The following is a 144,179-nucleotide window of genomic DNA, read 5'->3' on the forward strand; positions in this document are numbered from 1 at the left end:
GGTCACAAAAGCTAACTCTGAAGAGGTGAGGACAAAGGTCAAATAGAAGTGGAGTATACAAAAATAGAAACGTTATATAATTGCCAAGGACATCATCATCATTACTAAACGTGGGATATGTATGTGGCGGCAGCCACAATTAATTGAGTCGCTCATCATTAGTGGGAAGAGTGCATCACCGCATGAAGGACACGTGGCATACTGCATGTCGACTATGTGGTTGTCGCGGCACAATGCGATATGGGATGGGTGTTGATCAATCAAACCCCCTCCTTGCGTTGTGTCGTGACAAGAAAAAATATCACGACACAACACGAGAAGGGGGAGTGTATCGAAGCCAGATCTCCTAATCGTGTTGTGGTGCGACACTCTTGATGGCGCGCCACAACGTGATAGGGACCAACCATGTTGTCGAGATGCCTTCCTATCGCGTTGTGGCGCGACATCCAATGCGATAGGAACCACCCATATCATGGAGATACTCCCTATCATGTTTTGGCGTGATATTTGGATGTCGCTCCACGACGTGATAGGGTCCACCCATATCTGGACGCGCCTCCCTATCGTGTTGTGGTGCGACATTTGGATGTCACGTCACAACGTGATAGGGACCACCCATATCGTGGATGCGTCTCCCTATCGCGTTTGGATGTCGTTTCACAACGCAATAAGGACCACCCATATCGTGGATGTGCCTCCCTATCGCGTTGATGTCCAACATTTGGCTATCGCATTACAATAATAGCATAGGGAGCACCCATATCGTGAAGAGAGCTCCCTATCGCGTTGTGGCGCAATATTTTTCTGTCACTGCAGAGCGCGAGCATATCAACGGATGTGTGACATAACCCTCCCACTCAGATTGTGGTGCGACACATTTTAATAAAAGCTCTTTCTTCATAATCAGTAACCAAAAAAAGAAACAAAGAGGTAGAGACAAGGAACAAGATATGAAGACATTTGCATTATCATCAAGGACTCCATTACACAAGACTAAGAGGTGGTAGATGCACTATCTTGTTTGTCCATTACAATTATTCTTCTTCCTCCTTTATCGTTGGTGGTTTCTTGTCCTTGGTCTTTGCAATGCTGGTTTCCCCAGCCTTTGCCTTTTGGTTCCTTTGTTTTTCTTCTTCAACTCCTTTCAAAGAGCTTTTGTCTCAGCTAGTGTTTTCTCAACCTTCATTTCTGCCATCATCTTTCGGGAAAGCTTCACCTTTCCACTCTTCTTGTCCTCCATACTTGCGTTGTGTAGATATCAGCGAGTTCTAAAGTGTGCAATCAAGGTGCTTTATATAGCTACGGTACTCACCAACTAGGACACGTGTCATAGGGATGATTGAGCTTGCCTCGATCTTTGTTTACATTCATTGCACCGTTACTTATGCAATCATAAGGGTGGCTGTAATGACCTCGTCGAGTTCCTGAGGAGTCTATACATAGAAGACCCGTCAATCCCCCCCTTGTACTCCCTAATGTTAGCTGGTGCCTTCCTACATTTACCATAACCAACAACCCAAGTTTTCTTACGTCTCTCCACAAATGGATCCCTTTTATATCGAGATAGAGGAGGAGCTGCCTTGCTCTAACGAGGCACCTAAAGACAAGCTACCATTTTCTCTATAGAATTGGGATTCAGCAGAGGGAGCAGGAATTCAAGCCTGTTTTCAACCTTGCCTTCACATTGCAAGAGTTTTTGGCTTCTGTGTCACATTTCCTTGCAGAGTTTCATTAGACATACGAGCAACAGATGATTAGCGACACATTTGAGTTTGAGGGTCGTCGATACGTTCATATAAAGGATATTGGTTCTGTTCGTTTAAAGAAAGATATTTTCTATAAGAGTCGTCTCAATTTGCCACTGCAGTCTCACAGGAATGACATCATATGTCATGTACATAATCGAAAGTACCGAGTTGCAGAATACTATGCTAGGTTCATACTCTTTTTGAATGTTAATCTGGACGATCACCGAGACACAGCAGAGGAGGCTGAGAGCAATCACCATTTGGTCACTAGTGATGAGTTGCTGTAATCACCAAGTGGTGCTTTGTGTGCTTCAGAAGGTGTTTAGTTGCCAAAGGAAGCTTTGCCAAAAGATGTGCTCCCTACCGTCCCCATCGATGATCATCATTATGTAATGCTTAATGACATCATGGAACTGTTTGACTTGAGAGAGGACTACTACCTTGCTATAGTTGCTCAAAATCTGACAATATAGTCGACCCTGCCGATGACACGTATTCTGTCATGGATGCTCTTGTAACAGCGGGTGAGTTTATCGAACCAATAGAGGCACTAGCAATGATATACAAGGATGCAGCCACATGTGCCACGACGCTTCTGACGGAGTCGGGGTCCAGGGTGGTACAAGAAAGGCTTGGAATCACAGAGATGGGGAGAATTACTCCATCAACGACATTGATGCCTTACTCATCCTCTGCAAACAAGAGTACACTTGACTTATGGAATGCTGCATTACTCGAAGAAGTTTGCTTCCCTGTATGAGAGTTTCATGTGTATATACCAACACTTGGCTTTTATTTCTTGTAGCTCATAGTCTATGATGATAAGTTCACTCCTCGTCCCGGTGGACGAGGTAAAGGAGACTTGGGAAAGAATTCCGGGCCTTGGTCAGTACTTGGAGAATTTGAATGCTCCAAACTTCCTCTGCTTCCATTCCAGCTTCTTCAAGGACAAGGCTGAATTCCCTCTTTTTGTATTGAAGACACTCTCAAGATGTCTAGGAGGCGCGACTATAAGATGGAACACAGATAAGGTGATGCTGCTAGACAAGCAAGCATCGGTCTCAATTTTTGGTGTAGGGCCTAGCATGTGTGGCCTGCATAGTCCCTACTTTTTGTCACATACTGCGTATGGTCTAGCTTGTGGAATCACAGTCCCACGCCAGTTGCTGCAATATGGAAAACATGATCTGTTGAAACAAAAACAACCAATCATTTAACTTATAAAAGAGGCCCCGCAGGTTGAGGCATCTGAGGAGATCCAATTGCTCGACCTCAACGTGCTTGCGACGGATGCTGATGATGAAACGGGTCATTCAAAGAGATCAAGGCATGAGGAAGAGGGTCCTTCAAATAAGGGCAAGAGGTCAAAATATTTTGTATCATTTCTAGATGACTAGAAATAAATAGAATGTATTTGTTTTATGCATCGAAGTTAGATTGATTATGTAACAGTGTCTTGCAATGTACTTTTTTGTTGCAACCATCATTCACATTATGAAAAGTTGAAATTATAGAGTATCAATGTCTTGTTGCATTTTTAATTTTGTTGCAACCATCATTCACAATATGAAAAGCTAAAATTACATCGATTCTTCTAGATACATTAAGTTTGGTGTTTGGATCTTGCTATGGTTGAGAGTTATGACATAACTTGCAATGGTGTTGTCCAAACCCTTCCCACATGCTGTTTTTGTAGCCGCCAATCTGCATGTTGTCTAGCCACAGACGAGAACTCCCATATCTCCTTTCTTCGCCGTTTTTTGGCTAACTCACCACATGGACAATCTGACTTTGTTTGACTTGTTCCTTGCGATGTGACCTATGCATTAGTTTTTGATACATCCATTGGTGTAGCTTCTCTAAGCTATTTGATTTTTCCGCACCACCTCTTGAGTGTGACTGAAATAACCAGTACGAGCTTGGTAGTGGGTTTTTTCCAAGCCCTGTGTAGATCAAACATCCAAGCTGCCATATTGCCTTGCAAACCAAGGCATGTGATTATAAATAATGTGATGCACACAAAGCATGCAGACATTATAAGGATGAGTATTCGCAATTCAAAATATGACCATGTCATCAAACCAATTACAATATATGTTGATTTGTCCACGCACTTATGAATGTCTTGTGGAAGGTCTCCACAGCTTCTTGGAATTTTGTATTGTCGCCATCAGTCCATGAGTTCAATTCGTAGAACTTGAATATTGCGTCCAAGGTTTTCCATACCTTCACTTTCCAAGTCCTTGCTGCACCATTGTCTGCATGGTCAACTACAGCATTGTGCATATTTTTTCACTTGTCGTATCGTAATGCTTGTCTTTCTTGTGCACTTTGACTTTTGCTTTGTCGTCCAGTTGCGGGCACTGAAAGGAAGAGTCGGACTTTCATAGCACCAATGGATAGCTTTTTTGGAACATCCCGATCATTTTTCGATCTCTTCTCATCCTGCTTTATCTTAACATGTTCTCCGTGCAAACCCAATTCTGAGAAGGCCGTCTCTAAGGCTGAGATTGCCCTTTGGTTCGTAGAGAGAGGTTGAGTAGTCCATGCAAAATAGATGTAGAGAAACATTAGTTTTTCTATTATTCTACAAAGTCTATGTATTGTGAATATGTGTACTCTAGATAGTGGGATATCCAAAATGGGTTGAAAGTTAGAGTCGCACAGATGCCTATCCCGAGCTCTTCTCCAAAATGGTTTATCAAGGATGTGAACCCCTCCCATGCAATACAAGCAAGGGCTTTTGCTTGTTGCTCCTTTGGAAACCTTGTATATGCATTTCAAGGCTTTTAGGTCTCCAACCATGTGCCACTCTACATTGTAGGATCCCATGCCCTCCACATCCAATTTCTTTCCATTCTCTATTCGATTATTGTTTCTGGTATGTTTCTTTGATGAAAAACCCAATTCAATGTATCGAAGTTCTCAGTGGGCACCTGAAAGGATAATTTTGAACTTAGTATGATGCACATTCGAAAGCATTCAACTGAAACATAACAATAAATTATCTTAAACATAACTTCTACGTCCCTTGAACGTGCAAGAAGGAAAATGTTGTGCTCAGATTGCACACTAAAGTTTCAAGGATCATCTGGTCCAATTCTTGCATCCAAAGCTCTATTCATAAGTATGTTGTGACTCGCTCAACCTTTGTCTCCTTTACAAGCTCACACTCATCTAGCTTGATGACAAACTTCAAGACGTCGCTGCACTCTTCAGGAGTAACATTGAACAACTGCACAATGTATGACTGTAGTACGATCATATCATAAAAAATATTGTTATAATTGTCATAGACCATTTCTTCCCCTTTTGGCGATCTATATGCCGATTCAATGTGGAAAGGACTTCTTAGCTTTTGAAGCACCTCCTCGTTGACTTCTGACTTCCCGTCTTGTTTTTTGAATAGAGAAAGGATTTGGAAGTAGCATGTGCTTGATGTGGAACTTTTTGACTTGTCTTTGCACAGACCTGAGTAACAGGAGTTAGGAATAAAAACCCTTTTCTAGTGGAACATCACTACACATGATGCAAAACCCTTTTCTAGTGGAATAGCACTGCAAATGATGCTACATACTTGAAAATGGCAACATATCCCTTATTGGATATACCACCAGCTTCATCCAAAGTTGATCGAACATCCCGTGGAGAGAGTTGGTTCTCCTGTAAAAGGCTATCAAGATGTTTAGCAACGATCTTACCATAGCGCTTATCATCCAAGAGGCCAGCTACATTTTTGCGATTCAATATGAGCCCATAATAGGCCGAGGAGGCGGTTGTGTTGCACTCCACTTCCTTGTCAGGGTGAAGCAAAGATCTGCCCAAGCATGTTAGTAGTAAGAGATGTGAGAGTCTATGAATATAAAATGAAGAAGGATAGGTGCACTCACTTGATGGCTTGCACTCTTTTCTTGATTCCTTCTGAGCCAACTTTCAAGTTCTTGATGTCTCTTAGTTTTCTTTCTCTTTGGCGAAGACCTAGAGTTGTTTTTTTTTTCCCTCAGAGTTGTTGTGTAAGCTCCTTAATGGTCTCCTTGCTGCCTTCAACCTGTTTAGCACATTGGACGACTTTCTGGTGTAAGCGGACATTATCGCTCTATACAATATCTCTCTCTTGTTGCAGAACGTCATTTCTTGCAGTCAACTGCTTAGTGTAGCCATACAAGCCATGGTGGCCATCTCCAACATAGTTCACTAAGGATGTAATGGAGTGGAGTTTGTGACGGGATGTTTTGGATACATTCTGCCCTCCAGCCAAAGGTCCACATTTTTTATGCCCTGTGATCTTAAGTTCTCCTTCAAAGCTTCGAAAAGCATTTGCTGTTTGTTTTTCTTGCAGAGGGGTTCATACTCTCGTGAGAGCTCTATGTGCATGTGATACACATCTCTGCTATTCCTCGTAGAATTTTTTCGTGGAGAAGCTACAAGTGTCGAGTGAGACATGACTGATCAAAATTGTGTGCAGAAGGAGGTGGGGGCAATAGAAGAATGACAATTTGAATATCACGCACGCGTGAGAGAATGCAAGAGGGAATGGGGGGGAAGAAGGAAGTGAGGAAACAGAGCTTAGGTTTAAAAAACGTAGAAGATTGAGATATTCGGCATTGCATTCAGTAGCCGTCGTGCACAGTGAAGTGTTATCATGACTGGAATACTTTTTGGGTTTTTTAAAAAAGTACCTTGCATGAATAAGATATCCAAATTTTAGAAAACATGTATGAAAAAGGGTTAAAATGAATTTTCTATTATCTCTCTCTACGCTGACATGGCATTTCTTACAAGGCCCAAATTTGAGTCCAAACTTTTCCTAATGACAATGAAGCAACTCCTTAGAAGTGCTTCACATTTCTCAATGGTGCTTAGCAAAGAAGAGTGATTAATGGTGCTTAGAAAGTTCTTAGAAGTGCCTAAAAAGAGCTCCAATGTGCTATGAGGTGATTAGAAATGCTTAGCAAGTGGTAGGAAAGCAGTGTAAAAACTTCTTGGAAGCGCTTCATAGTGCTCAATGGTGCTTAGAAAGTACTTAGAAAGAGCTTTAAAGTGCTATGAGGTTATTAGAAAGTACTTTACTAGTGCTTAGAAAGACCTCCAAAGTGCTACGAGGTTATTAAAAAGTGCTCAATGGTGCTTAGAAAGAGCTTCAAAGTGCTATGAGGTTATTAGAAAGTGCTTAGCAAGTGGTAAGAAAGCAATGTAGCAACTACTAAGAAGTGCTTCACAAATGCTTAGAAAGTACTTAGAAGTGCTTAGGAAGAGCTACAAAGTGCTATGAGGTGATTACATAGTCCTAGCAATTGGTAAGAAAGTAGTGTAGCAACTGCTTATAGAGGTGCTTCATAGTGCTCAATGGTGCTTAGAAAGTACTTCAAAATAGCTTCAAACTGGTTACTAGGTGAATAGAAAGTGCTCACCAAGTGGTTAGAGAGCAGTTTAGCAATTGCTTAGAAGTGCTTCATAGTGCTTAGAAAGAGCTGAGAGAGTGTGATTTAAAAGTGCTTGGTAGGTGCTTTGGAAGTGTTTCAAAAATTCTTGCCAAGCATTTTAAAATTTGATTTCAATTGTTAAGAAGAAAGAATTCTTTGGAATGTGAATTAGGGTTCTTGACGTGTCAGAAAGTGTTCATGGATCCAAAAATCCAATATATCTAGTAGGAGAGTAGAGCCTTCATGGTGACTTCACCACCTAAAAGGACCTCTATTTTGAAAACAATTGTGTATATTGTTGGCCACTGTGTTGCATGTGGGAAACCCCTCTCAGCTAACCACATGGCAAGAATTTCTTGCTGGAATATCAACATAAGGATCACCCATTTTTCTTTGCACTACTGTGCAACACCAGGTTAGAGTGCAATTACCCAATGTGCAAGGTAAAGATTCCAGAGATTGTCGAGCACTCGGCACTCGGAATTGCATACACAGAGCATGGAGTGAGTTCACTATACTCAGCTTAATTCCACTTGCCATGAGATTAGTCCTTCATCAAGAGTCTTAACATGATCATTTTCTTCATAGAAACAAATGCTAAGAGTTCTTGTTTGCTTGCACTTGACAAGAACAACACAATGGTTTTCAATTGTTCAAGGACACAACCATGGATGACAACCTTCCTTGCAAAATGGATACTGCACCAATAGTGGTTGAGGAGAACCATGGTAAGGCTACTATTGTGGATGACTCTAGTGAGCTCTCATCACACAATCAAGAAGGTTAAAAAAAACATTGATGTAACATTTCATTTTGTTGGACCAGCTTTCTATTGGTTTACCCTAAACCTTGTTGTGATCCAAGAATCAGAAACTCTGGAGTGGAGGACCCTGAGGCTCAACCAATAGTGGTTGAGAAAAACCATGGCAAGGCTACCATTGTGGATGACTCCAACAATCTCTCAACTAACAACCAGGAAGGTAAAAAAGCACATTGATGTAGCGTTTCAACTTGAGAAATTTTTGGAAAGATTTTCCACAATTCAAAAAGAGTAGCACCCTCCTGCTAGATGACAAATAATATAGGTTCTCCTTGAATGACATAGACTCCAATGTTATCTTGCCTTCTATAGAGAACTAGAAAGAAGAGCAATGGGAGAATTTCCTGCATCATGAAGTTTTCCATTTGTCTACAAATGGAAGATATCAAAAAATCGATAGGAGATGATCACTACATGTGCAATGAATGTGAGAAGAAAGCACGAGCAGTCTAAGTTTGTTGAAATGGTGAGGAAAAATATGTCAAGTTGGGACAAAGTCCTACCTCCAACACCACGTTACAAGAGGGTTAGATACATGTGACTATGTATGCAGATATAAGAACATCCATGATGGGTTTGATAGTGTAACTCATGAAGGGAACTTCTTATGTTTTGTAAAATGTAAATGAATTTGACATTGTATTGCACAATTATAGCTAATTGATAATGTGAAACCTGATTTGTTCTTCAATACACTATTCTCTTGTATGCCTTGCAAGTTTTTTGATTATAAGTTGGTTTTAAATTGTTTTAGGTGTTTGTCTTTGGGCTTTTGTAGGTGATTAAAACCACTTGTAAGTGGGAAGAAGTGTAAGTTGTACTACTTGTAAACTTGAGACCACTTGCAAATGGTTGAGAACCAATTGCAAGTGGTTGAGACATCTTTTGCAAGTCGTCTATGAGATTAGAACCATGTGTATAAGGGTGTTTTGGAATCACTTGTAAACTGGGGATCACTTGCAAGTGGTTGAGAAAGCTTTTGCAAGTGGTCTATGAGATTAGAACTATGTGTATAAAAGTGTATTGGCATCTCTTGTAAACTGGGGACCACTTGCAAGTGGTTGAGAACCAATTGCAAGTGGTCGATAAATTTTTTTCAAGTGGTCTATGAGATTAGAACTATGTGTATAAGAGTGTTCTAGCAACCACTTCAAGGTGGCTTCAAGGACCAATCACAACTTGTATGAAGCACTTGCAAGTGGATGGCAATTTTTGTCTGAACCACTTGTAAGTGGTCCATCCATGTGAAAGTGGTTGACATAAGTTGTGAGTGGCTACAAGTTCTTGGAAGGATTAGAAAGCTTCAAGTATAGGGTAGGAAACATAAGTTTTTGTTAATAAAAGATACAACAAAGGTGTACCCAACTATACCTTAAGGGTATAATGTATTCTAAAAAGGCATGGTATCAGAAGGCATGCTATTGTAGATTTTCTCATACACAGTATCACTCAAGGTGTAGACATTAGGCTCATCTTTCTCAGGATACAAGGGAAACGTAAGGAATCTAACCAGATGAAAGTACATGGAAGTAGGAGGTATATCATCTAATAACACATATCGATCGGAGTGTCCCTTGAATTTGTTGTAAAAGTGCCTCTCAACATAGTAGGAGTTCTTCTTGATCCGATTGTGCCACATCCTTCTGAGTTGTGGTGGATAGCCTCTCGTTTGCACAACACCTTAGTATATAAAAATCAAATTCTTCTTCCTCAACGTTGACTGCAAAGTTATCTCCAACACGCAAGGCATCACTCAAATCATCATGATGGCCAGCATACATGGGTGCATCAATCTCCTCATCGCTTGAAACATCATCTTCATCTATGTTAGCCTCTGATGATGGGATCTTCAAGTATCGCCGTGATTCTATGTGAGATTTGTTTTCACATCTTCTCCATTGACCATGCACATAAGCATGATCAAAACAAGACAAGTTTCTACACCTCAGTGCAGTTGTATTTGTAGAAGAGAAACCATTCACGCAATTCAAAGAACGTGATCCACACACTGGTATGCAATCCCATTGTATATCTCTCGGCACATCACCAACCTTGGTATTCTAGAATACACTATTGACTTTATTCATGGATGACCAACAACCTTTCCTATTGTTCATTATGGTGAGTTAATTTACCACACTTGCTGCATTATGCAGGGAGTGTCATGTTCACCTTTCCATGACCTTACTCAAAATTGTTGTGCATCATTCCAAGCCTTGTAAACTGATGAAATCTTGAAGCACAGTATAAAGGCCATCATGCTTTGATTGTAATGATGCACCATCTGACCATACCCAGTGTTGCTTTAAACAAAAACCCTAGATTTTCAACCACTAGTCATGCAAAAGAAAGCAGTGTTTCACAAACAATGTGTCATGCACATTGTCATCAGATATATAAAAATAATGAATTTTTTGGATGTTGCCCATTCTCAAATGCACATAGCAGATGTGGACCAAAATCTCACCTGGCTAAAATACCAATGTAAGGATTGGATCTCATTTTGAATTTTAAAACTATAATTTTTGACAAAGTCCACCATAGAGACAACGACATCACTTGGAAAATTTTGTAGACACTCTTTGATGATGAACTTGGTCAGCTTGTCATTCATGAATGAAATGAAAGTGGAGCACCCAATCTGATAAATAACAAGATTTTTTCTTTTGTGGCACTAACTATCTTTGCCCAGTTTGTGCGTCTCCACACAACAAAAACCTTGCCAGCCATTATGAAGTTGTTGTCACTGTGTACCTCAAGAGGACAGCATTTGAGTAGTTTAGCACCGCACTGATTGCATTCTCCCATCAAGCACTTGTGTAAATGAAACCATGGAATTTTTTTGTTTGGGACACAAGAAGGACTCCCATAGGTTGTGAGGCTCTCAAATGCGAATTTGCATCCACACATATATTGCCACTTATTGTAGGGTCACAAACCTTACATCTACATCGACAAGAACCTCCACAGAATCTATACCTTCTTTTTCACATTTGATTGAAAGCCTCTTTGAAATCCTACACATGATACTCGTAGCATGTATTATGGTCCTTCAGTTTTTGAACCCTTGCTTCATACTTGAGAGATGAGCATGGTAGGATGCATCTCCTAAAACCTTCTGTACAATTCTACTTGTGCAAGAATGGAGGCAATGATGAGATAATGTGGCCTGCCAATGTTGTATTTCAAAGATAGCAGTATCAATGTACAAAATTTGAGATGGTTCAAAATTCTTAGCAAGTGGTTAAACCTACCAAAAGCTGTTAACTTGATTGAAACCATCACCTACTACAAGTTGTTACAACCACTTTCATGTCTGTGAAGCACTAAAGAGGAACTTATTAGGACTTGGCAAAATTCTAGCCACCTCAAAGTGGTGAAAGAAATTCACTTGAAGGTAGCTTTTGAGGTCGTTAGTACAACTTAGAAGTAAGTGGTTTTGCATGATTGAAAGTGGGTTTTAACCATTTCCAAGTGGTTAAAACAACCCTAGAGTGGTTGGAACCACTTTTCAACTTTCGAAACCACTTGGAAAATTCTAGCCATTTGAAAGTGGTTAAAAGTGGTCATCAAACTGCCTAAAAGAGGTAAGAATTTATTTAAGCACTTGGCAAATTTTGACAGCGGTCAAGATCACCTAAGAGTGGCTAAAACCACTTGTTGGTTTTTATAGCCACTTCAAAGTGTTTATAGCCACCTTCAAAATCTTGTCAAAATCCAATCACCAGAAAGTGGTTAACAACGGTCAATAAACTACTTGAAAGTGGGTTTTACTGTAGTTTACAGACTTCTAATTGCATTTTACTCGTTGTTAAGTGCTATGTAGAGCCATAGCCACATAAAGTGGTTTAACAGGGTTCTACTCACTTTTTGTTATTTGCTTATACAAATAATAGTCCCCTAAAGTGGTTGAAAGCAATTTACCTAGTGCCTATTCTTAATGTGCAGAGACACAAAGTTTTATTGCACGGTTCATAATTCTTGAGGTTGGTCTAACAAATGCAATCAATGCTTAACAACAGCCTTTCTGTTGACACACCTTTGGCATATGTCTTTCTTATTTGAAAAGACTCGGGTCTCTACTATTCAGGAACCAAATACAAGATCCTTAATGTCCTCTATGATGTATGTAGGATGATGAACATGTTGTTGACATGCTATAACCGAAAAACGAATGTTTTGTCCTCAAAGTGTAGTCGTGTATTTGCAAAATCGATGTTTCTTCTATATATAGCCAGTGACTTTGCAAGTGCTCTATTGGTAAATGGCATTGCATCTACTTCATCCCTGGAATTAATGCAGGCCGTCATTTTTTCCCTCTTAACATTAGGTTGGTAATCTAATATGACATAAAAGTGATCTTTCAGGATTTTGAAAAAAACTTCAAAAACCATAGTAGATCTACTCATTTTGGAAAATACTTTCATGAGATTATAGTTTAAGGACTACTACGTATGGAAAAAATAAGAAACTTGTAAAATTTCTCATCTACCGGTCCTTTTTTCCTAAAACAACATTTTCTTATGGTTGATTACATATAAATAAGACTGGGGATTTTTGTAGGACATGAGATAAATTTTTCCATTAACTTCAATGGGTTGCTGATCAAAACATATGGTTGCCTTTTCCTCACTATCCTTGGCTGTGGTTTTGATTGGCACTCCAAGGTGATGAGGTTGATCATGCTGCCTTGCATGACCGCAAACTTAGCATGCACCCGCTACCACCAAACCCTTGCAAGTCTATGGCGTGGGACTTGGCTCCGTACAAGGGAGGGTGCCCAAAAGTATATAAAAAAACGTTTGAAACTTGCTTACCCATGTCGCTTTGCAGAGGGCTGCCAACAAAGCGAAGGAGGGAGGAGATGATAGCGTGCTCCATGGGCCTCTATTGTCGAGGCTACAATGAGGGGATTTTTTCGCACTACTGCCGCGACTCCAACAAGCCCAAAACCTTGCAGTTATGAGCAATTGTACTACCCACCCTCGTATTAGCAAGGGGGCTTTCTCACATCTTTTTCCACGGCCTTTTTCTGTCGAGCTTCAAAGCCGCCTGTCCCACGATCCCTCCGAGCTTCCTTGGCTTGCCCTCCATGACTCCTTGCATGGAGGCTTTGCCTAGCTTTCTCAGTAATCCAAGAGCTTTTTTCTTCCATGCCGAGAGAGAGAGAGAGAGAGAGAGAGAGAGAGAGAGAGAGAGAGAGAGAGAGAGAGATTTTATTATCGTCCTCGTAGGTCAAATACGACCTATGGGACCAAACTTACATGTGATGTAGTATGTGTATGGCAGATGAGTGACTCGATGCTCCAAAATAGTGGTGATGAGAGTCATAATGGAGAGACCACATTGTGGCTGGGAGAGGAAAGTGTGTAGGTCTAAGTCATGGCTAAAAATGTGAGAGAAGCAAGTTCGGATGTGATCAAAAGCTGAGCACTCTAGTAGTGTGTGCTACTCAGACTCTCGAACTTGCAGTGAGCATAATGTGCACAATCGATTTGACTCTTCTCCATTGCCCCAACGCCCTGTCTCGCATCGAAGGGAATGAGAGCAAAGCCGAATGGTTGTGATAGTGCGTATTGCTGACAAGGGGATAGGCTCAAGCATGTAAGTGTGAGTACGTTTTCCTCTTCAGCAAAGAACATGGTTTTGTAGTCGGGGGTAATATGGATAGTGTAATGTATGAAGTGTGACCCACCAGATTTCTCCCAAGCCGTAATGCATCGGCGTTGTAGAAAAACTTCATTCACTTGGGAGTCAATTGAAGCATCATGTAGCAAGTGTAATGCATCCCCTCTCCCAAACCATTTCTTTATGTATTGCATCCATCCCGTGCTCAAGATCTTGCTTTTATGCATCTTTTGAGCTTTTTTTTCTTGTTTCCCATGCAATTGTAGGAAGTCGATGTGAGGGGTTTTGATGCATCTTTATCATGCACTCCACAACCCTTTCCATGCCCATGACCTCAATTGGAAGAGATCCTGAGTCAAGAAGTAGGAGCATATATGGTGTTTGTGTCTTAACTTGGAGAAAGGTTGTAAGAAAACACTTTTGGACATTCTCAAACTCTTTCCCAGTAGACTTTGAGATGCTCCCGCCCCACACTTCAACTCCATAAAGAAGAACCGGTATCACCAATGCGTCAAAAAGGTACTTCTTGAGAACCCAACACTTGATGTTTCTTGCATTACACATGTTCTCAAATGCATAATACGCTCTCTCCCGCTTCCAAACGACGCATAGCACATTCATGCCACTTGTGACTGGACGGAACCTCAAGGCAAAGGTACTTAAATCTCTCAACAACTTCAAGTGTCTCATTGTTGTACACAATGCAAGGCTTCTCCTTATGGTTGTTTTTCACAAGCATAACCTTTGTCTTGGATTCATTCATACTTAGCCCACTATGCAAGAAAAACTTCTCAAGGACAACCATAAGCTTTTGTGCATCCTCTAAAGTGTGTGCTAGAAGCACTACATCACCCGCATACAACAAAAGCATGATTACTGCATTGCAAATAGTGACCCCTTCAATGCCTTCTTCTTGCATAAAGATGTGTGCTAAAAGCACTACATCACCCGCATACAACAAAAGCATGATTACCGCATTGCAAATAGTGACCTCTTCAATGCCTTCTTCTTGCATAAAGTCAAGTACCATTTGTTCCAATTGAGAGAGAGAGAGAGAGAGAGAGAGAGAGAGAGAAAGGACCCAAGTTTCCATGTTTTTTCTTGCTTCTCCATCACTCTTCTCCCTAGATCTTTGATACCAATCTAAAACAGAGTGGACTAGCATATGAAAATCACCACTTAACCATGCCCTATATACCATGTTATTTATAGGACCCCCTTTACTGCATGTCTCTCTTGGCCCTTGGCATGCCCGGTCTTACCGTAGGCCTGGCATACGCAAATCACCACTTAACCATGCTCTATATAGGCCCTTGGCCATGTTATTTATAGGACCCCCCTTTACCGCATGTCTCTCCTGACCCTTGACGTGCCCGATCTTATCGTAGGCCTGGCATTGTGCACCTCGATTGAAATGCCATCATGATTGTGTACATACCCTGAGAAAAAATCTCCTCATCTCTTCAAGGACACACATCACTGCCTCATAATGTGACATCACAAGTTGATCACATGATGGAATTTCACTACTCTAGCTGTACTACCTCAAGCTACATCGAAAGAGCCTTGAGATCTTTCAACACTCAATGCCAAAGGACGTATGATAACCCAAAGGATCCAATCAATCCATTAAAATCAAGCTCTTTGAAAACATGGATACATGTCTAACATCCTTCAACATCAATGAAGAACCATGAGGTCATGCCAAGTGAACTTTTCCCACACCCATAATTTTGCATGATAGATCACCTAATTTGAACAAGCCCTTTCTCATGGCATTATACCATGCGAACCACTTAGGATGCATAGTAACATGAAAGGACCCTCTAAGATCCAAAGTCCAATCATGCATCAAACCATCTTCCATGGCTTACAAGAAAGCATGTGGGTATGTAGATGTGTAAAATGCACCTCCATCCAAAACATGAGAAACATCCTCATCATTGGCATCACTCAAAATAGCATGCATTTGTTCATCCGCTCACATGATCGTAGAGCATTTACACACTGTGGCTTGGTTTGAGACACATTCTCCCAGAGTACATTGATTGCACGTTATTGCATACTTGATCATTTTTGGCGTTTGTGAAGAAAGAATTCCCTTCCCAAGATATTTTAATTCATTGTGTATGTCAAGGTTTGATGCTCTTGGACTAGGTTGTTGAGCATGCATGCACCTTATGGCATTGTTTATTAGCCATTTATGGATGCATTATGGTCGATGATGACAGGTGAAATTCTTTTAGCTCACTATTATCTATTTGTTGTGCATATTTTGGTTTTGGTGCTAGCTATGAGCCTCTTGATTGCCATAACAACTTGGTAGCTATTAATGTGTACTTTGGGCACTTGGTTTTATACCAGATTTGAGCAATGTCAATTTTGACTATTTGTGGTTGTATTTAGAGTTATTTCTAAAGAATGGATGGTTGTATTTCTTGCATCTAGTTGTTATTTGAGACAACTTGGTTGAAATTATGTCACATTTGAGACTCTTTACCTTTGACAAAAGTTTGATGGTACAAGCTTATTGGTGTGGAAAGAGCGCACACTTGATGCATTGATTAGGTGTAACTTGTTTATGCCTTTGGCTGGAAATTCATTGAAGTTTAATTCTATGTCTCTAATAATGATTGAGATGATTTGAATAGATAAGTCTACAATTAAAGTGCACCTTGTAGAGACCCAATCAAATGAAAGATAAACTTCTATGAATCAGTTAAGGTATGTTTGCTTTTTGTTGACACTATATTGTCCCTATGCATATAAGATATTAGACTGCAATATAGTTGTGGTTGGAGGTGCTAGCATGGATTATTTGTTCTTTGCATGATGATGGCATCATGCTTATACCGAACCTGTAGAGGCACAACTATAAAGAGACGGTTAATTACTTTAGACACTTTCTCTCCATGGATCTTGGGAAAACCAAGGTAATTGTGTTTCAAATTATTTCTTAACGAACAATGTGCTCCAATACAAGCATATGAAACTCTTGGAAGGTTAGAGAAATTGAACTCACAAATATAGCTTTAAAGATCTACAATTTTTTCGTGGTTATTTGATACCTTGGTTGCATCGATATTATTTTGTGGGTTGTGGTCTAGCCTCGACCATCAAGGCAACTTTTTATTTTGTAGCAGCACGAATGTTCCTTGCATGATACAATGAGCATTCGTGAGCGTTATCAAGGCCTCCTAGCCACATTTGAACCTATGACTTCGGCCGCAAAGACGAATGCTCAACCAACAAGGCTAGCTTCTTTGGACCATGAAGGCAACTTAAGCATACTTGGAGATCCATGGAAAGAGCTCTTACTTTGATGCTAACTCGTATGACTAAGAGTAAGGATTGAGTCCCTCATGAGAAAATCCTAGGGATCACCTTCAAGCTATCTCGATTGTAGTAACTGCCTACACTAAATAAATTATCATCCATCATATAAAGCTACCTTCGTCATTGCTATATGCAAGTTTGACGCACTTGAGTCTTCTCCATAGGTAGTTAGTGGGGACAACACTTCATGCTGATATGCACAAATTTTATCCTATTTTGAGGTACATGAACGAACTACACCATTTCTACATTCCCTTGATGTTTCATCTCTTTGTCTCAGTTTTGCACGAAAATGAGACACAATCTCACTAGAGAGCGATTGGTTGAAGCCGTTTCAAAAGTTGGTTCTCTCTCTCTCTCTCGCGTGTGGCTACCATCCCGCCGCTCTCTCTCCCTCGAGAAGACAAGATGCTTCTCTCTCTCTCTCTCTCTCTCTCTCTCTCTCTCTCACTCATTCATGTGGCTACCATGCCGCCGCTCTCTCTCCCCCGAGAAGACGAGATGCTTCTCTCTCTCTCTCTCTCTCTCTCTCTCCGGAGTTTGCAAAAGAGGGGGCACACTGGACGGAGACATTGTGATATTTAAGGGAGGGCACGTTGTACGAATGCGACGTGGCCAATATTTGCGAGAGGGAAAGCGAGCGGGAGCATGCTCGACGGATGCATCATGATTGTTATTGTTAGTGTGGGGCTCTTGTAGCGTGGGGCGGTGTTGGGAGGAGCCACGTAGGCCTTTTTGTTTTGGGGGGGGAGGGGCGGGGAATATTTTGTAAGAATCCGTGCAATTGATCACTTTCTTTTTAGCTGAAGCGAGCGGGAGAAGTATATAGTATTTGGCAATCTGTTTAATTAGTATTTTCTTTTCTCTAAGTAAGACGTCCGCTCAAACTAACTAGATTCTTGATGTGTGAAGCCCGTTTGGGTGCAACCGTTTCACACTCGCCATGCAATGTCCACTTGCACTTTTTAAAGGGTTTCGGGGAAAACAAGTAAAAATAAATAAATAAGAATATATAGTACATTTTTAAAGAAGGCAGTAGGAAAAAAACACCGCCCTTGAAATATTGCAAGCAACCTCACTTGCATGCCAATAATACATGCTGATATCTCTTGATATCACATATACTCTATGATGGGAATAAAAAATATACATGCCTTGGGGACAATTGACAATCCCACCAACCTAGCTACCACACATATATCAAACATAGAAGTCTTCTAGTGTATTCTGCAATACAAATTTTTGCACTCAAATTATGTATGGAACGAGTAGATAACAATAGCTTAACTACTCCTCTGAATATCATGAACCATGCTCTCACATTGCCCCATAGAGCCACGTCAAGTCATTGTGGCTTCCACTTGAAAGGCTTCAAGATATAGTTGTAATAACTCGTGAATCGACCAATTAAGATTTTTTCATCCATTTGGCATCCAAAGATGGATAGATCTGGAACTTCAACAAGTAGCAGCTTGCAATCTTTCCTTTAACCTTCTTTCCTTATGTGCTACTCTTTGTTCAAGAACAAGAATCTCATCCATTTCTTCCACTTCGGCTGTACCTTATCATGCATATTCTCTAGGACGTCACCTGACATGAAAAGCATTATGTATTTTCCAACCTTCTGGTAGCTTTCACCTGTAAGCTACATCGTTGATCCTATCTAAAATCCGAAAAGGACCGTAATGTTGCATATTGAGCGCTTTGTTTGAAAACAAATGTTCCTTGCCTTTCCTTTTCCTAAGTTGAGGTTTGGAGCGAGCTTTGGAGTGAGCTTTTTTCAAATATTGCTCATTCACCTAATTAAGAAGAAAAGCTCACTCCGACAAGAATGTTTGAAGCGAGCTTTTTTTTCTTATCTCCCTCTTCCTCCCCTCCGTCTCACTCCCCTTCTGTCTCCCGCCACCTCTCCCTATCTCTATTTTTCTTTATCTACTACTTCTTCAATCTCTCTTTTAACCTCCCTCTCTCCCTCTCTCTCTCTCTCTCTCTCAGTTCTTAACCGTTTCGACCTCAATCGAAACTTCGGTTTTCCCGATCTGTTTTTGCCGTTTCCATTTCGGGTTGTCACTATGATTCCCTTGCATTTTAGAAGCTTTCCGTTGAGTTGTAAGTGAATTTTAGTGTGCTCTAACTTTTTTTTTTTGGTCAGTGAGACAGGTTCCAAAATTCTCTATAACCACCCCAAGGCTTCCGGTGAGGCTTCCCTCGTGTTATCTTACAGTTTAGGTGTGAAACCCTAAACCTGCAAATAAACGCAACAAGTTGTAATTCTCTGTTTTAGATCGTTTTGAGCAAAGCAAACACATCTATGCATGTCTCAAGAGCTCTTTGTATGCAATAGGACACTTTCCCTTTGATTTGGACGAGTTTTCAAGTGAGAAAACTCACTTGTTTTGCACTCTGTCACGATGGAAGAGTGAGTACCTGTGAGGGATTAGCAACTAGCTAATTCGGTTTCTGTTCAACTGGCTCTTGCTTTAGCAAGCACGCATAAAACCCACAAGACTATACATAGTCATTTGAAGAGCCCAACTAGTGGGGCATTACCATATGTCTAAGGAGGAGAGAGATGCACGAGAGCGTAATCATCGCACTACATGAAACAAGGGAGAAGGCAAGCTTTCCATTAAAGTTGTGAACCTGAAAATCCACTCACAAATGACCAAAAGAAATCCTCACTCTCTTTTGCGAGCCCTCAAGCCCCGCATGTGCTTTTGGGATGCTGAGTTGGCTGGTAGATGGCTCTCCTTCAGCCATGTGTCCACTATGTCCCTTGTAGTTTAGTTTCCTAGCCCCTCCCAACTTATAAAGTTGGTCACTAACTTGCCGAGTGGCCCACATTCTATTTAGGGGCACACAAACTTCCATACTCATCAAAATTCAGTGCTAACTGGCTCGACCAGTCCCCGATTGACCGACCTAAATTCCCGGTGTGAGAAATCCATTTGATTGCAGCCGTTTTGACACTGGCCATGCAATGTCCACTTGCACCTTTTCAAGGGTTTCGGGGAAAACAAGTTAAAAATAGAAAAAATAAAAATGTGTAGTATATTTTTAAAGAAGACACCAAGAAAAATACACCTTTTGGTGATAGAAAGATCATCTTTATAAATTTGAGTACAATAGAACCCTAGCGATGCTAGAAATAACCTACCTCGCAAGATGTACCAGGCTGAAAAAAACCAAAGGTGGATATGGAAGAATCCACCAAATGCAACTCCTCAAGTTGGGGTATGAGAGAAGTGCAAGATGAACCACTATGGGGGGATTAATGCCATTGAATGTGACCTCTGTGAAACCTGAAAAACATCTAGGGCTTTTGAGAAGAGTGCAGGATGAACCACTATGGGGGGGAGTAATGACATAATGTGACCTCTGTGAAATCTGGAAAATGTCAAGGAGTGAGCCTATTGTCTGAGAAATACAAGCTTGCACTCCGCGATTGCCCTCGAAGAACCTGATGTTGAATCCCATTGGCATAGAATGTGGATAATATCCACCCAAATGCCTGCGAGGATGTCCACAATAGAGGACGGAGCAAGACTAAATACGCGACAGCAACAAGCTTGCCAAGCATTCAACAATGTTATGGCAACTAGCATGTAGAACACCTCGTCTCTTACTTAGGAGCATCATTCAACACCTCCCCTTTGAGTATCATAGGTACCCATGAGATACCTTGAGCCTATCAACATAAAAACCGGATCCGTGGCAGCACCCTCAAAAGACAAATGACTTCCAAGACAATGCATCAACCACGAGACTACTCCCCACATAAGAAAGCCAAACTGGACCCCTGCTCTGGGAAGAAGTAATGCAAGAGCTCTCCAAACAAGTATTGTTGCCCAAAGGCAGAGGCTGGGAGTCTCCACAATCCTACGTGTACAGTATATACATAGAGGATCCAAGCCTAGTTGAGCACACCAAGAGCCAACTACAAGACCAACGATGTAAACAACTAATGAAAGTAAGGAATCCTCAATGCCACTCTCAAAGCCCACAACGCAGACCAAAACTGATTTATAAAAGCATGTGAGAAACCTGCATGTAACCACTCCCTTTTGACTCTTGGGCATCCAAGACTTTTGACTCACACATAATGGGTGACCTATCCGGATAAAATACTCAAAAAAGGTGATTGGAGCATGTCCATATACATCCACGGCCTCTGTCACTCACAAGGATCCCATTATAGTAAAGATAAAGGAAGACTTCCGAATCCAAAGCCTCCGAGAGGCAACCTCCTCTATAGAGAGATAAGGATCCACGGATTGCTTTCTGCAATAGGAACCCACTACTCCGAATAGCTACCAAGCAAGGCTAGAAAGAACAGGCCCTATCTCATCAAATTAAAAATGGATCCATATCTGTTCAGAGGAGTCCTACTCTCTAGCAATAATGAACGATAAGAATTGATACTTGACAAGAAGGGTTGTGACGGACCCATCAAAGTAACCCCACCAACCGGATGTTGTGCAAGCTTTGTACCACCTCTCATAACTTGGTCCCACAAGTCTGGAATTGCAGATTCAATCTCAACAATCCTTGGCCGAATCCCTCTACGGATAGATATCATACCTCTCTGCCAAGATATCTATGGGCAACAACCTATCACGACACCAAGTGCTCATTGACCTCGTTGGACTCGCATCCCAAATAGCCCAATCAATGTGTAATCACTACCTCTCCAGACCTCTCTCTCTCTCTCTCTCTCTCTCTCTCTCTCTCTCTCTCTCTCTCTCTCTCTCTCTCTCTCTCTCTCTCTACCGCACTATTTTCACAAAGTCAGTGAAGAAGGGAGCCAAACTACAGATCCCGACCGAGGGGCCTAAACCCGAAGTGAAGAAGCAGAAGCAATAGAAGAAATTTTACAAACTTGCAAAGTCTTGCCGAGTGGCCTATATTTAAAGAGGAGTTCCCACAAACTTATAGGACCTGTCCAAGTGACCTAAAGGGATTCAATAAAGCAGGACCACACTCACACTCACACTCTATTTCCGGATTTTGCGTTGATGACATGGCGGCTTGTACGGATTTTTGCATTTCACGCTAATTACTGATGTGGCAGATTGTACGGATTTTTGCGTTTTACGCTGGCTACTGAGGTGGCAAAGCTGTACGAATTTCCATTTGAGGCCAAGGGCCTTTAAATAAGTGCAGAGGGCTCATTCTTTGGCACGCTTCGATAAGAATGTGCAGAGCGCAAGTACCAACATTATACTAAGTTCAAGTAATATAAAGAAATACAGAAAGGGGCGCCAAGGTTCGAGGCGAGTACTCTTTGGGGTGAAATTCTACCACTCCGTGTCGTTTGTGCTCTCTCTCTTTTCAGTTCAGCTGTTATTGAAGTGATTAAAGTCTATTCAATCTGTTTTTTTCTATTGGCACGTCGTGCCCATCTTGTGACAGCTATCATGTTTGGACACACATTGGCATGATTGTACGCATCCATCCTTGAGCAGCAATTGAGTAGATGGGCAAAGAGAGAGGGTGTACGAGCAACAAGACAAGCACGTTCAGGAGAGGTTTCTCTACTCTTGATCATATTCACACACTTAGAGCCATTATTGAGTTGAGATCACATGGGGACGGCTCTATTGTTGCTTTTGTGGATTTCCGCAAAGCCTTCGATACAGTGCCCATAGCTAGATTGATGTGCAGGCGAGATGGGGGTACCCACATAGTTGATTTGGGGGATCATGGCTCTATACAAGTCAATAGTGGGGCATGTACGCACTCAAGAGGGGATTCCTGATTTGGTTCACTCCACTATCAGGGTGAAACATGGCTGCCCACTATCTCCTACACTATTTGGCATGTATGTGGATGAGGTTTCTGACTACTTTGAGAGGGATGGTGATAGAGGACCACAATTTGCAGGGATATGGATCCCATTTTTGTTTTACGCTGATGATATTGTGTTGATTTCTGACTCCACGGAGGGGATGCAATGTCACTGAGATGCTATGTACACATTTGCTCATGATAGTGGATTATCTATTAACCTGGGGAAAACCAAGGTTATGGTATTTAACAACACACCACAATGAGTCAAGAGGTCAGCACCCACATTTACATATGGCCAAGACACGGTGGACTATATATATGCATACACCTACAGGTAGATTTAGAGGAGTGCTAGCAGAGTCCACGGCCTGTAAGTTGTGTCAGACGGAGCCCAAGACAGAGTTACACTACATATGTCACTGCCCAGTATACTATGAGATACGAGGCCACTTCCATTGTCTATTCAGAGAGGGTTTTGAACCACTTTCTAGGGTCATGAGATATCAAGATCAAAGATGCCTCAGAACACTTATTAGAACTACGCAGACATAGAGAGGACCTCTTGAGGAGGGGCCCAGAGAGGGAGATACAACTACAACGGCAAATAAACAGATTTCTTTTGGTCACAGACAGAGGAGTCTATCCCCAAGGCCCCACAATATAGCGGCACCAGAGGCATATTGCTTGATCGGGCAATAGAGTTGGGACGGTCTCGTCGCCCTCGGATGAGGGAGCCGTCTTGACACCGATGGAGACTACGACAGAGGATCCACACCATACTAGCACAACACAAGAGTTGCCGGAGTGCTCACTATGGAGGACATTGATGTTACTCTCACACATTGATGTTCTTTTTAGGTTTTATTTTACTTCATTTGGTCATTTTGGCCTTTTGAAGTCGTTTAATATAACATTTTATTTCATCTCTCTCTCTCTCTCTCTCTCTCTCTCTCTCTCTCTCTCTCTCTCTCTCTCTCTCTCTCACACACACACACACACACACAATCTTTTCTTTCCATTGCTTGCACGGTTGCACCCACACTGTTCGGGAAAAAATCATTTTCACAACCATACATAATATCTTTTTATGAGTTTTCTAGAAGGAAAATTTGAAATTTTGAGCTATTTTTTACGATTTTTATACTACTTTTCTCAAAATACTTTGCCTTTTACTCCCAAGCAGCATCTTTGAATTTCTAAGACACTTTCCGAACACGAACACCGGTTGCACCTTAATTCTTCCTTAAATTTTTATATTCATAAAAACTAACCATATTTGTCGCTTGAAAGTACATTTTAAGTTGTACTTTCTTTCTTACACATTGTTGGTTTTACAATGTACATCATGTGAGGAGAGGTCACAAGAAGGAAGGTACCTGGGTTATGGGGCAGGGCAGGGCAGGACAGTTCACTCTCTGCAACACTTGGGTTTGGCATCTTCTATGCTTCTTGAACCTGCACTGTTGACATGTGACGTCAGGCACATGCTACCAACTCCAAGCTTCAGTTCCTTGGGACAAGGCACTCCACTTGTGAATGAGTGTTTTCCACCAGTGGATTTTGATTGGGGTCATTCATGCATTGCCCTTGACACGATTGGCTGAAGTACATGGAACTGCCCAATCACATCTGCAAGTAAGGACAACTGGTCGTGCATGTGACGCTGCTGTTCCAAATTCTGTCCTGACTCTTGGAACCATGTTGGCAGCTTCTCCTTTAGCAACAACAACCCCTCCTGCAGCATGCTCATAGCATTGCTGATTTCAGGAGGTATTGAGCTTTCGAGAGGACCTGTGTGCACACCTAAGTCAACATCCATGTGATTGTAATCCACTATTCCTTGGACTTCCATTGTATGTGATTTGTCTGCAACCTGGTCGAATTCCAGAAGGGCTGCCTCTAGCAGTTCACCTTCTTGCTGCACTGCCTTTGTATCACTCTCAGTGAACGTGGTGCAGACAACCTCCTTTTCCAGAAAACACCGGAGTGAAGTCATAAAGGTACTCTCTTTAGCTATCTTTCCAGTTTTTCCATCATGAGCAAGGGCGGCATCAGAAGGAACAAATCGCCACAATTCGTTCCAAGACGTGTGCGCTACAAAGTATCCAAATGAAGCAAGACCCAAGTGAGCATATGCCCAGTGACGTTCCCTCAAAATCACATGGTACAGTTCCCACAATGCACAGTTGGTCGGGTCTGTATTATCTTCTGGCATGGAAACCTCACCCAAGCCTGCCAGCGCTTCTGCGAGACCAAGTTTTACTCGCATCTGCTCACTTTCAGAAAGCTTACATGTCACTATTAGGTTATGTAATGGCACAATGACACTTCCAATTTCCTCAGGTTGCATTTTCTGCCAAATTCCAGATAAATATTTCAAAGACTGGCTTTTGATCCCAAAACCAGATTTTCTATGGCACTCTTGCAACAATTCGATGATCATCTTTGTCAGGTCATGTAGCTTTTCTGTATCTATACATTGTTCATAACTCCTGCAAGTTGATGTGCCACAGAAGCATTAAAACTTGCAACTAAGATGAGGGAACAAAAGGCGTTGAAAGTCAGCAAGTTTAAGATTCCTACTCTTGATAAAGACACTCCATAAGACAGCACAAAGTTACATCAAACTGCTGCAACTTCTCAGAAGCTTCTTTAGCGTTCTTGGTTCCTTGGCTCCAATACTCTGAGAGTGCTCTTTTTGCAGATAAAATAACCTGGCTTTTGAGCTCCTCAGGCAAAATGCTAATAGGAAAATGTTCCTTCAGCAATGCTGATGCAAGTTTTAATGTTGGAGTTGTAGCAAAAGGATCCGTACCAAAGGCCAGTTCGTAAACTTGAGTAGCCAAGTAAGCTGGGTCTGCTTTGATAAGCAAGCAGATAAGCCTTGTGATCGTTCTTACAGGCCAATCTGAGCAAGTTGCTGTGGAGGATTCTAGCAAGCCACTCAACGCATATAGAAGGTCCTGAATATGCTCCTTAACAATGCTCGATTCAGAATGTCGCGAGATAAAACACCAGAGTTCCAAAATCAATTCCCGAGAGAGCATATGAGGATGAAGCACATTCCGATAGAGGAAATCTTCAGCTTCAGTCCAAGCTTCTGTCTCTGCAAGGGCTACAAAGAACATTTGGAGTGTCTTTAAAAGTATTATGTAAAGAGGCTGCCATGTGACTTTTGCTGTCAACTGTGTTCTAGAAACTTGTGGTTCGAAGACCTTGGCATATATCTCCGCTTTACAAATCATCTGCAAGGGAAAGTCGAGTCTCTTAGCCAGCTCGTGGGACATTTTATCTCCACAATGTTGACATGATTGCAGAAGGCCTAAGAATAATATAAGCCTGCCAAGGTTGACCTCTTGTCCAAAGCATATTTTAACATCCTCCTCATTCACTTTGTCAAGTTCTCTTTTGTCCACATTGTTTGATAAAATAAATCCTTCCTCATTGTTGGTTCCAAACAAACCATTGAGTAATTGTAACTTGACCTGGAACTCTAATTCTGATGAGTTTAGCAAAGTACAAAAAAGGATGAACAAACTTGGTTCAAGAATCTCCACAATGGCCTCTGCCACAAACTTTAAGCGAGGGCACTCACTTATTTCAAGCCTTAATGATATAATTCTCAAAGCAGATTCAACTATATCATTGAAAGCATCAACTGCCTGATACGGATAATGTGTTACCACACGTATGACATTTATCAGGAAGAACTTGACTGGTATGCATAGTCGTTTCAGCTCAGCTACATTGACATTGTCATCTTTTTCTTGCACTACTGCGTTCCAAGACTCAGCTGCATTCTTCAAGGATTCTTTCATGCAGCCTATCATTGTATTGATTATCAATTGGATATCCAATATTCTGGAAATTACATCTTTTCTTGTCATGGTCTGTAGCAGTGCAGTTACACCTTTCCAGGCTACATTTAGCATCCCAACCCAGTCTCTCCCATTTCTGGCAGAAAATTTTCCAATGTCCATCACTGCACTGACTCCGTACCATATGATATGGGCTCGCTCTAGAGTGATACCATCCAGAGAACTAAAGCTTCTTTCTCCACAGGCAGCAATAAACTTCACTCGTAACTTCATCAATACCTTAAAAGCTTCACTTAAAGCCTCCTGAGCAACCTTCTGAAATTCGTCATGCAATTGATTTTTCTGCAGCGATCAGCAGGGCGTTGAATAATGCAAAACTGAATGTGATCATCTCTTGTAAAGCAAACCTACAATGATTTGTGAGCATGTGAAGCACCATGTTTCAATGTACTACTGTTTTCAAGTCACAAGCAAAACATGTTTAACTAAAGAGCATGGCTTATTAAGAATGAGCGCATGAAATGCAATTGTACAGATTCCAATGAATTGCTCCACATGAGAAAATGAAATGAAATGAAATGATATATTAACGTCTTCAAAAGGCCAAAATGACCTATGAGACCAATCCGTTACAAATTGGTGAATCTGATACCATGTCTGGGTACAAAAAAGAGATACTAAACTGAATCTAAAAGTGCTACTAGCTGGAATTGTGTGGGGCATGTGTGACCACTGATACAATGGGTGCCCAATACAAGATGGTGATATAATGGGTGATGAATCCATCCTCATCTGTACTCTGGAGGTTGAGATAGTATGGCTCGAATCCTCAGCTATAGTCTCCGTCGATGCTGTGAAGCTCCTCTCCTCAGTCGTGGGCGTCTCGATCTCCCTAGCTCCAATGCTCGGCCAATGAGAGTGCTGCGGGTGTGAGTTGAGCTGAGCATTGCAATGGTGGATGCTCCTCTATCTGTCAAGTGTCTGGTGTGAAGAAATCAGTAATCTGTCTCTGCGATTGTCTCTCTTCAGATCTCCTCAATAAACTATCTATGTGTCTATGTAACTCAAGTAGATACAACCCAAGACATCTCTGGTCTTGATAGCTTATGACTCTAGAGAAGGGTCCGAAGTCCTCTCTAAATAGAGAGTGGAAGTGACCCCGTATCTCGTAATACAATGTGTGCTGACATATATAATGCACTGGCTCTGTATGGCATAAGCGGCATATCCTGCCAGCTGTTGGTATCCCTTTGAATCTACCACTCTCAATCTCAAGCTGGTGTGAAGATGTCCGTATGTATTTGACCCAGTGTGACATGAAACGTTTCGTGGTTTGCGTCGTTTCGGGGTTTCGAGGTTTTGAAACGTTTCGTTTCATAGCGTCAAAAACATGAAACAGGTTTCATAAACCACATTAAATTATATATTAATAAAATATGATAAATATGTATACAATGTAGCACACATGACTCTAGACTTTAATGTCCACGAGAGAGAGAGAGAGAGAGAGAGAGAGAGAGAGAGAGAAAATGAAATGAAATGAAATGATATATTAACGTCTTCAAAAGGCCAAAGTGACCTATGAGACCAAGCCGTTACAACATAGTGAATCTGATACCATGTCTGGAATCAAAAAGAACTGAAACAAAATACAATGAGAGAGAGAGAGAGAGAGAGAGAGAGAGAGACGTGCTCAGTGCTCACTGCTTAGAAGCGACTTCAAGCAAGCACGATCAAAGAGATGTTCAATATTGATGAAAGTTAAAACACAGCCACTAGTTTCATGAATCATAACTGATGCATCATTGATTCATTTAGCAAAGTACTTCTATTGAACAAAGTTCAAACTTAATTCAATGTCACAAACCATAAGTTTTAGGGACCACAATCATCTGTTAACTGGAGCTAGACCTCAAAAAAATGGAAAAAAGCCCCAATTTTAAACGTTCATAAAAAATGCCTGTCCGTTTCATGCGTTTCGGCAAAACGTTTCATAGGTTTCGGGGTTTCGGGGTTTCATCTGCATGAAACACGTTTTTATGTCACACTGATCTGACCAATGGCACACCGTAACCCATGAGATAGATGTGTATCCATATAGCTAGGTCGAATCACAAACCCATCCCCTATGAGTTGGAGAAGATGCTCTCTATAGAAAGCCATCTTCGTGCCCAACTCCTTTGTCGGCTCTATCCATATCCTCCTAGTGTTCAGTTGGGTCAGGTCCTGGGCAATGAGTCTAGTAATCTCCACCCGTGTAAGAGACAACAATGGTGCATCAAGGGAGTATTGAAAGGGAGGCAAGTTGTCCACGTGAAGCCATGTATCTGGAACCATGATGACATCTGTGCATACCAGCATGATGTGTCCCCATGTAAAGCTAACTGCCTGGAGGACTCAAGGGACAATCTGGCATATCTATCTCTGGTAGAATCCCATAAGCTGTGCATAAAGGAGATGGATCTGGTAAGCGCCTCTATCTCCATAGGAGGGACTTCTAACTCGGCTCTAATGATCTCATGTGGCACGGAGGCCTTGGCTCAAATCAATCAAGAGGTCATAGATACCAAGGGCCTCTCCATACCTCTCCACCCATCCTAACCCACAGAGGACCCCAACCTAAACCCCATAGAGCATAGTTGAAGCTACCAAGGTATCAAAGAGCAAGAGCTTTGTTCGGGATTCTAGGAATTGAACCTGCAAACACATCCTCTCCAATCCTCCCAAGGCCGCATACGCTCTGGCCAGTCTAGTCTCTGCTGCTCTCTTCAAAGAAAACCTTGGCCCAATGAGGACTAACCCAAGATAAGTGTATGCATTTGTGTACTCCATAGTCTCCTGACCATAAGTGAATGTAAGAGTTGATCTCTTGATCCACTGCGGTGTGGTGTTAAACACCATAACCTTGCTTTTACCAAGGTTTACAACAATCCACTACCTTCATAAAGCTATGTAGTGCATCCAAATGTTGTTGCATACCCTCCGGTGAGTTAGAGATCAACACAATATCATCAAGATATAACAACAATGGAATCTACGTCCCTGCCAACAATTGGGCACCTCTGTCACCCTCTCTGTCAATGTAATCAAAAACCTCATCTATATACAAACCAAATAGAGTAGGAGACAATGGACAACCTTGCTTCACTCCAATAGTGAAGTGAACTAAATCAGATATCCCCTCTTGAGTGCATACATGTCCCACCATTGATCTGTATAGAGCCATGATCCCCCAAATCAACTCAATGGGCACTCCCATCTCCTCTAGTCTGCACATCAATCTGGCTTTGGGCACCATGTTTGCAAAAATCCACAAAGCTACAATAAATCCATCTCCCATGTGCCCTACCCTCCTCAATGATGGCTCTGAGTGTCAGAATATGGTCAAGAGTGGAGAAGCCTCTCCTAAAACCGGCCTAACCTGCTGCCCATATGCCCTCACTCTCTGCCCATATGCTCAACTGTTGCTCAAGGATAGATGCATACAACCGTGCCAATGTGTGTCCATTCATAATACTACGGTAGTTTCCAAGCTCCGTAAGATCACCTGCCTTGAAGATAGGCACAATAGTAGACAGTCTCCAAGTCTCAGATAGACCCTAACACATGACCATTTGAACAGAACTTCAACAACCTCTGCCAGCATATCTCTAGCATGTATAAAGTGCTCTGCTACTAGACCATCATGATCATATGCCCTCCTGGTCCTCATCCTATCAATGGCCGTCTTTACCATCTCAATGGTCAACAAGGTACTCATAGATGGCCATGGCCCAGGAGGATACGGAAGGGGTGTTTGTCCAAGTACCGTATATAACCATGTTGCATACTGACCTCACACATCATAAGAAGTAATCATTGGGGGAGGGGAGTGCTCATGAAAGAGACCCCATGCCTCTCCTGAGTCTCTACTCAAGAATAGCTGGTATAAGTCTCGCTCTATCTGAGCTAGGAATGCTCGCTTTTTCCATTGCATCATCGTCGGAAGGCTATCCGAAACTGTTTGTAATTGATGACCCCTAGGCGAAGATCCCTCTGAATCTTTGCTCTCGTCTCTCTACACTCCTCGTCATACCAACTATCAAGGAATGCTCCCAAAACGGTGTCTCTGATCAGGCTGAGTGTGTAGGTATGCCTTTGCTGCTACATCATGCAATGTCTCAGTCAGTAAAGCGGTGATCTCCTCCACAGAGTCGTGACCTACTGGCTATTGTACATGGACCACTATAGTTCTCCTCTGTATAAACAGAGTCGGTCTCTGGTGTAAATGTATAGCATGTATGTGTCCGCCCTCCTGATACCTAAGGCTGTATTGTACTGAAAGGAGACGGGAAGTGTCAAGAGAGCATGATCCACTCCTACACCCACTGGTCTTGGTCCTACTGTGAAATCATGAACACAAGGGATGAAGCTCAGTTATGCCATGACATAGTTGATTGTGTTGGGCCCATGCCTATGTGGAAAGAGGCCTGTGAAATCGGCCGCTCTAGGAAATCGTTGTAGGCCATTAAGTATGGCCAGACAATGTGTAGCCGCCATCTCCGTGAGATGTCTCCCATACTCTGTCTGCTCTCTATCCTGTGAAAGTCTGGCAAGCCCCAAATTTCCTACATCTAGCTCTCTAAGCATCTCCTATGAAGTGTCATAGAAGACTGTTTGAGCATTGCCCGTCCATGCATTGAAGAACCCTAGGAGGAGGATGTCACCATCCCTAGAAATTCCCATATGTCATCCTCTAGGACAGACAAAGGTGATTTCCCTCTAGGCCCAGCATAGATTGTTGTACTTGGGGGAAAGTAGCATACGACAATGTATAAAAATCGGCTTGTGTTGGCCCTCAACCTCACCCACATGTATCTAGCATGGTCATCTCTTTGTACAATGTGTAGAAGTGGTTGTAGCTCCTCTTTGAATAACACTACTACTCCCCGGATCCTCTGCTCCCATGTTCAAATCTCATGTCAATCTGACAAGCTATCTACCTACCATCTATATCCCGTCACATGTGGTATCATCTGTCCAGGGGCCTAATGAGTCTCTTAGAAGAATATAATGTCCCTGTCCCGAAAGCTATCCCCAAAGGCGCCCACATCTAGCCTATAAGATCCATTACAATTCCAGGTTTCCATCTTACTATTCTCAGGCATGCTCCCAGACTATGGTCTCCCAGTAAGTAAGCTGAGTGTGGGGAAAAGCTATGACTGTTGCTATGTGTATCATCTCTATCAATATCTCGATAAGCTTTGACGAGGGTCTATGGCCTTTCTCCCTGCTAGAAGGCTATATAGTTATGTTGTATATCCAACTCTCTCTCTCCAAAAGTGGTATAACAGATGGCGATGTGTTGCATGATGAAAGCCACAGCCACTCCAGAAGGTCTAGGCCAGATTGAAAAGTCCTAAATGCCTGGTATAAGTGATGTGGGAGCCAAAACATGATCCACAGTGCTAGCACCATGTCTATGAGGCAAGCAAGTTAAGCTGCCTAGAGAGGAGTATCTATCAAGGACATTTAAAATGGACAATTCATGCGCTATGCCCATCCCAATCAGGCATCTCCCATACTTTGTAAACTCCTCAACATCCTCTCAGGTCCTGGAGAGCCCCATCTCTCTCAGGTCTAACTCTCTCAACATCCCCTTGGAAGTGTCAAAGAAGGATGCCTGATGAACTGTCCTAGCATTGAAATCCCCAAGTAGGATGACATCTCTATCCCTCAAAAACTCCCAAATATCATCATCTAGTATCATCTATGGTGATTGCCCCTTTGGCGAAGCATAATGAGATCTGCTAGGAGGGAAGTAATAGATGGAAATGTAGAGAGCTCTACTCTCCTCCGCTCTAACTCTGACCCATATAGAGCAGGCACTCAAAGTATTTCATCATCTAATCTGTTACTCGAATTGAAAATAGGATTTGTGCCGTAAACGAGAGCGCTTGCTGCTACCTGCCCCATGTGCACCCCCCCTCCCTCCTCCCCCGTGTCGTATACAACCGCATTCGCGTACACCTCTTCTCTGTTTGGCCAGGCTTCGTCAACGGCTCCTTGGTTTTGTCGACGAACTTCTCCCTAGCAAGAACACTTATCGCCCTCACTTGAAGTAGCAGACACAGATGGAAGCTCGAGCTCCACCTCAGAGGGACTCAGATGAAGCCCCCTCGCCCGACCTTGCCACCATCCGACTTGCTCTGTCATAAGCAGAGCAAGCGAGCCTTGCAACAGAGGTGGAGCGCCTTCAAGCCACCTCTCTCATCTGCAGTGTGTGACCTCCTTCAGGCCCATCTCCTAGCAGAGGTGGGAAAGATCATCGACAAACAACTTCTCGGGTGAGGATACTACCAAATTGAGTTTGAGACTCTTGAGATGGCTGCCAAGGTCATCTCAATGAACCCGTTCGCCATCTGAGTGGTCAGATCTCATTTTCGATACTGGCACCATGGTTTCGACCCAGTTTCAGATGTTCTTGTCAAGGAAGAAGATTTGCCCATTTCGGTCTGCTTCCTTGGCTTGAGGAGAGAGTAACTCCCACTTCTTTCTAGGATTGGTTCCGAAATCGGGACAGTCTTGGAGACCTCGCGCATGGCAACTTTAATGGCTGCCAAGGCTGCAGGTATTCCCACAGTACACGTTCTAGAGCGCGACTTTGACACCCTCCCAAAGGTAGTCCTTCTTCCTAGGGTGAGTGGTAGGTGGTTGCGCCAGAGAATGGAGTACTCGAGACTCCCAAACCAGTGCTTCATTTGCAGACAGATGGGCCACGTATCGAAGGCATGTCCTCACCAAAGATCTCGACCCGCATCACGTGCTCAGTCCCCCAAGGTTGAACATGCCCAGCAGACAGGCACCCAAGACACACACGTTGGCACTTCGACAGAGCCCAGTGACCACCCAACCGATAGGTGCACGATCATCGTCGACAGGGAAGGGCTCGCCACACCACCCCCCTTGGTGGCGGACCTCCTACAACCCAGCAGCATTGGGTTTCGATAGGGAACTGTTTTGACCTTTTGCAGCAAGAGTCCACTGAGTAGTCTCCCTCCACCTCAACCTCAACCTCACCGCGGCCGCCACCTCCCCCTCCTCCGCCTTCCGACTTCTTTGCCACGCCTCCACCTTCCCCCAACCTACCCCCCTCCTCCTCCACCCCCACCTCCCGCTTCCCCTCTCTCTTCCACTGGGCCCTCAGCCTCATCACCCGACCCATCCCACACTTCTCCAACACAGGGGACTGGACACTCATTCGCGGCTCAACGCTCTCTTGGTAGTGCTTTTGCTAGCCGAGCCGAATGGCTCGGGAGAAACAATCCTACTTGAGGACGCCATTGTTGGTACAAGTCTCTCTTTTTGCGTCAGTCCCCCATGGGCTGACCAGTTTTGACACTAGCCGACGGTGGGATTTCTTTGACTACAGTTTCACTCGATTCCATGGCAACCCATCTCCCTACCTTGAGGCAGCTTGCTTCCAAGTTCAAGACGCACAGAGGCACCGAGGCTTTGGATACAGTGGTAGGCTTCTCCTTTCCGTTGTGTGGTAGGGACCACACTGAGAAGACCCTACACACAGTTCTTGATTGGCTTCAGGTCCAAGCTCTGGAGTTCTCACATCACACACGGGACCTGGGGGTGACAAATTTGATATAGACACTTTGGCCTCTCGCGAAGTTCAATGTGACACCACCGGATGCAGCAAGATGTAGGCACATTGTGGTTCACTTTTTTGCTGACACTCAGAGCCCTCCTTGCTATGTATTTGTGTATGAGGATTCTTGGATAGAGGATGTAGCCCTACGGACTACGCGCTTTGCTTGGGCTTGGGTAGGACAATCACTTCAGATGCGCCTAAATAGAGGTCGCTCGGATGCGGATTACTCTCCATCCAAGCCGGCCTCGAAGATAGCGAGGTTGGCTGTTGTTATAGCATCGATCTTTTCTTGCTGATCCTATGAGGATTGTCTCATGGAATGTGCAGGTTTAGGTGGACCCCAGTTTCAGCGCCAGAGGGGCCACTTGCATCAGTTTCTTCAGAGATGCCTTGTCGGTGGTATGATTGATATCTTATGCTTCACGAGCAACATCTTTGTGAGAGCCGCATTCGGCCTTGTGGCCGGATTTTGCATGGTCACAATGAGACCTTTTGGTCAGCTGCTTTTGGGCCTGGACAATGGAGGCATCCAGAGAGGTGTAAGTATGACTATTGCGGACTCATGGCAACAGACCATTGTGGGCAAAGGTATTATTGTGCCAGGCAGGCCCTTGTAGGCTACTATGCATGTTCATGGTTGCCTCATGAGCTTCCTGAACATCTATGCGCCCAATGTGGCAAGTGCACGAGCTAAGTTTGGTCACATATCGTAGAGTCTTTTCAGCATGCAGAGCAGTGATGTGTCGAGAGAGACTTCAACATGTTGGAGGACCCCTCAGATAGGATTGGAGGTAGCCAAGCTACAGTGCACAGGGCTGAGTTGGCAGCTTGGGAGCACCTATCTATGACATTGAGGATTTTAGATGTTTGGTAGCATGCAGGCTTTGTGCGGCCTCCAAACAGCTTATCTTTCTCTCCCTCTGATCGCAGAGTAGAAGGAGTGAATCTACCTCAGATAGATCGCTTTTATGCCAGCCACCACATCTTCGACATGGGAGGATTTGTTTGCATTCTGGCAGGGACTACTTTTTCAGATCATGCACCAGTGATTCTTACTGTGACAGACAGACAAAGGAGTGGGAGTGTGATGTTGCACATCCTTGAGAGGATTTTGCTAGATATAGAGCTCAGAGAGCGGGTGGAGACACTTTGGACAGAGATTTTGGACACTCGGGGCACCCCCGCTAGTAGAGTGCCACTTAACTTGCTGAGCTTAGTCGCTTCTTCCTCCAAAGGTTTGCAGATTGCTTGGCTGCAACCAAGGAGGAGGAGAAGCGTCTTAGACATGGCATTGTTTCCTTACAGCGGATGCAGGAGCACCATCCTAACAGTCCTTGGTTGGAGGAGCAGACGCAGCAGGCTCGACGGGAGTTGACTACCATTGAGGAGCAGCGACATGAAATGCCTTTCATCGGCACGCATCTCAATGGACCCAAGTGGGCGACAGAGTTACTGCGGAGTTCTTTGAGACTGTGGGGCCTCGCGATGCGCGCACTAGTGTTAGCCACTTAAGGAGATATGATGGGTCAGTTGCCTCGAAGCATGATGATATGTGTGCAGTTGCTACTGATTTTTACCATGAGTTGCTTTCGGCTGAGCCACGGTGAGAGCACCAAGGTGCATGCAAAGAGCACGTTTGGGCACAGATGCCTTGCCTAGTTACTCAGGAGATGCGTCAGTACTCAAAAGCTAGAGATGCCTCTCCAGCTAGAGGAGATCCATGAGGCCCCCGAGGTAACTGCCCAAGGGAGGATGGCTTGACTCCCAGCTTTTCCTCGGAGTAAGGAGAGCTGCTTGGTTCGGATTTATGTAGTGTCTACCAACACATTTTGCACACTGGTGAGATGCCTCATCCAGGGCGAAAGGCTCCTTGGATGAGATTTGGCAATGGCGGCACATCACCATTCTCAACTCAGCCTACAAAATCTTAGCAAAGGCTCTGAGTTTGAGGATCCAATCACTACTTAAGAGCGTTATACATGAGACTCAGACACGCATTGTCAAGGAGCGCAATATCCTTGACAACATCTTTACCTTTTGGAAGGCGTATCCCCTCGCACGTCTCCGAGGAGAAAATCTTGTCTTAAAGTCCCAACTACAGGCAAGTTCCGTTTGCAACCCCTGACGGTGATAAGTTGGCCTTAGGTGCCGAGCTTTGGGACATATGGTTCGGGAGTGCCCTACCCGACCTCCCCACCACCCTAAGCCCTAGCGCCCCCCACCTCAAAGCTCCCTGGAGGGTTGGCAGAGAGCTCCTCACAGCCATACATTTCGTCTGAAACAGCCTCCTACTGCATCTCCACCACCACACCAGCACGCGACGTCTCCTACTGTTTTGCACATTTTGGCTACCCCACAAAGATCTGGCCATAGAGAGCAGACCTTCTACCTTCCATTATCCACCAATCGCACCACAAATACAACCGCACTCCAGTAGTTGCTCCACACTATGCCATGGATACAAATTTTTCGCCTTTGCCATCCTCCCCCGTGCCTCTCCTTCTTCCACCTCTCCTACTGTTGCTCCTCCATCACCACCACCATCCACCCATCCTTCTTTACCGCTACCTGCCCATACCCACCATGCGCCCCCACCAACCTCCTTACATCCCTCCACTTGCACAACCATCGCCTTCACTTTCGTGCACCCGCCACCTCCACATGTCCTCAATATTTTATGCTATTATCTCCCAGCTTGGCCGCTCTCGCATGCTAAGTATACTGATGATTACTCGGGTACTTTGATGGTGAGACTATACATTTTGCGTCATACACAAAAAGCACGATTTTTCTTGGGTAGCATGTAGAGTCCCATGCGGCACCACATGGACAGAGTTGAGGAAGGGTGGGTGCATTCTAAATCCACCAGTTGACCATTCTAAACAAGGTGAGAAAGTCACATATTCACCACTTGGCCATTCTAAGCAAGTTGTGAAACGATGGATGCATCCCATATCCACCATTGGCCATTTTGAACAAGTTTTGGAAGGGTGGGTGGATCATAGATATACCACTTAGCAATTCTAAACAACTTGTGATAGAGTGTCTGTTATAGGTTTTTTCATACACCATACTTTGCAGGCTAGTCAAACATGGACAGGTTGCATTCCTCCACACCTTGCTACGAAGCAGCTTGCACAAAGTATGTGAGCCGTTTGGAGGATGGTGCGGCAGCATCTTTTATACATGGTTGGAGGCCTCACTACTTATGGGATCTACAGAGGGTGGCTACACATATACGATAGATTGATGCTACCATTCTTGTTGATTGGGATCACTTTCTTAGGGGGTGGGCTACTTTGCCTCCTCATCAAGGGTTGTGGGTTGTATTTGGACCGCCACTTGTTGCTCATCATGGGACTATGGTTTTTGACATTTCAAAGATTGGCCATCATGGCCATAACCGGAGACTTACTTTTCAAGGGGAGGTATCTCTTGATCGGCGGTAGGATGCTCATTGGCAACTTATATCCGAGTGGTGGGCTCTTTGAGAAGGAGCTCCTGTGTCAGCCCTATTTTCAGGGCAAAGGTGGCACCACTTTGGAGTTTCTGGATTAGGAAGGGGGGAAGGGAATCAGCCACAAGGGCCGCGTCAATTGCGCACAACTGTGATGTGTATATGTATATGAGGGATAAGGGGGATGGAGCTGTAACCATAGTTACAGAGAATGGCCATTTTCAGGTCTCTGTTCCCCGTTCCCATCCCAGTTTCCCGTTACGGATTCGAAATGAGTATTCGAAACAAGGAATGGCATTTCATGCATGTTGCCGTTCCACGTTCCACATTCCAATTTCTTGTTTTGGGTAAATATGGGTCTAACTCTTAATGGATGTGGAACTATACGCATATGGGAGTACAACCATGATATGGAAAGGGCTAGCTAGCTCCGTCCGGTACCAAACTAGGGGTGTAGGATGGCATACATAGCTCGTAGGGAGTGAAGAGTCCCCAAAGCATGACAGCAAGGTCTCAGAAGGTCCACTCAATCTCCCTCTATCTGGTTTGCTCATGTCGTAGTCAAATCTCCCGGATAGCCCTGTGATGTACTCTCTGGGCTTTGTACCTCAAGCACTCAAGCATCTATAGACTCGAACAATCCCTACGTGTGACCCCTCTCTAAGGCATGGTGGGTGAAACTAGGGCAACTCTCTAAAAGAAGTCCGTGAGCTATACCCGTAGCCCTCCACTCGTGTGTGTGGGTGACTAGATGAGAGTCTCCCTATGTTTTTGAATATCTAATAAGAAGCGACCCAATTTTTCTCAAGTCTATGGACTCAATATCACTTCAAGTGTGGATTGTCCTATCAAGAGGACTAAATATCCGCCCGGTATGCTCTCATATGTTGGACATCTACATACATAGTGTTCCTCATTCTACATCCCACCTCCACGTATCCTGCATGTCCTCTAGTCTCTGTCAATCGGTGTTGTCTGTCCATCCCCGATCTCTAGTCTATGAGATGAGACCTTGTCCATCTATCTTGGACGCTAAATGAAGCCATCCTCTAGAATAGTCATGAAGCGCTCTCTATAATACATCTTCAATGAGAGACTGTCTAGGTGCACTCCATGTCTCTCTAATATATAGCTGCCAAAGGTCCTATCTGAGGATCCAGTTCCTCTCACTATGTGAGGAAAGTATAAATGGTGAGTCTGGGTCATACAGAAAAGACGAGAGCTGCTCTATATTCAAACTATGTGTGCTAAGCCATTGTGTCATTTTTGCATACCATGATCTACTCCCACTTGCCTCTGCTAGCTACATATTTGCCTCAAGAGCTCTGTAAGGAAGTCTGTCTTGTGGAATCTCCCTAAATCTCTACATGAAACATCTTGTCTGCAAGAGAGCCTCCACTAGCCTATGTGGTTTGGCCAGCTTCGCTATGAAAATGTCAAGTAGGAAAGAGGCTTATTGTCATGACATGTGGTTTCTCTGTGTCCACCATGAAGCTATAAGTCCAAGTGCCCAAACTGCTACTACGTACATCATGGCAAGGGTAACTAAGGTGTCAAAAAGTGAAGTGCGGGTGGCAGTGGCACTCTAGCATAGCTAATGTAGCATACCCTTTAGTGAGCTTGCCTCTTGCTTCATTCGCATGGGAAGACGTCCTATGGTGGCTATGAAGGTAATCTCAAGGTGTACATCATCCCTCCCGCTAGTGTGAATAGGGCTCTACTCCTAATCTCTCTGTATGTATGAAAAGTCAAAACCTTTGTTTTTCCATCGTTCATAGTGAGTTCCCTCCGAGTGCAAAAATCATCCAACGCCTATAGGTGGAGCTAGAGTCCCTCCTCTAACTTAGATACCAAGACAATATTATCAACATATAACATAATATGAACAAGAGTACTTGCAAAAACTGTGCTCTCGCCTTCTACACGAAGAATGTACTCTATCTCATCGATGAAGAGGCCAAACAGTGTCAACGAAAGTGGGCACCCTTGCTTCACACCAATAATGCTACGAATGGGCCATGAGATGCCTCTTGGGCAACGTACTCGGCCTATCACCTGCTCGTAGAGAGAGTAGATCCCCCCAAATCATCCCTGCTGGCAGACCAAGTGTTTACAGAAGCTGGAAGAATCTCTTGTGTGGAACTGTGTCAAAGGCTTTGCGGAAATCCATAAAGCAGCAATGTAGTCGCCTCTTCTTCGCCTTTGCCTGATCAACAACGTTGTGCAAAGTAAAGGTGCGGTTGTTGGTAGAGAAAGCTCATTTGAAATAGGCTTGTCCAATGGCCCGTAGGCCCTCGCTCTCTATGTATGAGCTCCACTCTCTCTCCCGCACTACACAATAGCATTTGGCCAATGTGTGGCCATTCATGATGGTCCGGTTGTTGCCCGCATCAAATGTGTCCCCGGACTTGTGGACAAGCACAACATTGTGCCTAGTCCACCCTATTGGTAATCAATCTACTAATGCTTTGTTGAATAACAAGGCAATGAATGGGGCACGGGTGCTTTCAACATATACAAGGTGCTCACTTTGCATGCCTGTGTGATCTGAGGAACGGCCAGGCTGCATTTGGCAAATAGTTTTGTCCACCATCGCGATTGTAAAGAAAGTGGATGTGGTCCGCAAGGGGAGGGGGGGGGGGCCACTTCTGGAATTGGTGGTTGGCCAAGCACCTAATAGAGTCTCTGTGCACGGTCATGCCATCTATGTGGATCCTGAATGGGGCGGGTGGAAAGGGCTTCCATAGTCGATGCCATGCCACGACTGAATCGTGGCTCATGAGTAGGTGGTACGACTCTAGCTCCTTGGTCTCTTCAGATGGAAGAAGACACACTTCCACTTACATTTGGGATACCTTTCTACCTGTAGCTTCTTTCAAGAAGGTTCCCTTAAAGAACAGATGGAACGATATTGTTGTGGTTTACCAAAAGAGCTACAATGATACCGTTTACAAAAAAAGTCTTCTAGCATCCACCAGCTAATAGACCATGATTTAGCTATTGATAGGCTCCTTGACATTTGCGATGGATACCCCTGTATTTGGACCTTCAAAGAAAGAGACTTCTAAAGGGAAGAAAGGAGGTAGGAAGCTTGTTCAAAACAAAAAGTCCAGAGACCCTCAGAGGTCTGTTGAGCGAAGAGTAAAATACTACAAGCAAGGGAACAGCTTGGGTGTGGAAAAATACGGCACATTTTGGAAAAGTGTCATAAGGAGGAGAAGCCTGAGGACAATCTAGAAGAATCGAAATCAGATGAGGAGCAAGCGGCTAAGAAGCGGGAAACCAAAGCAGGACTTATACCACATTTCATGTAAAACGCCCAAGGACCACGACGATGAGTGTCGAGCTCTACAGACTGTGGGGTAAAGTACAAGATCAAGAGGCAGTGAGCGGCACAAGGGCATGAAATCATAACACCTCTTGTTGGCAAGCTTCACATGAGCTATCAAGGTTACATAGGGCACGTTGACTTCCACATTATGCCACTTGAGGGGATGTGCTTTTGGGGATGCCTTGGCATCACAAGAATGATGCAGTGGTCCAGTCAAAAGCTAGGAAGCTTCAACCTAAAACCAGTAAACACAAAGATGTGGTTCTAGATGTTAAATTGAAGGGCAAGTCAATCCATATTGTATTGGCTTCCGCCATTTCTAAATGAATGAACTCAAGTAATTTTGCTTACTCGATCTTTGTAAAACCTTTGAATGAATCTGAGGATTAAAGTTTATAAGAGCCACAAACGAGCATTAGAGTTTCTTCAAAATCATGCCAATTGTCTCTCAAAGGGTTTAAACACCTGGCAAGTTACCTCCAAAACAATGAGAGGATCACACTATTGAGTTGATTCCACCGAGTACCCCTCCAAATTGGCCACCTGAGCTCAATAGGAAGAAATCATGAGCCAAGTCAACGAACTTTTGGGAAAATGCTTGATCTAAAATTGTTCTTTGTCTTTTTGGTTCACTATTGCTACTTGTGGAGAAGAAAACCGGATCTTGGATGATGTGTATAAGGTCCATCAAATAGTTCGCAGAGATTGCTTCCCCTTTGCATAACCCAACTTAAAAAGAGGTACCATTCACTATGGGACTTCCACAGATTGTGGCATTGGAGTGGCTCAAGCAGAAGTTTACTACTAGGCCAGTATTGATCCTACTAGACTCGCAAAAATCTTTGAGGTTTTCTGTGATGCTTGTGGAAGCAGTTTGGGTGCGGTCTTAATGCAAGAGGGCTATGTACTAGCTTATAAAAGTGGGATGCTCTGAAAGACTCACAAGGTTGCATAGATTTGCAAGAAGAACTCTTAACAATTATACGATACAAAACATCACTAGATTAATGTATCACCCCCCCTCATCTATGTTTTGTGGTTTATGTGATGTGAGTATTGGAGATGCATAACTGCAATGTTCTCTATGCAAATGTGTAATGGTTTGTGCATGGCTGCATGGGGCACACCACCACCTCCATGCCCAAGAATAGGCAACCTGCCTTAGCCAACCCATCTGGTGAGCTTCCTTGTTTGGGAAAGCCTAAAGATAGGCAATTTAAGCTTCCATTGGCAGATTCTCATACACGTTCAAGTAGAGATTAGGGGAGTTACTTGAACTATCAGATGAAGTCCAAATCAAGGGTTCAAGGGCTCAATCAAAGGGTGTTATTGAGCCCTCAGCACGCACATAATTTTCAATTTTGATTGGGTCTTCAAAAGGAGGTAATTTGAGGTAGAAAACCCTCATCGCTATATCACACGGGCACGGCCAAATGGGATCAATGGTGGAGGAGGAAAAGGCAGGGCGCGTCAATCATGGACCGTCAGATCTAAGGTTGCCCCGAATTTACAAATATGCCCCGAATTTACTAATCGGCCCACATTTACAATATGACATACTCGAATCTCCTATATTTCAACATACGCATGAGGGCGTAGTGGTTAGTGCACATGGCTCATGGTGGGGAGGTCAAGGGTTCAAGACATGGGATGCGGATCGACCCGAATTTACAAGCTTGCCCGAATTTACTTTTCTCCCCGAATTTACCAAATGCGCATCTGACGGCCCCAGATTACCTCAACTGTCGATCCCATTTGAGCATGCCCGTGCAAGATAGTGTGGAGGGTAGAAAACCTATAGAATTGACCTAAGTGGACACTTGAATGGAATGCTAGTCAACCAAGCATTAATACAATATCCAATACAATCCACATGCCATATTTCCATGTATGGACTTTAGCAAGCCAAAGATAAAGTCCATAGAAATACTCTCTCATGGGGCTTCTAAAATTGGCAAAGGTTGCAACAATCTAGGGGCCTTGTGTCTTATCATACTTGACCTTTTGATATTGTATGCATTGCACTAGATAGTATTGAATGTCATGTCACATGGGTTGTGGCTTGAATTCCACGATGCTGCGCATAAGGAGGTGTATGTGATTCGTACATAACCTTCTCATGTAGATTCGTTGTTATGCAGAGTCATAAACCATGCAATAAAAATCGATTCTTTAGTGAAAAAGGTTCATGGATCTTGTCATTCTCTAGTAAACCATAATAGGCCCATGGGTCTTATCATTCTCTAGTCAACCATAATAGTTACATAGTCTCCATCTTCTGCATACTTGTCAATCATGCTTGTAATATTATGATTGTATGCAATAGAGACAACATTGACCCTAGACCGATGTGAGAGTTTATCTGCAACCGCAGTTTGCAACCTTTCCTGATATGTAAGCTATGTGGAAATGAAATTACAAAAGAAGATTAGCCCTCCTCATTTGTTCGTCAGAAGGCTTGATTTCTGTAAGAAAGTACTTGATACTATGATGGTCTATTCATATGATGAATGTTGGAATTAGGGTTGCAAGGAAACGCACAGCTTGGAGAAGACGAAGGACGCTCTAGCTACACAATAGAGAGTGTATTACTTAGTGTGCAATGGAAAGATGAGTGTCAGCTTTCTCATACCAAGCACGAGGAGATTGCTTCAACCCATACAAAGCCTTCTTACATCTGCACACTTAACCTCTTGTCCTTTCTTGACAAAACCACGAGGCTGCGTTACATAAACTTCCTCAAATATGTCAATATTCAAGAAAGCAATAACAATGTCTGATTGATGTACATCCCAACCAAAATGAGCTGCCAATGCACATAGAAAACGCACAGTGGTCATACGACAAGTGGGAGCAAAAGTCTCTTCATAATCTATGCCTTTTTGTTGTGCATAACCCTTTGCAACAAGTCGAGCCTTATGCCGATCTATCTCACCATCCGGCTTGCGTTTCAACTTGTAAACCCACTTCCTACCATTAGCCTTTTTGCCAGGAGACAAATCACATAAAGTCTATGTGTCATTTTCTATAAGTGCATCATATTCTGATTGCATGGCAGCCATCCAATTTTCTGGATTATGTGCTTCGTCAAGAGACATAGGTTTTTTAACATCATGTAAGCTAGACACAGCCAAAGCATAACAATCTGATGCATAAGATGCATGGCGAGAGCCTGAACGAGTACGACTAGACAAAGGTGCATCCAATTTACTGTCACGCAATGTATGCACCAGCCATTTTGGCATACCTCTAGCCTACTCATTTTCAGCCCTTTCCTCATCAAGTACATCATGCACATCCACATCAGTAATAGGCTGATTTGTAACGTTTTCAGAAACCCTCATAGGTTGTAAATTTACCTCATTGGAATTTACATTCGTATTTTCACCACTGAAAAGAGGCAACAAAGTGTCATAAATAACCTGTGAGCTTACAATACTGTCTCTAGTACATGACAGCAAGGGCTGAACAGAATCTTCCACAAACACTACATCCCATGAAACTAGAATACGTTTTGTTTGCGGATGATACAACTTGTAACCTTTGCTTTCAGCACTATAACCAACAAAAATACATTTGACAGCCTTATCATCCAATTTCCTGCGCTGTGTTTGTGGCACCAAAGCATATGCCAAACAACAGAAAACACGCATGTGCTCAATAGAATGCTTTCTATCATGCCATGCTTCATATGGAGTAATAGACTGCAAAGCTTTCGTAGGACACCCATTAAGTACATAAGTGGCACACATGATGGCCTCAAGCCAAAAAGAATGCGGCAAAGCTTGACTTTTGACCATACATCGTGCCATTTCCATCAGTGACCTGTTTTTCCTCTCAACAACACCATTTTGGTGAGGCGTATAAAGCACTGTACATTGGTGCTTTATCCCACGACTAGCCAGAAATGCATTGAATTCATGAGACATATACTCCCCCCTTCGATCGGAAGTTTATGTAAGGCAACCTCGCGGTTTTGTCATAAAAGCACAAGAGGACAAAGTGTGCAGATGTAAGAAGGCTTTGTATGGGTTGAAGCAATCTCCTCGTGCTTGGTATGAGAAAGCTGACACTAATTTGGTCAAACGAGGCTTTCATAACAGTCCAACAGAAAGCACATTGTATGTAAAGCGTGAGGGTGATGTACTTCTCATTGTGGTTCTTTATGTCGATGATTTGCTGATCACTAGACCAAATGAGAGACATATTATTGAATTTAACGCTGATTTGAATGCTACTTTCAAGATGAAAGATTTGGGGCTGTTGCATCATTACTTGGGTATACAGTTTAAGCAGTGTGATGGTGGTATTGCCTTGTGTCAGAAAAGTTACATAGAGACATTGCTATGTAAGTTTGGACTTGAGGATTGCAAACCTATTGCCACTCCCATGGAAATAGGTTTGAAGTTGAGTCTACATGATATTGGCGATCCTGCTGATGTCACTCTTTACCAAACTGCTGTTGGTTGCCTCATTTATGTATGCAACACGAGGCTAGATATTCAGTTTGCAGTCTCACAGGTCAGCAGATTTATGCATAGCCCAAGGTCTAAGCATTGGCAGGCTGTCAAGAGAATTTTCCGCTACCTTAGTGGCACTTTACATCTTGGCTTGTTTTATCCCAAGGGGGGATCATTGCCGCCAGACTTACATGCTTTTTCGGACTCAGATTGGTCTGGTTGTTTTGACACGCGAGTGTCCACTAGTGGTTTTTGTTTCATGCTTGGCAGTTTATGTATATCATGGTTGAGCAAGAAGCAACCTACTGTGGCCACATCGAGTTGTGAGGCTGAGTACAGGGCAGTCTTCACAGCTACGGTTGAGTGTGTATGGCTCGGGCGCCTTATGGTTGATTTGGGTGTTAGACATGACACTGCCAACAACACTATCTACACTGACAGTCAGAACGCATTGGCAATTGCGAGGAACCCAGTTTTTCATGCTCGCACAAAGCACATTGAGGTGCATTACCACTATGTCAGGGAGAGGCTCTCAGCAGGAGAGATCAGCTTGGCTTATGTGCCAACACAGGACAACCTTACAGATCTTTTCACAAAGGCATTGTCTCGTGAGAAGCTTGAAGCTTTCCGCAAAGCTTTGGGCTTACTCCCCTTTGTGGACTAATCATGTCCTTAGGGCACGGCACTTCCCTTTACTCATGTGCCAGCTCTCATTCACCGCATCACTCGAGGGGGGATTTGTTACCATATACATGTGGTAGTGATGTGTGTGAACACACTAGGACCGCCGGGGCATTTTTTTCCTCTTTCGGAGGCTTTTTTCCCCGTGCATTGTATAAACGCCCATCACTCTAGGGCTATCTATCTTTCCATTGCACACTAAGTAATGCACTCTCTATTGTGTGCCTTGAGCTTCCTTTGTCTTCTCCAAGCTGTGTGCGTTTCTCTGCAACCCTAATTCCAACAATGCCATGCTTCATATGGAATAATAGACTGCAAAGCTTTCGTAGGACACCTATTTAATACATAAGTCGCACACATGATGGCCTCAAGCCAAAAAGAATGCGACAAAGCTTGACTTTTGACCATACATCGTGCCATTTCCGTAAGTAACATGTTTTTCCTCTCAGCAACACGATTTTGCTGAGGTGTATAAGGCACTGTACATTGGTGTTTTATCCCACGACTAGCCAAAAATGCATTAAATTCACGAGACATATACTCCCCCCCTCGATCGGAACGGAGGGTGCCCATAGTACATTTCGAGACATTTTCAGCCATAGCCAGAAATTGTTTGAAGCACATAAAAAATTTGGACTTCGCTTTAAGCAGAAATACCCATGCATGCCTAGAGTAATCATCAATGAAAGTCACGAAGTAAAGGTAATTGCCCAAGGACGGAGTTTGCATGGGCCAACAAACATCACTATGCACAAGCTGCAACCTGCATGTGGCCCTAACTGAACCATCCTTTGGAAACTTCAAACGCTGCATCTTACCCAAAATACCGCCTTCACAAACATGTTTAACGAGTGCTTCAAGAGGCGGCAAAGAGGCAACCATATCAGATTCTTGCAAATGCAGCAAACTGACAAAACTCAGATGACCAAAACGTGCATGCCAAAGTTTTGCATCTAAAAATAGCCCTTGAATCTGCAACTACATTTGCAAAATTTTGTCCACACTTGTCATACAAAGTGAGCTTATATAGCCCACGGCACAAAAGCCTAGATGCAACAATTTCATCACCAAAATTGAGATCATGAACTGTACATCTGTCATCCACAAATTTGACTACAAGTCCAAGTCTAACAAGTACAGATACAGACAAAAGATTCTTCTTGATCCCAGGTACATAAAGTGCATCAACAAGTGTGAAAGAACTGCCATTTACAACAGTAAGCACAATCTTTTCAACTCCCTGAACCGGATAAGAGGCATTGTTGGCACAAGTGATTGAATTCCCATGAGGGACAGACTCGAGAGAGGTGAACAATTCACGATGTGAGGTGATGTGCTTTGTAGCACCACTGTCGAAATACCACAAATGTGAATGTGCAACAACTGACATACATGCATCATGGAGAACAAGATTGTAAGTACACTCCGCACTAAAAGCCCATTCTGCATCAACATCAACATCACGGTCTCCTTTCACAGAAGACTCAACAATGACTGCATTTGTAGTGAAACCAGCATTTATAGTGGAACCACCCTCTTTCTTCTTAGCCTCTTTGGCCTTCAACTTAGGACACTGCTTGATCAAGTGATCATTAGCTTTACAATAATGGCAACGCATCTTCTTTTTGCCCTTATAACCAGAATTGCCAGACGAACTGCTGTCAGCAAAAGCATTGGGTACAGAAGTTTTGCCACTCGCAACAAAACCATAAGAAGTGGCTGCATTGCTGTTACAACCCTTTCTTTGAGAAGCAATAAAAGCATGTTCAACTGCACGCTGTCTAGTCCTGTTTTTTCTAGAAAGTGACTCTTGCAACAGCAATGTGCATAATGCATCAAACTTGACAACTTCAAGATTACTTGGTCATAAGTCTCCAAGTACTAGCAAAAGTCTGGTAAGAATCTGGTAAGGCATCAAGAACAATCTGCACAAGGGACCTGTCTGAAATGACTTCACCTGCAGAAATAAGTTGCTCATTGATATCCTTGACACCAACAAGGAAAGTGTCCATATCATCTTCCTCATGCATAATCTTCAACTCCAGCTCTTTACACAGCAAAGCAATTTTAGCCTCATTGCGACTTGCATAAAGACGAGCCAAAATATCTCAAGCCTGTTTTGTTGATTTTGTTGAACGAATGTGAGGAACAATGGTGCGCTTCACAGACAACGTAATCAATGCATGAGCCTGCGCATCCTTTACATCCCAACGAGATTGTTCTGCCGTAGGCAAAACAACTCTAATAGCAGGAATTCTTGTAGCAAGACCTGCAACATCCTCAACATCGCCTGCATCCTCAAAACCAGGACATACATCAATGCCCTGCTCAATATTCCAGACGCCCTTTGACACAAGAACATGTTGCATCATGTAAGCCCACATAGGGTAATTGTCCCCATCCAATCTGTCCTCAACAACAAACATCTTGAACACATTTGTGTTGTTGTCAGCCATGGTAAATGCTGCACCTGATGTGAAAACTGCCCGAAAAGAGGAGAAACAGAGCGGGTACAATATGTGCTATATAGCACAAACCATAGGAGAGTGTAAGGCACCTGTTATGCAGAAAACGGCATTGATAGAAATTCTACACAAAATGACGAAATAGCCTATGAAGTACTGCCTATAGTGGAAATGGAGACCGAAATGAGTTCAAATCAAAAATCTGAGCAGACTAAGCTCTACGAGCTTACCCAAAATATTTGTCGACCTGCAAACGCTCGCCAAAGCTCACTGAAATCGGAGAAAATAAGCAGACGTGTGCTGGAGCTGCTGGCGACTAAGCCCGGGAGGATGCAACTTGCTCTGATACCAATTGTTGGAATTAGGGTTGCAAGGAAACGCACACAGCTTGGAGAAGACGAAGGAAGCTCTAGGCACACAATGGAGTGTATTACTTAGTGTGCAACGGAAAGATAGATAGCCCTAGAGTGATGGGCGTATATAAAATGCACGGGGGAGAAAACCTCTTAAAGAGGGAAAAAATGCCCCGACAGTCCTAGTGTGTTCACACACATCACTATCACATGTATATGGTAACAGTGAAACTTGTCCCCAGTAAGCAAAGCTCCCATGAATCTAATGCATGAATAACTGCAAGCACTTCTTTCTCATAGATCCCAAGTACTTGCTCTTGTGGGTGGAATCAACCACTTTCATATGCAATGGGATGTTCTTATGGAGAAAGGACTGTCCCAATGCTATCACCACATGCATTGCAATGGACATCAAAAAAATCCGATAAAACCAAAAGTGGTTTTGTCATAAGCTTTCCTTTGAGCTTATTAAAGACATGATTCTCTCAAATAGTCTACTGATATTTAACCTTTTTCTTAGTTAAATCATGGAGTGCCCAGCTATTATAGAGAATTTCTCTATAGCTGTTATAGAGAATTTCTCTATAAATCGTCTATAATAAGAATACTTGTCTATAACGCTTCTTCACTCATGTAAGTTCTTTGGTTGTTACCACTTATTTGTTACTCTATGTTTATCAATATCCATATGGATTTCTTCTTTATAGATAATATAACCCAAGTATCGAATTTTCATTAAGAAAGAATTCACTTTTCTTTCCATTTACATAGAACTTGTTAACTTGCAATTCTTCAAAAACCACCTTTATGTGCTCTTTATGCTCTTCCAAAGGTTTAAGATAGATGATTATATCATCAAAGAATACTCTTGTGCATACTCCATGCTGTTGAAAGAGTCTTTTCATCAACCAATTAAAGGTTGCAAGAGCATTGGTAAGGCCAAAAGGCATTATCAAGTATTCATACAACCCAAATTGCGTACAAAAAGCAGTTTTATATGTGTCACTAAGCTCAATTCTTGTTTGATGGTGGCCACTTTGAAGGTCAATTCTACTGAAGTAAGAAGAACCTTGTAGCTTATATATGTCACTAAGCCCAATTCTTATTTTGAGTAGCCATTTTAAAGGTCAATTCTATTGAAGTAAGAAGGAACCTTGTAGCTTATTAATTATGTCCTCTAGGTGAGAATCTAGAAACCGATTCTTTATTGTGCTCTTCCACACACATATGGTAAGACCAATCCTTCTTTTACAATAAAAACACGGGTGAGCAAAAAGGAGATGAACTTAGATATACCGTTCTCTTTTCTATGAGCTTATTAACTTGGGTGAGAATCTCCTCTTGTTGTGCGCGAGAAACACAATAAGGAGTTCTATAAGAAGAACCACTTCCAAGCACTAGCTCAATCTTATGGTCATCATCCCCTCTTGATGGAAGTAATTCAATAGGGATAGAGTCTGAAAAGCAATCACTATAGGAAAGATGTGTGATTTATTTCATCATTACAGCATACGTATTAAATTCCATGATAGTGGGAGAGGAGTCTTTAACAAACAAGAAACAAGAAAAGAGAAGACTTTATTGACTTTTGTATAGATACATGTAATAAGAATGGTACTTCCCTTCCCCGTAATACTAAGACTCGTAGCTCTACCTCTATTATGAAAACTTATGACTTATCAGGGAAGGTAAGTTGAGCAACCATACAATGAAACCATGGTGCTCTTAGAATTACATCCCCATGACGCAAAGGAGATGCAAAGAATTCTTCTTGATCTATGTAGCCCTGCACATGGAGCCCTTAAGCTTCTCAATTAATGGTGTGGCTAGAACTTGTTGTCCTTTAAAGCGTCCAAGTGCATCAAGTGCCAATCCAAATCCTTCAGTTCTTATGCCCAACTTTTGAGCTAGCTCAACCGAAATCAAGTTATGAGTAGAGTCGGGATCAAAGAGAATTAAACCACTTGAACCCTAACCCTACCCCATGCATGACATAGTTGTGTAGCTTCTTGATTGACCTCTATGGAACAAGAGACATGGGTAACATGAGGAGAGTCATTATTCCTTGAGAGACATGCACGATAGGCGTGCCCCTAGTCTCTACATTTCAAGCACTGATTCTTCTTCTTATATTTCTCAAGTTGTTCGGGTGAGAGCTTGTTTTTTCCCTTGTATACATCCTTCTCTTTCTTCTTTTCATTGCCCTTACGATCTTGAGAAATGTGCTCATTGCATGGAGCGTTACTCCTTTCATGTGCCTTATCTTTATAAGGCATCTTGTTAGGAGAGGATACCTTGGTAACAACCATGGAGTGGTGGATGACTTCTGAGATCCTCTTAAGCTTTTGCACATCCTCGGAAAGCCTTGCAAAATATTGTTAATTTTTCTCTGAGAAGTCGATTCTTTTGAAGATAGTGGCTTTAAACATCGAAGTCTTAAAACTTGTCTGGTTCTTTTTTTTTTTTAAGGAAACACTTGGGCAATGCTATTTATATGTTTTTTCGGGGGGAAGGGGATATCATTTTCATCCTCTCCTATTTAATCCAAACCCTCTCCTTGAAGCCTCAAGCTCTCAGGAGTCAAGAACGCCCAACCCCGCACCCATGGCATATTTTAGGTTTACCAATCCGGCCCTGTTCCCGTTCCGTTGTTTCGAGGGCCCCCGTTCCGGAAACATTCCGGAGGCCCCCGTTCCTTGTTCCTATTCCATGTAACTTTGCTTTTGACTTCTTTTGCAAAGATGTAGAGTTTGAAAAGAGCTAAATTTTGATTAAAAAAGGTTTTGCAATTTGACTTTGTATCAACAAGTTATGACCAATCTAGTGAAAACTAACCCCCCCCCCCGGAAATAGTATTTCTAAGAGGAGAAAGTTCAAAGTATGAACTTGGACATTTAACCTTTTTAGGGATTTTTGAAGAAACAAATGAATGTTTTAAGCCCTCATGCCCATCCACATGCCCTTCTACTCACTTTACCTCCAGTTCCCACCCACTGTAAGCCATGTTTTGTTGTTTCGAGCCTCTTAAAATTCTTGTGAGATCTCAAGAAAATTTTCCATGCACTTATAAAGTGGCATTTATCTTCTGGTCCTTCCTTAGCCATGAGTGCACTTCCTTGCATGTTTCGTTGTCTTTTGACATGTGCTTTTTCTCTCTAGTATAGTCATTTTGTGTGTGTGTGTGTGTGTGTGTGTGTGTGTGTGTGTGAGAGAGAGAGAGAGAGAGAGAGAGAGAGAGGCAAAAATAAAGACTAGAATACATCAAAATTAAATTTTGATGACAAGAAATATCCTATGCCAAGGATGCATGATCTTGTAGATGCTCTACATGGAGATAATGTATTTAGTAAGATAGACTTAAAGAGTAGTTACCATCAAATTAGCGTAAGAGAAGATGTATATAAAACAGCTTTCAAGACAAGGTTAGGTTATTATGAGTATTTAGTGATGTCTTTTCAGTTCTGACTTAACTAACCATTCATGGGGCATTTTGTTGTTAATTTTATCGATGATGTTCTTGTTCACACTAAAAGCTTGCACGACCATGAGCCACAATTGTCTACAGTCTTTCAAGGTTTGAGAGTGACAAGTTTGTATACAAATGTAGATAAAAGTTTATTGTGCATGGCTGGAGCTTGAAGTCTTCAATCATATTATTTCTGTTGAAGGGATCAATTTGGATCCTAAGTAGCAGTGATTTGAACGTAGCTAGTGCCACAAAATGTGACAACTTTAAGATCGTTTTTGGGTTTATATAGTTTTATCGTAGTTTACTGAATTTAAGTCTTTCATAGCAGCCCCTATGACTGATCTATTGCAAGAAAAAGTTCCTTCTGAATAGACTAGCAGGTAATAAGAGAGTTTTCAGCAGTTGAAACAATAGTAGCTTTAGTCCCACTACGTGAAGTAGTGGATCCAAACAAACCTTATGATATACACAGTAGTATCGCAATTGGTATGCTACTTAGTTAAGATGAGAGGCACGTGGCTTTTGAGAGCAAGAAGCTTTTGTCCCCACAGTTTTCTGGTTGACGCATTATGCATAACATGAGTTTTATTTTGTTAGAGAGTACTCTGCTTCAAGAGATCAAGTAAGCACAGCTAGAAGATCCATTGTTTGCAATCAACAAGGTCTAAGATCGATCCACCATTTATAAACCGTAATGATGTAGTTCCATCTAATTTATCTAGTTCTAAACAAAGTCTGTTTTTTATTTTTCTAAGGAAAATGGATTTCTTAAGTGGAAAGGAAATGTTCCACGTGTACGAAAACTAAGAGCAAAAGTTTTGCATGACTGCCATGATCCTTGTGACGGCCATTCTAACATAGATAAGACTTTACAAATAGTAAAGAGAATATTTTGGTGGCTTAATCTCAAGCAAAAAGTCCACAAGTATATTTTAGAATGTTTCAAGTGTCAAGTAAGAGTCAAGGTGCCTGGGTTATTACAACCTTTACAAATTCTAGAATCTAATTGGCACTATGGAACATTTTACGGGATTTACACCGCTTGATATGAATTATAGTATGACCCCTCTAGCTCCAAGGATTATAGGTTCTCAGATCAGTTGTACAAGTGATAAAACTTTTCTTACCAAGATACAAATCATGCTATCCTTAGCCAAGAGAAGAATTCAACAGTTAGCAGCTTGGGAGCGGTTATGTATGAACTTGAGGATTTCAGATGTATGGTAGCATGCAAGCTTTGTGTGGCCTCGCGCCAGCTTATCTTTCTCTCGCTCTTACCACAGAGTAGGAGGTGTGAATCTATCTCGAAAAAATCAATTATACGCAAGTGACCGTCTCTGTGACAAGGGAGGATCTGTTTGCATTCTTGCAGGGACATCTTTCTCAGATCATGCACCAGTGATACTTACTGTGACAGACAGACAGAGGAGTGGAAGTGTGATGTTGTGCATCCTCGAGAGGATCTTGCTTGACACAGAGCTCAGAGATCGAGTGGCAGCACTTTGGACAGAGCTTGGGCATTCAAGCATACCTAGTAGTAGAGTGGCCATTGGACTAGCTGAGCTTAGCAACTTCTTCCTTGAGGAGGCTGCAGCTCGCTTGGCTGCGGCCAAGGAGGAGGACAAGCGGCTCAAAGGAGGCATTGCTTCCCTACAACATATCCAAGAGCGACACCCTGATAGTCCTTGGTTAGAGGGACAGATGCAGCAGGCTCAACCCGAGCTGATTACCATTGAGGAGCGGCGCCACGAGTACTCGCCATGCACGCACCAATATAAGGCAATTGAGGAGACCTAATGGATCAGTTGCTTCAGAGCCTGAGGATATGCATGCGGTTGCTACTGACTTTTACCGCGAGTTGCTTTCAGATGAGCCTCCGTCAGAGAGTCAGGGAGCATGCAGAGAGCAGGTTTGGGTGGGCATAGATGCCTTGCCTAGTTACTAAGAAGATGCCTCGGAGACTTGAGATGCCTCTCCAGCTAGAGGAGCTCCATGATGCCCTCAAGGCACTTCCTCAAGGTAGTCGTCCAAGGGAGGATGGTTTGACACCCAGTTTTTTCTTGGAGTACTCGGAGCTGCTTGGGTGAGATCTATGTAGCGCCAACCAGCACATCTTGCACACTAGAGAGATGCCTGACAGCTTGAGTGAGGGTCTGATTTACCTTATTCCCAAGGAGGGAGGTTCCTTGGATGAGATTCGGCAGTGGCGACCCATCACTATTCTCAACTCGAGCTACAAAATCTTAGCAAAGGCTCTGAGTTTGAGAATTCAGCCACAACTTGAGAGCATTATACATGAGACTCATACAGGCTTTGTCAAGGAGCGCAATATCCTTGACAACATCTTTACCTTCTGGGAGGCATCGGCCCTCGCACGGCTCCAAGGAGAGGATCTTGTGATACTCCTTCTCGACTTTGAGAAGGCCTACAACAGAGTTGATTGGGATTTCCTGGAGGGCACTCTATGCAGGATGGGCTTCTCAGACGCTTACAGATGTGTGTACAGCCAGGTGCCTTTGGCAGGGGGAAGAGGGGAACGTTTCATGCTCACGCGTTCGGTTAGACAAGGTTGCCCTCTTGCCCCCTTCCCCTTTCTCTTCTATGTTGAGGCGATGAGCAGATTTTTGACTTCATAGGAGGTTGGTTTGCGTGGTCTAGAGCTCCTTATTAGGGGAGACAAGTTGCTTGACGGTGCGTTTGCTGACGACTCAGGCATGTACTTGGAGGACCTCAAAGCCAATTTGCACTTGTGCGAGCAGGCTCATAAGGTGTTTTGTTGTGCGTCAAGGGCACTGATCAACCGGAGAAAGACTGTGGCTTTCTAGGTTGGCAGTGCTTCTACACGTGATTGGTCGCTAGGTGAGAGCTTCAGGTGGATCCCCCCAGGAACTTCTGTACGATATTTGGGTTGTCAGGTTGGCTTAAAATTATCTCCAGAGTAGCAAACTACCCCCCTTCCTCTTATCCATCAGGAGGAAGCTGCTACATTGGAGTTCTGCACGGCTCTCTTTGGCTGGTATAGTTGTACTGGCCAACCAGATGTTGTTGGCTACTATGTGGTACATCATGTCTTGTTGGCTCTTCTCGAGTTCATGTATCAGCCAACTAGAGAGGCTGATCGGCCAAAGCCAAAGTGTCCTGACAGGTCATCACCTTACCATGTTCCCAGGGAGGGCTAGGGATCATCGACCCAGCATGGCAGAGTAGAACCCTTCTTGGGAAGCTGGTGGTCAAAGGACTTCTTCCAAGGGAGGAGCCCTAGAGGGAGCTGTTGCTACATCGCATTCGTGCTCGAGTTGCTCATACGGGCGACCCTTGGAGCCCATCCACCTAGTGGATTTTTACAAAGATGCGCCGGGTCGGCCTGAGCAGGAGTTGGGAGGACCGCTTTGCCGCGAGTCTGCTTCGGTCGTGGAAGCAGTGGAGGAGTGGCCTGGAGCAGCACCAGCCCACCTGCATGGAGGAGCGCTTGAGACAACCATTGGTTTGGAACCCCATGGTTCGCACACAGAGAGGCCACTAAGTGGGCAGCAGGCCTCATGTTTCTTGGGGCCCCATGGCAGAGGGTCCAGCTTGCACGTTCGATGACTAGCTACAGTTTTTAGACCTCCCCGAGGAGGTTCAGAGCATCGAGTTATGAGGCATGAGGGGGGTGTAGAGCATGTGTCAGGATATTACAAAGGCTATCTCAACTGAGTAGCACACCCCTTTAGAGGCCGCAACTCCCAAGTGGATAGGGGACTTCATGCGCTTGGAGGTCCTCATTGCCGTTAGGGCTTGCTCCGAGACACTGCTCCCCATGTTTTTTGAGATTTAGGAGAAAGAGCCGGCTTCGCAGAGTCTTAGTAGAAGCACCCTAGGTTGCAGAGTGTTGCTTTCAAAGGATTAGAGTTGTGGGCATTTGTGGGAGGACTTGTGTCATCGATCCTGACCCATCAGATCTTGAGTCAGGACACTGGCTTTGGGCTCGGGAGAGCTGCCCTCTAGCATGAGTGCAGTGGGACCAAGGAGAGTGTTCTAGCATGATCCTTTCTCTTCACCAACCACCCAAGGACTCCCTTTCTCCAATACATAGCTCATTTGGGGCGACACATACTGACAGCACACAGAGAGGCTCGCGAAAAAAGAGAGACAGAGTTGCACGTGAAGAGGAAAATCAACCCTGCAAGTGCCTCACACTTTCAAGTCGCTTGGCTTTTAAGAGCTGCTATAGGAGAGTTCTTATAGCAAATATTTTATATCATTTTAGTTACTACCACTAGACTTGACGATTTCGCTACACTGCCATAGGTGGATAGAGATTTGGTAGATTTGTGTAGGCTTCCCGAGGCCAATTCAAGGTTCGATACCATCCTCATGATTGATAGAAATTGATGTGTCCTGTGGTTGTAAGGGTGTGTTTCCCCATGATGTCATTGTATATCTTTCAAGGTTTTCCCCATATTTATTGCATATTGATCTATGGTCATTTTTTTTGAAATGCAAAGAGTAAATTCCCCACTTTTGCGCTGAGAAATGAAATGAAATGAAATGAAATGTTATATTAACGTCTTCAAAAGGCCAAAGTGACCTATGAGACCAGAGAGTTACAATGTGGTGGATCTGATACAAAGTCAAAGTAACAAGATGACAAAATGACAGAATGACAAAATGACAAAATAAAATACTATGGAATCCTAAACTGCTAGGTGTGGACTAAGCAGCTAAACAGCTAGCTGGGATAGCTAGATCACAGGAGATCCAACATCGGTCGCTGGCGGATCTCATCAATCTCCTCCATGGTCAGTAGTCTGACCGGGCGTCGTGCATGTCGAGCCAAAGTGACCCGAATCCTCTGATGCAGCCTCCGTCGATGCTGTGTAGTCCTTCGCAGTCGTGGGCGTCTGGATCTCCCCAGCTCAGTCGCTCGGTCGATGAGTATGCCTCTGGTGTAAATCGACGGACTCTGCTCTGGTAGTAACTCCTCCGGGTGTCCAGTGGCAGCTCTAAAGATGTCTGTGATCTGTCTCTGAGACTGAATAGCCTCTCCTCTCATCAGGCTCTCTCTGTCTGCGCAGCTCAAGCAAAAACAAACCCAGGCATCTCTGATCCTCGTACCGCATGACTCTAGAGAATGGTCCAAAGCCCTCTCTGAACAAGCAATGGAAGCGGCCTCGTATCTCGTAGTAGGCAGGGCAATGGCATGTGTAGTGCAACTCTGTCTCAGGCTCGATGTCACACAGGGGGCATGTCCTGGCCTCTGCTGGTATTCTGCTGTATCTCCCAGTCTCGATCCGCAGCTGGTGTGAAGATGTGCGTATCTGGGCAATAGCACATCGTATCCCATGAGACAAGTGGGTGTCCATGTATCTGGGCCTCGTCACAAAACCATCCTCCGTAAGCTGAAGGAGATGCTCTTTGTAGAAAGCCATCTTCGTGCCTAGCTCCTGTGCTAGTTGTATCCATGTCCTCTTGGTGTCTAGCTGAGTCAAGTCATGGCGAATTAGCCTGGTGATCTCGGACTATGTAAGAGTCAGAGAGGGCGCATCCAATGAGTACTGGAAGGGGGGCAGTCTGTCTATGCTGAACCCATGCTCCTGAAACCATGATGTCATCTCCCCGTACCAACATGCTGTATCTCCCTGCATGGCTAACTGTCGAGACAGAGAGAGAGAGAGAGAGAGAGAGAATGAAATGAAATGATATATCAATGACATTTGGCTCTCTCTCACATAGCTAGCACAACTTGGCCTCATAGAGAGAGAAATGAAATGTTATGAAATGTTATATTAACGTCTTCAAAAGGCCAAAGTGACCTATGAGACCACAAAGTTACAATGCGGTGTATTTGATACAAAGTCAGATTAACAAAATAAATTAAACTAGGATAGAGAGAGAGAGAGAGAGATGAAATGAAATGAAATGTTATACTAACGTCTTCAAAAGGCCAAAATGACCTATGAGACCAATCTGTTACAAAATGGTGAATCTAATACCATGTCTGGGTACAAAAGAACTGGATACGACTACTAGAATCCATCCTCATCTGCACTCTCGATATCGAGAAAGTATGGCTCGGATCCTCTGTTGTAGTCTCCGTCGATGCTGTGTAGCCCCTCCTCTCAATCGTGGCCCTCTGGATCTCCGTAGGTCCATTGCTCAATCGATGAGAGTGCCGGTAGTGGCCGAATGAGTGTGGGCCGAGCTCTGCAATGATGACTGCTCCTCTGGTTGTCCCATATCTAGTGAAAAGAAATCTGTAATCTGTCTCTGGGACTGTCTCTCTCTATCTCTCCCCAGTAAAGTGTCTCTATATCTATGTAAGTCAAGTAGATATAGCCCAAGATATCTCTGATCCTCGTAACTCATGACCCTAAAGAAAGGACCGAAACCCTCTCTAAATAAGCAATGGAAACGGCCCCGTATCTCATAGTACACGAGAGAGAGAGAGAGAGAGAGAGAGAGAGAGAGAGAGAGAGAAATGAAATGAAATGAAATGTTATATTAACGTCTTCAAAAGGCCAAAGTGATCTATAAGACTAGAAAGTTACAATGCGGTTTATCTGATACAAAGTCAAAGAAACAAAATAAATTAAACTAGGATAACAAAATATAAATACTTTAGAATACTAAACTAAGCTGATAGGTGGGCTCTAATCAGCCGAGAGGTCATAGACACCAGGGGCTTATCCATATGCCTCCAACCATCCTGGCCTACAGAAGGTCCCCAAACATGCACCCCATATAACATAGTAGAGGAAACCAAAGTGTCAAAGAGCCATAACTTTGTCAAGGTTCCTGGAACTCAACCTGCGAACACATCCTCTCCATTCCTCCCAGAGCCGCACAAGCTCTAGTTAGTCTAGTCTCTGCTGCTCTAAATCTCGGCCCAATAAAGACTAACCCCAGGTAAGTGTATGCATCTGTATACTCCACAATCTCCTGACCATATTTGAAAGTAGGTATTGATCTCCTGACCCATTGCGGTGTGGTGTTAAACACCATAACCTTGGTTTTACCTAGGTTTACACACGATCCACTCTCCTCTGCAAAACTACATAGTGCATCCAAATGTCGTTGCATACCTTCTGGTGAGTCAGATATCAGCACAATACCATCAGCATATAACAACAATGGGATCCATGTCCCTGCCAGCTGGGCATCCCTGTCACCCTCTCTGTCAATGTAATCAGACACCTCATCAACATACATACCAAATAGTGTAGGAGACAACGGACAGCCCTGTTTCACTCCAATAGTACACTGAACTAAATCAGAAGTGCGTACATGTCCCATCACTGATCTGTACAAAGCCATAATCCCCCAAATCACCTCTATGGGCACACCCATCTCCTGTAGTCTGCGCATCAATCGAGCTCTTGGTACCATGTCAAATGCTTTGCGAAAATCCACAAAGCTACAATAGATCCGTCTCCCATGTGCTCTGCCCTCCTCAATGATGGCCCGGAGTGTCAGAATATGATCATGAGTGGAGAAACCCCTCCTGAAGCCGGCCTGACCCTTTGCTCGTACACCCTCGCCCTCTGCCCAATTACTCAAGTGTTGCTCCAAAATAGGTGCATACAACCATGCCAATGTGTGTCCAACCATAATAGTGCAATAGTTCCCAGGCTCTGTAGGGTCACCAGCCTTGAGGATGGGCACAATATGAGACAACCTCCAAGTCTCAGGTAACCCATCACAAACGGCACGATTGAACAACACTGCGAGAACCTCCATCAACATATCCCTGGCATGTATAAAGTGCTCCGCTACTAGACCGTCATGATCATATGCCTTCCCGATCCCCATCCTGTCGATGGCCCTTTGTACCTTCTCAGATGTAAAGAAATTGCTCGTAGCTGGGCAAGGCTTGGTAGGTTCTAGAAGGGGTTCCTGTCCAGGAACCGTATTTAATGATGTCACATATTGGCCCCACACATCAGGTGACGTGATCACTAGGGGAGGGGAGTGCTCATGGAAGAGTCGCCATGCCTCTCCTGAGTCCCTACTCAAGAACATCTGATATAAGTCTCGCTCCATCTGAGCTAGGTAAGCTCGCTTCTTCCGTCGCACAAGGTGTCCGAAAGCAATCCCAGACTGTCTGTAAGTAATGACTCCTAAAAGAAGATCCCTCTGAAGCTGGGCTCTCATCTCTCTGCACTCCTCATCGTACCAATTATTCTGGGGCATGCTCCCAGAATGTCGTCTCTTGCCCCGCTGAGTGTGTGGGTATGCGACTGATGCAGTCCCATACAATGTCTCAGTCAGTAGAGTGGTGCACTCCTCCACTGAGAGGCCTGTACCATTTGTGCCAGTTGTGCCAGTTTTCCTCTATATAAACGAAATCAGTCTCTGGTGTAAATGTATAGCGGGTGTGTGACCTGCCTCCTGATGTCTGGGTTGTACTATACTGAAATTTAACGGACAGTGTCAAGAGAGCATGATCTACTGCTATGCCCATTGGCCTAGCTCCCACTGTGAAATCCTGAATGCAAGGGACAAAGCTCGGTTGTGTCATAACATAATCCACTGTAGTGGACCCATGTCTGTGTGGAAAGCATGTGAAACCGACTGCTCCAGGAAATCGCTATAAGCCATTAAGTATGGCTAATCCATGTGTAGTCGTCATTTCCATGAGGTATCTCCCATACTCCGTCTGCTCTCTGTCATCTGAGCATGTGTCAAGTCCCAACTCACCCACATCCAACTCTCTAAGCATCTCATCTGAAGTGTCGTAGAAGATTGTCTGCGAGTTGCCCGTTCGGGCATTTAAGTCCCCTAGGAGAATGATATCGCCATCCCTAGAAACTCCCAGATGTCATCATCTAGTATAGAGAAAGGCGACTGCCCTCTGGATACATCATACACTGATGTACTGGGAGGAAAGTAACATATGGCAATATATAGGAATCGACATGTGTCAGCTCTCAATCTCTCCCACATATATCTAGCATGATCATCTCTTCGTAAAATATGCAATAATGGTTGTAGTTCCTCTTTGAAGAGCACTGCTACTCCTCCTGAACCTCTACTCCCATGCTCAGATCTCGCATTTGTCCTGTGAGTTGTCTCCCATCTGTATCCTAGCACATGTGGCATCACCTGTCCAGGGGCCTGATGAGTCTCTGAGAAGAATACAATATCCTTGTCTTTGAAACTGTCCTCAAATGCACCCACGTCCAACCTCATAGACCCATTACAATTCCAGGTAGCCATCTTCAGTGTGGTCCCATAGGTCTCGCACCGTCATGCAATGCGCCACTCTAAAATCACCACCCGTCCATCTCTGTAGAAGGCCATCTTTCCCTTCTCCCTTGTCGCTGTAATCTTTGGCATTACCTCTCTCATATGTGTGAGCTGTGAGAGAGTCAGGTCATCACCGAGGAAAATACCCTTTATGAAGACTCTCCCGTGCCATCACATATCTTACCTACCCTCCATGCATTTGTGTGCAAAGGCTTCTCCATCCCCATCATGGATGTAAAGCTTGTGACCTCTTTCTCCACATTGTTTATGTCCTTGAAACCGGTCACTCTCACATGCAGTGCTCGCATCCGCCTTCTTTGTTCTTCTTCGAGGGTCATGTTGATAAGTGTCGGTGTACAAGGAGTTTTTTGACCTTTCCCTTTCTTGGCGCCCTGAATCCATTTTTCGGCCTCGGCCGCCTTTTTCTGTGTCCTTGTTATCATCTCCGTCCATGAAGATGTCTTTGCCACACTCAGTTTCTCTTCCTCTATGATCATCCTTACCTGTTCCTTGATTTCCTTGATTTCATCTAGTACCGAGGGCTGAAATTCGCCTTCCTCTAGTCCACACCTTACTCTATCAGCAAGCTCCTGTTTAAGGGCTGAGACTTCTTTTTTGAGTGTCTGTATCTCGACATTTGGGTTCTCTTGTTTGAGGGCTGAGACTTCTTCTTTGAGTGTCTGTATTTCTGCGTTAAGGCTCTCTTTCTCCTTCTTCCATTGTGCGCCTTCATTGAAGACCATTTGAAGGATGTTGGCCTTCTCCTTCCACCATCCTTCCATCTCTGTTTTCCACCCCTTCATTTCCCTCTCCATCTGCGCCATCCGCTTGTTCGTGAGCATGAAGGTTGCCTTTCCTCGCGACTTGCAAACAGGTGAGACATTGACAGCTTCCGTGTCCTGTGCAGGGGAGATTGCTTCCTTGTTTTGTCGTTCAAGAGATGTATCGGGCTCACTTACCATTTCGTACACAAAATTTCCCACTGAATCTTACGCTATGATGTCGTGTATGATGTCCGGGTCTATAGTGGCCGGCACACTAGAAACCACTCCAAAACAAGGATATGTGAGCGAGGGTATGTCCTCCTCAACTCGACGAGCCCAACACGGCTCACAATACAAGATAACAAGGGTTCGGAGCTCAAGGGGCTCACCCTTCTACTGGCATAATGTATGGGCTAAAGACCCACTCGAGAGATCAGCCACGACCTCGAAAACAACGACGCTCTAGAGAGAGAGAGATTTCATAGCTTACTGAATTTTATTGCCAAAAACCTTTGCACGTATGAAATTTGCTCTCGTGCAGCCTTCGCGTGTCACTTTGCTGCCATGGCTCCCTGCGTGCTGCCCCCTGCTGCCTGAAACCCTAATGCACAGGCAGCGCTGCCCTGTGGAATGTTGCCCGCTGCCCCCTGCCCTGCTGAATGATGTGCGCTGCAAGAGAGAGAGAGAGAGAGAGAGAGAGAGAGAGAGAGAGAGAGAGAGAGAGAGTGAGTACCTGCGTGTTGCCCTGTTGCAAATTTCTGTGCAAGGCTGCAGCTGGGTGTGTTGTTGCTGCGGGTAGGCACGTCAGTCGCTGCAGGTGCTGAAGGTGCTATGCTGCCGCTGACCTTGCTACCCCACAGGCCCAGCGCGCTGCTCTCCACTGCAGGTCATCACCTGCCCAGCGTGCAGCTCATCCCCAACAACAGCAGCACGTCGTCACCTCCACAGCACGCAACTCGTCACCTCAGCAGCAGTAGGTCGTCCCCTCCACAGGCCTGCTCGCGCTAAGAGAGAGAGAGAGAGAGAGAGAGAGAGAGAGAGAGAATGAAATGAAATGATATATCAATGTCTGCAAAAGGCCAAAATGACCTATGAGACCAAAAGTTACCACCTATGATACAACCATCTGAGAAAACATAATAAGGAAAAAGCCTAAATCCTAAAGAAAGATATTTTAAGGACATCAGAAAAGGCCAAAATAGCATCTGAGACACAGCCAGAATGTACAATAGTCCATGTTTGCGAGTGTCATGGGGGAGGGGGGAAAAAAGCAGAAAAGACAATTTAAATGTGATGGGGTCCTTGATGATGGCTGTTATGAGTACAAGCCAATGGCTGATAGTGCCCCTTCTACCTAAACCCATGCACAATGCATACCAACTCTATATGCCATAAGTGTACAACAAGCATGCTACCTGGATAACTTTACCCATCGAGATATTTGGCAATAGACAAAAATACATTAATGGTGGCCAAATAGCCTCCTTCAATAGTTCAGCCAGAGATATATGATAGCAATCCCCCTCACCTTACTTCAATTATTTGACCAGGAAGTAATCAAACCGTCCGTATACAGGGGCAGTGTTCTCTAGCCTGAATAGCCTCAAATCATCGTCTGCTGCAGCTCTTCTAGCCATCTCTAAGTGAATCCCCTCAGTCAAATGTAGGTAGGCTATCACCATATTTAAGGTCTGTGTCTCTTCATGTGGGCCTGGCAACTGGTCTCATGACTCACTCCTTAATCTCTGGGAAAGTATCTGTATAGCTCTGTCCCTATACTTTTGTAGCTCTATCAAGCAAAGGCCTAAGCACCTTCGCCACTCTTCTCAAGGGATCCTTATTTAACAGTATCCCCCTCTAATCTCAGATTATGTGGGGCACCCACACACATAATGCTCGTCAGTCTCAACCTCCAGAAAACACAATTAATAAATATGGCCCTGCCGTGTCACCCATGCCACCCTCCCAACTTACTGGGCTTGGACCTTCTTGTTAATCAGGTGGTCATGGTGTATTGCCAGAGTTTGTGGTGCAAAGATGGGTAAGAATCTTGATTGTGCACTAGGTAAACCGTAACACACAGAGCCAGTCAACAGAACATCGTACAGCCAAAATTTGAGTGATCCCTCCAGAAAGTAACGCTAAGTATGTACCAAAAAGTATTATTAATATAGTAGACATACAGACACTAGATCCATTTACCTGAAAAAAGTTGCAAACTATCTTGAAAGAATCTAAAAACTGACAGATATATATCTCAGCCCCATTTCTGAACTCCTTGTCCTCAAGAAATGAGCATTTTTCCAAATTCATGAAGAGTCCATTGGCAAGCTTTAAGGTCTCTAGCAGCACCTGAAAAAAATCCACATAAATTTTCAAAATTGTCTGCTAGCATGAAATTGTTGACTGTTTGTTCCACAATTTTTAAGAGGGGAGAGAAGATCCATGTAAGTCCTCTAGACAGTTATGAATGATGATAAAACCGGCTATGAGAGATTTATGAGTTACTAAGTGATTTCTGTCAACGGTGAAGGAAGGAGCTATCTATTGCCAGGGTCAGCATAACATGCTCAATGTGATCCTAATTTGCTCCATCCTGTGGCGATGGGGAAAAGGGCAGACCAAATGTCATTAGCCCCTGCTCCACGCTCTTGAATGTGATGCTTGCGACCTGTCCAAATTCTCCTGAATCTCCTCTTGATCTTGTGTCATGTTCTGTATCTAGGAGCCCAAGGTCTCTTCCAAGCTCTGATCTCCGCTCGTCCAAGTGTAACGCCCCTGTGATATGATGCCCTGGAGGCATGCTGTCTCTAAGGCTGAAAGAAGTCTGTTAGTTGTGTATGTGTGCCTTGAGTTTGTTGTCTAAATTGTGGGCTTTCTATGGCATATGCTGGTACGTATCAAGAAGAAACCAGCCTGGTGTCTCTTACCCTAAGTCATTACCACTGACTTATTTTAATATGCCCTCCGTATCAAATAACGAGGAATAGCTGCCATGTATCTCTCTAGAGTGAGGACATTTGAATACAGAGTGATACTCGCTCTCAACTTTCTGTCCAAAAAATTTGCACAATCAGATCTTACCTGAATTTTCTCCAGCACGACTGATCTCAACCTCCTACTGATATCTGAGCTGTCCAATGACTACTCTCATACTGTGTGGGAGGCATATGTCCAAGGCCTCTGGATGTCACCAGTCCCTCATGCTCCATAGATGTTTATCAGGCATATCTCTACCTTCCAATTGCAGCTAGTTCGCCAAAACCACCTCCCACATCTCTCACACAACATACTACAGATCACTTCACTCACAATCTAGTAGATACTCAAGTCTCAGGGACTGTAACAGAAGGATTCCGCTCCATCACTATAGAGCTCACCAGAATCCACCCTACTTCACTCCGTGGTTGAGAATACATTCCCAGTGGCAGAAATTCCCCCATAGTACTTATACCCCTGAGTCTACACATACTACTTCTACCCCAGAGCCTACACATACTGGGGTTATTCCCAAATTGGTAATAATCGAAGGCAACTTCACAAGGAATTACCACCATCATCCCCTCCATAGCCTAATGGCTTGCCCATTGTTTGTACTCCTCTTGATAGCTCTAATAGAGATGGCATTCCTCTTGTTGTCTTAATGACATAGTAAGACAAGAATATTTCACTTCTTGTATCTAATACTATCATATATGTTGAGAGGCTTGAAAGTTTGAAATAGTCTTGGTTTTGACTTGGTTTTATCTTGTTACCTGTTGGGATTGCTTTTCTTTACAAATGTTATCTTGGGGTGGGTCATTGCCCTAATGTTTGATTACTAAAAGTTTCACACACACACACAAAAATGAAATAGAATGTTATATTAACGTCTTCAAAAGACCAAAATGACCTATGAGACCAAAAGGTTACATCCATGTGTGACTCTAGTACAGCGTCAAGGGAATATAAAGATAAAAATAAATGAGGATACCTAGAGTGGGTAGGTATGTAAGCTTAACCTACATCCTCATCCTCATCACATAATACATCAGCTCAAAACATATGGGGAGGTGTACAATCACATGAGTGCTAATGAGGTGCACATTGAGGAAAGTAGACAATGTTGATCATCCCATGAGCTCTCTCATGGGTCTCTACAGTATGACCTCAAAGACCTCCGTGGTCAACTCTCAGTTTTTTTTTTGTGTGTGTGTGTATGGGGGAGGGGAGGGGAAGAGAAGGAGGGGGGGGGGTGGGGGGCGCTCGATGTCGCTCAATGATGCTCTGCAGCCAAGATTCTCGCATCCTTGGGCGGCGTGAGCGGCCAAGCTGGATGGCTCGATCAATGAGAAATGAAATGTTAATTAAAGTCTTCAAAAGGCCAAAATGACCTATGAGACCAAAAGGTTACAACCATGTGTGACTCTAGTGTAGTGTCAAGGGAACATAGAGATAAAAATAAATGAGGGTACCCACAATGGGTAGGTATGTACGCCCAGCCTAGATCCTCGTCGTCATCAATAATGTCCTTATCACATAACACATCAGCTCAAAATACATATAAGGAGTGGGTACATTCACACGAGGGCTAAGGTGCACAACAGGGGAAGTAGACAATGGTGATCATCCCATGAGCCTCAATGTCCAATGTCCTCCATGGTCAGCTCTCGGGGGGGGGGGCATGCTCGATGTCGTTCAATGATGCTCGTAGCCACCACCGATGTAGACCTCGTCTACATTGTGAAGATCCTCGCATCCTCGGGCATTGCGAGCGGCCAAGCGGATGGCTCGATCAAGAAGAATTCCCCGATGAGGGTGTGACTGGGTAACCTTCGGTGGGCCATCCGGAGTAGTCCCTCTGTAAAAAGTAGTGATCTGGCTCTGTATGGATCCTCTATGTGTAGGTCCTCTGCTCCTAAGGGTAGGCTCTCTGATTCTATGGATCTCCATCAAGAAGAGACCTGGGCACCTCTAATCATAGTAATCCATGATGCAGGATAAGGGGCCAAAGCCCTCTGTGTAGGTCCTCTGCTCCTAAGGGTAGTCTCTCTCTGAGTCTGAATCTCCATCAAGAAGAGACCTAGGCACATCTAATCATAGTAATCCATGATGCGAGATAAGAGGCCAAAGCCCTCTCTAAACAAGCAATGAAAACGACCACGGATCTTGTAGTATGTTGTGCATTGGCAGATATAGTGCTCCTCTATCTCTGGCTGTCTCTGGCAAACCTGGCATAATCTCTCTTTTGGGGGTATACCTTTGTATCGGCCAATCTCTATCTCCAACTAGTGAGATGAGGTGTATAGCTGACCAATAATACATGTAATGCCATGAGATAGATGGGTATCCATATACTTGGGACGTGAGATGAACCTGTCATCTATCATTCAGAGAAGATGGTCTCGATAAAAACCATCTTTTTCCCCAACTCATGTGACGGAGACAGCCAAGTCCTTCTAGTATCCTGAATGAGATCATGTCTAATAATCTTGCAAATCTCTGAATGTGTGAGGGTGAGGGATGGTCCCCTGCATAAGAAGGAGCATGAGATTCATACATTACTTTCTCACATAGTGAGCTAGTAACACGGTCTATTGCCATAGAGAAGATAACCATCTTGTAAAGTAAATGGTTCCTCTTTCTTCCCTAGTGCAAGGGTTGAAATCACATCTCTAAAATCGGGATCAATAGCATACTCATCTATCATAGAAGATAGATCATTGTGAGTTGTTATGGAAACCGCATTCACTCTCGGCCGTCTTGAGAGTGCATCGGCTACTTCATTATGCTTGCCAGCAATGTGAGCAATATGAAAATGAAATTGCGAAAGAAAGTTTGCCCACCTCATTTGTTTGTCAGAGAGCTTGGTCTGCGTCATGAAGTACTTAAGACTTTGGTGATCCGTTCGTAGAATGAAAGGAGTCCCCAATAAATAGTGCTTCCATGAGTCTAAGGCATGTAGAACTACGAGGAGTTCCTTTCCATATATGCCTAGAGCTTGCTCAACAGGGTCGAGCCTTCGACTTTCATAGCCTATGGCATGCCCTTCTTGAAGCAAAACAACTCCAAGGTAATCACCACAAGCATCACATTGGACCTCGAATGGCTTTGAGAGATCCGGTAGTGTAAGCACAGGTTGAGAGATAAGCTTTTCTTTAAGCTTTTTGAAAGCATTGTTCTCATTGGCAGACCATGTATACCTAACGTTTTTCTTTGTTAGGTCATGTAATGGTCCTGCTATTAGTGAGCACTTTTCTATGAAGTGTCTATAGTATGCGCACATACCTATAAAGCTTCTTAATACATGAAGATTCCATGGTTTAGGCCATCCTTTTATTACCTCTAACTTTGATGGATCCATTTGGATGCCATCTTGAGAGATAATGTGACCTAAATATTGAATCTCTTGTAAGAAAAATTCACTTTTCTTTCGATTAACATAAAGTTTATTCTCTCTTAGAACTTGAAATATTACCTGGAGGTGTCGCTTGTGTTCGTCTAATGAATTAGAGTAGATGATGATATCATCAAAGAACACTCCAGTAAAGGTTGGGTGAGGCCTGAATAGCTTCTCCATCAAGCGATTGAATGTGGTTGTTGCATTGGTCAAGCCAAAAGGCATGACAATGTATACGTAAAGACCAAATGTAGTGCGAAATGCGGTCTTTACAATGTCTTGATCAACTATCCTTATTTGATGATAGCCACTTTTTAGGTCAATCCTACTGAAGTAGGTGGACCCTTGAAGCTTATCAAATAGGTCTTCTACCCGTGGAACGGGAAACATATTCTTGATAGTGATCCTATTCAGTGTTCTATATTCGACACACATACGATATGTGCCGTCTTTCTTTTGCACTAGTAGCAGAGGAGAACAAAATGGAGATGAGCTAGGCCTATCCATGCCCTTCTCAACTAACTCATGCACTTGCCGTATAATCTCTCCTGATGTTGAGCTTGAGAAACTCTATAAGGAGGTTTGTTAGGCGGTGAACTTCCTGGAAGAAGTTCACTTGCATGGTCATCATTACCTCATTTAGGAGGTAACTCAGAAGGGATGTCGTCAATAAAGACATCCTGAAACCACTTGAGAAAATTGGATAACTCTAATTCCTTTTGATTGTGTATATTTTCTTTTGCTAAAACATTAGGTTCGTTTTGAGAATCTTTAACAAAAATCATGTACACGGAAATAGAGCTCTTTATTGACTTGTTGAAAGCTTGTGTATGTACAATGGGTATAGTGTTATCCATTTCCTTAGCATCTATATATATATCTTTTTCCCTGAACTTAAAGGAGATTCTCCTTTCAGGGAATTTAACATTGGCAACCATGCGATCAAACCATGGTGCCCCTAGGATTACATCCTCATTCTTGAGAGGAGAGATAAAGAAGTCCTCTTTGTCCACATAGCTTTGGACATGGGAGCCTCAATTTCCCGATTAAGGGAGTGACTAAAGCTTCCTACCCCTTGAAAGCACCGTCTGCGGGTAGGACATCTCCCATCTCGTAGGCTTGTATGCCTAGCTTGGTGGCCAACTCTATAGATATAAAATTGTGAGTAGAACCAGGAGCAAAGAGAATAAAAGCATCATGTTCTCTTACGTTTTCCCAAGCATGGCATAGAGGAGATCATTTGTGGTGAATTTCCTCCTCTTGGATTTCGAACAAGGTAGCTCTAGGAGGTTCATGGCGGGTGTTCTTTTGGGGACAAGCGCGGTACGCATGCCCTTGCTCGCCGCACTTGAAACAGCGGTCATCCTTGCGATAACGCTCAAGCTCTTCAGGAGAAGCTTTAAGTTGTAGGTCCCAAAACTTGTCTACATATTTGTCAATGGATTCGTAAGGAGAGAGCTTTAAGCTTCGCCATTCGGTGAGTACTTTGTCTTTGGCATCGGTGGCCAAAAACTGCTTCATAATGGAAGCTCTTAAAGCTTTCCATGTTCGTGGAGCTTCACCGTTGGCACGTAGGCTAGACCACCATTGTCTGGCGGATTTTTGAAAGTGCATAGCTACATGGCGTAGCTTAGAGGACTCCGTGAAACCCTCATCTCCAAACGCCGCATCGAATTGTTGGATAAAGGCCAAGACTTGTCCGTAGCACCCAAAAGTGTCATCGTAGGCAAGGAAAGAGATGCTCTTCCCTCCCTCTTTGAACTTCTTGAGCTTGGATGACCTCTTCCACGCGGCATAGGATTTCCTATGCCCTCGTCTTTTTTATGGCTCAAAGGTTGCACCATCACTTTCTTCAGAAGATGAAGAATTTGAGGAAGACGGAAAAGAGGGTGACCTCTTTCTCGCCTTTTTCTTGCATTGATCTTGATTGTCTTCACCATCACTTTCATAAGAGGAAGAGGATGAAGAAGATGGAGAAGAGGGTGTCCTCTTTCTCACCTTTTTCTTCTCTTGCTTTTTGTCATCCCTCTTTAAAGTATGGTGTGGAGAAGTATGCGATGGTCTTCTCCATTTTGGAGGTGATGGAGAGCGTTTAGCCCGCCGTCTCCGTGGAGCCATCTCCGTCGAGGTGGCGAGAGACTCACTTCTTTCTCGTTGCTTCGTTGGAGGCTCTTGAATTCTCCTTTGAGAAGGAGATGCGACATCAAGGAGCAAATTTCTGAGCCCTTCGTATGGATCCTCTTCTTCTTCCCGAATCGGAGAGAGGCCTCTTTTGGAAGTCTCGCAAGGAGGCTTCCTAGGTGCTCTCTCGTCATGGTGGGGAGCTTGGAGAATCCCATGAGCATGAAGCTGCCGTTGCACTTCACTTTGGAGGGATGGATTGCCCATGGCTTGTTGAAGCCTAGAAACAAGATAGTTAACAAGCATCGGGGCATCATTAGTAGCTTGCTCATTAGCAAAATCAAAGTTATCAACATTAATTCACTCTCTTTACTATTGTCAGCCATTCTAACAACTTTGAGGTATAAACTTTTTAGGTGTACCTTGGCACTTCAAGCCCTAGTTGCTACTCCTCTTTACCCCTTTAGAAAAAGCACTCAAGCTACTGTACCCGTGGCTCGAATACCATTAATTGCAAGGAATAGGAGAGAGGGTCGTTCAACACCAAAACAGCACCGACTCCTGTCAAGATTCTAATAGCTCAATAGTGGTTAAGCCGTAGGCAAGCCCTGTAGGACTCCACTATTAAGACCATAGCTCTCGACGGTGATGCCCCGTTAACTGCACAAAGGCAGGCGCACTCCAAGGCTGAGAAACCCTATTCTACTTACTCACATGCAATTAATAGTACCAACCATTTATAGTTAGCTTGAGGACCTCCCTTCTTGAGCAAGAAAAGAGAAACCTTGTTCTCTGATACCAATGTAACATTTAATGGCCTAGTAACTTGTGTGTAACGGAAAATAGCATGAACATAGTGAGCATTTCATTGGAATAGCTTCGTAAGAGAATAACAAGAGTGCTTGGGTGGAGAGAGCAACAAAAAGTATAACACCTAATGAGATAGCATGAACAATACTTCAAAAGAGAGAGAAATTAAGCAATTGACAACAGTTGAGGACAGGATTTGCATGGTGCCGGTCCCCCCTCCAAAAGGCTTTGTATTATGGTTTCTTCCGACAAGAGAGACATTTTACAATACAATTCTTTGTGTTCCTTCAATACTGGCTACTGCAATGAAGATGGAAACTTCATGCACTAAGCAAAACACTTATCAAACACAACATCAATTCCCTCAGGGTCTCAGACCCAAGACCTCACACACCTCCGAAGATGGTGAGAGCTAGCAAGGTATGAGAGTAGATTGAGAGGAAGGAGTATTCTTCCGAGAAAGATGTACATCTCCTCACATATATCACTCATATTAGCATAGTTTAGCTTAGTAATTAGCATGGTAGAGGAGATGAGCATGCATTGAAGCTTGGCTCTTGGTTCGATTTGCATCACAAAGCCAAGAGTCGTTGGTGTAGGCATCCCTTCTCACAAGCTTGGAGGAGGTGGTAAGCTTTCCATTAAAGCTTGAGAAGGAGAGAGTGTCTTCTTTGCTTCACACATGAGATTGTGTGAGTGTGTGAGTGAATAATGCCTTGCAAAAATCAGCCCCTCTCTCTCTTGGTCGACCTCCCTTGCTAATTACTCATGCTACAACCCTATTGGACCTCCCCAAGCCTAGCCAATGGAAATTAAGCAGCATAAGTGATAGCCTTCTGACATGTTTCCACCTTTCCCCTTTTGTGAGAACTTTAGGTAATTAATAAATGCAACTAAACTCTCATTGGACCCCTTTGCCTCCTGACCAATAGGATTGCCTCCTGACCAATAGGAATCAGGCAAGCCATCGGGCTGTTGAATGCTCATTGGTCCCCTTGGGAGACTATCCAATAGTCTTCTAGAGAGCTTAATTCTTAATGGTTCTTTTATTAAGTGTTTTGAAATTAATTAAACTAAACTTACTCTAGCCTAATTCTCATTGGTCACCTCCATGGCCATCCAATAGGATTTGAGTACACATTGTGGACATCTGGCCTAGGGAGCTGACATGTGTCCCTCTTTCCCCTTCTGTACAAATGAAGCTTGTGAGTGTGTGTGGGTGTTTCTCTCTCATCCCCTACTTCTTGGGCTCACCCCCTCCTATGTAGGGCTTGACAAAGACTTTTTGGGACACACACAAAGCATCCAATTCCCCTAATGTTTGACCTTTGGACACAACCTTTGAATTTTGGAACCTTGGCATTTTGGAAGTCTTAATGGGCCGAACCTTAGGGTCTTTTGAGCCCATTGTTGCACATAGCTCTTTTGCAGATGGCCCCCCCTTTGGATCCCTATTTTCCCTCCTTTGGATCCCTACTGTCCCATCACTCATCTGTACAAAGCCATAATCCCCCAAATCACCTCTATGGGCATCCCCATCTCCTGTAGCCTGCGCATCAATCGACCTCTTGGTACCATGTCAAATGCTTTGTGAAAATCCGCAAAGCTACAATAGATCCGTCTCCCATGTTCTCTGCCCTCCTCAATGATGGCCCTAAGTGTCAGAACGTGATCAAGGGTCGAGAAATCCCTCCTGAAGCCGGCCTGACCCTTTGCTCGTACACCCTCGCCCTCTGCCCAATTACTCAAGTGTTGCTCCAGAATAGATACATACAACCGTGCCAAGGTGTGTCCAACCATAGTAGTGCGGTAGTTCCCAGGCTTTGTAGGGTCACCAGCCTTGAAGATGGGCACAATATTAGACAACCTCCAAGTCTCAGGTAATCCCTCACACATGGCACGATTGAACAACACTGCGAGAACCTCCATCAGCATATCCCTCGCATGTATAAAGTGCTCCGCTACTAGATTGTCATGATCATATGCCTTCCCGGTCCTCATCCTGTCGATAGCCCTTTGTACCATCTCAGGTGTAAAGAAATAGCCGGGCAAGGCTTGGTAGGGTCTAGAAGGGGTTCCTGTCCAAGAACCGTATATAATGATGTCGCATATTGGCCCCACACATCAGGTGAAGTAATCACTAGGGGAGGGGAGTGCTCATGGAAGAGTCGCCATGCCTCTCCTGAGTCCCTACTCAAGAACATCTGATATAAGTCTCGCTCCATCTGAGCTAGGTAAGCTCGCTTCTTCTGTCGCACAAGGTGTCGGAAAGCAATCCCAGACTGTCTGTAAGTAATGACTCCTAAAAGAAGATCCCTCTGAAGCTGGGCTCTCATCTCTCTGCACTCCTCATCGTACCAATTATTCTGGGGCATGCTCCCAGAATGTCGTCTCTTGCCCCGCTGAGTGTGTGGGTATGCGACTGATGCAGTCCCATACAATGTCTCAGTCAGTAGAGTGGTGCACTCCTCCACTGAGAGGCCTGTACCATTTGTGCCAGTTGTGCCAGTTTTCCTCTATATAAACGAAATCAGTCTCTGGTGTAAATGTATAGCGGGTGTGTGACCTGCCTCCTGATGTCTGGGTTGTACTATACTGAAATTTAACGGACAGTGTCAAGAGAGCATGATCTACTGCTATGCCCATTGGCTTGGCTCCCACTGTGAAATCCTGAATGCAAGGGACAAAGCTCGGTTGTGTCATAACATAATCCACTGTAGTGGACCCATGTCTGTGTGGAAAGCATGTGAAACCGGCTGCTCCAGGAAATCGTTGTAAGCCATTAAGTATGGCTAATCCATGTGTAGTCGTCATTTCCATGAGGTATCTCCCATACTCCGTCTGCTCTCTGTCATCTGAGCATGTGTCAAGTCCCAACTCACCCACATCCAGCTCTCTAACCATCTCATCTGAAGTGTCGTAGAAGACTGTCTGCGAGTTGCCCGTTCGGGCATTGAAGTCCCCTAGGAGAATGATATCGCCATCCCTAGAAACTCCCAGATGTCATCATCTAGTATAGAGAAAGGCGACTGCCCTCTGGATACATCATACACTGATGTACTGGGAGGAAAGTAACATATGGCAATATATAGGAATCGACATGTGTCAGCTCTCAATCTCACCCACATATATCTAGCATGATCATCTCTTCGTAAAATATGCAATAATGGTTGTAGTTCCTCTTTGAATAGCATTGCTACTCCTCCTGAACCTCTACTCCCATGCTCAGATCTCGCATTTGTCATGTGAGCTCTCTCCCATCTGTATCCCAGCACATGTGGCATCACCTGTCCAGGGACCTGATGAATCTCTGAGAAGAACACAATATCCTTATCTTTGAAACTATCCTCAAATGCACCCACGTCCAACCTCATAGACCCATTACAATTCCAGGTAGCCATCTTCAATGTGGTACCATAGGTCTCGCACCGTCATGCAATGCACCGCTCTAAAATCACCACCCATCCATCTCTGTAGAAGGCCATCTTTCCCTTCTCCCTTGCCGCTGTAATCTCTGGCATACCTCTCTCATATGTGCGAGCTGTGAGAGAGTCAGGTCATCGTCGAGGAAAATACATGTCTTTTTGAGAGTAGGCCTCTTCCTCAAGAATTCCTTCTTCTCTTCCAACGAGGGGAAGCGTAATATGAGAGCTCTCCCCTTTGAAGACTCTCCCGTGCCATCACTTTTCTTACCTACCCTCCATGCATTTGTGTGCAAAGGCTTCTCCATCCCCATCATGGATGTAAGGCTTGTGACCTCTTTCTCCAGATTGTTTATGTCCTTGAGACCGGTCACTCTCACATGCAGTGCTCGCATCCGCCTTCTTTGTTCCTCTTCGAGGGTCATGTTGATAAGTGTCGGTGTACAAGGAGTCTCTTGACCTTTCCCTTTCTTGGCGACCTCAATCCATTTTTCGGCTTCAACCGCCTTTTTCTGTGTCCTTATTATCATCTCCACCCATGAAGATGTCTTTGCCACGCTCAGTTTCTCTTCCTCTGTGATCATCCTTACCTGTTCCTTGATTTTCTTGATTTCATCTATCAAGGAGGGCTGAAATTCGCCTTCCTTTAGTCCACTACTTACTCTATCAACAAGCTCCTGTTTAAGGGCTGAGACTTCTTTTTTGAGTGTCTGTATCTCGGCGTTTGGGTTCTCTTGTTTGAGGGCCGAGACTTCTTCTTTGAGTGTGTATTTCTACGTTAAGGCTCTCTTTCCATTGTGCGCCTTCATTGAAGACCATCTGAAGGGGTTGGCCTTCTCCTACCACCATCCTTCCATCTCTGTTTTCCACTCCTTCATTTCTCTCTCCATCTGTGCCATCTGCTTGTTTGTGAGCATGAAGATTGCCTTTGCTCGCGACTTGCAAACAGGTGAGACATTGACGGCTTCTGTGTCCTGTGCAAGGTCCTGTGCAAGGGAGATTGCTTCCACGTTTTGTCGTTACAGAGATGTATCGGGCTCACTTACCATTTCGCACACAGAATTTCCCACTAAATCCTACGCGTATGATGCCCAACTGAGGTACGCGTATGATGTCTTCACAGCTACATGTAGGATGCCTGACCTCTTATGCGTAGGATGCTTGCTGACCTACGCGTATGATGTCTGTTGACCAACGCGTATGATGACCCTCCTACGCGTATGGAGTAAAAGCGCCTACCTGTGTGAATGATGTTGCCACCTACGCGTATGATGATGCCACTCGTGCGCTCTTCCCGCCATCTACGCGTATGATGTCTCCGTCTGCATTGTTTCCGCCTGTGTATCTGACCGCAAGCTTCAAAGGCCAAAATGACCTACGAGATCAAAAGGTTACATGTGGTGAATCTAATACCAGGTCTAGGTACAAAAAGTACAAAGAACTGAAAAGAAAATAGTGGGTAGGGACGGGGTGAAAGCGAATACAAAGGTCATAGGAAATACAAAGGATGAGCTGATACAATGCAATGGAGCTCTCTAACAGTCGAGGCATCATATGTATATACATCAGTATGCGGAACGGCTCCTATGTCACGCCAATATGGTATGAATCCTCTGTCGCAATCTGCGTCGATATCGAGAGGGCCCCTCATTCGTGGGCGACGGGACCGTCCCAACTCTATCGCTCGATCAAGCAGTATGCCTCTGGTGCCTCTGGTGTTGTTATGTTGTGGGAGCTGCTCGAACTCCTCTGTCTGACTGAAAGAATTCTGTAATCTTTCGTTGTCACTGGATCTCGCTCATTGTTGCCCCCTTCAAGAGGTCCTCTCTGTGTTTGCGAATCTCCAGTAAGTATAATCCGAGGCATCTCTGATCCTGGTATCTCATGACTCTAGAAAGGTCCCAAAACCCTCTCTGAATAGACATTGAAAGCAGTCTCGTATCTCATAATATACTAGGCAGTGACATATGTAATGTAGCTCTGTCTCTGGCTCTATTTGACACACCTGACAAATCCTGGACTCAACGGGTACTCCTCTAAATCTGCATGTCTCGATCTCTAGCTGATGTGAGGATGTGCGTATTTGACCAATAGCACATCGTATCCCGTGGGATAGATGAGTATCCATGTATCCTGGTCTGATCACAAAACCATCCTCCGTGAGTTGGAGAAGATGCTCTCTATAGAAAGTCATCTTCGTACCTAGCTCATGTGTAGGTTGTATCCATGTCCTCTTCGTATCCAACTGAATCAAGCCATGTCTGATGAGCCTGGTAATCTCTGCCCTAATGAGGGAGATGGAGAGTGCATCCAGAGAGTACTGAAATGGGGGGTAGCCGGTCCATACTAAAGCCATGTAACTGAAACCAAGATGCCATCTCTACATACCAACATGATCTATCTCCCTGCAATGCCAACTGTCGCGAAGACTCTAGGGCTAATCGAGCATATCTATCTCTAGGGAGAGCCCAAGTGCTATGCATAAATGAAATTGATCGAGTGAGTGACCAATCGAGGAGCAGTGAGCTCCGCCCTAACAATGTCATGTGGTACTGAGGAATGTCATGTGGTACTGAGGCCTTGGCCCTAATCATCCGAGAAATCATAGACACCAAGGGCTTCTCCATACATCTTCATCCATCAGTATTGCCAGCTCTGCTATGATGATCAACTGGAGGGCCCCATATCTCCACTCCGTACAGCAGGGCCGAAGTGACCAACGTGTTAGAGAGCCAAAGCTTTGTCCGAGGTTCCTGGAACTGAACCTGCGAACATATCCTCTCAAGTCTCCCCAATGCTGCATAGGCTCTGGTCAATCGTGTATCTGTTGCACGCCTCAAGGAAAATACTGGACCACTGAAAACCACCCCAAGATAAGTGTATGTATCTACATACTACACAGTTTCTCGACCATATGTAAAAGTGGGGTGGACCTCCTTACCCACTGCGCCGTGGTGTTAAACACCATTACCTTGGTCTTACCAAGGTTCACAGACAATCCACTGTCCCATGCAAATACATGCAATGCATCTAAATGACGCTGCATTCCCTTTGGAGAATCGGAGATCAGCACAATATCATCAGCATATAATAGCAACGGAATCCATGTCCCTGCAAGCTGAGCACCTCTATCACCTCTATATGTACATAATCTGAAAACTCATCTACACATATCCCAAAGAGAGTCGGAGATAGGTGAGAACCCTACTTCACCCCAATGGTGGAGTGAACCATGTCGGACATGCCCCGAGTAGTGCGTATCTGTCCTATCATTGTCCTGTATAAAGCTAAGATCCCCCAGATCAGCTCTGTGGGCACCCCCATGTCTTGCAATCTGCGTATGAGTCTAGCTCGTGGCACTTGTATCAAAGGCTTTGCGGAAATCCACAAAGCTACAATATATCCTCCTGCCATGGTGTCTACCCTCCTCAATAATGGCTCTGAGTGTCAAAGTCTGCTCAAGAGTGGAGAAACCTCTCCTGAACCCTGTCTATTCTGCTGCCCGTATGCCCTCTCTCTCTGCCCATCCACCAGAGTGTGACCAACCATGATGGTTCGGTAATTCCAAAGAAGCATAGGATCTCCCGACTTGAAGATAGACATGGCATGGATAAAGTGCTCTGCTACCAAACCTCCATGATCATGTGCTCTTCTTGTCTTCATCTTGTCAATAGCTTTCCTTACCCTCTCAGCAGTAAAGAAAGTACATGTTTCTGGGCATGCCCCTGGAGGGTCAGGCAAAGGTGGCTGCCCCGATGTTGTATAGAGAGATGTAACATATTCCCCCCATGTCTCTGTGGAAGTGATGGCTAGCGGTTGAGAGTGCTCATTGAAAAGCCTCCATGCCTCGCTACAATCTTGACTCATAAACAACTGATACAGATCACGCTCTAATTGAGATAGGTAAGCCCTCTTCTTTCGTCGCACTAGGTGACGGAAGATAATCAGTGACTGTCTATGTGTAGTAGTTAGTACCCATGAGCACCTCTCTCTGTAATCTGATCCTCGTCTCTCTACACTCATCATATCAGCTGTTCTGAGGCAGGCTCCCAGATCGTCTGCGTGTAGGTTGGTTGTGGGGATATGCCTCTGATGCTGCATCATGTAGCGTTTCTGTCAGAATCTGGGTGAGCTCATCTAGTGGTTGTCTTGGCTCTAGAGTACATAGTTGCCTGTATATCTCGTCAGTGTACACGTGAATCGACTCCCTCGTGAAGGTATACCGAGTATGCATGGAGGCCTCTCCCAATGGAGCTGTGTTGAACTGGAACGATAGAGTGAGAGAGAGTTGGCTCCTCTTGCCTCCTCGGCTCCAATCAACAAAAAGAGGAATAGAGGATGTGTCCTAGATTCTCTTTTTTTAAGCTTTTTTTTACTATCGTGGCATAGATAACCTACTAGATGTCAATATAATAATGGCTCCCAAAAAACTATATTCACTACTTACATAGTGCAAGCACACTCTAAAGAGAAGAAAATTCTAAAGGGAAAACAAGCAAAGCAAAACACAAATGTATGAAGGTGCACTCGACCATCTCTATTTATATGGAAATAAAAAGTCTTGACTTTCCACGTCACGGGTCTTTTCATTTCCTAAACTCACCCTTCACTTATGCACTTAAGATGTTTTGAAAGGATTTTTATTTTTCCTAGATTGGGGGGGCCTAAAAAATATCAACATTATATCAAAATACCACCAAGGGCACACACCTTAGGGGATAGCCCCCCAATCTTGCCTCTCGCAAGCGAATTTGTTTGCAGTGTTCTTATGTTGGGTTCACAGTGGGGAGGCAGAAGATGCCCCCTAAAATCCCATGTTCCGGGTGGAGGAGATGCATTCTACACTCTTCCACCGCCTAATTGTTCACACAAGAGAGAGTGGAAGAGGGAATGGTGATTGTTGGACGCCGCCTGATGTGAACATAGGGGAGGGGCTGAAGAGACACTAAAAGAGTTGAACCTCTTTTTTTTAATTTAAAGAAATGATATAAAATGAACTTTTTCTGTAATTCATGCTCACGCAGAGGGGGGGGGGGGGGGGGGGGGGGGGGGGGGGGTCGGTCCGAAAAAACATCTTTGTTACCATGTGTTGGCACTTCCCTGCGTTGCTTCCTTCCGCCCGATGAGAACAGCCTCTCCTAGTTGGCGAGCTGTGGTTGGTTGGCAGCAGGTGCGCTACAATTTTCTTCCACCACCAATTTGTTCAATCATCCACCACTTGTGTTTGAAGTACCAATCGGTTTCACACTCATTCAATGCTCTCCCACCGCCCTATTCAATGTAGCATGGTGTTTTTTCAAACCCTCTAAAACTTGATTTCAGATTCGTAATTTTATACCCACCCATCTGCATGGGTCTTGCATATGTCATGCACATCGATCAAACCGGGGAAGTAATGTTCGACGAGCATGAGAAGGCGAAGCACTATCTGCTAGGACACATGCAGAAAACAACTATGGAATGTTCTTGTTGTACATCACATCAGTTGTGTGTGTCCATAAGTTCAGACGCATTTGAAGAGATACAAGCTCTCATACATGTATGTGTGTTATTTCTATAGAAATTTGAAATGGACTTGACCACTATGAAATGTCCTTGCTGTGCATCACACCAGCTGGTTTTGGTGTTTTGCGTCCATGTGTGCTTGCCCATTTAAATAGATACAAGCTCTCATACAGGTACGTGTGGATAGAATGGAAATAAAGAAAAGACTCAATGATGATGGCAACCCTTGGAAGTTAATAGCAACAAAACAAATGAATTATTATTAAAATGCCAAAAAATTCAAGAGCAATCTATACGGTAGTCTAACTGACCAACCATTATCTGCTAGGACACAGGCAGAAAACTACTTTGAATTGTCCTTGCTGTGCGACACATTAGGTGGGCTTGCGCAATTACAGAGATAGTGCAATTACAGGTATATATGGTGTGTCGCATAGAAATTACAAATGGACTTTACCACTCCCACCAAATATTAAATAGAGAAGTAAGAGGGATTAAAGAATGCTCACATTTTGAGTCTTAGGGATTGTTTGACTAGGCTCTTTCGAAGAACGAAGGCTACCATCACACCAACTTTGTATCTGCAAATCAAGGAAATATTGAGCGAAGGGCAGAAATAGAAAGTATAAAACCTGTGAAAACAACTCATCACCTTCAAAGCAAGAACAAGCACTGATGCCAAGAGTTGGCTGCTTTCTTGGGACTGCAACAACAGCCTTTGTGCCCCCCTAAGCATAGACACCGCAGTTTGTATTGAAAACATCTCTAGACCTCCACATTTTTCCCAACAGCTCTGAATCAATAAATCAAGGCACAAAATTTGGTGGAAGAAGGCTTACACATGCGAAAGGGAAATGGACAATCACTTACTTAAGGTTCTCCGAAATAGACTGTCAAATTCTTACTCCATTTATCATTCAATTAATTCTCAATTTAACAGTCATCCACCATCACCTTGGTATGGAAATATATATACATATATAAATACACCATTGCCAAACAATATTCTTTCAAGGCTCCATGTGTGCCTCTGCTTTGAGCTGAAGAATGCCTTTGTTGGCTTGTTGTACTTTTATTATGTTTCTCCCTACAAGTGAGTGTCGTGTTTGAATAGAACATAAAAACAGCTGGGATTTTCCATTGTATTCGAGTAGACACATCAACCTCTCTACTGGGCTGAAGCCTGGTCTATTCTTGAAAGGAACGAGATAAAACCTTCATAGTCTCTTGAATCTATACCTGGATGATTCAGGAAAATCCCAGAATCACATATAAAGGATGGCGCAAGTTAAATCTAGTCTTAAACCCCACTCACATGAAAGGTTGCATGACAGTTTGTGAGTCTTACATTCATATGCGTCCTCCGCATTGCAGACAATCACTTGATGGTTTAAACCTGAACTTTCATGTAGTAGACTGTAAACCCCATTCTATCAAGTGCTTCAGTTCAATATATCACATGCTAAATTGCATGGCTTATTTAAGACTTATATGAGTTTGAAAAACAATGTATTTTGGACATGTGACTATTATCCTTGTCCATACAGCGTGCAGTCTGCCACATCTTCGGGTTGTCACACTACTCTTGATGCCAAGTGGATGGAGGAGTTGGTAGATACTCTTCAATTGTTAGAGTTTTACCTTGAGGCTTTTGGTTGAGCTTCGAGTATTCCAATAGTGCATGTTGATTTAGCAGGTTTAGCATGCCATTTCATCATAGAAAATGACCTTAAGTGCAAAAAAGTAGTCCGAGAGATACTAGACTAAACTCCTTATGCAAGGCCCACTTGCCAAAAAACCATGAGCTGCAACATAAGTATTAACATGTTTTGGCGGTAAAATTTCCAAGAAACTGCTAATGTTCACATGGCATTCTTGGTGATCCCCTGGTGCATGGTAGTTCAATCGTGCCATGCAAAGGTTGAAGGACATGGGCCCCTACTTGAGTCTCAAATTTCTCATTGTCTCCTACCATCATTTTCATTTTAGCTCCACCAACCAATACAATATTGCAAACCACATTGTTGTAGATCTCCACCATCATTGTTACAAAACTGGATTCCTCGGGATCTTCACCTGTATCCAACCAGATTACACCTGTTCTAGCAAAATTTCGGTAGCATAAACGGCCCCAAAATTCGCCTTGAACAAATCCCCTATTGGAACTCACTTCCAAAGACATACACCCTTCGTTTTCAGCCCAAAAACAGCAATTACAACTCGCTGTATTTACTTGTTTTTACCATGTTTTCAACCCTAAACAGTCCTGGAACTGTCCTCTAACAGTAGAACACTATTCCCAATGCTTCTGGCATCCAAACGGCTGCAAAACAATCCAAAAACAACGCATAACCAGCGTTGAAAATACACCCTTGTTCTTGCTCAAAGAGGCTCTTGCCTCAGCACAAAAGCATAAGACCGCCCGATTGTACATAGGTCAAATGAAGAGCCCTCTTGTGGGGCATCACGTTACTGCACGTAGGGGAAAGAGAGAGCAGTGTAGAGTGTGCAGGACAGCACTTCTTACACTACACTGTACATGAGAGGGAAAGCTTGCATACAAAAGCTCTTAACCTGTGACACGTTCTCAATGAAGCATCCCCCCAGCATAAATCGAGAACCCCCTCTTCTGTGCTTGACCTGTAATGCATCTATGAACAAATAGATGCAAAAGGGGGAAGAGTTTCATGGCTACCAAAACCTACGTATTGCTGAAAACGCAGCAAAACAGCCCTGTAAACACGCATCTGATGCCTTCCAATGCTGAAAATGAGCTCCTTGGTCCGAGGTAAAGTCATGGGAAGCTCAAAAATGCAGAGAAATGGCTGAAAATTAGAGTTATCAGCCTCCAAAATTGCTCCAAAAAGTAAGTTACGAGTTCTGTTCTCCCAGACTTGGTAAATTGTCCAAAAAGTGTCACTTGCACTCATGCACGCAATTTCCCCGCATTGGGCTTTCCGCTTGAAAATCTCTCAACTGGTTGCTCAATTGACTTTGCAACAGAGTAATAAAATGTTCCCCTTGTCATTCTGAAGCTAATGATGCGAAAAGATTTCATAGCCCAAAATAGCAGTTCCCTAAATTTTAGCAAATGCTTCCATTGGACTCTCATTGGTCATCTGACCATCTCTCACCACTGGGACCACGTCCAAAAATGCAATGTAGCCCAGTTCTTGGGTGATTTTCTCTAGGTGACCCCACCTTATCATTGTGTCTCCATTGAGTTAGTTTCCTAGTATCCACCAACTTATTCAGTGTGGCGAGGGGACCTAAATTTGGCCCGACCCACTCGTGGTGACCTGCCCTTCCCGACTGCGGATGAAACTCTCGGCCGTCGACCGTTTCACATTGGCCATACAATGTCGAACCATTTGCAACTTCAAAAAGAGGGTCCCAAAAATTAAACAAAAATCATCGGAAAGAAACCAACAACTCAAGTTAGCAATTGCCACATCCTCGTGACATACCACCCTCTTAAAATCGCAAACGTCCTCAATTACGTGCCATATATACATGCCATAGATGATTTAGTGTGGTAAGCATCCTTTCACCATCGCATGTATCCGCAAGAAAAACTGTCAAAACATGTGCCCAATCGACTTAATAAGACCTTCATACTTTTGTCCAACAATGTACACTGCTATTGCACTGAATCCATGAGTACATTTGATGTGCTAGTTCTATCATTACCCCTCCTTTGCAAACGTTGGATTGGGGCATACGTAGGCTGTAACCCAAAGGACTCAAGGTAAAGCTGCAATACATTTGGTGACTCTAACAGTTCATGCTCTTCCATCCACTTTGCATCCATAGGTGGATAGTTCTTGAACTTCACCAAATAGCATCTTTCAACCTGTCCCTTAACTTTTACGTGTGCAAAAGGCTCTTGCCTCTGCAAATGAGCATAATTCCACAACACTGTAGCGTACTACCCACGACCAAGTAAGCTCAAATTTCAAGATGATTTACCAATGCGTCAAAGAATCCAAGCAATCACCTCATAGAATCGGCGAGCAACGTGCCACTTGGTCTAGTGGCCAGTCTACCACCGTGAGACCTCTCCCTATTTCATCTTGGTTCATACTTGCAAACCCTAAAATCGCAGCAAAAAATCAGCCCTAATTTAACCACTTTTTGGCAGGACGAACGTTGAAAAGGTTATGTAGGAACATGCGGAATTTCCTGTCTGTCCTGTGAAGAGGAACCCTCTTCCATAATGCCCTTCCCTTTGACAGCCATATATTATCCTGCGTTCCTGTACTCTGTGTCTTCATCAAACCAACCGAGGGTCACTTCTTGAGGAAAAAGTGATTCTATCATGGCGATGGAACCATGAAACCAGCCCGTAGGGCGGTAGACATAGGCTTTCACCCGAAACTTTACTTTAAGCTTTAACACACAGAGAAACCTTGTAGAAGAAACCTGTAACGGGAATCAACACTTCAAAGCACACACAGCGCGGAAGCTAGAATGCTCCGAGCAGACGCTGACAACCTGTAGGCCCCAAAAACTGGCGCCCCTTTCGGTATTTCTTTATTTTTTTAGAGAGTAAAGTTACAAAACTAGATTCCTGGGGATCTTCACCTGTATCCAACCAGATTACACCTGTTCTAGCAAAATTTCGGTAGCATAACGGCCCCAAAATTCGTCCTGAACAAATCCCCCTGTTGGAACTCACTTCCAAAGACGTAAACCCACAAGCATAAGACCACACAATTGTACATAGGTCAAATGAAGAGCCCTCTTGTGGGGCATCACATTACTGCATGTAGGGGGGAGAGAGAGCAGTGTAGAGTGTGCAAGACATCACTTCTTGCACTACACTGTACATGAGAGAGAAAGCTTGCACACAATAGTTCTCAACCTGTGAGACAGGTTCTCAATGAAGCATCCCCCCAACATAAATCGAGCACCCCCTCTTCTGCGCTTAACCTGTAATGCATCTGTGAACAAATAGGTGCAAAAGGAGAAGAGTTTCATGGCTGCCAAAACCTACGTATCGCTGAAAACGCAGTAAAACAGCCTTGTAAACACGCATCTGATGCCTTCCGATGCTGAAAATAAGCTCCTTGGTCCTAGGTAAAGTCATGGGAAGCTCAAAAATACAGAGAAATGGCTGAAAATTAGAGTTATCAACCTCCAAAATTGCTCCAAAAAGTCAGTTACGAGTTCTGTTCTCCCAGACTTGGTAAATTGGCCAAAAAGCCACTTGACACTCATGCATGCAATTTCCCCGCATTGGGCTTCCCGCATGAAAATCTCACCTGGTTGCTCAGTTGACTTTGCAGCAGAGTAATAAAATGTTCCCCTTGTCATTCTTAAGCTAATGACGCGAACAAATTTCATGGCCCAAAATAGCAGTTCCTTAAATTTTAGGAAATGCTTCCATTGGACTCTCACTGGTCGTCTGACTATCTCTCACCACTGGGACCACGTCCAAAAATGCAATGTAGCCCAATTCTCGGGTGATTTTCTCTGGGTGACCCCACCTTGTCATTGTGCCTCCATTGAGTTAGTTTCCTGGTATCCACCAACTTATTGAGTGTGGTGAGGGGACCTAAATGACTTTGAACTGAGCCTAGACGCCCTTTTACTATTGGAATTCCAGTGCCGATTGGCTCGACCAACTCGTGGTCACCTGCCCTTCCCGACTACGGGTGAAACTCTCGGCCATCGACCGTTTCACACTGGCCATACAATGTCCGATCATTTGCAACTTCAAAAATAGAATCCCAAAAATTTAACAAAAATCATAGGAAAGAAACCAACAACTCAAGTTAGCAATTGCCACATCCTCGTGACACTGTGTGTAAATGAGGAACATTGGACAAGTGTGTAATCTGTGTGTAGTTAAGTTTAGAACGAGGAGCAGTGGACAAGTGGACTCCTGCCCAGCTCCTAGTGTGTGGGAGTGGAAGCACCCTGGAAGAAAATCACAAGTGTGGCTGTAAAATGAGTCGCCCAATCTTTGTGGGGTCACTTGTGCACTTGCCTTGCATGTGTGGCCACTTGCCATGCATGTGCGAACACTTGCCGTGCATGTATTGGCCGAGTGTCCACCTGCCTTGCATGAGCAACCACCTGCCATGAATGAACTCCAATTGCCTTGCATCGACTACCACATGAACTCCAATTAAGTTGCATGTGCCACCAAATGTCCTCCTTTTCTCCATTTGATGGTCGCCCTATATGCTTTGCGAAATAGGGTTCATCTCCAACTCCTCTTTCTCTCCCAAGCACCCTTCAAAAATTTAGCAGCCATGACAAAAATGCATACAACATTTGTAGATTATCAGCCCTATAGATGGAAATGGGCCAAATCGGTGATTCCCTCCCTTAAAAGAAGAGTAATCGTCCCTAGTTACACTTTTAGACAATAATAAAGTTTAGCAATCGTCGCAGCATGTATGCATATCATCCGTTTATGCAATATGACCTACACATGCCATAAAGCGTTCTGTTAACTAGTCATCATGGAATCCCTGTCGAAACCAATGGATGTAGGCATCCTATGATACTTGAATATATGAAATCAAAAAAAGCTTCGTCATATGATCAGCTTTGATACTCTTCTTGACTATACAAAATGAGCTTGTTTGCTAAAGCAATCCACAATGGTTTAAATACCATCATTGCAATTTGCCACTCTTTGTCCTTGGTAGATCACATGAAATTGATGGCGATGGTTTCCCATGGCCTTTCCAAAATAGGCAACAGTTGCAGTAAACCTCGTGCTTTATATCTCTCATGCTTGGCCTTATGGCATACCAAGCAAGTGCAAACATACCCCTCAACGTCAACCTTCAATTGAAGCCAAAAGAAATAAGACTCTTTAGAGTTGCCTCTATACCACGATCTCCTGCGTAGGGTCATTAATAACATTCGGCCAACACCTTTTGGTGAAGAAGATGGGTAACACATAATTTGGTTTATCGCATATAGGAAAACATCCTTGATAGAATAGCCGAACTTGCGTGATGATGTATAGCAGAGACGACCGCCACTTGTGATCTTTGGGAAAGAGCATCTACAACCACATTCTTTTTACCTATGACATGAACGATTTGAAAATGGAACAACAAGAATAAATTTGCCCATCACATCTGTTTCTAAGACAACTTAGTCTAAGTGAGGAAATACCTCAAGCTTTGATAATCCGTATGCACTATGAAATCAGCCCCCAAAAGATAATGCTTCCAAGAGCTCAAGGCATGGATGATTGCCAAGAGTTCCTTTTCATAAATTTGTGAGACGGGCTAAGCCTTGGTAAGAAGCAAACTCTCATAAGCTATGGCATGCCCATCCTGTTGCAAAACAGCCCCAATACTACTCCACATGCACCACAATGAACTTCGAAAGATTTTTGTAGATCCGGTAAAGCTGATACAATTGGAACAGACTCGCCCTAAAGTTTGACATTGAGCACAAGCTCTTTGCCCCTATGCTGCAAATGCAACTTCTTGGCTCGAGAATCAATCATTACATAATTTTATAGTGCCATGCCATTCCTAGCAAGGCCTTCTTGTCCAACATAAACTTAGACATGCAACCTCAGCTTGCCTATCAAAGGAGTAACCACCACTTCCCGTCTTGGTGCTGCCAAGGCAACATCCATTTGAGGCCCCATCTCCTTTGGTTTCACTCCAAGCTTTTGCCACAAGTACAGGAGAAATAAAATTTGCCTTGGCTCCATCATCAAAGAAGATTAAAATCTCCTGATCCCGCACTTTTCCCCAAGCTCGACTTAGCTCTGTAGAGTCATCTTCAGGCTACATCCCATGTATATCTCATACTAACCCAACGGTTGTTATGGCCTTTTTGTTTTTCCGTTCCTCCGCAGGAACTAAGGCTTGTCTTTAAAATGTTTAGTGGAGCAACCAACAGACTCGTGTCCCACTTCGCCGCACGTGAAGCATTTTCCTTGATTGAATCATTCAATCTTTTCTTCAACATCTTTAGGTCCTTCACTAATTTTCCTCTTCTAAAACCGGAACTTCTTGTTATCTTGCTTTTGGGACTTGTTCTTTTCTTGGATTGATCTTTAGACTTCTTGCCGAAGGTCAACTTCCCCACCAAGAGATTGTATCCACTATGAGCATGTGCCATCGTTTGTAGATTGTTGACTGCCCTCAATAATGTTTAAGTTCCTAGGGAAGCCCACAACAATACTTCTCCAATTGCTCCGCGTAGAATTCCAAATCGTAGTCTTGGAGAGTTTCTCCTTTTTCAAAGAGTAGTTAACATCAGCTTCAAAAGAGGAAGTTAACCATAGAGATATAAACAGTTGTTAAAATTCTTTTTCAACACTCCATAGGGTGAGTTGATCACGGGGAGTAGGTCATAGCAAAGTGTTACCAATTACCCCAAGGTTGAGCCAAAAATAGGTGCAATTCCTCCTCCATAGCCTCCCGACTGTACTCCAAAAACTGAGTTGTGATTAGGACCTTGCCTGCCTCACATTCCTCCATTGAAACCATTATGGTTTCCTAGCATGCCATTATTTTGTCCTAGCAATTGGATCCAAAGACCCCATTGTGCATCCAAGGATTTTCCTTGGCCTGCCATTCCAAAGAAAGTAGGGATTTCCCCCATGAAACTTGAAAACTTGTATTCCCTCCCATACGTTGTCTATCTGCAAAGAAGTTGGGTTCTTTGGGGACTTTCACTTCAGAATAGTTACTTTAATTTGGTAGCTTCATCATCATTGCCTTCAACTTCAACCTCCATTTCCTCATATTGCTCCTCCTCCTCATTGTAATTGGTCGCTCCAAGGTTCTCCTCCTACACATTGTTATTGAAGGGAGGGGCCAGCAGGGGGGAGAGAGATAGATAGATTTAATTCTCGTCCTTGGACGTCAAATATGACCTATGGGACCAGAGTTACATGTGATGTAGTATGTGTGTGAATGATGAGTGATTCTTGATGCTCCAAAATTGTGGTGATGAGAGTCGCAATGGAAAGCCCACACTATGGCTGGGAGAGGAAAGTGTATAGGTCTAGGTCATGGCTGAAAATGTGAAGGAACCAAGTTCGGATGTGACCAAAAGCTGAGCACTCTAGAAGTGTGTGGTACTCAAACTCTCGAACTTGCAATGAGCATAATGTTCACACTTGATTTGACTCTTCTGCATTGCCCCAACGCCCTTTCTCGCATCAAAGAGAGTGGGAGCTAATTGGAATGGCTGTGATAGTGTGTATCAATGACAAGGGGGTCGGCTCAATCATGTAAGGGTGAGTATGGTTTCCTCTTTTATCAAAGACCATGGTTTTGTAGTTGGGGCCAATATGGGTGGTATAATGTATGAAGTGTGACTCCCCAGATTTCTCCGAAGCTGTAATACATTGGCGTTGTATAAAAGCTTCATTCACTTGGGAGTCTATTGAGGCATCATGTCGCAAGTGTAATGCATCCCATCTTCCAAACCACTTCTTATATCTTTCCGAGAAGAGGGGGGAGGAAAGGGTTGGCAAGGGGGGGGGCAAAATTTGTGAGAGGGGGAGGATGGAGTGTAGTGTCTTTTTTTATTATTTCAAAAGAGGGAAAGAAAGGGAGTGCAAGGGAGGCTTAGGTTTTTTTTTTTTTTTTTAAGTCATCCAAAAGCACTAGCATATTGGAGTGCTTTTGGATGACTTTTCTTTTTTTTTGCCGAAGCAAGAGCCCTTTCTTTCTCTCTTTCAAAAAAACAAACACTACACTCCACTCTCCTCCTCTCACAGTTTTTGCTCCCCCCCTCGGCGGGCCGGCGGCCGGCCAACCCTTCCCTTCCCTTACCGACCCCCATCCCCCCTTCTCTCTCTCTCTCTCTCTCTCTCTCTCTCTCTCTCTCTCTCTCTCACTCATTTTATTTTGTACCCAGACATTGTATTAGATCCACCAAAATTCTATCAGTTTGATCTCATGGGTCATTTTGGCCTTTTGAAGACATTTAATGTAACATTTTCATTTCATTTCTCTTTGGGATTGGAGGGACTCAAGCGACAATGTGACAAGACGTAGAGAGAGAAAAAAGGAAGAGACAGTGGGAGAGAGATCAATAAGGGGGGAGAGACGGGGGGACATTGAGAGAGAGAGAGAGAGAGAGAGAGAGAGAGAGAAGGGGGCGGCAAAAATTATGAGGGAGAGAGGGGAGTCTAATAGTTATTTTTTTCTAAAAGAGGAGCTCACCCTCTCCAAACCCCCACCCTCTCTCTCTCTCTCTCTCTCTCTCTCTCTCTCTCTCCATGTGTCCTCCTCTCCCTCCCAATCGCCCCCTCGCTATCGCTCTCTCTTTCTCTCTCCCTCTTTTGCAAAAAAAGAGAGGCGCTAGCGATACTGCTAGTGCTTTGTTTTTTTTTTTAAATAGCTCTCTCTCTCTCTCTCTCTCTCTCTCTCTCTCTCTCTCTAGGACAAGAGGGAATGGCATGGTGGCAAGGACAGAGAGAGAGAGAGAGAGAGACGCGGGGGGTGAACCTCACTCTGGGATGGGAGGGAAGGAAAGGGTGGGGTGTGGAGAGAGAGAGAGAGAGAGAGACGGCGGGGGTTGGACTTGACGATGGGATGGGAGGGAAGGGAAGGGTGGGGTGTGGAGAGATGGAGAGAGAGAGAGAGAGGGGGGGGGGTTGGCGGGGGTTGAAGCTCACTCTAGGAAGGGAGGGAAGGCAAGGGCGGGATGGAGAGAGAGAAATGAAATGAAATGAAATGTTATATTAACGTCTTCAAAAGGCCAAAATGACCTATGAGACCAATCAGTTACAAAATAGTGAATCTAATACCATGTCTGGGTACAAAAGAACTAGAAAAGAACTAGAAGTGGAACAAAATACTACTACTACTACTACAATCTAAAACTACGTGGGTGTAGCAGCTGATACAATAGGTACCCGGTAAACTGGATGTAACAGTGTGTGAAACAAAGATGGAAGAAATGGTGAGGATCCATCCTCATCTGCACTCTGGATGTCGAGAGAGTATGGCTCGAATCTTCTGTTGTAGTCTCCGTCGATGCTGTGTAGCTCCTCTCCTCAGTCGCGGTCGTCTGTATCTCTGTAGCTCCAATGCTCGGTCGATGAGAGTGCCAGTAGTGGTCGAATGAGTGTGGGACGAGCTCTGCAGTGGTGGCTGCTCCTCTGGCTGTCCCATATCTAGAGAGAGAGAGAGAGAGAGAGAGAGAGAGAGGGGTGGCGGGCGAGACACGCACGCGCGCGCACGCACAGGAAAGATAGCATGAGAGGAGGGTGGTGGGGGAGAGAGATAGGAGGGAGAGAGGGAGGGGGGGGGGAGGGGGGGTATAGAGTGACAAGAAAAGAGAGAGGAAGAAGGGAGTAGGCGAGAGGAGGACTTTGGGGAAGGGATGGTGGTTGCTAGAGGAGAAGCTGGAGGAAGGGAGGGTGGTTAGAGGAGTAGATGGAGAGGGGGGGGGGGGGGGGGGAGGGGTTATAGAGTGACAAGAAAAGAGAGAGGAAGAAGGGAGTAGGAGAGAGGAGGACTTTGGGGAAGGGATGGTGGTTGTTAGAGGAGGAGCTGGAGGAAGGGAGGGTGGTTAGAGGAGTAGATGGAGAGAGGAGGTGGAGGAGAAAGGAAAGAGGAGGAAGCACATGGGTGGCGAGAGAAGGAAGGGATGGTAGGGAGGACGGCCCTCCAAAAAAAAAAAAATCTCGCTCTGTTCAGCTCGCTCGAAGACCTAACTCCAAGGGGTGTAGCACTTGAGTTCACTCGGACGGGTTTTAATGCTTCAAAGAGTCACGTGATTACATGTATAAAAGGGGTTAAAAAATGAAATTTTTGAAAAAAGCTAGAAGTTTATGAAATAAAACAGGTCTTTTAATTCATGGTGAAGTGTCATGAATACACGTGCTATAGGTATTCTACATCTTATATGTATGCATGCATGCAAAATAGAGATATAATCAATGAACCAGATAAGAGTAAAGGGTGATCACCTAATTGAAAGTGTGTGATTTTGTTTGTATTTATAATCCCTTCAAATCAAACTATACCTAAACTAGGATTTTGGAACAGTATTCTATGTGAGTATTCTAGTAAAGACCAAGAAATAGTACCTACCACCATCCATAGACACACGCTATTGTTAGAACAACCCATCCTATATGTGGAAAAACAAGTTTTGTAGGTCCCTTGCCACTTGTTATCAATGTCCCATCATTTTAAGACATCCCATAACATTGTTATTTGTTGTAAGTCTTGGCATGTCAATGTAGATATGATTTAGTCTGAGTATGACGTTTGTTTATGAGATTAGCTCTATCTAATTTGGCTAGTTTGTTATCAACAAAGTCAATTTGGTCTTAACAAGTATTGATAAACATTTGTGATGTCATCTTGAGTAAGATTTTTTTATCCTAGCATACAATCATACCTTGTAGAAATACTAAATCCCAAGAACTTGTACGTTGTTGTCAAGGATTCTGGGTGTTCGTCGATTGATCTTCTGTTACAAACTCCAATCTTACTTTCATAAGCTTGTAGCTGACCACAGCATGGTCCACAAGCTCTTGCATAGCAGAAACTTGTTTAGACAAACAATATTCCTATAGAGGTGATGGCAGTCCAATGGTATAGCGTTTGCACGGATCCTCCAAGGGTATCAGCTTGAAGAAAGACACCGGAAGGTAGACATCTAACAACCTCTGGTTGTAGTTTGAGTTTACCCCATTCTGCTAGAAGTTGTACTTCAAATAAAAGCTCTCTGATAATAAATCCATAAACTTGTTGTCCTTTTGCATAGTCCATAATTCACTTATGTTGTTGTCACGTGTCAACTGCAATAAATAAATGTTTATCAATTTCCATTACAGGCATTGTCCGTTGGCATTGCCCATGGGACACTATCCATGTAGACTGCCCATGTAGCACTGTCTATGTAGACTATCCATGTGGCAATCCATGTGGACAGCCCATGTGACACTACCCATGTCACTGCCCATGTGGCACCACATGTGGATTGTCCAAATAGATTGCCAATGTTGTTACTATGGACACTGCCCATGTGGACCGCCTAGGCATACTGCATTATCCATGTAAGCAAGCCGAAAGTGGCTCTGATACCACTGTTAGTGCTCCGCAAGGATTCACCTTGCACACGTGACATTACACAAGCCAAACACGCACATAAACACCATAAGAGATAGACATCCGACTAACCTCTTGGTCATATAGCCTAACTAGCTCACCTATGAGCCTCAGAGCTTGCACCCTACCTCAACTCAAGGACTAGTGTCGCTTACCACCAACCCATACCCTAGCTTGGGTGTGCGGGCAAGCACTGCAAGGGTCTATAGTCCAAGTGTCGTGACCACACAAGATAGCTCACGAATCGGGTTTGTTCACAGACACATTGGCCAGACAATGCTCAACACGCACCCATCTTGATGTCTACGGACATAATAGTCACCTTGTCGGGCCTCTTCTCTTTCGTGTACAACATGTTTGTTCCACGGGGTTTGCCTTGCTCCAATTCTTTTTGGTCCTCCCTTGTTTCTTCTTCCCTTCTTCGTAGCTAAATTTGGTCGAAACTCTCAGCTCCCTTCCTCGCTAACTCTATTCTTCAAAAGACTTCTCACTCCTCCATGAGTTCATTGTTCCTTCTCTTCCATTCCTAAACTCTCTTTTCTATCGTGCTCCTTGCCTCTACCTACTCAGCCTTTCATTGTCCATTTTCTATAGTCCTTGTTTTTGCTATGTGACACTCGAGGTTGAAGGCTTGAATGAACCAATCTGAAATCTGTGTTATGGAGAGTTTGATCAAATTGGATATCCAATAGGATGGCCAATTCAAACGAGCCTCCATAAAGCATAGTCTTTTGTGTTGTGCGTCTTATACGGTCATACATCTCTATTTCTAACTTGAACCCTTCCAAAACGCATGTTAGAAGGCATCCACCACTTCCTAGTGATTGCAACAATCATTCTAAGGAGAGTCGGATTTCCATTCTAAGGCTCTTTGCTGAAATGCATTCAAGAATGTATCTTTGTTCAGCTCCCTTGAGTCTTCCATATCCATGATACTACGTCTAGCCACCTTCAAGTAGTGCTTCTATCACTAAAACTTTGGAGATTTGCATTAGAGCAATAGTAGGGTAAAGATTAAATGAGAACTCACAATGAAGTGACATACAATTTGTTAGTCTATGTGGCTTAAAGGGGACCTATGGAAAAGCTTTGTCTAGGAGGGATAACCTAAATACTCCACCACATTTAGCGATGACGGTTTGTAGGTTAACCGACAGATAGGAATGGAATGACGCATGAATACACATACATTTCCCAAACGTTATACATGGAAATAACTTGGGCTATGTTCTTGCTCGCTAGACCTACACCAAAAAAGATATTCCAAAGTGAGATGCAAATTGTGTTTCTATTTTTGAGATTGTGTCCTCCTCCTTGGCTGACTTTCGTGCTGATCTGTGGCTTCTTTTGCCACTCTCACTGTCCTCAATATGTATATGGCTCCTCTAAGATCCATGGGAACGATTCTTTCTTTCAGCCCGCTCGGCTTGTTCGTGCTGGGAATGAGCAGAATGATAAGAATCCCTTGATTCTTTAGCTATGCCTAACCCTGGCCCCACATTTGTCTCATTTCCCAGGCCTCTTAACCGATAGTGAACAATTGGTTTGCACAAGAGGAAAATCATCAACTCCAATGTAAGTGATAGATCTGACAGCCCATATAATGGTGGGAGCAAGCAGAGGTAGCCGATAGTATGTGAAAGGGCTCTTGTTCAAGGAAATTGTTGGCATTAAACCTTGTCACAGAAAGATAGCTGGTAGAAACCCCAACAAGAAAAAAAGGTGAGGCATCTTGACGAGCAACCAGTTAGAGACTAAACCTTGATGTTGACAAACAACAAACTTAATTTGTGGTCCAGGAACTGCACAAACTGTATCAGCAGCTTCTTCGAGCAAAGTTTGATGTAACCACTACTAAGACAGTCATGTTGACCGGCGCAGCCCTCTACCTTTCACTTGTGAGAAGAAGTGTCCAGCCTAAATGGGGGAGGTGGACATCTTTTCCACACAACAGAATACACTGATAAACTGAACAACATCATAAAAGCACCTTTAATGTGTTATATTCAGCTGCAAAAGGATACCGTCAAAACCTCCACAATTTGTAAGGCCTCGATGAAGCAGCTAGGGCTGTGTTCTGCAAGCCATTCCAGCAGGTGAGCATCCACAGCGTCCGTCGCCTGCGTAGAAAGAATCCGTGACAATTTGCTTTGCAAGCTGAGCATGTTGAGACAAAAAGAATAAGTATTTGCCTTGGCGTCCTTAAGCTTCCGCACGCACAAATCCACCGTAAGGCTATCAGGTGCGTCGTCCGACATCGTTAACTCTGCATTCCCGCTCTGAAATTGACGGATTGTGGCGGGAATACTCCGCGACTATAAAACAAGTTAAACTAAAATTTAAAATGGAGAAAGAGAAAGTAAATATAAATTATCAGACATTATAATTAAATAAAAAATGTTTTTTTCTCTCTCTTACACACATATGCAAACACAACCCTACAAGAAAACAAGTGTACACACACCCACAAAGAAGAGAGGAAAAAATACTAAGGGGCGAAGGAATAAAATTTGTTTAAAGTTTTTATCCAAAAGAACCAGAATTATTAGGTCTTAAAAGAAATATACTTCTAAAGTTTATTGCTTTTGAAAAACGTAATTTCAGTCCTTGTTTTGGGCTAAGACACTACGAGAGATCGATTAAATAGTGACGTCAATGGCGGGCGTTGGTATATGTCATAATAATCAATATCTAATTCTCCTAAATGATTTTCTCATATTAAACTGATCATTTAATGTGGGGAAGTGCCAAGGGAGAAAAAGCTAGAATATTGGTTAAGTTAGCAGACCGGCCACAGTAGGGATCCAAAGGAGGGAAAATAGGGATCCAAAGGGGGGGCCATCTGCAAAAGAGCCATGTGAAACAATGGGCCAAAAAGACCCTAAGGTTCAGCCCATTAAGACTTCCAAAATGCTAAGGTTCCAAAATTCAAAGGTTGTGTCCAAAGGTCAACCCTAGGAAAAATTGGATGCTTTGTGTGTGCCCTAAAAGTCTTTCTACATCCCTACATGGGAGGGGGCGAGCCCCAAAGCTAGGGGATGAGAGAGAAAGCCACACACACACACACAGGCTCCCTTTACACAAAGGGAATGAGGGACACATGTCAGCTCCCTAGGCCAGATGCCCACAAGGTGTGCCCAATTCCTATTGGAAGACCCTTGAAGTGGACCAATGAGAATTAAGCTAGAGTAAATCTAGTTTAATTAATTTAAAAACATTTAATAAAAGAAACCAATAAGAATTAAGTGTCCTAGAAGACTATTGGGCAGTCTCCCAAGGGGTCCAATGAGCATTCAGGAGCCCCATGGCTTGCCTGATTCCTATTGGCCAGGAGGCAAAGGGGTCCAATGAGAGTTTAGTTTAATTATTTAATTATCTAAAGCTCTCACAAAAGGGGAAAGGGGGACACATGTCAGAAGGCTATCACTTATGCTGCTTAATCCCTATTGGCTTGACCTGGGGAGGTCCAATGAGGCAAAAGCCAGACTAACTTAGCAGCTAGGGCTCGCCCAAGAGAGAGAGGGGGCTGATTTTTGCTTGGCATTGACACACACACTCTCACACTTGACCATGTGTGAAGGGAAAATACTCTATCTCCTCCCAAGCTTTAATGGAGAGCTCATCACCTACTCCAAGCTTGTGAGATAGAAGCCTACATCAACACTCTCTTGGCATGTGGATGCAAATCCAACCAAGAGCCAAGCTTCAATGCATGCTCATCTTCTCTACCAAGCTAATTACTAAGCTAAGCTATGCTAATATGAGTGATTATGTGAGGAGATGTACTTCTTTCTCGTAAGATACTTCTTTTTCCTCTCAATCTACTCTCATACCCTGCTAGCTCTCACCATCTTCGAAGGTGTGTGAGGTCTTGGGTCTGAGAACGGGGATAATTCAAGTTGTGTTTGATTAAGTGTTTTGCTTGGTGTATGAAGCTTCCATCTTCATTGCACTAGCTCGTCTTGAAGGAACACAAAGAATTGTATTGTACAATGTCTCTCTTGATGGGAGAAACCATAATACAAAGCCTTTTGGAGGGGGGACCGGCTCCATGCAAATCCGGTCCTCAACTGTTGTCAATAGCTTAATTGCTCTCTCTCTTTTGAAAGTATTGTCGATGCTATCTAACTAGGTGTTATGCTTTTTGTTGCTCTCTCCACCCAAGCACTCTTGTAATTCTCATTAGGAATCAACTCTAATGAAATGCTCACTATGTTCATGCTAATTTCCGCTACACATAAGATTTTAGGCCATTAAATGTTACATTGGTATCAGAGCTCAAGGTTTCTCTTTTCTTGCTCAAGAAGGGAGGTCCTCAAGCTAGCTACAAATGGTTGGTATTATTAATTGCCTGTGAGTAAGTAGAATAGGGATTTTTCAGCCTTGCAGTGCGCCTGCCTTTGTGCAGTTAACGGGGCATCACCGTCGAGAGCTATGGTCTTAATAGTGGAGTCCTACGGGGCTTGCCTATGGCTTAACCACTATTGAGCTATTAGAAGCTTGACAGGAGCCGGTGCTCTTTTGGTGTCGAAAGACCCTCTCTTCTATTCCTTGCAATTAATGGTATTCGAGCCGCGGGTACAGTAGCTTGAGTGCTTTTTCTAAAGGGGTAAAGAGGAGTAGCAACTAGGGCTTGAAGTGCCAAAGTACACCTAAAAAGTTTACACCTAAAAGTTGTTAGAATGGCTGACAATATTAAAGAGAGTGAAATTAATGTTGATAACTTTGATTTTGCTCATGAGCAAGCTACTAATGATGCTTCAATGCTTGTTAATTATCTTGTTTCTAGGCTTCAACAAGCCATGGGCAATCCATCTCTCCAAAGTGAAGTGCAACGGCAGCTCCGTGCTCACGGGATTCTCCAAGCTCATCACCATGACGAGAGAACACCTAGGAAGCCTCCTTGTGAGACTACCAAAAGAGGTCTCTCTCCGATTCGGGAAGAAGAAGAGAATCCATATGAAGGGCTCAAGAACTTACTTCTTGATGATGCATCTCCTTCCCAAAGGAGAACTCAAGAGCCTCCACCGAAGGAACGAGAAAGAAGCGAGTCTCCCGCCACCTCGGCGGAGATGGCTCCACGAAGACAGCGGGCTAAACGCTCTCCATCACCACCAAAGCGGAGAAGACCATCACACTCTTCTCCACGCCATAATTCAAAGAGGGATGATAAAAAGCAAGAGAAGAAAAAGGCGAGAAAGAGGACACCCTCTTCTCCATCTTCTTTATCCTCTTCCTCTTATGAAAGCTATGGTGAAGACGACAAAGATCAAGACAAGAAAAAGGCGAGAAAGAGGTCACCCTCTTCTCCACCTTCTTCAAATTCTTCATCTTCTGAAGAAAGTGATGGTGCAACTTTTGAACCATCAAAAAGAAGAGGCCATAGGAAATCCTATGCCGCATGGAAGAGGTCGTCCAAGCTGAAGAAATTCAAAGAGGGAGGGAAGAGCATCTCTTTCCTTACCTATGATGGCACCTTCGGTGCTACGGACAAAGTTTTGGCCTTTATCCAGCAATTCGATGCGGCGTTTGGAGATGAGGGCTTCACGGAGTCCTCTAAGCTACGCCATGTAGCTATGCACTTTCAAAAGTCCGCCAGACAATGGTGGTCTAGCCTACGAGCCAACGGTGAAGCTCCACGAACATGGAAGGCTTTAAGAGCTTCCATTATGAAGCAGTTTTTGGCCACCGATGCCAAAGACAAAGTACTCACCGAATGGCGAAGCTTAAAGCTCTCTCCCAATGAATCCATCCACAAATATGTAGACAAGTTTTGGGACCTACAACTCAAAGCCACTGTCTTCAAAAAGCTGGATTTTGGAGAGCAAAAGCAACAATTTTGTGCGGGCTTAACCGAAGAAATGGCGGAGTATGTCAACTCCCAAAGGCCACGTACCATATCGGCGGTAATACACCATACTATGGTGGCCTCGCGAATCAATTTCCAAACGGGGGGTAAAAGAAATAATAAGCCCCCGGAAAACAAAGGTTCCAATGAGCCTAAGGGGAAGGACAATGTCCAAAAGTCTCCTAAGGGCAATTCCAACAAAGCTAAAGAGAAGGGAGTTTACAAAGGAAAGAATAAACTCTCTCCTGAAGAGCTTGAGCGTTATCGTAAAGATAACCGGTGTTTCAAGTGCGGCGAACAAGGGCATGCGTACCGCGCTTGTCCCCAAAAGAACAACCGCCAAGATCCTCCTAGAGCTTCTTTGGTTGAAATCCAAGAGGAGGAGATTCACCAAACTCACCACAAAGGATCTCCTCTATGCCATGCTTGGGGAAAGGTAAGAGAACATGATGCTTTTATTCTCTTTGACCCTGGTTCTACTCACAATTTCATATCTATGGAGTTAGCCACCAAGCTAGGCATACAATCCTACGAGATGGGAGATATCCTACCCGCAGACAGTGCCTTCAAGGGGCAAGAAGCTTCAGTCACTCCCTTAATCGGGAAATTGAGGCTTCATGTCCAAGGCTATGTGGACAAAGAGGATTTCTTTATCTCTCCTCTCAAGCATGAGGATGTAATCCTAGGGGCACCATGGTTTGACCGTCTGGCTGCCCATGTTAAATTTCCTGAAAGGAGAATCTCCTTTAAGTTCAGGGAAAAGGACATGTATATAGATGCTAGGGAGATGGGTAACACCATCCCCATTGTACATACACCAGCTTTCAACAAGTCAATAAAGAGCTCTATTTCCGTGTACATGATTTTTGTTAAAGATTCTCAAAATGAACCTAATGCTTTAGCAAAAGAAAATAAAAGCAACCAAAAGGAATTAGAGTTATCCAATTTTCTCAAGGGGTTTCAAGATGTCTTTATTGACGACATCCCTTCTGAGCTACCTCCTAAACGAGGTAATGACGACCATGCAATTGAACTTCTTCCAGGAAGTTCACCGCCTAACAAACCTCCTTATAGAGTTTCTCAAGCTCAACAAGAGGAGATTATGCGGCAAGTGCATGAGTTAATTGAGAAGGGCATGGTTAGGCCTAGCTCATCTCCATTTTGCTCACCTGTGCTATTAGTGCAAAAGAAAGACGGCACATATCGTATGTGTGTCGACTATAGAGCACTAAATAGGATCACTATCAAGAATAGGTTTCCCGTTCCACGGGTAGAAGACCTATTTGATAAGCTACAAGGATCGACCTACTTCAGTAGGATTGACCTAAAAAGTGGCTATCATCGAATAAGGATAGTTGATCAAGACATTGTAAAGACCGCATTTCGTACTACATTTGGTCTTTACGAATACATTGTCATGCCTTTTGGCTTGACTAATGCACCAGCCACATTTAACCGCTTGATGGAGAAGCTGTTCAGACCTCATCGAACCTTCACTGGAGTGTTCTTTGATGATATTATCATCTACTCTAATTCATTAGAGGAACATAAGCAACACCTCCAGGTAATATTTCAAGTTTTAAGAGAGAATAAACTTTATGTTAATCGAAAGAAAAGTGAATTTTTCTTGCAAGAGATTCAATATTTAGGTCACATTATCTCTCAAGATGGAATCCAAATGGATCCATCCAAGTTAGAGGTAATAAAAGGATGGCCTAAACCCAGGAATCTTCATGAACTAAGAAGCTTTATAGGTATGTGTGCATACTATAGACGCTTCATAGAAAAGTTCTCACAAATTGCGGGACCATTACATGACCTAACAAAGAAAAATGTTAGGTATACGTGGTCTGCTAAGGAGAACAATGCTTTCGAAAAGCTTAAAGAAAAGCTTATCTCTCAACCTGTGCTTACACTACCGGATCTCTCAAAACCATTTGAGGTCCAATGTGATGCTTGTGGTGATTGCCTTGGGGCTGTTCTACTCCAAGAAGGGCACGCCATAGGCTATGAGAGTCGAAGGCTCGACCCTGTTGAGCAAGCTCTAGGCATATACGAAAAAGAACTCCTTGCAGTTCTACATGCCTTAGACTCATGGAAGCACTATTTATTGGGGACTCCTTTCATTCTGCGAACGGATCACCAAAGTCTTAAGTACTTCATGACGCAGACCAAGCTCTCCGACAAACAAATGAGGTGGGCAAATTTCCTTTCGCAATTTCATTTTCATATTGCTCACATTGCTGGCAAGCATAATCAAGTAGCCGATGCACTCTCAAGACGACCGAGAGTGAATGCGGTTTCCATAGCAACTCACAATGATCTATCTTTAATGATAGATGAGTATGCTATTGATTCCGATTTTAGAGATGTGATTTCAGCCCTTGCCTTAGGGAAGAAAGAAGAACCATTTACTTTACAAGATGGTTATCTTCTCTATGGCAATAGACTATGCGTTACTAACTCACTACGTGAAAAAGTAATGTATGAATCTCATGCTCCCCCATATGCGGGGCATAGAGGGATTCAGTCTACCCTAAAGGGAATTGAAACATATTTCTATTGGCCTACCATGAAAGTGAACATACATGAGTATGTTTCCAAATGTGTGGTATGTCAAAAGACAAAATTTGATAGAGGGAAGCAACTTGGATTGCTTCAACCCTTGCCAATCCCTAATTCACCATGGGAGAGCATATCCATGGATTTTATCTTTGGATTGCCTAAGTCTATCCATGGGAATACGGGAATATGGACGATAGTAGACAGGTTCAGTAAACAAGCTCATTTTATACCTGTCAAAAAGACTATCAAAGCTCATCAAATGGCAACCCTCTTCATTTCACAAATTTTCAAGTACCATGGCTTGCCAATGTCCATAGTGTCGGATAGAGATCCTAGAATGACCAGTAATTTCTGGAAGGGTCTCTTTGAGAATTTAGGAACAAGGCTAAACTTCTCTTCGGCCTGTCATCCACAAACTGATGGCCAAAGTGAAATAGCTAACCTAACTATTCTCGATCTACTAAAAGCCTATGTAACGGAAGTAGATCAAAGATCCCAATGGGAGAAGTACTTACCCTTAGTAGAGTATGCTTACAATAACACTGTACATACTTCTACAGGAAAAGCACCTTTCGAGGTAATTGAGGGAAGATCAAAAAGTCCCTTGCTACTTAAGGTACATGGGAAGATCTTCGCTGCAGATGAGTATAGCCGAGACCTACAAGAATCTTTCCAAAAGATTAAGGATGCTATCTCTATCTCACAGCAAAGGCAAAAGGCTGCTGCTGACAAGCACAGAAGAGCCCAAGCCTTTAAAGAAAACGATTGGGTCTTGTTAAAGTTTCCCAAGGCTCGATTAAGGCACACGACGGGCAAGAATCCTACGGGCCACCAAAAGTACTATGCTAAACTAGCAAAAAGGTACTATGGTCCCTTCCAGATTCTTAGGCCAATCAATGAGATGGCCTATCAACTTAAGTTGCCCAATCATTGGCTCATACACAATGCTTTTCATGTGAGCCTCTTAAAGCCTTACAAAGGAGAGCCACCTCAAGAACCAACTATTGAAGACCCACCGGAGATCGAGGACCACGAGGAGGTGCTGCAGCCCGAGTCCATTCTCCGACATGAAGACAAGGTATTAAGAGGCGGTAAGACTATCCGACGATATCTTATTAAGTTTAAGAATTATCCTTTTGAAGATGCTAGATGGATGCAAGGCATACAATTAAAGGATAACCTAAACCTTGTCAATGCTTACAATGCTTCCCAAGAGTAAGCAAATGTACAAAATGTTAAAAATGAACAAAAATTTTGTCTTATAAGACTCTCTTTTTCTTTATTTGTGCACAAAAATGAAGTAGTATGCATGCTTAGATCAAGTTTGCGGAGACGACGTCTCCCGAACACCAAGTAGAGCTTGTCACTCTACTATGGAAGACTGATAGGACTAATGTGCAGACATGCTTGCGGCAGCCTTAGGCTCTCAAGCGCCAAATGGACTAGTCATCCATTATGGAATGATGTCGTAGGGTAACATAGGGATCCTCTACCCGCTAAGAAAAGGACTCATGCATATGCTTTATCTTCTCTACACCATAGTCGAGGACGACTATGATTTCAAGAGAGAGGTAATGTCATAATAATCAATATCTAATTCTCCTAAATGATTTTCTCATATTAAACTGATCATTTAATGTGGGGAAGTGCCAAGGGAGAAAAAGCTAGAATATTGGTTAAGTTAGCAGACCGGCCACAGTAGGGATCCAAAGGAGGGAAAATAGGGATCCAAAGGGGGGGCCATCTGCAAAAGAGCCATGTGAAACAATGGGCCAAAAAGACCCTAAGGTTCAGCCCATTAAGACTTCCAAAATGCTAAGGTTCCAAAATTCAAAGGTTGTGTCCAAAGGTCAACCCTAGGAAAAATTGGATGCTTTGTGTGTGCCCTAAAAGTCTTTCTACATCCCTACATGGGAGGGGGCGAGCCCCAAAGCTAGGGGATGAGAGAGAAAGCCACACACACACACACAGGCTCCCTTTACACAAAGGGAATGAGGGACACATGTCAGCTCCCTAGGCCAGATGCCCACAAGGTGTGCCCAATTCCTATTGGAAGACCCTTGAAGTGGACCAATGAGAATTAAGCTAGAGTAAATCTAGTTTAATTAATTTAAAAACATTTAATAAAAGAAACCAATAAGAATTAAGTGTCCTAGAAGACTATTGGGCAGTCTCCCAAGGGGTCCAATGAGCATTCAGGAGCCCCATGGCTTGCCTGATTCCTATTGGCCAGGAGGCAAAGGGGTCCAATGAGAGTTTAGTTTAATTATTTAATTATCTAAAGCTCTCACAAAAGGGGAAAGGGGGACACATGTCAGAAGGCTATCACTTATGCTGCTTAATCCCTATTGGCTTGACCTGGGGAGGTCCAATGAGGCAAAAGCCAGACTAACTTAGCAGCTAGGGCTCGCCCAAGAGAGAGAGGGGGCTGATTTTTGCTTGGCATTGACACACACACTCTCACACTTGACCATGTGTGAAGGGAAAATACTCTATCTCCTCCCAAGCTTTAATGGAGAGCTCATCACCTACTCCAAGCTTGTGAGATAGAAGCCTACATCAACACTCTCTTGGCATGTGGATGCAAATCCAACCAAGAGCCAAGCTTCAATGCATGCTCATCTTCTCTACCAAGCTAATTACTAAGCTAAGCTATGCTAATATGAGTGATTATGTGAGGAGATGTACTTCTTTCTCGTAAGATACTTCTTTTTCCTCTCAATCTACTCTCATACCCTGCTAGCTCTCACCATCTTCGAAGGTGTGTGAGGTCTTGGGTCTGAGAACGGGGATAATTCAAGTTGTGTTTGATTAAGTGTTTTGCTTGGTGTATGAAGCTTCCATCTTCATTGCACTAGCTCGTCTTGAAGGAACACAAAGAATTGTATTGTACAATGTCTCTCTTGATGGGAGAAACCATAATACAAAGCCTTTTGGAGGGGGGACCGGCTCCATGCAAATCCGGTCCTCAACTGTTGTCAATAGCTTAATTGCTCTCTCTCTTTTGAAAGTATTGTCGATGCTATCTAACTAGGTGTTATGCTTTTTGTTGCTCTCTCCACCCAAGCACTCTTGTAATTCTCATTAGGAATCAACTCTAATGAAATGCTCACTATGTTCATGCTAATTTCCTCTATCATTCTGTTCTCTTGCATACACACACACACACACACACACACACACACACACACACACACACACACACACACACACACACATATCACACGTATGCACGCAAATAAATAAAAATGCACATTAAGTTGCAAACAATCTAAATGCACTATGTGCGCGCGTACACACACACACACACACACACGCACATTGTCAAATAAATAAATAAAAATTAAAAATATTATTTTATAAACTTTATTAAAAATTATCATTAACAAAGAAAGATAATGAAATTTGATAATTAAAAACAGAGTTATTTTTATTTATATCAATTTATAATTAGCTTCTTGGTTTTATAGAAATTTATTTAAAATTTAATAAATTATGTTTGTTTTTTTTTAAGTGTGACCTGTCATAGATATTGTAAATGTTGTAAATGTTAATTAGAATATTTTTACTTAAGTTTTAATGTTAGATTTAGATTCCTTTGATTAACTTCATGAGTTTTGCAAATCGGCGTTGTTATGTCGATCGCTTAGGGCAAATCGACGTTATTATGTCGATCGCACGTAGTTGGCCGCTTAGGGATAACATTAGCCGCTTAAGGCTAGTCACTTAGGTATTTAGTTGTTTAATCGCTTAGGGCTAGTCGGTATTCAGGTTGCTTGGGGCAAGTTGCTTAAGGTATGCCGCTTGGGGTAAGCGGTGATTGTTTCAGTCCGCTTATAAGGGTTAGCCGTTTAAGATTAGCCACTTCGGGCTAGCCGCTTAAGTGTTAGTACTTCGTAATTTGGTTGTTTCAAGCCGTATAGAGCTAGCCACTAAGGGTTAGTAGCTTTAGATTTGGCCGCTCTAAATTAGCTTAGTGTCGCATTACTTTAGCCATTTCAGTAATCTGCTTAGGGTAGGCGCGCAGTTGGTTGTTTTAGTCTGCTTAGGGCTTAGGGCTAGTCTCTTAGGTGTTAGGTCTTTGCAATCTAGCTGTTTCAAGCCGCTTATGTAAAGAGACGTTTGCTTTGCCCGCTCGGAGTTCGCCGCTTAGGGCTACATGCTTAGGTCTTTGTTCTTTGCAATTTGGATGTTTCAAGCCGCTAGGAATTTTAGGTTTCAATTCATCGACTGTTGCAATATTAGGGTTTGAACTAGATCTACATGCGGCCATGGCTAGAGAATGTGAGGTAGTTTACCGGTGGTCATGATCTCCGTGCACCTCTAGACCGAGGTGTGCAGGGATCGGGCATAGCTAGAGAATGTGAGGTAGTTTACAATGTTATTTGCTTATGCTTGGACGATTAGAGTTAGCGGCAATGGTTTGGCCGATCATGGTTTTGAAGTCAGTTTCTAAAGTCTATTTGCGCTTATGGTTTGATTGCTAGGATGTGGTTGCGTGATAATAACTAATATCTAATTCTCCTAAATGATTTTCTCATGTTAAACTGATCATTTAATATGAGGAAGTGCCAGGGGAGAAAAAGCTAGAATATTGGTTAAGCTAGCAGACCAGCCATAGTAGGGATCCAAAGGAGGGAAAATAGGGATCCAAAGGGGGGGCCATTTGCAAAAGAGCAAGGTGCAACAATGGGCTAAAAAGACCCTAAGGTTCAGCCCATTAAGGCTTCCAAAATGCTAAGGTTCTAAAATTCAAAGGTTGTGTCCAAAGGCCAAAACTAGGGAAATTGGATGCTTTGTGTGTGTCCCTAAAAGTCTTCATAATCCCTACATAGGAGGGGGCGAGCCTTGCAAGTAGGGGTTGAGAGAGAAACACACGCAAGCTCCCTTTACACAAAGGGAACGAGGGACACAATGTCAGCTCCCTAGCCCATAATTGGATGCTATGTGTGTGTCCCTAAAATTCTTCATAATCCCTACATAGGAGGGGGCGAGCCTTGCAAGTAGGGGATGAGAGAGAAACACACACACAGACACACACACACGCGCGCGCAAGCTCCCTTTACACAAAGGGAACGAGGGACACATGTCAGCTCCCTAGCTCAGATGCCCACGAGGTGTACTCAATCCCTATTGGATGGCCATGGGGGTGGACCAATGAGAATTATGCTAGAGTAAATCTAGTTTAATCAATTTAAAAACACTTAATAAAAGAACCAATAAGAATTAAGCTCTCTAGAAGACTATTGGACAGTCTCCCAGGGGGTCCAATGAGCATTCAGCAGCCCAATGGCTTGCCTGATTCCTACTGGCCAGAAGGCAAAGGGATCCAATGAGAGTTTAGTTGCATTTATTGATTACCTAAAGCTCTCACAAAAGGGGAAAGGGGGACACATGTCAGAAGGCTATCACTTATGCTCCTGAAATCCTATTGGCTAAGCCTGGGGAGGTCCAATGGGGTGTCTGCATGAGCAAATAGCAAGAGGGGTCGACCAAGAGAGAGAGAGAGAGGGAGCTGATCTTCTCAAGGCATTATTGCACTACACACTCACACTAGTCTATGTGTAGAGTAAGAAGACTCTCTCTCTCTCTTCTTAAGCTTTAATGGAAAGCTTATCACCTACTCCAAGCTTGTGAGAAGGGAGGCCTACACCAACAACTCCTGGCTTTGTGATGCAAATCCAACCAAGAGCCAAGCTTCAAAGCATGCTCATCTCCTCTACCATGCTAATTACTAAGCTAAGCTATGCTAATATGAGTGATTATGTGAGGAGATGTACATCTTTCTCGTATGACTATTCCTTCTGCCTCTCAATCTACTCTCATACCCCGATAGCTCTCACCATCTTCGAAGGTGTTTGAGGTCTTGGGTTGGAGACCGTGAGGGAATTGATGTTGTGTTTGATAAGTGTTTTGCTTAGTGCATGAAGTTTCCATCTTCATTGCACTAGCTAGTATTGAAGGAACACAAAGAATTGTTTTGTAAAATGTCTCTCTTGATGGGAGAAACCATAATACAAAGCCTTTTGGAGGGGGACCGGCTCCATGCAAATTCGATCCTCAACTGTTGTCAATTGCTTAATTTCTCTCTCTTTTGAAGTATTGTTCATGCTATCTAACTAGGTGTTATACTTTTTGTTGCTCTCTCCATCCAAGCACTCTTGTTATTCTCATTAGGAATCTATTCTAATGAAATACTTACTATGCTCATGTTATTTTTTGCTACACACAAGTTACTAGACCATTAAATGTTACATTGGTATCAGAGCACAAGGTTTATCTTTTCTTGCTCAAGAAGGGAGGTCCTCAAGCTAGCTATAAATGGTTGGCATTATTAATTGCATGTGAGTAAGTAGAATATGGATTTTTCAGCCTTGCAGTGCGCCTGCCTTTGCGCAGTTAACGGGGCATCACCGTCAAGAGCTATGGTCTTAATAGTGGAGTCATACGGGGCTTGCCTACAGCTTAACCACTATTGAGCTATTAGAAGCTTGACAGGAGCCGGTGCTATTTTTGGTGTTGAAGGACCCTCTCTTCTATTCCTTGCAATTATTGGTATTCGAGCCACAGTTACAATAGCTTGAGTGCTTTTTCTAAAGAGGTAAAGAGGAGTAGCAACTAGGGCTTGAAGTCCCAAAGTACACCTAAAAAAAAGGTTTTAGAATGGCTGACAATAGTAAAGAGAGTGAAATTAATGTTGATAACTTTGATTTTGCTAATGAGCAAGCTACTAATGATGCCCCTATGCTTGTTAACTATCTTGTTTCTAGGCTTCAACAAGCCATGGGCAATCCATCCCTCCAAAGTGAAGTGCAACGGCAATTGCGTGCTCATGGGATTCTCCAAGATCCCCACCATGACGAGAGAGCACCTAGGAAGCCTCCTCACAAGACTTCCAAAAGAGGCCTCTCTCCTATTCAAGAAGAAGAAGAGGATCCATACGAAGGGCTCAAAAATTTGCTTCTTAATGACGTATCTCCTTCCCAAAGGAGAATTCAAGAGCCTCCACCGAAGGAACGAGAAAGAAGTGAGTCTCCTGCCACCTCGGCGTAGATGGTTCCACGAAGACGGCGGGCTAAACGCTCTCCATCACTTCCAAAACGGAGGAGACCATTGCATGCTTCTCCACACCATAATTAAAAGAGGGATGACAAAAGGCAAGAGAAGAAAAAGGCGAGAAAGAGGACACCCTCTTCTCCATATTCTTCATCCTCTTCCTCCTATGAAAGTGATGGTGAAGACAAAGAAGATCAAGGCAAGAAAAAGGCGAGAAAGAGGTCACCCTCTTCTCCATCTTCCTCAAATTCTTCATCTTCTGAAGAAAGTAATGGTGCAACTTTTGAACCATCAAAAAAAGAGGCCATAGGAAATCCTATGCCGCGTGGAAAAGGTCATCCAAGCTCAAAAAGTTCAAAGAGGGAGGGAAGAGCATCTCTTTCCTTACCTACGATGGCACCTTTGGTGCTACGGACAGATTCTTGGCCTTTATCCAACAACTCGATGTGGCGTTTGGAGATGAGGGCTTCACGGAGTCCTCTAAGCTACGCCATGTAGCTATGCACTTTCAAAAGTCCGCCAGGCAATGGTGGTCTAGCCTATGGACCAACGGTGAATCTCCACGAACATGGAAAGCTTTAAGAGCTTCCATTATGAAGCAGTTTTTGGCCATCGATGCCAAAGACAAAGTACTCACCGAATGGCGAAGTTTGAAGCCCTCTCCCTATGAATCCATTCACAAATATGTAGACAAGTTTTGGGACTTACAACTCAAAGCCATTGTCTTCAAAAAGCTGGATTTTGGAGAGAAAAAGCAACAATTTCGTGCGGGCTTAACTGAAGAAATGGCGAAGTATGTCAACTCCCAATGGTCACGCACCATATCAACGGTTATACACCATACTATGGTGGCTTCTCGAATCAATTTCCAAAGGGGGCTAGAAGAAATTATAAGCCCACGGAAAACAAGGGTTCCAATGAGCCTAAGGGGAAGGACAATGTCCAAAAGTCTCCTAAGGGCAACTCCAACAAAGCTAAAGAGAAGGGAGTTTACAAAGGCAAAAATAAACTTTCTTCTGAATAGCTTGAGCATTATCGCAAAGATAACCGTTGTTTCAAGTGCGGCGAGCAAGGGCATGCATACCGCGCTTGTCCCAAAAAGAACCTCCTAGAGCTACCTTGGTCGAAATCGAAGAGGAGGAAACTCACCACAAAGGATCTCCTCTATGCCATGCTTGGGGAAAGAGTTGGCCACCAAGCTAGGCATACAAGCTTACGAGATGGGAGCTGTCCTACCCGCAGACGGTGCTTTCAAGGGGCAAGAAGCTTCAGTCACTCCCTTAACCGGGAAATTGAGGCTCCATGTCCAAAGCTATGTGGACAAAGAGGACTTCTTTATCTCTCCTCTCAAGCATGAGGATGTAATCCCAGGGGCACCATGGTTTGATCCCATGGCTGCCAATGTTAAATTCTCTAAAAGAAGAATCTACTTTAGGTTTAGGGAAAAAGATATGTTCATAGATGCCAAGCAAATGGGTAACACTATACCCATTGTACATACGCAAGCTTTCAATAAGTCAATAAAGAGCTCTATTTCCGTGTACATGGTTTTTGTTAAAGATTCTCAAAACAAACCTAATGTTTTAACAAAAGAAAATAAACACGCTCACAAGGAATAAGAGTTATACAATTTTCTCAAGGGGTTTCAAGATGTCTTTATTGATGACATCCCTTGTGAGCTACCTCCTAAACCAGGCAATGATGACCATGCAATTGAACTTCTTCCAGGAAGTTCACCGCCTAATAAACCTCCTTATAGAGTTTTCCTCAAGCTCAATAAGAGGAGATTATGCGGCAAGTGCATGAGTTAGTTGAGAAGGGCATGGTTAGGCCTAGCTTATCTCCATTTTGTTCTCTTGTGCTATTAGTGCAAAAGAAAGACAACACATATCGTTTGTGTGTCGACTATAGAGCACTAAATAGGATCACTATCAAGGATAGGTTTCCCATTCCACGGGTAGAAGACCTATTTGATAAGCTACAAGAGTCCACCTACTTCAATGGGATTGACCTAAAAAGTGGCTATCATCGAATAAGGATAGTTGATCAAGACATTGTAAAGACCGCATTTCGCACTATGTTTTGTCTTTAAGAATACATTGTCATGCCTGTTGGCTTGACCAATGCACCAGCCACATTCAACCGCTTGATGGAGAAGCTATTCAGGCATCACCGAACCTTTACTGGAGTGTTCTTTGATGATATCATCATCTACTCTAATTCATTAGACGAACACGAGCAACACCTCCAGGTAATATTTCAAGTTCTAAGAGAGAATAAACTTTATGTTAATCGAAAGAAAAGTGAATTTTTCTTACAAGAGATTTAGTATTTAGGTCACATTATCTCTCAAGATGGCATCCAAATGGATCCATCAAAATTAGAGGTAATAAAACTATGGCCTAAACCAAGGAATCTTCATGAACTAACAAGCTTTATAGGTATGTGTGCATACTATAGATGCTTCATAAGAAAGTTCTCACTAATAGCAGGACCATTACATGACCTAACAAAGAAAAACGTTAGGTACACATGGTCTGCCAAGGAGAACAACGCTTTCGAAAAGCTTAAAGAAAAGCTTATCTCTCAACTTGTGCTTACACTACCGGATCTCTCAAAGCCATTTGAGGTCCAATGTGATGCTTGTGGTGATTGCCTTGGAGCTACTTTGCTCCAAGAAGGCATGCCATAGCTTATGAAAGTGGAAGGCTTGAACCTGTTGAGCAAGCTCTAGGCATATATGAAAAGGATCTCCTCGCAGTTCTACATGCCTTAGACTTATGGAAGCACTATTTATTGGGGACTCCTTTCATTCTGCGAACGGATCACCAAAGTCTTAAGTACTTCATGATGCAGACCAAGCTCTCCGACAAACAAATGAGGTGGGTAACTTTCCTTCGCAATTTCATTTTCATATTGCTCACATTGCTGGCAAGCATAATCAAGTAGCCGATGCACTCTCAAGACGGCCGAGAGTGAATGCGGTTTCCATAGCAACTCACAATGATCTATCTTCTATGATAGATGAGTATGCTATTGATCCCGATTTTAAAGATGTGATTTCAGCCCTTGCACTAGGGAAGAAAGAGGAACCTTTTACTTTACAAGATGGTTATCTTTTCTATGGCAATAGACTATGCGTTACTAACTCACTCCGTGAGAAAGTAATGTATGAATCTCATGCTCCTCCTTATGTGGGGCATAGAGGGATTCACTCTACCCTAAAGGGGATTGAAACATATTTCTATTGGCCTACCATGAAAGCAAACATACAAGAGTATGTTTCTAAATGTGTGGTATGCCAAAAGACAAAGTTTGATAGAGGGAAGCAACCTGGATTGCTTCAACCTTTGCCAATCCCTAATTCACCATGGGAGAGCATATCCATGGATTTTATCTTTGGATTGCCTAAGTCTATCCATGGGAATACAAGAATATGGACGATAGTAGACAGGTTCAGTACACAAGCTCATTTTATACCTGTCAAAAAGACTATCAAAGCCCATCAAATGGAAACCCTCTTCATTTCACAAGTACCATGCCTTGCCAATGTCCATAGTGTCGGATAGAGATCCTAGAATGACCAGTAATTTCTGAAAGGGTTTCTTTGAGAATTTAGGAACAAGGCTAAACTTCTCTTCAAAGTAGCACCCGCAAACGGATGACCAAAGTGAAATAACAATTCTCGATGTACTAAAAGCCTATGTAACGGAAGTAGATCAAAGATCCCAATGGGAGAAGTACTTACCCTTAGTGGAGTATGCCTACAATGACATTGTACATACTTCCACGGGAAAAGCACCTTCTGAGGTAATCCATGGAAGATAAAAAACTCCCATGCTCTACAGATACACGGGAAGATCTTCGCTGCAGATGAGTATACTCGAGACCTACAAGAATCTTTCCAAAAGATTAAGGATGTTATCCCTATCTCATAGCAAAGGCAAAAGGTTACTGCTGACAAGCACAAAAGAGCCCAATCCTTTAAAGAAAATGATTGGGTCTTACTCAAATTTCCCAAGGCTTGATTAAGGCACACGACGGCCAAGAATCCTATGGGACACCAAAAGCACTATGGTAAGTTAGCAAAAAGGTACTATGGTCCCTTCCAGATTCTTAGGCCAATCAATGAAATGGCCTATCAACTCAAGTTGCCCAGCCATTGGCTCATACACAATGCTTTCCATGTGAGCCTACTAAAGCCTTACAAAGGAGAGCCACCCCAAGAACCAACTATTGAAGACCCACATGAGATCGAGGACCAAGAAGAGGTGCTGCAGCCCGAGTCCATTCTCTGACATGAAGACGAGGTACTAAGAGGTGGTAAGACTATCCGACAATATCTTATTAAGTTTAAGAATTATCCTTTTGAAGATGCTAGATGGATGCAAGGCATACAATCAAAGGATAACCTAAACCTTGTCAATGCTTACAATGCTTCCCAAGAGTAAGCAAATGTACAAATGTTGAAAATGAACAAATTTTTTGTCTTATAAGACTCTCTTTTTCTTTATTGTGCACAAAAATGAAGTAGTATGCATGCTTAGATCAAGTTTGCGGAGACGACGTCTCCCAAACACCAAGCAGAGCTTGTCACTCTAATATGGAAGATTGATAGGACTTATGTGCAGACATGCTTGCGGCAGCTTAGGCTCTCGAGTGCCAAATGGAATAGTCATCCATTCTAGAACGATGTCGTAGGGTAACATAGGGATCCTCTACTCGCTAGGAAAAGGACTAATGAATATGCTTTATCTTTTCTACTTCATAGTCGAGGACGACTATGATTTCAAGAAAGAGGTAATGTCATAATAACTAATATCTAATTCTCCTAAATGATTTTCTCATGCTAAAGTGATCATTTAATATGGGGAGTGCCACGGGAGAAAAAGCTAGAATATTCGTTAAGCTGGCAGACCGTCGGCCACAGTAGGGATCCAAAGGAGAAAAAATAGGGATCCAAAGGGGGGGCCATCTGCAAAAGAGCAAGGTGCAACAATGGGCTAAAAAGACCCTAAGGTTTAGCCCATTAAGACTTCCAAAATGCTAAGGTTCTAAAATTCAAAGGTTGTGTCCAAAGGCCAAAACTAGGGAAATTGGATGCTTTGTGTGTGTCCCTAAAAGTCTTCATAATCCCTACATAGGAGGGGGCGAGCCTTGCAAGTAGGGGATGAGAGAGAAACACACACACACACGCAAGCTCCCTTTACACAAAGGGAACGAGGGACACAATGTCAGCTCCCTAGCCCAGATGCCCACAAGGTGTACTGAATCCCTATTGGATGTCCATGGAGGTGGACCAATGAGAATTATGCTATAGTAAATCTAGTTTAATCAATTTAAAAACACTTAATAAAAGAACCAATAAGAATTAAGCTCTCTAGAAGACTATTGGACAGTCTCCCAAGGGGTCCAATGAGCATTCAGCAGCCCAATGGCTTGCCTGATTCCTACTGGCCAGAAGGCAAAGGGATCCAATGAGAGTTTAGTTGCATTTATTGATTACCTAAAGCTCTCACAAAAGGGGAAAGGGGGACACATGTCAGAAGGCTATCACTTATGCTCCTGAAATCCTATTGGCTAAGCCTGGGGAGGTCCAATGGGGTGTCTGCATGAGCAAATAGCAAGAGGGGTCGACCAAGAGAGAGAGAGAGAGGGAGCTGATCTTCTCAAGGCATTATTGCACTACACACTCACACTAGTCTATGTGTAGAGTAAGAAGACTCTCTCTCTCTCTTCTCAAGCTTTAAAAGCTTATCACCTACTCCAAGCTTGTGAGAAGGGAGGCCTACACCAACAACTCCTGGCTTTGTGATGCAAATCCAACCAAGAGCCAAGATTCAAAGCATGCTCATCTCCTCTACCATGCTAATTACTAAGCTAAGCTATGCTAATACGAGTGATTATGTGAGGAGATGTACATCTTTCTCGTAAGACTATTCCTTCTTCCTCTCAATCTACTCTCATACCCCGCTAGCTCTCACCATCTTCGAAGGTGTGTGAGGTCTTGGGTCTGAGATCATGAGGGAATTGATGTTGTGTTTGATAAATGTTTTGCTTAGTGCTTGAAGTTTCCATCTTCATTGCACTAGCTAGTATTGAAGGAACACAAAGGACTGTTTTGTAAAATGTCTCTCTTGATGGGAGAAACCATAATACAAAGCATTTTGGAGGGGGGACCGGCTCCATGCAAATCCGGTCCTCAACTGTTGTCAATTGCTTAATTTCTCTCTCTTTTGAAGTATTGTTCATGCTATCTAACTAGGTGTTATACTTTTTGTTGCTCTCTCCACCCAAGCACTCTTGTTATTATCATTAGGAATCTATTCTAATGAAATACTTACTATGTTCATGCTATTTTCCGCTACACACAAGTTACTAGACCATTAAATGTTACATTGTGTTTGACCGATTATGGTAGAAAAGACGGAAGCGCACTCCAAAAATGGCTTGTGCAGTTTAGAAACGCAAATGAATTTAATAACACAAATAGACTTTAGAAACGGGCTCCAATAACGTATACGTACTTCAACAACGCAAATGGACTTTAGAAAAGCAAACAGATTTTAGAAACGCAAATGACTCTAAAGCAAGTCAGAACAACATTTGGCCATTTCAGCCTTGTTAGGACTTTAAAAATAACGCAAATGGACTTCAGAAATGCAGTGTTCGGCCATTTCCTTGTCTGCTTAGAACTAGTTGCTCTAAAGACATGTTGCTTTAAATAGAAGCTTGGTGTGTATTAAAATTGAGTACTTTAAATTAGAGCGTTCTCTTTTAAGATTTATGACAAGAGTGATTTGTTAATTTGTTGCATTATCTGTAGATTAATTATGGACGATAGGATGGCGTGTCCATGTGCGCGATGGAAGCATCAGATCTTTCAAAACGAAAGATCTGTTATCATCACATACGCAATAAGGTCTTTTTTCTATAGAGAAACTACAAAATTTGTGTTATCGATCTCATGGTCCAGAGGCAATCGATCAACCTCAACAAATAGATCTTGCTCCAATCTCATCACAGAGACAGTGAATATCAAACGAGCTGTCACCAGTGGAATCTACCCCACCAACACTCGATGCCCCATTCCAAGAAGACAAGATGGAACAAATGCTGGATGCGTTCTTTGACATGGATCCCGTCTTTGAAAATCAAGGTGGTGAAAACATTCAAGCTAACGGGTTGTATTTACCTACTTGTAGTATCACAAATACGGAGCTTCTTGGTCGCGTGGGAGACACTTTAGAGTGCAACGGATAGACGAATGAAGGATAGCCTTCGATAGTGGGGTTAGAGCAATCTTTGTCCAAGAAAGTCGGAGTAGTTTCAGGGATGAGAACACACATGCTAGCTAGGTTGAATACTTTGGCCACATCCAAGACATCTTGAAGATTATCTTTAGAAAGTTTGATATTTTTATCAAGTGGCTCAAAGTTATCATCATTAGCAGGCCTAATGCAACTATGCACAAAGATAAGAGTGGACTAATTTAAGTGAGCTCTAGGTGGGTGTGGATAGATACTCGAGATACATTTGTACTCCCGCAACATTGTGAATAAGTTGTGCTCACAATTGATCCACTATGGGATGAAAAGGATGAAGAGATCTTTCTAAATTGCGTTGGCTCTTTATTGTTCAAGTTGCTCCGCGGAGCAAACAAGTGTGTGAAGGATTGGAGATTGAGGTCCAAGAGCTTCATGACCAAAGTGCATGGCCGACGGATGTAGAGAATGAGGATTTTGAGTTTGGGGTCCATGGTGAGCAGATGCCTGAACGTGGAGATGAGCTCTCAGATACGTAGCTTGAGGTAGAGAGCGAAGTCGAAGTGGAGTTTGATGACGAAGATGCTCAAGTGCAGATTGAAATAGATATCTTTGGTGCATCAGCTCTCATAGGAGATGAGACATTTACTATTGATTTTTTTAGGAAATCTTTTGTATCGAACACTCACCTATAACAGATTTTAATTATTCTACAATATTGGATAGATATAGTGATTTGTGTCGCAGCTTTGTTTGTTTGTTATTTGCATTGCTTAAGTTGTTCTGTTATGGATATGTGAACTAACATATTGTATCTATGTTAAATACAAATTTTTTGTAGCCATGACCAATGACAACCCACCATATTCTCCTAGCTTTAGTTTTCCAGTCACTCTGGTCGCCATGTCACCCAAGCAAATGGGTGCCTTTTTGTCACAGTTTACCACCGTTCGGTCAGAGGGCAAAGACAAGTACATGGTTGGTAGTCCAAATCGAACATGGTTGGATGAAAAAGAGTGGGCGGGGATTTCACAAGAGACACAGGACAATCCTCAAAGATTTCAGCAGTAGAGAGATGCAGCTAGAGCACGTTTGGAGTCTGTTGGAGTGTCACATCTTGGGAGTGGAGGCTACAACACTCTTCAGCATGAGTTTGTAAGTATTATGTCAGATATGTATATGTTATCTTAATATTTATCTTATGGTTATGTGTTTATTTTGCAAGAAGTTACCATGAAGCACCCTCCGACATGCCGAGAGAAGAAGTATGGATACAAGCATGGACTTGGAGCCCTTTTGACCCAGCTTCAGGAGGAGGGAGAGGCCATCCATTGAGAGGCATTACCATGAGGGTGACATCTTCCATCTATGCTTTTTTGTTTTGTGTTATGGTCATCCTGATGATTGTATTCATTGTGTACAGTTTGACGTTTATGCTTATGGTTAGATGCTTATGCTCTTTGTTAGATGTTTATGATTATGGTCTTGCGATCTGATACGATTATTGTGTTGAAATCAACTTATGGTTACGATTATGCTTTTAGGTTGATGTTATGGTTAGACTTGTTTCAATTGCTCCTTGGTTATGATTTTGCATTCCGGTTACGATTATGGCTTGGTAATCATGTTGTGGATATGATCTTTGGTTATGGTTTTGCAATCAGGTTATGGTTATGCTTTTGTAAATATATTATGGATATAATCTTTAGTTATGGTTTTGCAATCAGGTTATGGTTATGGTTATGGTTATGGTTATGGTTTTGCAATTATGTTGTGAATATGGTAACAATTTTTGAGTCATGTTACATTTATGGTTTGAAAATCTTCTTATTGTTATGGTTACAATTTTAAACTCATGGTACAATTATGGCTTGAAATTGTTTATATCGTTATAGTTATGATTTTCAAGTCATGTTTTAGTTATGGTTAAAAAATCTTCATATCATTGTGCTTATGGTTCGGGAGTTGACGTTATGGTTATGCTTTTGGAAGCTTGTTAAGTTTATGGTTTTGTTTTTGTGGTTTTGTTGTGCTTACAATTTTGATGATATGTACTAACTGTACTTCTCACTCTTCAGCGCCAATGTAGGTGGAGTGCGATTGATTTTGCATGCAGAGAAGGCTGGTTCTCGGTGCATGCAACAAGATGCCAGTCCTCTCTACCCAAGAAAAATTTGCAGTTTTGAGCGTCGATGTAGGTGTTGGTATACGCATTGGAATTTGTGTCGATACATGTGTCAAAAAATGCGTCAAAAAGATTCATCCAATTCTAGTGTCCTTTTAGACGTGCATACCGATGGTTATAGCATCGCTTATTTTGACAAAGCATGAACCGACCTGCATACCGACGATACGATGCTGGCGCAAATACTGATCCTTTTTATTTTTAAAACAAGTTTTATGGCATCGGTATGCGCGTTGATATTCTTGCGATGTGTTGTATTGAGAGAAAATAAACATCGAATCTAAGCAACCTTAAGAATATTAAAGAATTTAAGATGACTCACCCAAAAATAAAGAATAGTATTGTTCAGAATGTGTTTGCACATGTGAATATCTGAGAGAAAAAAGATAGATAGAGAGAGGGGAGGCCCAAGAAATGAGTGTAAAATCATAGAAAATTTTCTAGAATGTGTTTGTGAATGTGAATCTTTGAGAGAGAGAGAGAGAGAGAGAGAGAGAGAGAGAGAGAGAGAGAGAGAGAGAGAGATAGATAGATAGATAGTTAGTTCTATTATCGTCCTGGGAGGTCAAATATGACCTATGGGACCAAATGAACATGTCACGTGGTGTGAGTGGAGTTCATAAGTGACTCTCGATGCTCAAAAATGGCTGAAATGAGCGTCGCAATAGAGAGTCCACATCGTGGTTGGGAGAGGAAGGTATGTAGGGAGAGCTCATGGCTGAATATATGGGGAAAAGAGGACCTAATGTGGTCAAAAGCTGAGCACTCAAGTAGTGTGTGGTACTCACTCTCTCGCACTTGACGAGGGCATAAGGTGCAAAGTCGATGACACTCCTCGCCAGTGCCCCAACGTCCTGTCTCGCAGCGTAGAGAATGGGAGCTAAGACGAATGGAGGCAATGGTGCGGATCGCACTCAACGGGATGGGCTCAAGGATGTAGGAATGGGTTCGGTTACCTCGTTCCGAGAAGAAGAGAGATTTGTAGTTTGGGGCAACGTGTGTGGTGTAATGGCTGAAGCGAGAACCTCCAGATTTCTCCCAAGCCATGATACATTGGCGTTGTAAGAAGGCCTCATTAACTTGGGAGTCGATCGACGCATCCTTGACCAAGTGACATGCATCCCATCTTCCAAACCATTTCTTGATATCAAGCATCCACCCCGAACTTAGTATTTTGCTCTTGCATGTCTTTTGAACCTTTTGACTTGCTTCATATGCGATTCTAGGAAGTCGATGCAAAGGGCTACGTTGTGTCTTACGCATGTACTCCACAACCCTTTCCATGCCCAAGACCTCAATGGGAAGCGATCCGGACTCAAGAAGTAAGAGCATGTAGGGTGTTTGTGTCTTGACTTGGAGAAAGTTGGTGAGAAAACGCTTTTGGACATTCTCAAACTCTTTCCAAGTAGACTTCCCGATGCTTCCACCCCACACCTCCACTCCATAAAGAAGCACCGGTGTCACCAATGTGTCAAAGAGGTACTTTTTGAGAGCCCAACACTTGATCTCTCCTGCATTGCACATGTTCTCAAATGCATAATAAGCCCTCTTTCCGGCTTCCAAGCGACGCATTGCACAATCCTTCCATTTATGATTGGATGGAACCTCAAGGCCAAGGTACTTGAAGTGATCTACCACTTCAAGTTTCTCATTGTTGTATACAATGCATGGATTTTCGTCATTGAGGGTCTTTACAAGCATAACCTTGGTTTTGGATCCATTCACGATCAGCCCGCTATGTAGGCAAAAGCGTTCCAAGACACTCATAAGCTTTTGTGCATCTTCTAAGGTATGTGCCAAGAGCACTACATCATCGGCATAAAGCAAAAGCATGATCACCGCATTTCCAATCTTAACCTCTTCTATGCCTTCTTGCTGCATAAAATCAAGAACCATGTATTCCAATTTATCAATGAGTAGCCCAAAGAGGGTTGGGGAAAGTGGGCATCCTTGTTTGACACCAATAGTGCTTGCAAAAAATTCTGAAATTCCATCTCCCATACGTAATCGACATATCACTTTTTGGTAGATGCGAAAGACTGCATGCATAAATTCTCTCGGCACTTGAAGGCTTTGCATACGTCTCCAAAGATTTCCTCGCGGTACCATGTCAAAAGCTTTCTTGAAATCCACAAAGCAACAATACAACTTTTTTCCTTTCAGTCGAGACGCTTCCATAAGAACTCGAAGAGTGACAAGGTGATCAATAGTGCTATGATGCTTTCGAAAACCTGCTTGGCCAAGCGCACGTTTGCCATTCTTTTCAGCCCATTCACTTATCTTCATCTCCATGATACATCCAAATAACTTTGCCATCAAAGAACCAACCATTATAGTGCGATAGTTGTTCACATTGTTTACATCTCCTCCTTTGTGCAAAGGTTTGATCCAATTTGCACTCCAATCATGAGGCATGCCATACTGAAGTGCAAGGTTAAACATATCGCATATCCAATATCGTGTTTTCTTGCTTGTCCATTTAATCATTTCAGCCTTGACACCTTGAAGGTCACCTGCCTTGCGAGTAGCAAGTTTCTCAAGCGCGCGGCATACATCTTCAATGGTAAAGAAGGGAGACATAAATGGAAGGGAGCTACAACCCTCCATCTTATCAACATTGGGTTGCTCATAGAGGTTCTTACAATGCATATACATATCCTCAAAAGTCAAGTCACCAAAGCTCTCAACGCGCTTGCCTTTTAGATTTTGCCAAAACTTGCCACATGCATGTGCTTTCTCTTGTGCTAAAAGAAGTTGTTTTTCGACTTCCCACCTTCTCCTCTTCTTTTGAACAAGTGCTTTGTATGTGTGTGAACATTCCAAGTAAACTTCCTTGTCTTTGATTGCATCCAATCTTAGCAAGTGTTTTCGGGCTTGACTACATTCCATGTCAAACCATTTCTTCTTGGTGCTACCCTTCTTAGACCTTTTGCAAGACATGTGTTTCGCCGAAAAGCATTCCTTCGCACAAGAGAAAATTACTTCTTTGAAAACTTTCCACTTGCATTTTAATGTTGGGCTCCCTTGATGCTCTATCATGCTTAACATTTGGTCCACCATATCAGCATATATAAGTGCTCGTTTGAAGTCTAGACGTAGGTACAAACGATTCACATCATGATTGGAGGCTACATGCTCGGGCCGTTTACCACACTTGAGGTCAATACATAACATCCTATGATCCGATTCCGGATTCCATTCACCAAGTGTAAAGCTTTGTATGCATTCTAGAGTGGCTTCTGAGAACAACATATAGTCAATCACGCTAGCACCATTGTGCTTTCTACATGTAAAGTCATTGGTGCCTTGCCATAGAGATACACCATTTGCAATGAGCATTCCGGTACTATTGCACATATGTAGAAGTGACTTTCCATAGTGATCCACTTCTTTTGCATCATTAGAACTTCGATTATACATGTATGAGTCATCCACTCTTCTTGATACATGCGGCATGTCGACTTGTTGTGTGTCGTGTTGTAACATATTTGTGCGAGCATTCATGTCTCCAAAAACAATGACTTCACCTTGATCCTTGTAATAAGCAATGTCTTCCTCTAGTTCAACAAAGGGCTGATCTCTATCCATATTCAAGCGAGCATAAAAGTTGGAGTCATAGTGAGGAATGTAGCAGCCGGCCACAAACATGACTTGACCATTTGGTGGGCTGATTTTCAGCCATAAGTAGCGTTTATACTTATCTTCTTTGACAATGGAAACATCTTTCAAACCCTTTTTGGTCATACATGCTATGCCTCCTTGGCCTCTTCGTTGCTTTGCATTTTTGGCCCACATCAAAGAATGTACATCGTATTTGTCAAATCCAAGAATTCGTTGCGCATCATGCTCCCATGTTTCGACAAGAAGTATCACATCGGAGTCATTGGTAAGCTCATCAATGCCAATTCCCGCATTCCATGGATACCCGTTACAATTCCAAAAGCTTATTCGCAAGCGTGAGTTGGTCTCATAGATCATGTGTCCCTATTTGTTGGGTGGACTTGCATCCTCCTCAAGTGCCTTTTCTTCTTGAGATGATACCTTAACCTTCTTGCTTCTTTCCTCGTATGCTTTGCGACGTATATTTTGTTGCATAAGAGTGCGATCCTCATATACATTACAACCCGTTCCTTTGAGGTAGATCCAACCATTGTCAAGGATGATCTTTCTCTTTACCTCATCAGCCATGGTACATACAATAGGTCTTTCTCCCGAGCGAGGGACTCCTTGTTTTCCAACTCGATGTGCACCATAAGCCATGATTCCTAACATGCCAAAGTGTGTAGCAAAAAACTCTTCAATAGCAACCGCAAGAGATTGGGGTGTTTCCATGCTTTCCTCCTTGATTCCAAGAGAGAGAGAGAGAGAGAGAGAGAGAGAGAGAGAGAGAGAGAGAGAGAGAGAGAGAGAGAGAGAGAAGGCTCAAGAAATGAGTGTAAAAGCAAAGAAAATTGTCTTGGTTCTTTCCATCTCAATATTGAGCAATAAAGAACAAACAATGATTAGAAGGTATCAGCTTACAACCATTGTTGCCTTATCTTCAAAGCGACATTTGCTATTGGCAGGTAAAAAAATCCCATCATGCTTCTTTTGAGATACGAAGATAAATCACTTGACTTATTTCAATTTAACCATTATTTTGAGTTGAGAAAAAAGCTCACATCCAAAATCATCATCAATATGAAATCTTGTAAAAAAGCATATCATGTCGTAGCATTCATTTTGCACATAATTGATCATTGTTTTTATTTGAGAAAAAAACTCAAATAAAAAACTCATCATCATTTTGGACTTAGCTAAGACAATTTACCCCCACTACATGTCCTTCCCTTCAAATGCCAAAAAAAGAAAATAGGAGATAATTGTTGACGATTCTCTCTCTCTCTCTCTCTCTCTCTCTCTCTCTCTCTCTGTCACACACACACACACACACACACACACACACACACACACACACACACACACACACACACACACACGGTATTACACTCAACCGCCTACTCCACAACATGGAATCCTTTTTCTCCCCTTTTGAGTCATCAACTAGTCACTCCCGGTCTATTGGCCAAGCTGCAAGGTAGTCATCGTCTACGCCTGGCTTCAATCAAAACCCTACACCCACATCTAGAACCCGCTTTGCAATTACACCTGGTTGTACCTAGTGCTAAAAATATGTTATATTTTTGAATGAACGCAGGTCACTACCAAGGACGAAGTCGGCCAAAGACTACTCCCCCAAACTCAACCTAGAAACCACATTATCTTTCACTTAACCTATCGGAATGCTTTCATGGACTTAATGTATGTTCAAGCTTTTTTTGGGATATTTTTTGTATGGACTCAACATCACAACTAATGAAATATGGGATGAATTTTCTTGAACCCATCAAGTTTATGGTATATAATGCTAAGGATGTGTTTACTCACCCTGTTGTACCTATGTGTCATTGTACTAAGACAATGACCGGTTATCACCAAGACTTTAAACACATGTTGTTTTTTTATCTCATACCACTTGAGGATAATCTCTCAAGAAACACACTCATGAAAGGACTGAATTACATTCACATTCAACCATTATGTAGACATATTTCCACCAATGAACTATGGATTTGTCTTTTGAAAATCATAAGAGAAGGTATTGTGATCGTACCTCCTCACTTACATGAGGACTATGTTTTTTGGAAGTATTGTGAAGCTTCCCTCCCAACCAAAATGTCCTCTAAAATGATAACCCCATTGGATCCCTACATTGATAGTCTAAAGAGAAATTCTTTATTACTTGCTTAGACAAAGCAACTAACAACCCCGTGTTCATCTACCCATCCTTTATAATACAAGAAGCCTGAAAGAGATTTGAAGGTAATGATTTCCTACCTAGTAACAATTCCCCCTCAACCACTCTACAGGAGATTCAATCCTTCTTGGGTAAATTTCAAGCCCAAAACCATCTCCCACATGGCTACATACAAAGCTCAATAAATAGCTTTCAGATGGATCACTTGTGGGTCTAATTGCTACTTTACTGAAGCTTCACTACTTTTAGCCCGTGTACTAAAAACTTGTATCTCATGCCTAAAGCATCGAGCTCACCTACTAAATAAAATATCTCTCCTATGCTGATCAATTCCCTACATGATGTTGTCTACTCAGCCGGTATTAAGAAGTGCTAAGAAAATATCCCACATCATGGAGACATTGGCCTGATCACAATTATCGACAATCTACTTAGCTATGTCTATGATCAACAAGGACCTTTCATCTCCTCTAAAAGCTTCCCTAGCAGATGTATATGTGGAACATGGTCACATCAATTATACAAGAACCACCTATTACCAAATCCCAAGCAATGGAGCTTAATTCTTGGTTGATAGATCATATGTACATTCAATGTAATGGAAAATCTTATCGGCAAGTCAACGGCATTCCTATGGGACTTGCATGTTCCCCAATTTGGTGTAATATTTATCTTCATGCACTAGAGTATGACTACATCAAATATTGTCTAAAAGACCCCCAACTCCGGCTTCAACTCCATCAACTCAGGTTCCCTTTTCGGTACTTTGTTGACAGCCTTTGGATTAACAATGGAGCCCCAAAACATTTCACCACTACTAACCCAATCTACCCCTTTTGCCTATCCACAGATGACAGTGCCACCGTTTTTGAAGGCACAATACAACAGACCGATAAGATGGGCACACAAAGTCATCATCTCCCAAATCAAACCCATCATATTTAGTAATCATTCAACACAGCAAGCAAGCAAAGACATCAAAGACCTTGTAAAGGCTTTCTTTAGCAACGATTTAGAGAGAATAAGACTCTAGCAGATCATCTACAAGTACTTAGAATCTTCATAGGAATTGTGAGTTTGTAAAGAGTTCAACAAAGTCAAGAAGTCAACTCATGCCTCAAAGGGTGGGCACTTGGTCCCTAATGGGGGCCTAGTGCCTCCATTAGTGGACTCTCTATATGTAATGTTCCTGACCTACTGCAGGTTCGAATGGAGAGTTACACACACCAAAATTTTGCTCCACTTGAGATTTATGCAGGAACCTTCAATAGTTTTAAAATTCCTATCATTAAGGATTTTGGGCAAATCTATAAGGGTACCAAGTGACGTGGGCAGCTATTATGCAAGAGGGGTAAAATCAAAGTACCACCCTACACGAGTTCACTATCCCACTATCTGGACTTAACCTTGTATTGGCTGCGAGAAGAAAAACCTCATGCAGGTCTACCACCTCTCCCACTACTCCCACTCCCTCATCGCCACAATTCTAACTGCCTTCAAATCCACCTATATTCTCTTGCATGGAGCACCTTCAATTGTATATGAAGGTGGTGGTCTTTGATCTTGAGGCTCTAGCTTGCAGGACTTCCTCATTGGGCCTTACAACACCAACCAATTTTACATGGATCTCCCTACTCATGTTTAAGGCAAAACACAAGTACTTTTTTCTCTTATTTGTGTTTAGCATATAGTGGACATCGATAACAAGTGCCCCACTTACAAGACATCTGTAGTCTATGAGTGAAGTACTAACTTGTTCTTTCTCTCGTAATGGATGCACATATCATTTTATGGAGCTTTATATATTCTACACACAAATCCCTTTGAAAGCACTCTATTGTAACTACCAACCTTAATGGAAGTATCTATTTTTTTGAAGAATCTTTGTACTGTACTTGTATTAAGTTGGTCTTTGGCTCCCCTCATTGAAAGCTACCTACACACACACACACACACATGGGGAGAGGGAATCTTACTAACCAATACATTTTATTTACATGTTTTCCATTTTGATAGTACCACTAAGAGGTAAATAAGAAAAGTCAAAAAGTACAAATGAAAAGGACAACCACATTGGGGGTGGGGAGTATTGTATTCCTACTAAACCATTTTGCACATGAGGTCTCAAAGATGCACTTTTTTCTAGCCATCCATCTGGATGGGCAAGCTTGCAAGGGGTCCTTGATGTTCAAGTCTCCCAATGATGTAAAATGCACCAACTATCATCGGGGATCGTAATAGCTCTCTCTCTCTCTCTCTCTCTCTCTCTATATATATATATATATATATATATATATATGTGTGTGTGTGTGTGTGTGTGTGTGTGAGTGAGTGTGTGTGTGAAGTCTGGTGGATTCATAATCCTAGTTCCTTTTTGAATAACATGTCTTTGAGGGATTTGTTCCTATGATGTTAAAACTTCTCCTTCTTCTTCTTCTTCTTCCTCTCCCCCCTCCCTCCCTCCCTCCAGTGTTTCTCGAGAAAGGTTTGCCTCGACTTAGCCTTGAGCCGGTTGAAATCAAGATTAGCCGGTTGCAAACCAAGGTAAAGGGAGGGAAAATTGATAAAATACGCAAGAAAATAGTTCATAAATCCTAGAAATTTAGAAAATTCTAGTAGTGCTTTTGGTTGAATCTTGGCAAGGAGGAAAACCAATTGTCTAGAAAAAATTACTTTTCCAAATATTGCCTCTCTCTCTCTCTCTCTCTCCACCATGGTTTGGCATCTACTTCTTGATGCAGATCAACCACTAGCCTATGAGGTGGCTCTTTTATAGCATAAAGCTTTCAATTTAAAATATCCACCGCAATAAAGTTTAGTTGGCACCTTTGGTGGAAGAAAGCACTCGAAGGTAGCCATGGAGATTCTACGAGCTCCATCAGTCTCTCTCTCTCTCTCTATCTACATTTTAGAACATGCCACCTAAGTAAACACCTAGTTTGAAAGAAAGCTGGAAGATTCCTTCACTTTCATTTTCCACAAATAATGCAAATTGAAATCTTTCTTGAGTTTTTATTCTTTCAAATAGAAACTCTCTCTCTCTCTCTCTCTCTCTCTCTCTCTCTCTCTCACACACACACACACACACACACACACACACACACACACACACACACACACACACACACACACACACACACACACACACACACACACACACACACACAATTCTGCAAATAAGTGAGCAAAGCATCGGAGATTTCCAATTTAATAGACTATCTGTTAATGATCATAATTAATAGATTTATGCTCACTAGTTTTGGGTCCCTAGAAGATCCTTATGGAGGCCTAGATAAATAAGATACTTTGGAAATTGTGAACTCGACACCTTTTGGGAGAAAAAGCAAGCTTGTAGTTTGGCTATGGCATTTCGCTCTCCTTCTTCTTCACTGCTAACCTATATCCTAATTAGTGACTATAGGTGTGCATGTGTTGATGTGCTTACTCAAGCATGGTTACTTTTTGTTGCTATGAATTACATGGTCACTGTTTAAAACATGTGTGTGTGTGCACGCACACGTGCACGTGCAACTTTGAGGGTGTGCATTGTGAGACCTTGGCTTTGCATGCTCTCTAGTTACCTGTGTGTGTGTGTGTGTGTGTGTACTTGGCACTTCTTGAGAGAGGTGTGTGTAGTAGGTATGCTAGGAAATTGCATTTGTGCTTGTGCAATTGAGAGAGATAGAGGAGATGAAACAAGAGATTGACCCTCTAATGGATTCTCTCTTTGAGTTTTTATTCTTCAAAAGGCCTCTTCCTCTATCACACAAGTAGAGAGCTCTCTCACTCTTGTGAGATGCCTCCATGCCCTAGCTTGTTAGCCACATTAGATTCGATGGATTGACAAACTAGGTTGTCGGTCTTGTGTGTGTGGATCTATATCATGCTACAATGACCACACAAACATGCCTTACCTTGTGTTCGTTCGTCCAACACAAAGTCGTTTGTGGCAAGATATTAATGCTTGATATTCTAAAACTTGCAAGAAATTGCTAGTTTATGTTTTACTTCAAGCTTGTGAGATTTTGGAAGGCAAGGGTGGATAAAGTGATTGAGGGATCACATCCTGAATTTTACACTCCTTTGTGGTCACTAAGAGGTGGTTCAGTCTCGAATTGTTGTTGTAGTGGCTTGTCCATCATCAAATCTTGTAAGCATGGACTCAGTAAAAGCTCTCAAGCGTCTTTGTGTGTTATTGATATTGTTTGGGTATTAAGTAGTGTTGGCTATCAAAGACCTAAGTGAGTTGCTATAAAAAGGTGGCCGGGTGGAGAGGACTTCTTTCGCCCTAATAAACTACACAGGTTGGTGACTTTGAGTGTGTGTTGTTTGAAGCTAAGAAAGATGTAACTAAGGGTCCTTCTGAATTGAGATTTGGTGCTGATATGAGTTTCTTTGATTTAACAAGCCCCATCCATGTGGCTGCCAACTATGCTCATTCAAGTGTTGTCTTTTTATATCTAGAAATGGTGTAACTCTCTCTCTCTCTCTCACACACACACACACACACACACACACACACACACACACACAAACACACACACACACACACACACACACACACACACACACAAATGTCTATCTAGGAGAAATTTTAGGCCTTATCTTCTTATAAAGCAATATAATGGGCTTGCTTGGCTCACACCTAAGATTGCTTGTATTTGCTTTGAGTTTTTTGGTTGGCCCTAGACTATTTGCATGGTCGTATAAATACACACGTGTATGGGGTCCTTTTTGGGTAATAATTTTTTTACCTCACTTATGGTAATAAACTTTCGACTCTTGGTTGTAGTAGGATAATGTTTGATCTTCGAATCTGTTTGGTATTCTTGCCTGCATAATTTTGAGCGGCGAGTTGTCACTACAAGTGGTACGATTCCGCTCTATTCTAGAGTACATTTGCTAGCAGTACACATGGCTCCATTCAATGCAAGCGTAGAAAACGACATCTGACTGGTGATAGGACGTGGTGGTGCAATGGAGCTGCATTCGCATGGAAGTGTTGTTTACTCACAGCTTTGATCGTTCAATCATATTTAAAGGTGAGGGTTTTCCCTCACTCAGTGGGCTTGTGTACATTCATTCTGAGGTTTATGTGTAGTGGTTGCCTTATTTGAATGGCTTTACTATGTGTGTGATACACTATGGCTAAAGGGAAAGATAAGAAACAGTCTTTGGAGGTTCATTCTCTGGCTTCATCTTAGGTGGAGTTCTTTGGCTTGGTGTGATTTTTTTTTGAAGCTAATACCTCTTTGCTTGATAAATGATAGCATAATGTCATTTCTAAATGTGTGGCTATGAGCTTATGGCATCGGTATGCTTGAGGTGTTGTTGGGCGACTCTGGTCTGGTTATGTTTTTCAGGATAAAGTGATTATGATTGTGTGTACCTACCTTAAGGGGCTGGAACCTATATTGGCTTGACTGTTTATTGGGACTTGGTTGGTGGTTTGCTTGGTATGTAGTTTGGAAATAACATCTCATTGGTTTTTCTAAGGTCTGTTTGATATCATGCATGATGGATATGTGATGGGATTCCCTTGCTTCATGTACATATACTGGTCTGATTAGATTTGCATGTGTTGTTTCCTTTTTGAGGGATACCTTGGTTGATATGTTGCATTGTTTCCTTTTTGATGGGTACTTTGGCTGGTATGCTACAGTAGGCCACTATTTTGGCTTTCACCTGGGCTAGCATGGGTTTTACCTTAGACTCCTTTGCTCCATTTAGGATACGACCTAGTGTTAAATAAAAGGCTCACTTAACCTTATTGTATAAGGCACCTCATACATAGGTGGTTGTTCTTGGTTAGTACTAATACCCTGGTTGTTGAGCCTTCTATTTTATGCAGATATAGCTCAGCATTAATTTCTCTTGTCTGATGTTTTATACCTTATAAATGGTTTTTTATGTTGTTTAAGATCTGTTTTACAGACGACTAATGAAATTCTGCTAACTATTGACTCCTCAAAACCGTGGAAAGGCATGGCTGGGTTGATAGGGTTACCCGATCTTTGCAGGACTCTATAGATTTACTTATTTTTGAATGTAACCTCCTTTGAAAAAAATTACAGATGTCTAGCCGATGGTGCTAACTTTAGTTGATGAATGATCCTGTTGAGCTAGTTTGGATGAATTCTTGACAAAAGATGGGGTATGGTTACAGTATCGTATAAGGCTAATCTATGCATGTTTTCTTAGTTATGCAGGTAATCTCCGATAATAGTTTTTTAGAAACTGCCTGGGCTGTTTTTTCTGGAGTAATACTCCCTAAAATCGCCTGGTTTACTACATTATTTGCTTGTTTTTGCACAGTTAATGTGTTTGGGTACATAGACATGATCTTGCTTTTGAGGGGTTGCTTTGTCTCCTGGTATCTTTTGCTACAAGAATTCAGAGGGATTCACATTTGTAGGACCAGCCTAAGGGAGTTTTTGTTCTTACAAATACTGGTTTGGATGGTTCTTCATTTTCTCAGCATGTTATATCATACATTAGTTTGTATGATAATTACGTATAGCTTCTGATTATTGAGGATCATGAGTTCCTCGGACGTTTGTTGAAATCTGGCCATTTACTTTCTGGTGTGCAAAGCTTAAAGTAGCTAGGGCAGATTATGTGGTCTCATTTGGGGCTAAGAACATGGCGTGTACTAGGAAGAAAGCCTTTGTTAATAGAACTTGCAAGAATAAGAAGATTAATTATAAAGACCTTTAGCACATGAATACGTCTAATGCTAATCATTGGCAGTTCTTATGTGTTTGTTTATGATGGTGTAATTGTCTACCAAAGTCTCTTGAAATTTCTCTTTCAATGATAGTTTACTTGCACAAAAAAGTTGTACCTTTGTGACATGGATAATAACTAGGATGGTTCAGCTCTCTTTGGTTCAGCTTTTTGGTTACTTTACTGTTTGGAAGATTGGCTGCTGGTTTGAAGTTTCTAAAGGAATTAATTACAAAGACCTTTAGCACATGAATACGTCTAATGCTAATCATTGGCAGTTCTTATGTGTTTGTTTATGATGGTGTAATTGTCTAACAAAGTCTCTTGAAATTTATCTTTCAATGATAGTTTACTTGCACAAAAAAGTTGTACCTTTGTGACATGGATAATAACTAGGATGGTTCAGCTCTCTTTGGTTCAGCTTTTTGGTTACTTTACTGTTTGGAAGATTGGCTGCTGATTTGAAGTTTCTAAAGGAATTTCTACCTTTTAAGATGGTGATGTGTACCAACTTGACATTAATCACTTGTACAGAATCTTGCTATCTAAGTTTGTTTTGTACAATAACCTTGTATTTATCTGGGTACCTTGGTCTTTGAACATGTATATGTTTGTTTGTGGGTAATATATGTAAATAACAAACACACACACACACACACACACACACACACACACACACACACACACACACACACACACACACACACACACACACACACACACACACACAAAGGGAAACTAAATTGGTGTCATATAAAGTATGTTTTTTTGTCAAATGGTAAAATTCAAATGGAGTAGGAAGAGGATATACATCTCTCATTGGATCCTAATTTGTTCTTAAAACTAGGTGCATCCATTGCCATTTCCGATTTATGTGTAATGTTTTGCTTAGGGTTTATGTTGGGATTTATGTGTTTGTGGTAGATCCCAACCCCTTTGACCAACATGGGGTATTTTTAATGCCACCTTCCTTGGTGCCTACCTTAAAGCACCCCATGTTGGAGCCCCCTTTGAGCGGGGCGCAAGACTTTGAAGTGCAGGTAGTATACACTTATTGTGAATTGTATGTAGTATAATCTTATTGGAAGTAGGCATTGGAAGAAATAATAATAGTTTAGCTGACTAGGCTAGGTGCATGAATCACAAAAGGTTGTGTGGGCCATTCATTCCCATAGCTCATCAAATGATGGCACATTAGTTATTGTAAGTAATAAATTGCAAAATCAAATGTGTATTATCTACTATTTTTGTTGAGCCCATAAAGGCAGATCTAGAATCTTATCAAGCATGGTTGCAGGCAGGTCATGACTTAAAACCAAATGGAGACATTATCATGATCCTAAACTTGAAATTGCAAAATTAGGAGCTTTCCAAAAACTAGTAAAGATAACGTGGAAACTTTTGAAAATGCAAAACCATGGACCAATTGTAATGATTGAACCAAACAAGTAGCTGCTGCAAAACATAAACAAAGGCACAAAAACCATCCAAAAAGGGCATAAAACCAAAATAGAGAAAGAGTCACCACTAGTAGTGGCAAATATTGAGGATTGGATGGAAGGGATTTCAGCAATGGTGGGAGACTAGCCATATCACTTATGGGGAGTAGTCATGGATCCTAATAATGAGGTGAGCTAGACTTTGGGATTAGCTCCTTTGGAAGAGTTGTATCTAAGCAGTCCTCCCATGGATCTACAAATATAGCCTCTCTATGGGGATTGGGTTTCATAAAGACATAAAAAAAGATTCAAAAGCTAATACTATAAAACTCTACCCTCATTTTTGGGCGAACATGAGGATAAATCTCAAGTCTTTAAAAAAGACACGATGTGTAGCCAAAGAGACGTGGGACGTTGGAAACTTACATTCAATTCAATGCATTATTACTTTTGAATGAATTGTTCAATATTAGATTGCTCTTGTGGAAATAACTTCATGAAAACCTAGGGAAAAACATGAATTAGGGGTTTGGCACAAGAACATATATTGGAAATCTAGAGAGAGGAGTTTCCAATAAAAGAGGTCAAACCTATTCCAGTAATCACAATCAAAGACTACTACAAAGGAGAAGAGAAAAATATAACTTTTCATGTGGCATATGCCGATACTAAATCTCTAGTTATACTAGACAATGGAGTTGGCATTTCCATAACCACCAAACAAGTGTGATAACCTTGGGAAAAATTGCCTATACAAAAAACACGCATGGAACTCCAACTAGCAGATGGACACATAAAAAGACCACTTATTAGGCTTACTAGAAGGAGTGGTGGCTAATTCCTATGGTATTGACTATAAGCACACCCTTACAATTATGCATTTTGGTAGAAAGTGTAACTATGACATTATATTGGGAAGACCATTTATGTGATAGTTGCAAATGGTTCAAGACTAGGGCTATGATTACATATATATGTTTGATCAGTTGGATCAATCATTCTCGTCAACTTGGAAGATCAATCTTACCATGATGTATCCAAAAACCCCATAGAAGAGTTTGAATCTATGTCAATATATGAAACTAAATTGCCTTCATGGTTGAATGTTAAAACACATCTATGGATGTGAGGAGCATTTGAAAGGGGTAGTTTACAAAGAGAGGATTTTTTCTTGGATAGGAATGTGGTAGGAAAAACCTACCTACTCGAATCTTTTCCTAAACAACTCTTTGAATGCTTTAAATAGACTAAAATGTTGATAACTATGGATGTATGTGTCAACAAGTCAATTCCACTAAATTTTGTGACAAAGAGGGCTATGAAATAATTTCAATGCAAATGGTGTGCATGGCGAGTGGCGATGACAATGAGTCTAATAATAAAATTGGTAGTACAAAAATGACAAACGACGAGGAGATATGTATTTTGGGATACAAGATGAATCTCCAAGTGATTTGAGTGGATAGGGAACCACAAGACATTTTATAACGTTGCATATTATTTTGAGGGGACTCCAACCATGACAAGTGAATCTGGCTCTAACAAAAAACACATACAAGCATGTCTATTAGCCAAGGATGACAAAGAAAAGTTCTTTGAATTTTTTAAATCAGAAACTCAACACAACTTTGATCTTTCTCTTGATTTTGTTCCTTTGTTTTATCTGTGTTACTCTTTGAATTCTCCCCTTTGTGGGTTGCAATGCAAGCACTTTGCTCTTGCTCTCCTTAATCACCTTCATCTTCTACATCATCCTTAGGAGTGGATTTTTCTTGAGAGGGCTTAGTAACTACATCTCCATCCTTTTTTGGCTCTCTCCTTTGTAAAATGATGATGCTTTTCCATTAACCGTCAAGGTAACGAATCATTAATTAATCACGATAGAATCAAGACAATCATCATATCATAACATTGTTATCAAATTAATATCTTTTTTAATATTGTTCAAAGCTAAAATCTTTTGATATGAGCAATTCATTCTTGATATTTTTTATGAAGAATTTTAACCATTTACATAAAAAATTATAGAATCAAATCGTTGATTTCAAGAATGAAGAAAATGATATAATGGATGCAAACTTCTTTGTAACAATGTCAATGTCATGCAAAAATTGGTAAATCTAATAAAAGCAAATCTTATCTAATTTGTACATCAAATCGTAGGTGATTGAATAAAGCAAAAAAGAAAGATATGATGGTCTAAGTTTGATTTGATTCTTGCACATGCACCGAATTGCATATGATGCACACAAAAGGCAAGAAGATCAATGAATCCATCTAGTTCATACATAAAAATTTAATCAAATGTGATATAAATTCGACACAATTAATTTTTGATCTAGGCAAAATGAATTGCATATGATGCATGAAAAGTAGTTTTTAGATTGATAATAAGAAGTTCAACATGTTTTAATTTAGAAATATAACAACTCTTATCTTTTGAGTGTTTTACTTCAAAACATATATAAGAGTAGCCAATTCACTTAATTTAGAAATATAACAACTCTTATCTTTTGAGTGTTTTACTTCAAAACATATATAAGAGTAGCCAATTCACTATAGGTTACTTTTGATGCAAAATTTCATGGATGTGTTGTTGATGAGCAACTCCAAAATTCCCCAAAACCTTAAAAAGAACTCTTTTAAACGCTGAAATTAGAGTTTTCTGCACAAGATCTTTGTAAAACTGTGAGAGGCAAAAAACACTCCATTTTTGTCAAGAAAAAGCAACCATCTTCAGATATCATGTGGAAAAGATGATGGAAGAGAGAAGAATAGATACGATACACATAAGATGCAACCCAAAGTGTGTAGAATACTTAAACTAGATGATGATATAAATATAGAGGGGACCTGAGTGTTATACATAGAGTAGCTTCATATATAAGCTCAATAGTGCAAAGAGTAAGCAATGTAAAATTAGTTTTAAGAAGAAATTGTACGAGCTCACTATGCTTCAAGTTCTTAATAGATTAATGAGTATCATCACTCAACTCACAACATCAATCTGAGGTACCCAAAGAAGATAAAGCAACAATTGTCTTGAGTGCATTGCCTTCATCATTTGATCACATTCGTCATAGTTATGGAGGAGAAGGACCTAGCACCACCCTTCTTAAGGCAGGTTAGTTCATTGCACAAGGAGAGAGGAAGCAATAAAGAAGTCAGGTTCAATTTGAGGAGCTTTAGTTATATCCTCACTAGCATGAATTACATCATCATCTAGTTCAACCAATAAAAAGAAGTGTTACGAGTATAAAAAGTTTAGATAATTTACCAAAGATAAGTATAACAAAACTTTTGTATGCATTGTGGAAAAAAGGGACCCCCACCATCTAAGTGTCAAAGTAGAAGTAGCATCAACAAGTTTAAGAAGAGCTTGATACCATGGTTCAATGAGACTTATTTTAGTCTCCATAGCATGTTTTGTGTGACTTTAGTAGCTTGTGTGGCATCATGGTATCTATGACCTTTGTTCACTAGTTCAAAGCTTAACACTAGTTTGGTAATGTAATAGGACATAAAAGTGTGTTTTCAGGGTTTTGGAAAAAAATCAATACTCTTTGTATATGTGTGACGTTTCAAGTGTCCTTACACGAGCTTCATGCTAAGGACCCGTTCTACATGGTAAAAACATATTTTCATGATGCATCCCATGCTACACCACATAGACATTTTTTCACGCAACCAATCTATTTTTCCCATTAACTTCAATGGGTTCCTACTGTAAGTATAACCATTAGACCAATCATTAACCTATGTGACACTTTCCATGTGAACTTCACGTGAGGTGTATGAACTCGATATACTTCTAGATGATTTATACTAGCATCTAAATCTATTCTCTAGCTTAGTGATCGAGCTCCCTTTTAAGGGGCCGATTTGGGGTGATTCTTGGAGCCTCTTAGAGACATGTACTACACCTTGATACTTCTACTTAAGTATCTTACTCTTGTATACACTTCTAGTGCAAATAGATGGTTGCAGCTAGAAATTCATAACTCCGAAGGGAATATACAAAGACGATCACATCACTGAGAATATTGAAACCACATCCAAATGAGCAATTTCATGCAAAACCTAGCACATAACTAAGATCCTATAGCTACACATAAATCATTGTGGATGAGTAAACCTGCTGACCATGGATTGCAATCCTAGTACTTTTACCTCTGATGACAATAATTATATGAAGTAGAGTCCATTGGCAAAATATCATGCGAGATCACATCACCACTTTATTATCTATTTTTCATGTTTTAATGAAAAATTAATGAAAAATATCTTAAATTAAAAGAAAAATTACAAATCCATACCAAAATTTTACAAACCAACATAAAATCAACACCCAACTATATTTTTGGTGGATTTTTCTTTTTTTAATGATATTTAAGCTATTAAATAGCAAAATATAAACAATTTTTTTAAATTTAAATGCTTATACGTAAGTAGGAGCTTAAAATTGTTGTTTGTTCCTATATCTTTGTATTGCTCACTCTTATGGGAATAAATTAAAAAATAGGAAGAAATTCTTGTTGTCATAGTGCCTAACGCTTTAGAATCGTGAAACGAGCTCCTTCTTGAGCTTGTTCAAACACTTCTTGCTTTTGCTACAAAAGGTATTCCTAATTGCTTCAAAAAAATTAAAAGGTTTACTATCACGGAGATACCTTCCTATAAAAAGTGCCCTTATCATGGGTTCTCTCAGCATCATCAGACTTGTCATCTTTATCTCAGCCTTGCTCCCGTGGCACCTTGTTGACTAGGCCCCACAACTGATGGCAACATAATGTCGCCCTGTCGAGAATATATATATAGATATAGATATATACATATATAGATATATACATACATATATATATATATATATATATATATATATATATATATATATATATATATATATATATATTATATATATAGAGAGAGAGAGAGAGAGAGAGAGAGAGAGAGAGAGAGAGCATGACTATGTTGCTTTGCTTGACCTACACACGCTAACAGTTCGTCCTCCTGTGCTCTTTGTATATTGGCCATGACTCAGCCCCTCTCCTTTGTCCTCCTATCAACCCGACCTTGCACCCCCTGCTCGCTGCCCATGTTGTTGCTCTACCCAACTACCAGGCAGTTTTGGCAGATAGAGAAAGAAAGAGAGAGGTGCCTTTCTTGGTTCCTACAAAAGGACTAGAGAGAGAGAGAGAGAGAGAGAGAGAGAGAGAGAGAGAGAGAGAGATTTGTTGCCACCTCTCTTCGTTGGCTTTGCAGAACACCTGCACTCTATCTATCCTCTCACCTCCTTGCCTCGCTACCTCCCTATGCTACCACCCACCCTGGCCCCTCACCTCCATTTTTCTTGCATAGGGTCATCGCCTGAGCACCCGTGGATGAGAGAGAGAGACAAGAAGAAGAGGAGAATTTTAACGCCATAGGAAGCTATCCCTAGAGACCTCAAAGATCTATCTGACGAGAGAGAGAGAGAGAGAGAGAGAGAGAGAGAGAGAGAGAGAGAGAGAGAGAGAGAGAGAGAGATCTGCCGATCAACTTTCCAGTTTTCCTCCTTTCTTTTCTTCCTTCCCATTCTTCAATTTCTTTCTCTCCTAAAGTAATGAAAGATTTTCCCTTTTTCTGAGATTGGGGAGAACTACTTCCACGTTTTAGTTAGTTTTGGTTCTTGTTCAACCTTGTTTTGTTTCATCTCCATCGTTTTTGTTTTTCCTCTGTGTCATTGAGGCTCTTTCACTTGTAACAAATAACATGTCCTTAACACAACCTCGTATGTTTTACTAACTTATGCTAATGCATTTTTCTTTTTAAACGTTGGCATAGGATGTGTATATATATATATATATATATATATATATATATATATATATATATGTTTTGCATCATGTTTCATTCAATATTGCTTATGTCAATTGCAATGTTGATTCAAAAAATTAAAAAACTTATTCTCCCCATTTTTGGCTACCAATTGCACTCGTCTTTGCTCTTTTTCAGAATCCAATCCACTTGAAAGTGATTAGATTTTCTTCAATCTCATTTGTGGCATCATAAAGTGTAGCTTTATTTTCACATTTAAACCAAATATTTCCTCATGTATCTTAAATACAAATATCTTCTCTTTACTTTTGATCTCTAAGTTCTCTTCAAATTCACATTCATCTCCATTTGAATTACACTAAACCTGGGTTTCTCCTAGCCACTCCACACCCAAACTCCAAAGACACAATTTCTCTCTTATCTTTGCACCTAATTTTTTGCAATTTGGTCTCTCGTTCCAGAGAAGCATCTCTATAAAAAGTCATGGGGAGACCCTTTTAATTCTACCTTTCTCTTACATTGATAGGCTCGTGGCTATCGCTTTTGTCTTTTTAAAGGGTGGTGCAAGTTTCTAGACACTCATGGAGCAAGGACTTGGGCAAGGAGAGCTCTCTCTCTCTCTCTCTCTCTCTCTCTCTCTCTCTCTCTCTCTCTCTCTCTTTCTCTCGTCTTTGTACAGGGTGGTGCAAGTTTCTAGACACTCCTGGAGCAAGGAGTTGGGCAAGGATAGCTCTCTCTCTCTCTCTCTCTCTCTCTCTCTTGCCTCTTTGTTGTGGGGCTGTTTGTTACCTCTCCCTATGCCATATGACTCGCTTCCTTGCCAAAGGGATAGGAGACACCCAATCATAAAAATGAGATGCAAGAGGACATTGCACGTTTATCGAATTACATAAAAGGAATCTCTGATGGACACTCGAGTGAGAGAGAGAGAGAGAGAGAGAGAGAGAGAGAGAGAGAGAGAGAGAGAGCAACGGGGCTCTTTTTCTTATTAAATATAGTTGCGGTCGTAAGTGAGGCATGAAAAGCGTCAAGCTTCAAAGAGGTGAGTGCATCCACCTCTTTGCTTATTACCGACCCATAGACAACCCACGTAATACAATTATTTGTAACGATGCAAGTCTACTTGCCACCATAATACATTGATTTTTGCACCACTTTTATCTTCAAACTTTGGAAAATTTTCCACCTTTCAACTTTAAAATTTAGAGCGGTAAATTTAAAAAATTCATCGGTGGGGTTACTTCTCCCCTAAGAGGTGGGTGCTCTTCATTTCGAAAATTATGACCCAGTCTCAGTCACCAAGAGGTTGTCTTTTGCTAGTGTGGTCACCTCCAATGACTTGCTTAAAGTCGGCTACGTCAAATCAGCATGCATGAACACAAGTAGAAATTAAGATTTATTCTACTACTAAGCTTGGAGATTGGATCACGATCCTAACATGCTCTATTTCTTTCAAATTCATTGCCTAATTATCAACCCACAATTCTCTAGTACACTACTACACTCCTCTTTAATCCCAGTAGAGGTGACACATTGTTGTGTTCTCTCTCTCTCTCTCTCTCTCTCTCTCTCTCTCTCTCTCTCTCTCTCTCTTCTAGGTGGTTGATCCCCAGCTACGGTCAAGAGGAGGTTGGTTCTCTCTATCTCGAAAACTTTAGGGTTGTCGCCTCCTCTTGGGTCTCCTCGTGGTGATCGCGATTCACAAAGTGTGCCCCCCCCCCCCTCTCTCTCTCTCTGTGTGTGTGTGTGTATGCATTCCCTTCACCACCTACTATCTTTCGTGAACCGCAATCTAATCCTTCAACTTATTCCACATGGCTACTCTAACACCTTTTGCTTCCACCTAGAGAGAAGTCTCTTTACATCAGGCAACGATTGTTTGAGCTTGATGATCAAGAGCCAAGGTACCAAATTCTAAGAATAGATAAAAGGGAACTCTAAGAGATTCGAGCATGCCAACAAAGAGAGAAACAAGAGATTCGAGCATGACAAAACGAGATAAAAGTACCAGTCACAAACTATTGCTATTTAAACATACATACAGATACAAGGACGATATCCTAAGCCTCAACAATAGAACTTTCCTTGATGAGATTAGCCTTATTTACCCTAACTACCTTAAAATTGAATCGACTTACGGTGATGGTTTTAATACATCTTCCGGGTTCTTTTCCACTTCTATACAATTCCTTAACTTTTCACTTATGTTACACAATCCTTGTAATGGAAACTATGACTACCAATTCATGTGGAAAAGAGATCAAATTAAAATCTCTTCCATTGAATTGTCAAGAAGAGGAGTAATCGACCACATAAAGACGCTCTTAATACATGTATTAGTCTTCTTTAAATGATCCTTTATTCTTGCTCTAACTGCTTCATGGCTTGGGAAGACATCAAAAATCTTATTCACAAATTTTGCCTTAACGGCTTTAAAAGGAATGACCTAATTAATACTATCATTAAAGCTATTTCACTAAATGACTGGCTTGGCTTGAAATTTAATCGCATTAATCTCATTTCCTTAATTAGGCAGTAGGCCCATGCACAATGGGCCTACTGCCTACCCATTGTGTATGGCACCTGGGATAGGGAGGGCACACACACACACACACACACACACACACACACACACACACACACACAGGTAACTGGTACAGACTTGGATTAGTTAAAAAAAGAGCTTTCCCCCATAAATAAATTGCCCCTATTCAGCTTGTGAAGCATTCTCGTAGTCCTCACTCTCATTCGAGTTCTATTTTGTCAGGAACAATTCACCACTTTTCTATATTTTTAAAGGAAAAGGGCCTTTTTCACCTACCCCTCGAGGTGGCTATCTTATAACTAGTGTTATTATTTCCCTGTGAGAGTTTACCCTTACAAAGGGTCCATGATATAAACTACTTGGTAATTAAGGGAACGCGGCGGTTTACCTCCTTTACTTTGATCTTCTTACCGAGGACTCCTTCACGCCCCCACTCTCCCTCTCCACCTCTGTCGCGTCACCTGCACTCAGAGTTCTCTACACATTAACACAAAAACCTAAAATTGGTAGCCTCCATTCAGGCGGCCACATTTGCTTTCTATTTTGAATATTACAATTGCAAATCGTGCAGATTGTGGTGGGTGTTACTGCATGAAGCTTGTCATGGCCAAAATGGTTGCCCTCTCTTGTGAGAGGCAGTTGTGTGTAGCCGCCCTTGTGTAGACAAGTTTGAGTTGAATTCTCCCATGCGTCCATGTGTGGTTGCTCTTGAGAAGAAAAGTCCGGCCCACCGGCCAAAGACTTCCACCTACCCACCATCGCCCATTGACTACTTGGCATCGGCTAACCGGCCAATTGACCAGCCATTTTTTGAACACTTTCTGATCGGCCATAATATTCTGGTTAAAAATGAATATTCCAACAAAGCTCAAGACTAGGCGTGCTTTTTTTTTTTTTTGATGAGTGATTTTTCTCATGCACAATGGCTTGTCCTCATGACGAGGGCCTTACAAATGTGCATTTTTGAGACTAAAGGATACAAGGAGTAAATCAAGCCCCATACGTAAACATTCATTGTGGAGATGTTTCTTACCTCCCCCTATGCCATATGACTCGCTTCCTCGTCAAAGGGAGAGGAGACACCCAACCATAAAAATGAGATGCAAGGGGACATTGCACATTTAGATTATACGTAAAAGGAGTCTCTAGCAAACACGAGAGAGAGAGAGAGAGAGAGAGAGAGAGAGAGAGAGAGAGAGAGAGAGAGCGCAATTGGGCTCTAGTTCTTATTAAATATAGTCGTGGTCGAAAGTGAGGCAAGAAAATCATCTCACTTCAAAGAGGTGAGTGCATCCACCTCTCTGCTTAAGTGACCCATAGCCAACCCACATACTACAATTATTTGTCATATATAACAATGCAAGTCTACTTGCCACCATAGTACATTGATTTTGGCATATTTGCACCAATGCAAGTCTTAAAATTTGTAAATTTTTCCACCTTCCAAACTTAAATTTTAGAGTGATAAATCTTAAAAATTCATTGGTGGGGTTATTTCTCCCCTAAGAGGTGAGTGCTCACGGCCAACAATGTAGCTCTTTAATCTGTGACAAGAGGAGCCAAGAGGAGGTTGGTTCTGTCCATCTTGAAAACTTCAGGGTTGTCACCTCCTCTTGGGTCTCTTGGTGGTGATTGAGATTGCTACAGTCGGAGACGCGGAGAGCTCTACAAAATACAAAAAATAACATACTGTAAGCCATAAAACCAAAAAATCTACATACTTGGCAAATCCCATGGCACATAATCAAAGCTGTACGATCAGAGAGAGATATAGGGTGAGAGAGAGCAAGAGAGCACAAGCCAATGCAGGTATCTCCTAGAGGGGAGTGCTGCACCGGCACGACAAGAGAGAAGAGAGAGAAGGACACAAGCACTGGGTGCAATCTTCCCTAGTGCAAGAGTGAGCATTTTCCTCTTGCACATATTTATTTATAGATTTCTTGAATTCTAAAAAATGAATACACATTGGTCGGCCAAACATCAATTGCCATAGCCCATAAAGAGCACTTGAATAATAAAATATACATAAATATGATGTCCTTTTCCATAGCCCATAGCTCGCTCATGCTTTTTCCATATGTCAGCTGTAGTAAATAACAAAATACTACATATCTTTTTGTTAGAAAGCAGCTATTCTCAGTTGCTAAAATAAGAACATGAGAACCATACTTGTCAAAAACAATGGTTAGCATTTTGTGTCATAAATATAATATATTGAAAGAAAAATGCATAAACTTAAACAACATTGCTTATGCCTGCCATCATACAAATACTACATATTCTAGCGTCCCATACCACTAGAATAAGCAGTATATGTCATATTCTGATGAATCAGGATATCATTGGTCACACTCGTCATTTAGTAATCAATCTTTGTCAATTCCAAGTCCGATTCCATAGACACTGTCGCGATATAAAATCATCATATACCAATTTCAATTCCAAATCCAGTCCAAATACCAAAAATAAAATATTGCAAACCAACGTATTTATTATAGATTTCTTGAACGCTAAAAAATGAATACACATTGGTTGGCCGAACATAAATTGCCATAACTCATAAAGAGCACCCGGGTAATAAAATATACATAAATATGATGTCCTTTTGCATAGCCCATAGCTCAGTCATGATTTTCCTACCTGCCAGTTGTAGTAAATAACAAACTACCAATTTCCATTATAGCGATTCACAAAGTGTCTCTTTGTGCCCCTCCCCCCCCTCTCTCTATGCACTCCCTTAAGCACCTACTATCTTAGTGAACTGCAATCTAATTCTTCAACTTATCCACCTAGAGAGAAGTCTCTTTACATTAGGCAATGATTGTTTGAGCTTACTGATCCAGAGCTCCAAGGTATCGAGTTCTAAGAATAGATCAAAGGTATCTCTAAGAGATTCAAGCACTGCAACAAAGATATAAACAAGATAAGATAGAGAAGCCCTTCTTAGAGCTTGCAACTTTACATTATGTCCTTACACACACATGCATCATATTGTACATCCCTAGCTTGGTAACAAATAGAGCTAGCTAGCTATACACATTTTATGATCGTACTATGTAGTCATATAGTTTTTGTACCCCTAGATCTAGAGTTCCATCCCTTACATTTCATGATTGTACTATGTAATCATATAGTTCTTGTACCCCTAGATCTAGAATTCCATCCCTTTCATTAGTACCCTCCCTCTTGGCTTATGTTTACACCACCCTCATCACA

General features: G+C 42.6%; 1 protein-coding gene across 5 annotated transcripts; it reads right to left on the reverse strand.

The window, feature by feature from the left end:
- Positions 1-23,944: 23,944 nt before the first annotated feature.
- LOC147445052 (holliday junction resolvase) lies at positions 23,945-96,051 on the reverse strand. Of its 5 annotated transcripts, XM_086527527.1 has the most exons (7): positions 95,913-96,051; positions 95,745-95,840; positions 81,303-81,443; positions 81,160-81,231; positions 64,616-64,765; positions 25,329-26,905; positions 23,945-25,237 (listed from the first exon to the last, which is right to left on the reverse strand). In XM_086527527.1, exons 1-7 carry the CDS (start codon positions 95,976-95,978, stop codon positions 24,316-24,318), a joined length of 3,024 nt encoding a protein of 1,007 aa, XP_086383653.1. In that variant the 5' UTR covers positions 95,979-96,051; the 3' UTR covers positions 23,945-24,315. The 5 variants fall into 5 exon arrangements, with proteins under 5 accessions (XP_086383653.1, XP_086383655.1, XP_086383656.1 ...); XM_086527529.1 differs by lacking the exon at positions 95,913-96,051 and having other exon boundaries at positions 81,303-81,378; positions 95,745-95,835; XM_086527530.1 differs by lacking the exons at positions 81,160-81,231; positions 81,303-81,443; positions 95,745-95,840; positions 95,913-96,051 and adding an exon at positions 65,498-65,816.
- Positions 96,052-144,179: the final 48,128 nt, after the last annotated feature.

This window comes from Adiantum capillus-veneris, chromosome 13, assembly GCF_014529385.1.
Source record: "Adiantum capillus-veneris isolate H3 chromosome 13, ASM1452938v2, whole genome shotgun sequence".
NCBI classification, from domain to species: Eukaryota; Viridiplantae; Streptophyta; class Polypodiopsida; order Polypodiales; family Pteridaceae; genus Adiantum; species Adiantum capillus-veneris.

Bases quoted from the DNA above. Each gene is read 5' to 3' on its own strand.
- LOC147445052 (XM_086527527.1), bottom strand. From the start codon at position 95,978: ATGTCGGACGACGCACCTGATAGCCTTACGGTGGATTTGTGCGTGCGG. The intron at 81,232-81,302 runs GTGATGAGTTGT...CTTGATTTGCAG, and splicing joins TGCTTGTTCTTGCTTTGAAG to ATACAAAGTTGGTGTGATGG. The intron at 25,238-25,328 runs GTAGGAATCTTA...ATCAACTTGCAG, and splicing joins ATGGAGTGTCTTTATCAAGA to GAGTTATGAACAATGTATAG.